We start from the raw sequence: 130467 nt of genomic DNA, 5'->3' as shown, positions 1-130467 counted from the left end.
CCCCTTCTTCCTCACCCCGTTCCACTCCTTCCTCCCCTTTCCCTTCTCCCTTTCTGCCCTCTTCCCTCCTCCTTCCTTTTTCTATGCTTCCCATTTTCCACCCCTTCTCCCACTTCCTCTCTTTTCCATCCTTCCTCCCCTTTTCCCTCATTCTTTCCTTTCTCCTCCTCCTTCCCTTCTTCCTTTTCCTTCCTTCCTTTCCTCCTCCTTCCTCCCTTTTCCCCTTTTCCCTGCTTCCCATTTTCCACCCCTTCCCCCACTTCCTCTCCCTCTTCCATCCTTCCTCCCCCTTTCCCCTCATTCTTTTCTTTCTCCTTCTCCTTCTCTCCTCCTTCCTTTTTCCATGCTTCTCATTTTCCACCTCTTCTTCCACTTCCTCTCTCTTTCTCTCTTTCCCCTCATTCTTTCCTTTCTCCTCCTCCTTCCCTTTTCCCTGCTTCCCATTTTCCATGCCTTTTCCCACTTCCTCTCCCTCTTCCATCCTTCCTTCCCCTTTCCTCTCATTCTTCCCTTTCTCCTCCTTTCCTTTTCCCCGCTTCCTCTTCCATCCTTCCTCCCCCTTTCCCCTCATTCTTTTCTTTCTCCTTCTCCTTCTCCTTCTCCTTCTCTCCTCCTTCCTTTTTCCATGCTTCTCATTTTCCACCTCTTCTTCCACTTCCTCTCTCTTTCCCTCTTTCCCCTCATTCTTTCCTTTCTCCTCCTCCTTCCCTTTTCCCTGCTTCCCATTTTCCATGCCTTTTCCCACTTCCTCTCCCTCTTCCATCCTTCCTTCCCCTTTCCTCTCATTCTTCCCTTTCTCCTCCTTTCCTTTTCCCCGCTTCCTCTTCCATCCTTCCTCCCCCTTTCCCCTCATTCTTCCCTTTCTCCTCCTTCTTCCCTCCTTCCTTCCTTCTTTTCTCCCTCCGTCCTCTCTTTTCCTTCCTCCCTTTTCCCTCCTCCCCCTTTTCCTCTCTCCTTTCCCTCTATTTTCCTCTTCCTCCTCCCTTTTTTCCCCCTTCCCCCCTCTTTCTTCTCTTCCTTCCTCCCCCCCCCAGGATTTGCTGCCCTTAATCCCCGCGCCATCTGCCGCCCCCCCCGAAACGAAAGGGGGGGACACACCACGCGGTTTCCCCCCCCCCAGCCCGGAACCAGCGGAAGCGGCTCCGATCCGAACGGTTTTATTGGGATCCCGGTTACAACCTGGAAAAGAGCGAAGTGGGGGGGGGGGGTCAGGCTGGGGGGGGGGTTTCTCTTCCCCGCAGCGCCCCCCCCCAGCCCCCGACTCACGTCACTTCCCGGAAAGCCCTTTTCTCCACGTATTTCACCCGGTATCTCCTCTTGAACCTGGAAAAATGGGAAAATCGGGGATCGATCCGCCTCCCGCCCCGAAAACAGGGGGGTCGGGGGTGTGGGGGGGGCACGCGGAGCCCCCCGAGTCGCCCCCCCCAGCCCCACGCACTTGGCCCTCTCCCGCGGCTCCATCAGGTTGCGCCTCTGGAAGCTCTTGAAGCGGTCGCGCAGGACGCTGCCCTCGGGCTGCAAAACGGGAATGTTGGGGGGGGGGGGATCCCCAAAAAAGCCTCTCCCACCCCCCTTAAAAAAAAAAATGGGGGGGGGGGGCAGCGGCTCCCTCAGCCCCCGCGGCCTCGCCTGCGCGACGCGGCCCCGGGACCCCAGGGTGGCTTCACATTCCCGCGCCGGGAATGCTCGTAGCGCAAGGATGGGTCTCATCTCGGGGGGCCAGACCCCCCCCCCCCACCCCAAAAAAAAAAGCCCTGGGACCCCCCCCCCCCAAATCCCAAAGGAAAAGACCCCCCGACCTTGAGGGTGCGGAGGGAGTCGGCCAGCTCGTCGCTGAGCTGCACGTCCAGGGTGGGAGCCTCGTACCTGGGGGGCACAAAGGGAGCTGGGGGGGTCCGAAAGGGATTTGGGGGGGCACAAAGGGAGCTGGGGGGGAATGAAGGGATCCTAAAGGCATTTGGGGGGGCACAAAGGGATCTGGGGGGGTCCGAAAGGGATTTGGGGGGGCACAAAGGGAGCTGGGGGGTTCCGAAAGGGATTTGGGGGGGCACAAAGGGAGCTGAGAAGGAATGAAGGGATCCTAAAGGGATTTGGGGGGGCACAAAGGGATCTGGGGGGGGTAGCAAGGGATTTCAAGGGGCGTGAAGGGATTTTGGGGCACAGAAAAGGGATTTAGGGGGGCACAAAGGCATCTGGGGGGGAATGGGGGGATCCTAAAGGGATTTAGAGGAGTAAAAAGGGAGCTGGGGGGGGGGCACGAAGGGATTTTGAGGGGCATGAAGGGATTTTGGGGGGGAACTCGGGGATCTTAAAGGGATTGGGGGGGGCATGAAAAGATCTGGGGGGGAATAGAGAGATCCTAAAGGGATTTAGGGGGGTAAAAAGGGAGCTGGGGGGGGCATGAAGGGATTTTGGGGGGGAACTCGGGGATCTTAAAAGGATTGGGGGGGGCATGAAAGGATTTTGGGGCACACAAAGGGATTTGGGGGGGCACAAAGGGATCTGGGGGGGGGGAACAGGGGGATCCTAAAGGGATCTATGGAGTAAAAAGGGATCTGGGGGGGGCATGAAGGGATTTTGGGGGGGGGAACAGGGGGATCACAAGGGGATCTGAGGGGCACAAAGGGATCTGGGGGGGGAATGGGGGGATCCTAAGAGGATCAGGGGGGCACAAAGGGATCTGGGGGGGGAATGGGGGGATCCTAAGAGGATCAGGGGGGCACAAAGGGATCTGAGGGGGGAATGGGGGGAATCCTAAAGGGATCTATGGGGTAAAAGGGATCTAGGGAGGCACAAAGGAATTTGGGGGGGGGGAACAGAGGGATCCTAAGGGGATCTATAGGGTAAAAAGGGATCTGGGGGGGCATGAAAGGATTTGGAGGGGGAATGGGGGGATCCTAAGGGGATCTGGGGGGCACGAAGGGATCTGGAGAGATCCTAAGGGGATCGATGGGGCACGAAGGGATCGGGGGGGGGGGCACAAAGGGATTGGGGGGGGGAATGGGGGGATCCTAAGGGGATCTGGGGAGCACAAAGGGATCTGTGGGGATCCTAAGGGGATCTATGGGGTAAAAAGGGATCGGGGGGGGAGCCATGAAGGGCTTTTGGGGGCGCAGAGGGATCGGGTTGGGGGGGATGCTGCTCACTTGAGCCTCCCGAGGCGCCGGGGCAGCGCGTCCTTGGCCTTGCGCTTCGCCAGCCGCGCCTGGCGCCGCCGCCGCAGCTCCGCTTCCCAGCGCGTCACCTGCCGCCGCAGCGCCCGCAGCCGGAACAGCTCCTGGCGCCGGCACCGCGCCGCCTTCGCCAGCCGCTGCCGCGCGGCCTACGGACGCAACCACGATGTCACCGCAACCGCCGCGGCGGCACCGCAAACCGCGTCCCCGCTCGGCGTCGGCCTCACCAGCTCCCGCGCTTCCTTCTCGCGGCGCCGCTGCTGCTCCGTCTTCTTCTCCCGGCGCGGCGCGCTTGGCCGGGGAGCCTCAGGCTCCGCTGGCGGCTCCTGCTCTTCCTCCTCCTCGTCTTCGGATTCCGCCAGCAGCCCCTGGCACTGCTCCTGCAGCACCGACTCCTGTCGGATGGGATCGGCGGGTGGTTTGGTTGGAGAAGAGCGTGGGGAGCCAAGAAGGCCCCGAACCATCTCGAGGACCTCACCCACCCAGCCTGCGGAACCCTCTAGAGATGGAAACTCCGCCACCTCAGCTTTTTCCATCAAAGAACCTCTCCCAGCGCAACTTGAGGCCGTTTTCTCTCATCCCACCTCTCATTCCTTGCTTCAAAACCCCAACGCCCTCCTCCTCCCCACAACCTGCCCCCAAAGAGCTGTGGAGAGCAACGAGCTCTCCCCTCAACCTCTTCTTCTCTAGACCCAACACCTCGAGGTCCCTCAACTCCTTCCCAACTCTGTTTCCTTCCTCTAAACGCTTTCCAACCCCTCGAGACCCTTCCTGGAGCGAGGAACCCAAACCTGCGCTCAGGATTTGAGGTGCGGCCTCACCAGAAGAACAATCCCTTCCCTGCTCCGGGTGGCCAAGCCGTGGCTGATCCAGGCCACGCTGCTGGTCGCCACCCTGGTCCCTCTCTGGATCCCTCCTGCTCTCCAGCCCCCGGATCCGACCTCCCTCGCTCCCTCTCTGCATCCCTCCTGCTCTCCAGCCTCCCTCGTTCCCTCTGTGGATCCCTCCTGCTCCCCAGCCCCCGGATCTGACCTCCCTCGCTCCCTCTGTGGATCCCTCCTGCTCCCCAGCCCCCGGATCTGACCTCCCTCGCTCCCTCTCTGGATCCCTCCTGCTCCCCAGCCCCCGGATCCGACCTCCCTCGCTCCCTCTCTGCATCCCTCCTGCTCTCCAGCCCCCGGATCCAACCCCCCTCACTCCCTCCGTGGATCCCTCCTGCTCTCCAGCCCCCGGATCCGACCTCCCTCGCTCCCTCTCTGGATCCCTCCTGCTCTCCAGCCCCCGGATCCGACCTCCCTTGCTCCCTCCGTGGATCCCTCCTGCTCTCCAGGCCCCGGATCCAACCCCCCTCACTCCCTCCGTGGATCCCTCCTGCTCTCCAGCCTCCCTCGCTCCCTCTGTGGATCCCTCCTGCTCCCCAGCCCCCGGATCTGACCTCCCTCGCTCCCTCCGTGGATCCCTCCTGCTCTCCAGCCCCCGGATCCACCCTCCCTCGCTCCCTCTCTGGATCCCTCCTGCTCTCCAGCCCCCGGATCCGACCTCCCTCGCTCCCTCTCTGGATCCCTCCTGCTCTCCAGCCCCCGGATCCGACCTCCCTTGCTCCCTCCGTGGATCCCTCCTGCTCTCCAGCCCCCGGATCTGACCTCCCTCGCTCCCTCCGTGGATCCCTCCTGCTCTCCAGCCCCCGGATCCACCCTCCCTCGCTCCCTCTCTGGATCCCTCCTGCTCTCCAGCCCCCGGATCCGACCTCCCTCGCTCCCTCTCTGGATCCCTCCTGCTCTCCAGCCCCCGGATCCGACCTCCCTTGCTCCCTCCGTGGATCCCTCCTGCTCTCCAGCCCCCGGATCTGACCTCCCTCGCTCCCTCCGTGGATCCCTCCTGCTCTCCAGCCCCCGGATCCACCCTCCCTCGCTCCCTCTCTGGATCCCTCCTGCTCTCCAGCCCCCGGATCCGACCTCCCTCGCTCCCTCCGTGGATCCCTCCTGCTCTCCAGCCCCCGGATCCACCCTGGATCCCGTAACCGAGGCCGTTTCCAAGCCAAATGGCTTCCTCACCGCTGTGGGGAGCTCGGTGCCGGCTGGGATCCGCAGCTGCTTTTCCACTTTATCTTCCTCCTTCTTCCTCTTCACCTCCACCTCGTGCGCCCGCAGCAGCAGCGCCTGCGGCGACGCCGTCACCGTCCCCTCCCGTGACCCCCCAAAAACCTGGGGAGCCCCCAAATCCCACCCCCCAAACCTGGGGGTCCCAAAATCCAGCCCCCCAAACCTGGGGGTCCCAAAATCCAGCCCCCCAAATCCTGGGGGGCCCAAAATCCAGCCCCCCAAATCCTGGGGGTCCCGAAATCCAGCCCCCTAAAACCTGGGGGTCCCCAAACCACGACACCCCCAACCCCAGGGCTTCCCCAAATCCCACCCCCTGACTCTGGGGGGTCCCCCAAATTTCATCCCCGGATCTTGGGGGGCCCCCCAAACCTGGTGATCCTCGAACGTGGGGTTATAGGACCCCCCCGGCGCAATCACTTCCACGGCCGGCGCATCCGAGGGCTTCGTTCCCAGCCTTGCGGGGCGCTACGGGGGGGGGAATCGCTGGTATTTTGGGGCTCAGGCCCCCCGAACCCCCCTTTTTTCAGCCCTACAACTCACCTTCACCCTCCGCTTCTTCGTCTGCTGCAGGAACCACTCGTCCTGCCCCTCCAGCGCCCGCTCCAAGGGATCTGTTGGAATTCCTAATGAATCCCAGCGCCGATTCCCACCGGGACACCAAATCCGTGCCCCCTCCCACCTCGTTATCCCCAAATCCTGCTTTTTTCCCCTTACTTTCAGCCCCCCAAATGTCGTAGAAGCTCCGCTGGGGATCCGAACGCCCCTTTTCCAAAGGTTTTTCCTTCGGGATCGCCCCGCGCCGCAGCCTCGCCCGGAGGCGCCTCTCGCCGCGCGGCAAAACCCCTTTTTCCGCTCGTTTCTCCCAAAACTCCCGGCGCCGCTTCTCCTTCCGTGCGTTGGGAACCTGGTGAGCTAAAATACTGCCCCGAAAAAGGGGTTTTAGCCCCAAATCTCACTGTTTCCCTCCCCAAATATCCATTTTTCACACTCACTCCTTGGGAGGCGGCACTTTGGAATCTGAGCGCAGGATGAGGTCGACGTGGAGAGGTTTTTCGCGGCCTTTATTTTGCTTCCGATCTGAGAAAAGAGAGAGAAACACAGGGAAAAGGAATAAAAAAGGGGGTGTCACCTCAAAAGGCTGAAAAACAGAGCGTCCCCCCCTCCAAAACCCACTCACCTTTCTCAGCGTTCCCCGTATCCACAAAAAAAAGCCCCTCGTCCGGCTGCTCCGCGATGAGGCCCCTGGAGAGAGACACCCCCCCCCAACTCAGTCACATCCCGGGGGGGCACAGGGACCCCCCCAAAGCTTCGAACACCCCCCAAATCCTCTGTCCACCCCCCCCCAACCCCCAGGGCCGCCCCGAGCCCCTATAAACCCCCCCCAGACCCCAAATCCCTTTCCTACCCCCCAAAACTCCCAACAGGCCACACTGAGTCCTCCCCCGGGTCCCCCTAAACTCCTGCCCCCCCCAAACCCCTCAGGCCTCCCCCGAGCCCCCAAACTCGCCCCTCAGGGCCCCCCCGAGCTCCCTGACCCCTCCCAGCCCCTCATCCTCCCCCCAGCGCCCCCCGAGCCCCCTCCGAGCTCCCCAACCCCTCCCAGCCCCTCAGGCCTCCCCCGAGCCCCCAGCCTCGCCCCTCAGGGCCCCCCCCGAGCTCCCTGACCCCTGCCAGCCCCTCATCCTCCCCCCAGCGCCCCCCGAGCCCCCCGGGCCCCCCCCTCACCCCGCCGCCCGCTGCTGCAGCCCCACGTCCTCCAGGAAGTCGCCGATCTCCCGGCCCAGGCGCGCCTCGGGGCCGGCCCAGCGCTTCCAGCCCTTCTTGCGGTGCCGGGGCCCGCGGGGGCGGCGGCGGGAGGGCGCCCCGGGGTCCCGGCTGCCCGGACCCAGCGGCACGAACGACGCGGAACCCGCCGCCGCCGCCATCGCCCCGCGGGAAAGGCCGGAACCGCGGGGAGGCCGGAAGAGGCGGCCGGGAGCTTCCGGCAGCCATCTTGGGGAGGGTGGGGAAGGGGAAGCGCCGCCATTTTGGGGAAGGAGGAGTCGCCATGCTGGAAAGGGCGCGGCGGCCATGCTGGGAAGGGCGCGGCGGCCATGCTGGGAAGGACGCGGCGGCCATGCTGGGAAGGACGCGGCGGCCATACTGGAAAGGACGTGGCCGTCATGCTGGGAAGGTCGTGACCGCCATGCTGGGAAGAACGCGGCCGCCATGTTGGGAAGGGCACGGCCGCCATGCTGGAAAGGACGCGGCCGCCATGCTGGGAAGGACGCGGCCACCATGCTGGGAAGGGCATGACGGCCATCTTGAAAATTACATACCCGCCATCTTGAAAAGGACATAGACGCCATCTTGAAAAGGGCACAGCCGCCATCTTGAAATGGACGCAACCGCCATCTTGAGAAGGACGCAGCCGCCATCTTGAAAAGGACACAACCGCCATCTTGAGAAGGACGCAGCCGCCATCTTGAAAGGACATGGCCGCCATATTGAGAAGGACACAGCTGCCATCTTGAAAAGGACACAGCCGCCATTTTGAAAAGGGAGTGGTGGGGGGAAAATCTGCTGTGCCGCCATCTTGGGAAGGACAAAGGGGAAGGCGCCATCTTGGGGAGGTCTCAGAGCACCCCATGGGCTTGAACACCCCCCCCCTCCCCCATGACCTGAGCCCCTTTCAGCCCCCCCTGCTGGGGCAGCCTGAGCTGGGGAGACAATGGGAACGGGGGGGGGGCTTGGAGGCCCCTTCCATGGTCCTCGAGGCCCAGGGGCTGGAGCGGCTCCTCTTTGAGGCCTTTTCCAACCCCCGCCCTCCCCCCTCGCCTCTGGCCCTGCCACCCCCCGAGGAAGCCCCTCAAATCAAATTCTCGGAGCTCCAGCGTCTGAGCCCCTGAATAACCGGAGAGAATACGCTAAAATACTTCCCGCTTCGCCTCCTCGTTTGTTTTCGAAGCGCCTTTATTTCTCCTGCGGGAACCCTCCGCTGGTTTTCCTCCTCCTGGCGGGGCCCGGCGCGCGTACAACAAACCCACCGCACAGCAACGAGCTCGTAAGAAGTCGGGAACGTTTAATAACAAATTATTCCTTGAAGACACGAGGTGTTGAAGCTGCTGAGAGTGAGAAGGGGAAGGGGTGAGGATCCTGAGAGGCCAGTTCTGCTGCTGGTCGGCACCCAACCGAACAAAAATAGAGCATTTCAAAGACAAACCCATTGGACCGAGCCCCAGCCGGGCTCCGCTAGAAAAGAACCGGTAAAAAAACCTTGGAAATCACACACTTAGATTTAATATATCGAAAGAAAATCGTTAAGAATGCAAGAACTGTATACAGATTAAAAAAATATTCTTTGAAACCATCTGATCTTAAAAATAGACGATAGTAGTGAAGCTTAAAATACAACCCGTCGCGTCGCGACGGTTGGAGCGAACGCCGCCTCGGCGCAGCCGGATCCGTCTCGTTAAGGTAACGCGTCGGTCGTTAAAAACGTCGGGGCGGTCGGAGTCGCTTTGTCGCCGTCCAACTCGACCACAGTTTTGCCTCGGAGGGAAGAGCCCGAGCACTCGTGGGGCGAGCTCGCGCGCCGCTCGGCCAGCTTGGAGGTGGAACGAGCCATGGAGCCGCTCTGGCTGCCGTTGGTTTGCGAGCAGACGTTGTTGACTTTGGCGGGTTTGTTCTTGTGGTGGTTGTTGTAGACTTTGTATTTCATGAGGAGGATGAAGATGAAGACGAGGACCGACGCCACGATGATCCCCCCGATAATGATGATCATGGTGCCTCCAAGGAACTGGGCATGGAGGGAGCGGCACTGCTTGTACTCCTCCTGGGTGGTGAAGTGCACGCAGCCGAGCACTCTGGTTGCGGTCAGAGAGGTCAGCCCGTCGTCGTAAACGGCGAGAACGCAGAGGTCGTACTCGCGTCCTGCAACCAGATCAGTCAAGAAGAAGGATTTACTAGGAGCTGGGATCATCCTGGAAGAGAAAACGAGCACAGTAAACGTTTGAGTTGATCGAACCTAGGGAGAGCTCTTGAGTGTCGGTCAAAAGAGGAAACTAGGGGAGCGGGAGGGGAGCTCAGGGACCCGAGCAAGCAGCAAACATCCATTGTTCCTTAGGTTACTCCGCAGGGATCACCCCATCCGCAGGCATCACCCCGTCCCTGGAGATGTTCAAGGCCAGGTTGGATGGGGCTTGGAGCCCCTGATCCAGTGGGAGGCGTCGCAGCCCATGGCGGGGGGTTCGGAACTGGATCATCTTCGAGATACCTTCCAACCCAAACTATTCCATCATTCGTAGATTCATAGAATCATTTGGCTTGGAAGGGACCTTCAAGATGATCCACTTCCAACCCCCCCCATCCAACCTGGCCTTGAACACCTCCAGGGATGGGGCAGCCGTGGCTCCCCTGGGCAACCTCGGTCTCCCCACCTTCCCCGGAGAACATTTCTTCCTAAGATCTCATCTCAATCTCCCCTCTTTCAGCTCAAAACCGTCCCCCTTCCCTGGAGGCCAAGCCCTCACCGTTCCCCACATCCCGGCACTACGGCTCTGCCTTTGTTCCACCTTCTCCCCTCGCGGTCGTGCTCGTTTGCCAAGGAATTTAACCGCTACGCGATCATTTTGGGCCGTGAGTGCAATCGATCCGGCGCGGGGAAGGCCGACGGCAGCAGGAAACGTCCCGGCGGTGTCGGCGCGGAGGTGAACTCCTGCCATCGCTCTAGGCACGTTGCCTACTCAGTCGTGAGCCGCCCTGCCTCGTTCGCCTCCAAGCTTCCAAAAGCTGCCAAAATAGCTCCTTCTCCCAGCACGATTGCAAATAAAGCTTTAAACCTAGGAAGAATCCGTCTCTCCCGCGTTATCAAGGCTTCACGGAGCTGAAAATCGCCCAGAATTACCAGAAGAGCTGATAGAAACCAGATATATTTGGTCTTATTCATCATTTCTACTCAATCAGCAGGGCTGGAACTGTTTGATCTTTAAGATCCCTTCCCAACTCGACCCGTTCCAGGTTTCTACGACTTGTAGGAAGGGCCAGAAAGCACGTGGGTAAGCGTTGGGAGCGAGTCTATCATCCGAAAGATTGATTGTCCCACCAGACCCCATAGGCCACAGCTCAGAGAGCAGCATCTTCCAAACAAACATCTCCATTGGCACCGAGGTCGACCTAAATAACATTTCAAACAGGGTTGACTCATGTTCTAGTAGGACGCGTTGGAACTAGGGGGGTTGGACCTAGATGGTCTTTAAGGTCCCTTCCAACCCAAACTATTCTATGACTCAAGGCCAGGCTGGATGGGGCTTGGAGCAACTTGATCCAGGGGGTGGAACTGGATGGACTTTGAGGTCCCTTCCAACCTAAACCATCCAATGAGTCTATGATCGTGCTATGAAAGATATTCAGGATGCCGGACAATCCTTGAAAACCCCACGGTTTAGGAGCCCCGTGATTCTAAGCGCGGTAGAGCTTATCAGCCTCCCAGTGGAATTATTCCTTCTCAAACCCGAAGCTCGCAGCAATCAAAGTAATTTCCTTAATTAGTTTGCCTGAAAGACATTTCACAACAGCAACAGAGAAACCAGTCACGTTGGCCGGGAGATCCTCAGGTCTCCAGGGAACAAAAACCTTTCACTTGGCCGTTCTTCTCGGGGAGGTTGGTCTTTTCTGATTCTTAGAAATGTTCTTGTGTTATTTTATAATAACAGCCCATCCAACTTTTCCCCAAACCACCTTCATTTACATCAGAGACCATCGACTCAAGGAACGGGTTGGGTTGGAAGGGACCTTAAAACCCATGGGAGGGGGCAACCTGGGCCAGGGTCGCCCTGCTCTCACAGCAAAACATTTCTCCCCAAGATCTCAGCTCAATCTCCCCTCTTGCAGCTCAAAACCGTTCCCACTCATCCTATCCCTTCATCAAGAGCCGTAATTCCGTGCCAGCATGTCTCCTGCCACCCGCAGTCAGCCAGGAACAAGCAAAACCCTCCGGTGAAGACTCAGCTGTGAAATCTGCTCACAAAGCTTCTGACAAAACATCATTCCGTGAGGTTGGAAAGATTCCCAAGCGACGTTGTCGACACCAACCAACCGAGCCGAGCAGCTCGAAATAGAACCAGGGAGCGGTTTGGGTTGGGAGGGACCGCCAAGCTGCCCCATGAGCTTCACACCTTCCACGGGATCAGGTTGCTCGTGGCATCTTCTGTCTCGATAATGATGCTGCCCACACAAAAAAAGGTGGTTGCCCCATCCCTGGAGGTGCTCAAGGCCAGGTGGGATGGAGCAACCGGATCCAGCGGAGGTGTCCCTGCCTATGGAGAGGCTGGAAGCGAGTTGGCTTTGAGATCCCTCCCAACCCAACCCAACTCAACCCAACCCAACCCATTCTATGACGCGTGAAATCGCTGATAACGTGTCCTTGTTTTCTCCCTTGAGAGAAAAACTCAGAAATGGGGAAGCAGATCGTTTTTAATCTGGTCTACGCGGTGCCGTTGGGTAAAGGGCAGAGCTGTCACTCTTGGGGAGAAGGTGCTATCTTGCCAGATCGATATAGCGACGGTTACATCTGTTGCGTTAAGAGCAGTTGGAATCGGCCACGCGACGTCTGCTCAAGAATTCTTGAATTAGTTCAGCGCAGGACGATGGAAGAACCTCAGCGGCAGGCGGGATTTCACCCCGAGAGGGTTGAGGAGCTAAAAACCCGTCGCGTGGGTCAAGCACCCGCGTGAAACTTCGGTGGTGGAACACACACGTGACGCGAGAGGATGGGGGAACACGTTCTTGGCCAAGGGAAGCCATGTGGACACCTGGGGCCAGGGTCTCCCCACCCTCCCAGGACAACCTTCCTTCCTACGATCTCATCTCAATCTCCTCCGATCTCATCTCAATCTCCTCCCCTCTTTCAGCTCAAAGCCGTTCCCCTCGTCTCGTCCCTGCATTCCCTCATCAAGAGCCCCTCCGGAGCTTCCCTGGAGGACCCTTTCCATACTGGAAGCTGCTCTAAGGTCTCCTCAGAGTCTTCTCTTCTCCAGGCTGAAGAACTCCAGCTCTCTCAGGCTGTCCTCACGTGGGAGGTATCCCAGCTCTTGGATCATCTCCGTGGCCTCCTCTGGACTCGGCTCCCCAGGAACGAACTTCTGTGATCAGAAAAAGGCCACCAACTTGCTTGACCCATGGCGAAGGGTGGAAAGTCCCGTTCGACACCTCTCCCGGAGCTCCACCCGTGCCTGCGAGGCACCCACTGCCTCTCCCTGCTTCTCAGGTGGTTTCCTCCAGCAGGAGCACTGAACAAAATCCCTTCTGGAGCCCCGACCGCAGCTGCCAATCCACCTCGGCGTCACGTTTCCCTTCGCTCCGCGGCTTTGCGGCTCTTCCCAGCAGCGATGGCACAAACGTTCTCGCAGCTGACACCGAAACGAGGCTTCGTCTTCCAGGCAGCTCCTCAGCATCCCTGTCAGATACCAACCAGGCATCCTCCCACCCACTCTGCAGAGACCCTCGCTTACCCTCCCTGCATCCTTCCTAGCTCGTAGCCATGACAACCGGAGGATGGATGCCATCCTGCCTCAAATAGCCTCCTGGAATGAGTTCTTCTACCAGGAGACTTCTGAGAATCCCAAGCGACACGCCTGTTTCAAGGGCTTCATACAATTTTCATGCCCAGTTCTGTAGTTTAGGAGCCTTTGCTTGGGATTTGGAAGAGGAATCCCAGCGGAGCAGCCATCCTACATCCCTCTCCTTGGGGAACGCTGCTTCCTAAAGCGATGGATGTGAGCCCCAAAGGGCAGGTTTGTTGTTTTTTAGAGATGGCAACGTGTTCTCGCAGCCCAGAAAACCAAAACTGCATCCTGGGTGCGTCCAAGGAGTGGGACCAGCAGGGAGGGAGGGGATCCTGCCCCTCTGCTCTCCCGAGACCCCACGTGGAGCCCTGGGTCCAGCTCTGGAGTCCTCAGCACAGGGAGGACGTGGAGATGCTGGAGCGAGGCCAGAGGAGGCCACGGAGATGATCCGAGGGCTGGAGAACCTCCCGTTTGAGGACAAGCTGGGAGAGTTGGGGTTGTTCAGCCTGGAGAAGAGAAGGTTCCATGGAGACCTTAGAGCAGCTTCCAGCACGGAAAGGACCTCCAGGAAAGCTGGGGAGGGGCTCTTGATCAGGGAAGGGCAGGGACAGGACAAGGGGAACGGTTTTGAGCTGAAAGAGAGGAGATTGAGGTGAGATCTTAGGAAGGAATTTGTTCCCGTGAGGGTGGGGAGACCCTGGACCACGTTGCCCAGAGCAGGAGTGGCTGCCCCATCCCTGGAGGGGTTCAAGGCCAGGCTGGATGGGGCTTGGAGCCCCTGGTCCAGCGGGAGGTGTCCCTGCCTCGGATAACAACACTTCATCAGCATGAAAGGCAACCAAAACCTCTGCCTCCGTTTCTTTAAACGTAGCAACCAAGATATCGCTCATCGTCTTCACTCGGTCCATTAAACCGGAGTGACGAAACTTAATTATGGCCGAAAAGACTTTTGAGACCCTCAGGAGGATCTGCTCTTGGTTTTAATCGCCTCTCTCCAACAGGGGGACTTTAACGAGTGAGTTGAAGGCAGCCGTTGCCTCCTCAACCCCTCCTCTCCCGTGACCTCTTCCAAACTAGACCACACGACATCGAATACGTCCAAACATTCCATCCCTTCCACTCCCGTGACTGAGTTTGTCGAGGAACGAGCCCAGGAAGGCGAGCGGGGTTACCTGTACACGAGGATGTCGTCAGCGGAGCTGTTGTACTGGATCTGGTACATCCGAATCCCGGGGAGCTGATGCTGAGAAGGCCACTGGATAAGAGCAGAAGATGACGTCAGCTCGGCCACCACAACCTTCTCTTGCTGAGCCTTCGTTTCATTCGGAAAACTCGACTTTGCCGATATAAGAATATCCGAGGGGCCGTTCTCGTGGTCTTTATCACAGTCGGTGCTGTTGGCCAGGTTGGGGTAAGGGTTAATGAGGAGCTCAACCGGAGCCGTCGACTCTCCTGCGGCGTTGGACGCGATGCAGGTGAACGTGCCCTTGTCGGACAAAGTCGTAACCGAAATATCCAGCGTCCCGTTCTCGTAAGAAACCGTCCTAGATGTGTTGGAGACCAATTTGCCGTCGGGCGAGATCCAGCGGACGTAAGGGTCTGGATCCCCAACGGCTTTGCACTTCAAAGAGACGCTTTGCCCTTCCGTCACCGCTACCTTCGGGGTTCGGTGCGTGATCATGGGCGGCTCGCAGACAAATTCCTCCTCTTTGATAGACCAGAAGTATTTGCCCATCAGTTCCGGGGGAGAAGCGCAGGTTTCTAGGTCGTCTTCTCTGGTGAGACGCCTCAACCAGACGAGTTCGCAGTTGCAGTGCAGAGGATTCCCCCCAAAGCTGAGCACCAAGGACGTGATGGGGGATCCTTTCGACTTGGCGTACACGGGGATTCTGGAAAACAAAGGGTCGGGAGGGATCTTTTTCAACTTATTGGAGGTCATGTCCAGCCGGGCGAGTTTGTGGAGGTTGGAGAAGATTCCCTCTGGCACGAACTCGATGAGGTTATGATCCAAACTGACTGTGTTGACGTTAGTAAGCTTGGCGATGGTTTCCCAAGGAACGTTAACTAAGTTGTTGTAGGACAGATCCAGGTCTTCGATCGTCTCGATAAAGTCATCCAACGACCCAGGAGAAATATAGTTTAATTGGTTGTTACTTAGTATTAGATGCCGGAGGTTAATTAAACCTTTGAAGTGGTCTTCGTTGATGTACGTCAGTCGATTACTGTCCAAGTGTAAGGCGTGAAGGCCTTTGAGATCAAAAAATGCGTAAGGCATGATTTGACTGATTGTATTCCTCGAGAGCGTCAGATGGATCAGGTTGGTCATGTTGGCAAAATCCTTTCTCCTCAGCGTGGTGATGAAGTTGTCCATCAGCCTCAGCTCCGCCGTCCTCCGGTCGATGCTGGGAGGCACGAAGAGAAGCCCCGTCTTGGTGCAGAGGATGGTGAAGGACGGCGAGAGGTTTTGGCACATGCATCGTTTGGGACACATCATGGCCTTCACAGCTGTGCTAATAACCAGTAGGTAGACAACCAGCCTTTCCATCGTAAGAAAATACCCAGACCTGGATGGGAGAAAAGAGAAAACAAGCAAGAAATCCACGTCAATAGATTTCATTGGTCGCGAGGAATCCGTTTACAACGGATTTTCGAGCACGCGTCCTACGATTCTACCATCAACACGTTCCCAACCAACCTCCCTGTCCCCTCAGCGAGGTGACAAGGTTGGATCTAGGCAGGAGGTGAAGAATGAATCACCGCAGAATGGGTTGAAAGGGACCTCCAAGCCCATCCAGCTCCACCCCTGCCATGGGCAGGGACACCTCCCGCTGGATCAGGGGGCTCTGAGCTCCATCCAACCTGGCCTCGAACCCCTCCAGGGATGGGGCAGCCACCGCTTCCCTGGGAAACCTGGTCCAGTATCTCCCAACCTTCATGGAAGAGCGTTTCTTCTTACGCTCTCATCTCAACTCCTCTCTTTCCGCTTAAAACCGTTCCTCCTTATCCCATCCCTGCGCTCGCTGATGGAGAGCCCCTCTCCAGCTCTCCTGGAGCTCCTTTCCCTCCTGGAAGCTGCTCTAAGGTCTCCCTGGAGCCTCCTTTTCCCCAGGCTGGACAACCCCAAGCCCAAGCCCATCCGTCCTGGCTCTGGTTTTGAGGTGCCAGCCCCAAACCTGCTTTTCGTCGGCGCAGTCGTGGTTAATTCCCATCAACACAACTTTCCGTTGCGAATCGCCATCGCCCCGCAACATCGTTTGTAAGAGTAATTGTGCCGCCTTCGCCGCTGCCTCTACAATTGTTAATTTTAGTGCCGTGCTCTCACGTTAGTAACATTTAATTATTCTTTAGCGGAGCGGCCGTTCGAGCGGGGTGGGTTTGGTCCTCGTTCCTTATCGCCCAGATGGCCGTTAATCCATTAAAACGGCATTAATATTTGCTAACGACAAAACGAGGGAATTACACTATCGCGAGGCGGCCCCGTCTGGAATAATTGGGCGACCGTTAATCCTAGCAGGAGGGAAAAGATGGAGCCATTAGAGGCAAGCAGGGTTCGGAGGGAGCGGCGGTGGAAACGGGTTGCTTACAGGAAGGATTCAAAGGAGAAAGCTCGTTGTGCAGCTAATTAAACCCCGTAAAAGCTGTTGGGAAAGAACAGTCAAGGCAAACCTGAGAGAACGACAGAATCACTCGGTTGGAAGAGACCTCAGAGATGAGGGAGTTCAGCTGAACGTGTCCACCACTCACCCGGATCCCCAAGCACCTCATCTGCCTGGCTTTGAAAGCCCTCCAGGGATGGAGGCTCCACCACTGCCCTGGGCAGCCTCTTCCAACGCTTCAGCACTCTTCCTCTAAAGAAATTGGAGAAGACCTCTAAGCTCATCCAGTCCAACTGTTGGCCCAACACCACAGGATCAACTAAACCATGACCTGAAGGGCCACGACACCTCCGGGGATGGAGGCTCCACCACTGCCCTGGGCAGCCTCTTCTCATGCTTCGCCGCTCTTTCCATAAAGTTATCCCCAATCTCCAACCCAAACCTCCCTGGGTTCAACTTGAGGCCGTTTTCTCTCGTCCTACCAAGGAGAAGAACGTTCTCCATCTCTCAGTGCCTCTTCTCCGAAGGCGTTTCTCAACAATTCCCGTCACCTTCTAAAAACGTCGGCGAGGGCTCCGTCCCACGTGCGCTGTGACCACAGAGCAACCAGCCCCTGCGGGAACCCGCTGAGAGGAACAGAAGGAGCGGCTGCAGGAGACGCCGCCGATGACTCAGGTTGGAGCGCTCTCCGCTTTGAGTCACCGAACCGGCCTCGGGTTGGGCTACACGGAGTCGCGGGGCCGCCTCCTTGAGAAGAAATCGTTTCCGCATCGTCTCATGCTACTAAAAGAGCGGAAAGTGGGATTTTTATGAACCGAATCACCAAGCCATGAAGCGTCCACCTACTTCTCTCAAGCATTTCACCGCGAGATGCTCGACACGAGGTGTCACCGACTCCGTTTCCACTCTTTAACCAACCCAAAGCGTTTTAGCGTCGATGACAGCCAACCTGACGGGGCTGGCAGACAATCATCGCATTATGAATCGCGTGCCACCACCGTTGCCATCCTTCAACAACGTCTAACGAGCATCAAATTGCACCCTCGGCGCGCACGCGGGCAGGTCTGTCATTACGCTGACAACGAAATGATGGTATTTGGAGACCGAGCCACTAACGAAAGAACGAGAGGGAGAAGAAAACCACCTTGGGTTCAGGACGTAGCAAGTGGGTCGCGTGGAAAATGGGTCTCTTCCTACAGAAACATTGCTCGCCGAAATCAAGAGAAGCTACGAACCCGGAGTTAATTGACCCTCATAAATTGTCTTCCTCTGCCGACGCCTCCCGCGGCGCAGACGACGCGCCCCAGCAGCAGAAGACGGCGTGAGGTGTTATAATCCAATCGGAGGCAGGTTGAAAAACCAGACGAAGAAATGAACCCAGAACAATAAACCCCAACAACCAAACCCCTAAACCGCAAGCTCCGTTTTGCTTTGGGTTTTAAAACCTCCCCTTGTGGGTTTTGATTAGAATCAAGGGGCGGTTTGAGCCGGAAGAGACCTTCAAGCCCATCCAGATCCACCCCCGGCCACGGGCTGCATCACCTCCTGCTGGATCGGGTTGCTCTGAGCCCCGTCCAGCCTGGTCTCGAACACCTCCAGGGTTGGAGCCTCCACCGCTTCTCCGGGCAGTCTGGGCCAGTTTCTCACCACCTTCGTCATAAAGAATTTCTTCCCAGCATCCTAAAGCCAAACATTTTTTTAGAGGGGGTTCGGAGGACAAACCACCTGCCGCACTGACATGACCACCACCTTCATCCTCGCTTTGGAGAGCATGGAAGGAAAAAAAACCATGCAAGACAACCAGACTGCATCATAACCCACCTCTCCTAATTAAAACAACTTCAACCGGCTGAGGAACGTTAAGGTCTGGTTGACCTCAACCATGGATCTCCAGGATTTTTGACCTTCCAGAGGCTACGGTTGCTCTTGAAAGCTGAAAGGTTTCCAAACGTTGCTACTTAGAGCATAATGAATATTGTTGTCTCCATCACTGCCTTTAAAAGCCAGGGCAGAGAACAGCAGCGTCAGCATTCCTGGTAATTAAACGCTTCGCAAAGCACTACGAGATGTTCCGCTTTGGGAAAAGCGTGATGGAAATCCAAGGGCTGGAAGATAACAATCCAAAAAGTCCATCTCATTGCTTCTATATTCATTTAAAATGTTGTTATGCTCTTCCACAAAGCTCTAATTTAGAAACTAAAGCGTGTCTGATGCTGGAGTGACCTCGGCAACCTCAAAACTTGAAGCTTTTTCCTCAACGTTCAAGAATTCCGGCTGGAGAAACGCAACGGATTAATTCATCTTTAATGCTCTGTGGTCTTGGAGGCTTCGTTCCTTCCCTAAAACTATTCCTAACCCTCTCAGGGTCACAAAAGGGATTTTTAGGTGAAAGAGAGGAGGTTGAGATGAGATCCAAGGATCCAAGAGGATCCGTGAGGGTGGGGAGGCCCTGGCCCAGGTCGTCCCGAGGCTGCCCCATCCCTGGAGGGGTTCAAGGCCAGGTTGGATGGGGCTTGGAGCCCCTGATCCAGCAGGAGGTGTCCCTGCGCACGGCAAGGGGGTGGAACTAGATCCATCTTTGAGGTCCCTTCCAACCCAACCTTCCAACCTGGTCTCAACCCAGCTTTAAACACCTCAAAGTTGAAGCCAATTAGTTAATACCGCAAAGCCGTCGGCTTAAGAAGAAAACCCCAACAGGACCAAAGAAAACCTCTGACCTCTATGGAACGTCTTGAGGATACGTCTCCTTCAAGAGAAGGCGCTCTGCCTTCCCAACTCCGCGTCTGCCACTTGGAATCATGGAAGGGGTTGGGTTGGAAGGGATCTCAAAGCTCATCCAGTTCCCATGTCCCATGGGAACTGCCCATGGGAACTGGATGAGCTTTGAGATCCCTTCCAACCCAACCCATTCCATGACATCAAGTTGTGAAAAGCAGCCCGATGTTGTCCTCCTTTCCCTGCTTCAGCACAAGGCTCACGAGCTCCAGCCCGGGGAGGATCATCCCTCGGAGAATAAGGTCAGTTCAAGAGGATTGGGGATGTTGAAAAGCAGCTGATTCAGTCGGATGTGTCAGCCCTGGGGGATCACGACGCGTCTGCTCTAAATCCCAGCATCACGCTCGTCACTCCTCGCTCCTCCCTGGAACATCATCCTTTCTCATCAAGCTGCCAAGACTTTCAGGGCTGCTTCTAACTTCACATTCTTCTCGCTCCATCACGATTTTTGCCTTTGTCCAGGTGCGTTTGGACAAAAAGAGACTTTTCGACACCTCAAAGCGTATTTGAATTTAACCAGGCGTTTGGAGAGCCGCTTTCGTGCTCCTCTAAGAGCTTTCGTTGCTTCCATGAACCACGCTGAGCAGCGAGCGCGGACGCTCCGGTGTCTCCAGGAGAACAAACGAAGCTTTGGAGATCCACCTTGACGCTCCGTAGTTGACCTTATGATCTCCCAGCACCACAGCAAGCAGAGAACCCACCCCATCCCAAAGCAGTTAGCGAGATCTACGTCCACCCACAACCACCTCATGGTCACCACCTCAACGACCCGAAGGTCTTCTCTCTTAAAGGTCTTCCCTCTTCTCCCACCATCAACGCAGAAACAGCCCAAATAGCCCTTCAAGCCAGCGCTGCTGGAGCACGGAGACTTCCTAAAGGACACAAGGACATCCGAGCAGCGTTAATTCATCGCTAATTGGGGCAGGGAAGCCTGAGTGGGAAGGGGATCTCCTGTTGTCAGCAACGGGGGAGGCTTCTTCATCAGTGGAGCACAGGATCAGAGAAACCGAGCTCCAAGCAAGCTGGAGAACATCTACTTTGAGCTCAGAGTTGCTTTAATTCACTCCAGTGCAGCCGCGTTAGCACCGCTCTGCACCCAAGGTTAATTATTCCCGGCTCCATCGGGGCTGATCCACCTCGCGCCGCACGCTGACACAGCTGAACTCGGCTCCCGAAGTCATTTGGAGGTTTCTGCAGTGGAACCAGAGCCCGGCGAGGCTTTTAGGGAGTTGGAAGAGCCAATCGGAGCTCCTCCCTCCGTAAAAGTCAGGATCCGTGCCCGGCCGTCAGCAGCTTCCAGGTCCCCCCGGGGAAAGATGCAGCCTCGCCTCTGGTTGCCAGAGCTGCAAAGTTAAGCAGCAGCTTATCTAGGGCAGCTGCCGAGACGGCTGAAAAAATCACCAACGCCGCACGCAGACGCACGAAAAATCACAAAAAGCCCCAGAAAACAGCAAAAAAAGCAACAAGAAAACCCCCACCCTATGCAAAACCCCACCAAAAAACTCAAAAAATGACAGAAAAACCGCCCCCTCGCACCAAACACGGAGAAAACCCACCAACCCCCCCTCAAAAACATCAAAACCCAACACAAAAAATCTACCCTACGCGGCGAACGTGCACAGAAACCACCAGAAGAACCCGGGAAACGGCAAAAGTGACCCACAAAACCCACCCCCCGCCATGAAACGTGCAAGAAAACCCAACAACCCCCCCAAAAAAGGGTAAAAAACCAACACAAAACCCACCAACCCCCCCCCAGAAAACAGCGAAAACCATCGCAGAAGCCATCCTCCAACGAAAACACACAGGAACCACCAAAAGAACACAGAAACCACCAAAAACCGTGGTCCTGCTGGCCACGCTTCTCTTGATGGACTCGGTTGGCTTTCTGGGCTGTGAGCGCACGTCACCAGCTCACGTGGAGCTTCTCGTCAACCAGCACCCCAAGTGCACCTTCTCGGGGCTGCTCTCCATCTCAACACGCCCCAGCCTGGATCGGAACCGAGGGGTCGCCCCAACCAGGGTGTAGGACCTTGTCCTTGGCCTCGTTGAACCTCCCGAGGTTCTCACGGCCTCACTTCTGCGCCTCGTCCAGGTCCCTCTTGGCCTCGTTGAGCCTCCTGAGGTTCTCACAGCCCCATTTCTCAACCCATCCAGGTCCCTCTTGGCCTCGTTGAGCCTCCTGAGGTTCTCACAGCCCCATTTCTCAACCCATCCAGGTCCCTCTTGGCCTCGTTGAACCTCCTGAGGTTCTCCCAGCCCCATTTCTCCAGCCTGCCCAGGTCCCTCTTGATGACATCCCATCCTTGGACGGGCTTTGAGGTCTCTTCTCACCCAACCCAACCCTTCCATTCCACGATTTTACGCTAAAGGCACCACTGAAGCAGCGTTTAAATATATAATGAACACAGAAACCCGTGGCCCCCGAGCAGATTGCGTTTCTAATTAAGCAACGGAGGAGGATGCGGACCCCTAAATGCCATTTGAACAATTCACGGCACCTCCAACTTTTCCGCATCCTCCACTTTTCCACCCGACGAAGCCAAACGCTCACCCGAAACCTGTACGGCTGCCAACGAACTCCCCAATCAGTGCTCCCAGTGCTGCTAATTAGCGAGGTGTGGGGGCTAAATTGGAAATTCAGGGGAAGAAATGGTGGCATTGGCCAACTGGAAGGGGTTGAGGAGCTGCAGAAAGCCCAGCGCTAGGATAAAAATATTCCTAGAAGGGGCATTTTATTTCAGAACGTCGATATTTGGGTCCATTAACGCAGGTTTTATTTGGTTTCTCCATCCCAGCTCCTTTAATAGCTCTGCTGGTTTCCTCAGCTCAGGAATGATTAGTCAGGGCGTTGGGGAACTCCCTTCTTTTCTCCTCTGCTGGGAAATTAATTTGCAATTCAGATCTCCGGTGCGGTGACTCAAGGAGGAACGTGAAAAAAAAAAAAAAAAGAGCAGAATCGGAGGAAAGAAATGAATCCCAGGCTTCAGAATGAGAACAAAACCTCCACAAGGGCCACAAGTCACAGGTCGAGGAGACCCTTCAGCTACCTTGAAATAGGGGAGGTGGCGTAAAAATCACAGAATTAGGCATACAATCATGGAATTATGGAATCGTGACACGCTCCAACAGCTCCAGGCAAAGGGAATCGGAGCCAAAAGGTAAAGAAACGGCACGAAAAGGCAACGGCGTTCCCGGTGTCGCACAACGCTCGGAGCCAAAGGTCCCTTTCCTACACATCCCAGCCAACAACAGGTCAAGCCCTCAGCCAAGAGACCATGAAGCAGCCCCAACCTCCTCTTTCAGCAGCCCCAACCTCCTCTTTCTTCTCATTAATCCACAAATAAAGCCAAATCCTTTCGGCAGCGGCATCCCCACCACACAAAAAGCTGCCTGACTCATTCTCATGCAAATGTCCCTTGGAGACACCAAACCAAGGGGAACCCACGTGCGGAGACATCCAGCCCTCCGGCGTCCTGCTCTTCAAGGGGACTCGAGGATTACGGAGTTGGGTTTTACAAGGAAGAATTGGACCTACAACTACAACTCTCACCGTTTCAGGGCTCATCGGGGCTCGGGCAGCTCAGCCTGGGAGGGAAACGTTCTCAGATTTGTCCTCTACCCAAAAATCCACCTTAAATCAGACCAATTCAGAATCGTGGAATGGGTTGGATTGGAAGGGGCCTCAAAACCCATCCAGTTCCAGGCGGAGACGGCCTGATCCGGTGGGATGTCCCTGCCCGTGGCAGGAGGGTTGGAACTAGATGATCTTTAAGGTCCCTTCCAACCCAAATTCTTCTATGATTCATGTGGAGCTTCTCCCCCGGCACCCCAAGACCCTTCCCTCACAGATGCTCCCAAGCCGTTCTCCACCCAGCCCGGATTTGAGATTGTCCCGACCCCCGTGGAGGACCTTGCCACCCTAGATCACACCTTGGATAAGAAAAAACCCTTAATAACATACAACTTGGGCTCACCAAAATGTGGAATCTGGCGCTAAGCAGGCGGAGAGACAACTTCATGGTGCTGACCTGGTTTAGTGCCGCTCGTACGCATCGCGTCTCACGATGGAACGAAATAAGAATAGAGGGAAAATGCGCCGTCACAGCAAAATCTGCAGCTCCAATAAGCCTAAAGCGCCGGGCAGAATCCCCGTTCCTGAAAGACCTCACGGCATCGCCCACCTGGCAGCCCTTTCTCTAGGGAAAGATCAAGAAGGAGGTGGTGGTCACCAAGAAGCGGCTTGGGTTGGAAGGGATCTCAAAGCCCATCCAGTTCCCATGGGCAGGGTCACCTCCCGCTGGATCAGGGGCTCCAAGCCGCATCCAACCTGGCCTTGAACCCCTCCAGGGATGGAGCAGCCACCCCTGCTCTGGGCAACCTGGGTCAGGGTCTCCCTACCTCACAGGAGACCATTTCTCCCCAAGATCTCATCTCAATCTCCCCTCTTTCAGCTCAAACCCATTCTCCTCCTCCTATCCCTGCCCTCCCTGACCAAGAAACACCTGCAAGCCCTCAGAGGGAGCCTCGCTGCCCTTTCGCTACTGAATTTCACAGCTCCTGAGGGATTCTCAGCTGCTCTGCAACCTTCACAGACCTCCAGCCAAGTGATGGTGGCCTTGAAGCGCAGGGTCTTCTCCTAGAGATCAACCTTTGTTCCTTCCAGGCACAACAGGGTAGTGGATCCAAGGCTCCCAGAGGGTGATTCATATGGAAAAAGATGTTTTCCTGTGAGGGTGGTGGCCCAAGTTGCCCAGCAAAGCCACGGAGGTCTTCAAGACCAGGTTGGATGGGGCTCGGAGCACCGTGGGGTGGAAGGTGTGGAACCGGATGGGCTTTCGGGTCCCTTTCCACCTATGGTGGGACGCTACGAACGGGGCTTGGAGCAACCCGATCCAGTGGGACCTTGGGGTGGGGTGGGGTGCGTGTGGAACTGGGTGGGATTTGAGGTCCGTTCCATTATTGGTGGCACGCAAGAGCTCTTCAAGGGTGGCGTTGGGCTGATGCGCTGCGGGTTGGGCTTTTCTATCTCAGCCTAATAAATAATGATGGAAAACATCGCTTTTGCCACACGCTCCTGGTGGCGAGCCAAGCCCGGACAGGAGGTCACGGACCTACATGACCATAAACTCACCCCGGTGTGACAAACAGCGTCCCCGAGCCCCGTGCTGGCCGGTGCAGCCACAGCTGCTGGTTCCTGCTGGGAAGCTGGTTCGTGTCCTTTAGACGCGTAACACGAGCCCCAGGCTGCCTGCAAAATGCTGCGCGTAGGCGTATCTCCAACGGCTTCTTCTGAGCGTAAAACCCTGCCCCGCGTGTTGGTGAAAGCTCAAAAGTTGCTGAGAAAAAAAAATCACACCCAGCGCTAGCGGATAATTAAGAGAATCACCCAACGGGTTGGGTTGGAAGGGACCTCGAAGCCATGGACAGGAACACCTCCTACTGGACCTTCTGGCCCAGCTTTTCCAGAGAAATCAGGGCTGCCCCATCCCTGGAGGGGTTCAAGGCCAGGTTGGATGGAGCTTGGAGCCCCTGATCCAGCGGGAGGTGTCCCTGCCCATGGGAACTGGATGGGCTTTGAGGTCCTTTCCAACCCAACCCCTTCCAGGATTCTATGATTTAATACGGAGTCAAGCAATGAAGGGAGTAACCTCATATGTTTGATCGCGCTGATGGGCCAAGAAGCTGTCACCGCACCATTTCATTGACAGCCTGGAGGAAAACCCACTCCCAACGCCCACCGAGCAGAACTGGTGAGCAGAGCTGGGTGGAAAAAAGATGGGAAGAGCTTGAATTTAAAATCACAGAATCACGGAGGTTGGAGAAGACCTCTTCGCTCATCCAGTGCAACCATCAGCCAGACTCCACCGTTCCTACTCAACCGTGTCCCAAAGCGCTGTGCCTACATGGTTTTGGAAGCCCCTCTAGGGATGGAGCCTCCACCACTGCCCTGGGCAGCCTCTTCCAGTGCTTGGCAACCCTTTGGGGGATGAAATTCTCACCAAGATCCAATCTGAACCTCACCCACGCAACCTGAGGCCAGTTCCCTTCATCCCATCCCTTGTTCCTTGGGAGAAGAGTCCAGCACCCACCTCACTCCAGCACCCACCTCACTCCAGCCTCCATTCCAGGAGCTGCAGAGGCTGATGAGGTCTCCCCTCAGCCTCCTTTTCTCCAGACTAAACAGCCCCAGGTCCCTCAGCCTCTTCTCCGCTTCTCCAGAGCCTCCCCCCACTCCGTTCCCCTCCTCCAGACGTGCTCCAGTGTCCTTCTTGGCCCAGAACTCAACCCAGGATTTGAGATGTGGCCTCGCCAGCGCCGAATCCAGGAGGACCACCCCTTCCCTGCTCTTGCTGGCCGCGCCGTGGCTGCTCCGAGCCCGGAGGCTGTTGGGTTTCTCGGCTACCCGGGCCACCGGCTGGCTCACATTCATCATACGCTCTCGACCAACACCCTCAGGTCTCTCTGTTCCAACACCAACCCAATCCCCTTCCAAACCCATCCCTACAAGCAGGTTCTCCCAGCCCTAGGAGCATCCACGCCAAGCCCAGGTGGGCGATGAGATGATTCCCACCGGGAAAGCCGGGATCCAACGTCTTCCAACTCCATCCCCTCCCCAAAAGCCGGCAGGGAAAGAGCCCTCTCGTGGCAAACGCAGCGAGCAGACACTGCGCTGGAGACGAATCCTTGGAGGTGGCATCCGAGGAGCTGGTTGGGAGCAGAGGGGAAAATGCTGCAACGCCAGCAGCCTCGGAGTCATCGGGGTTACCGGCCGGCCAGGGCTGGGCTACCAACCTGGCAAGATTGGCTAACCGACCCGGAAAGCCTCGATTTCCAACCCAGGAAACCACACAGGAGAGTAAAAAACAGCATCTCCTCCTCGATTATATAAAGGTCTCGGTGGAGAAGATAATAACGACCGGTTGCCTGTGAATTATGAGCATCCAGGTGCGACAAAAATCGAGTATTAATTGCAACCACCCTCCATTCCCCCCCCCTTTTTTTTTTTTTTTTGGATAAAAAAATACATCAACTACCCATCCTGCTTCGTAGGAAGAGTTTTCACTCCTTTACCTCCAGGAAAAAGCGAAATATTCAGCTCCCAGAGGGGATTTTGGGGCTCTCAATGCTTTCAAGCCATTTTCTGGGTGGCGAGGCCCCCCGATTCTCCTGCCGCGTCGCTCCCAGCGTGCGGTCGGAGGAGAATTCCTCCTCTCGGGGCGCGTTGTGCCGGCTCTGCGGTCTTTTCCCCCCTCTTTGGGTTGCAGCATCACCTTAAAGCGGGGCTCAATGACAACGCCGCCGCGATTCCACCCCGAGAGCCTCTGAGCTCCTTTGGTTTTGCTCTTACCCATCGCTTTAGCTCTTCACACCCCTCCACCCTTTGCGGAAAGGACACGCCACGCTCCAGACCCTAAAAAATCGGCTTACAAAGCACGCAGGTGCCCGTTGCCATGCGGCTCGTGCTACCAAAAAAAAAGAAGGAAAAAAGGTAGAAAAAAGCGAGATGGAAGCATCCGATGACTCCCAGGGCCCTTGATGCCCCACGAACCCCTCGTCCGGCATCTCCAGCCGCAGTCGCCGGGCTCGACGCGAAGGGTGGGTCCCACCTGGCTTCGTTTTGGGGCGCAGAGGTAGGAGCCGAGCGGCGGGTGGCACAGCCGACAATGACACTGCAATTTATCCCAAACTCTCGGGGGGTGGGGGGGATGAGAAACCACAAACCCGTCGCTTCCAGGGGCTCTGGGGGTGATTTTTCCCACCCTACGCGATGCGAAAAGCCAGAGGAGCAGGGGAGAGACATGGAATAAATTGAATAAATCTCAGCGCCATCCCTTCCAGGGGCTCCTTTCCTCACGATTCTCACCTGGCACAACGTTAAAAGGCAGAAATGAAAAGGAAAAACGCTCGGGGGGGTTAATAAATCCCAAACCCATCGCTTCGAGGGGCTCCTTGCCTGATTTTCTGATCCTACGCGACGCGAAAAGGCAGAAAAGCAGAGAACGAATATCGGGGGCGGCTAATTAATCACAAAACCATCGCTCAGACCGGCTCCCTTCCTCATTATCCTGCCCCGACACGACGTGAAAAAGCCAAAAAGGAGAAGGACGAGCACTTGGGGGGTTGATAAACCCCAAATCCATCGCTTCGAGGGCTCCTTGTCTGATTTCCCGACCCTCCGCGATGCTAAAATCGGAGGAAAACGTTGAAGGGGGGGGGGGGGGGGGGATAAATGGCAAAGCCCTTCGCCTAGAGCGGCTCCAAATCTTATTCCCCGAGCTGTTAAAAGCAGAAAAAAGGAGGAGGACGCGGAAAACGAGGCGGCGGAGGGGGAGAAGCCGAGCGGGGCGCCGAGCAGAGGGAGCGGCGCATCCCGGCGGGGATGCCGGGGGAGCCTCCCCTGCCGCCCCGCATCCCTCCCCCGCCACTCACCTCCCTCGCAGCGAGCCTAGAGGGGCGGCTGCCCCCTCCCCGCCGTTCCCCCGCCGTCCATGCCCGCTCGCAGCTCCAGCCCGGCCGGGGAACGGCGGGGGAAGCGGCGCCGGGCAGAGCCGCTACCGCAGGGGCCGCCCCGGCTCCGCTCGGCGGCCCAGGAGGAGGAGGAGGAGGAGGAGGAGGAGGAGGGGAGGAAGGAGGAGGGGGAGGGGGAGGGGGAGGAGAGCCGCCCCGCCCTGCAAATGCAGCCCCGGTGCGGGGAGAGGCGGGGCAAGCTGCATCCCCGTCCTGGGGATACGGAGAGGGGCAGCATCCTGCTCGCCGTGGTCCAGAGAGCAGCAGCATCCCGCGTGCTGTGGTCCAGAGAGCAGCAGCATCTTACTCATAGTGGTCCAGAGAGCAGCAGCATCCCGCGTGCTGTGGTCCAGAATGTATCAGCATCCCACTTCTTGTGGTCCAGAACTCATCAGCATCCCGCGTGCTGTGGTCCAGAACTCATCAGCATCCTGCTTGCTGTGGTCCAAAGAGCAGCAGCATCTTACTCATAGTGGTCCAGAGAGCAGCAGCATCCCGCTTGCTGTGGTCCAGAGAGCAGCAGCAGCAGCATCTTACTCATAGTGGTCCAGAGAGCAGCAGCATCCTGCTCGTGGTAGTCCAGAGAGCATCAGCATCTTACTCAGAGTGGTCCAGAACTCATCAGCATCCCGCTTGCTGTGGTCCAGGATGCATCAGCATCCCGCTTGCTGTGGTTTAGAACTCATCAGCATCCCACTTGCTGTGGTCCAGAACTCATCAGCATCCCACTTGCTGTGGTCCAGAACTCATCAGCATCCCACTTGCTGTGGTCCAGAGAGCAGCAGCAGCAGCATCTTACTCATAGAGGTCCAGAGAGCATCAGGATCCCACTTGCTGTGGTCCAGGATGTATCAGCATCCCGCTTGCTGTGGTCCAGAGAGCATCATCATCAGCATCTTACTCAGAGTGGTCCAGAGAGCATCAGCATCCTGCTCGTGGTAGTCCAGAGAGCATCAGCATCTTACTCAGAGTGGTCCAGAACTCATCAGCATCCCGCTTGCTGTGGTCCAGGATGCATCAGCATCCCGCTTGCTGTGGTCCAGAGAGCAGCAGCAGCATCTTACTCGTAGCAGTCCACAGAGCATCAGGATCCTGCTCATGGTAGTCCAGAACTCATCAGGAACCCACTCGTGGTGGCCCAGACAGCATCAGGATCCTGCTTGTGGTAGTCTAGAACTCATCAGCATCCTGCTTGCTGGGGTCCAGAGGGCAGCAGCATCTTACTCAGAGTGGTCCAGAGAGCATCAGCATCCTCCTTGTGGTAGTCCAGAACTCATCAGCATCCCGCTTGCTGTGGTCCAGGATGTATCAGCATCCCTCTTGCTGTGGTCTAGAACTCATCAGCATCCCGCTTGCTGTGGTCCAGAGAGCAGCATCAGCATCATCTTACTCAGAGTGGTCCAGAGAGCATCAGCGTCCTGCTTGTGGTAGTCTAGAACTCATCAGCATCCCACTTGCTGTGGTCCAGGACGCATCAGCATCCTGCTTGTTGTGGTCCAGAGAGCAGCAGCATCATCATCTTACTCATAGCGGTCCACAGAGCATCAGCATCCTGCTCATGGTAGTCCAGAACTCATCAGCATCCCACTTGCTGTGGTCCAGAGAGCAGCATCATCATCATCTTACTCAGAGTGGTCCAGAACTCATCAGCATCCCGCTTGTTGTGGTCCAGAGAGCATTGGGATCCTGCTCGTGGTGGCCCAGAGAGCATCAGCATCCTGGTAGCCCACAGAGTATCAACAGACCCTCATCCCACCCCTGCACTCCCTCACCAAGAGCCCCTCCCCGGCTTTCCTGGAGCCTCTTTCCGTACTGGAATCTGCTTTAAGGTCTCCACGGAGCCGTCTTTTCCCCAAATCCCTCGGCCTGTCCTCACACGGGAGGTGCTCCAGCCCTCGGATCATCTCCGTGGTCTCTTCTAGACTTTCTCCAACATCTCCATGTTCTCCTCCTGAGGACTCCAGAGCTGGATATGGGTCTCCAGGCACGGAGGGGGAGGAGGGGAGGTGGCCCCCAGGACCTCAACCGTGATTACCCTTTACCCGCAGCCAAATTGCACAAATTCAGAGATGAAAAGCGAGCGTGAGGCAAATCCAGGACCTTGGCAGGGAGGAAAAACCTCTGTGCGATAAGGTCTCCAGGTAGGAAAAATGCCAAGGGAGGAGAAGAGGAGCACGTCCCCGACACAATAGGGAGCGGATGCAGATACGGTGTAGGAATCGCACAGACAAATTGCTACCCGAGCACGGTTTTATCGCTTCTGGGTGTTTTATTTGTTTGTTTATTTACTTTTATTCTATTTTTGGAAGCCTTTGATTACCACAGGCTGAGGAGCAATCCTTCCCAGCTGCCGCTGCTGATCTTCCCTGTAAAATATCCAGCGCGGAATATCCTTCGCGTTGGATTCGTAGAACCACGGAATGGGTTGGGTTGGAAGGGACCTCAAAGCCCATCCAGTTCCAGCCCTTGCAGGGGCACCTCCCTCTGGATCAGGGGCTCCAAGCCCCATCCAACCCAGCCTTGAAACCCTCCAGGGATGGAGCAGCCACCGCTTCTCGGGGCAAACTGGGTCTCCCCACTCTCCCAGGAACAAAATTCCTCCTAACATCTCATCTCAACCCCCTCTCCCTTAGTTTAAAGCCATTGCTCCTCGTCCGATCACACCAGGCTTTGCTGAAAGGTCTGCTCCCAGCTTCCCTGGAGCCCCTTTCAGCACTGGAAGCTGCTCTAAGGTCTCCACGGAGCCTTCTCTTCTCCAGGCTGGAGAGCCCCAGGCTACGTGGGAGGTGCCCCAGCCCTCAGATCATCTCGGTGGCCTCCTCTGGAGTCCTTGCTGTCCTGACAACTCCAGAATTGGACGTGGGGCTCCAGGTGGGGTCTCACCAAAGTGGACCTGAGGGGTGGAATCCCCTCCCTGGCCCTGCTGATCCCACTCTTTGGAGTGGGAGGTCCAGCAGCCTCTGCTCAGAGCGTGGGGGCCGCATTGCGGACTTGAGCGCGTCTTCTCCTCGGTTGGGGCTGTCCCTTTGTGCAGTGTCATCCCCGCACGTTGCAGTTGGTTACCATGTCAACCTCTGAATGATCCTTTCTCCTATTGAAAGGAGAGAAGGGTAGGGACACAAAAGTCCATTGATCTCCACGCTTTCGTGGCAATGAGCCTCCTTCCTCCTGGAGATGCTCAGATGTTGATGCAGGATTGCGTTGAGACCCAACCTTCCAGCTCTGGATCTTCCAAAAAGGGAAAGCGATGTCACACGTTCCAACGTCGCCATCCCAAACACCCATCCAGGCTGGGTGGAGGATGGATTTGGAGCAGCCCTGAGGAGAAGGACTTGGGGGGCTGGTGGAGGAGAAGATCCACACGGGGCTGACCATGTGAGCTTCTGGGCTGAAAGCCAAACTGTCCTGGGCGGCACCTCCAAGGATGGGGCATCCGTGACTTCTCAGGGCTGTTGAAGCTCTTCTAGAGCTTCTTCGAGCTGTGGAATGATGATGGAGAGCGTGGGAATGGCTGCAGCGGTGGGAATCTTCTAAAGTGGGTAGAGGCATCGTGGCGTTGCCCGCCTTCTCTAGGGAAGATCGATAAGAAGATGCTGGTTGTAGATTCATGGGATGGTTTGTGTTGGAAGGGACCTCAGGGACGCGATTTCACTGAAAGGACCAGCTAGCTCCTCTTCCTTGAGCTCCAGAGAGCTCCCAGTTGGATTGGTCCTCGCCGTGACGGGTCGTGCTTGATGGAAAGTGGGCGCTGAGCTAAAGCGGCTCCTCAGAGCTGGTTCTTGAGCCGAGACAGGCAGAAGGAGAAGCGGTGAGAGGGGATTCTCTGCTCTGGTGGGACCCCACCTGGAGCCCTGCGTCCAGCTCTGGAATCTTCAGGATGTGGAGCTGTTGGAGCGAGTCTAGAGGAGGCCCTGGAGATGATCTGAGGGCTGGAGCAGCTCCTCTACGAGGACTGGCTGGGAGAGCTGGGGTTGTTCAGCCTGGAAAAGAGAAGGCTCCACGGACACCTTAAAGCAGCTTCCAGTAGGGAAAGGGGCTCCAGGAAAGCTGGGGAGGGGCTCTTGGTCGGGGAAGGCAGGGAGAGGGTGAGGAGAATGGTTTTGAGCTGGAAGAGGGGAGATGGAGATGAGATCTTGGAGAGAAGCGCACTCCTGTGAGGCTGGGGACGCCCTGGCCCAGGTCGCCTCAATAAGTGGTGGCTGCTCCATCCCTGGAGGGGTCCAAGGGAAATTTCTGTATCCGCAATCCCTGCAATGAAAACAAGAGTGGTTTTTTTCTTAATTTTTTTCCCGTTTTTTCAAGGCTTTTGAGTGGGCGTAAGTGGCTCCAACGTCTCTTCTCAATCCCTGGTTGCATCTGACCCTTGGAGGCAGACGGTACAACGTCGTGCCTATCATCCTCCAGGCTGAAGACGAGCTGGAATCATCGAATCATGGAATCATAGAATAACCAGCTTGGAAGAGACCCACCAGAGGGACTTCATGTGGTCGCTAGCAGGGGCGACACATCTCCTGCTGTGGAAGGGGTTGTGTGCCCTCTCAGCTGAGCCATCGTGGAATGGGTTGGGACCTTTCCCCTCATCCTATCCCTGCTCTCCCTGATCAAGAGCCCCTCCCCAGCTTTTCCTGGAGGTCTTTTCCATCCTGGAAGCTGCGGTAAGGTCTACATGAAGCCTTCTCCTGGCTGAACAACCCCAACTCTCCCAGCCTGCCCTCATGCGGGAGGTTCTCCAGCCTTTGGATCATCTCCGTGGCCTCCTCTGGCCTCGCTCCAACAGCTCCACATCCTCCCTGTCCTGAGGACCCCAACACTGAGCACAGAGGTTGAGGTGAGGTCTCAATCTCACCCAACTTTTTGTGGTGCCTTGGTTGGATGGGTTTGGTTTGGTCGTGGACTTTGAATCTGAAGGGAGCAAAGCAAAACTGGCTTTGAGGTTCTCCAGTTGGGGCTTTGCCCCTCTTACCCCTGGTGGTTTCAGCCCAGCTGATCCCACCTGGAACCGGTGCAGCCGGGATTGGGTTTTACGGATGCTGTCTGGAGGCATCACCACCAGCTCTTCCCCCTCTCCCGTTGTGCGTTGTCCTAGAGTAAGACCGGGAAAAGAGGGATCTGTTCGTCTCTGGAGGCTGGAGGTGCTGGAAATTGGGAAGAAGCGTGTTTCTTAGAGCTCTGAATTTATTTGCATCACTGATGACTGCAAAATTAGAAGCTCTGAAGGAGAGCAGAGAGAGCGGGATTGCGATTCCCACTCCCGTTTGATGGATTCGGGGCTCTTCGGTGGAGAAGGCGGCGGGGATTTCGCCTCGCGGGAGGAAGATGGTGCAAGATTGTCAGATGCTGGAATGGTGGAACGGGTTGGGTTAGGAGGGACCTCAAAGCCCACCTGCTTCCACCTCCTGCCACGGGCAGGGACACCTCCCTCTGGATCAGGGGCTCCAAGCCCCATCCAACCCTCCCAGATCCAGAGCTCCTCCCCAGCTCTCCGGGAGCCCCTTTCCATACTGGAAGCTGCTCTCAGGTCTCCCTGGAGCCTTCTCTACTCCAGGCTCTACAACCCCAACTCTCCCAGCTCGGCATCATAGCCAAGGTTCTCCAGTTCCTGGGTCATCCCCGTGGCCTCCTCCGGACCCGCTCCGACAGTTCCATCTCCTCCTTATGCTGAGGGCTCCAGAACTGGATGCCGAGCCCCAGGTGAGGTCTCACTGGAGCTGAGTAGAGGCACAGAATCTCCTCCCTCTCCCTTCTGGTCCCACCGCTTTGGATGTACTCATAGAGAACCTCATCCCCCTCTCGATCTGAGCCACCGCTTTCGAGCAGGTGGAAGAAAGAGCGCGGGCAGCGCTGGTTTTATTGTCTCGCATTTGCTATATCGTGAAGTTTGTCTCGATTATCAGCTGCGCCGCCCCAGAGAAATCCAGTTGCGCGCTGGAATTTATTCTCTCCTGCCGCCCTGGAGCAGTCGGGAAGGATTTAGAGGCTCGTGCGTCAAGCCTAGAGCAGGTGGAATTGTCCTCAGGTGGGATTTCCAAGTGATAATCCTCCCTCTAGACGGAGGCGGTTTCATTTGTCTTTCAGAAAGGGAGGTTGGGGGCCTGGTGGGGGCACATTGTGGCTTCGGTGTTTAAGAAACGCTCCGGGGAAGTAATTGCGATCACAGCGTGTGGCGGCTCCTCCAACCAAAGAAGCGTTTAAAGCATTCATGGCTGCGCGCCTTGCGCTCCTCTTTGTGTTCTCGAGAGTAACGTGCCAGAAGAATTGGAATCGCCGTATCACACCACGGTTTGACTTGGAAGGGATCTCCAAGCCCATCCGGTTCCACCCTCCTACCGCGGGCAGGGACACCTCCCTCTGGATCCGGTTGCTCCAAGCCCCATCCAACCTGGCCTTGGACACCTCCTGGGATGGGGCCTCCTTGATTTCTCAGAAGCTGCTCTATGGCTTCTTCAAGCTGTAGAAGAACGATGGAGAGCGAGGTGGTGCCTCTGGCCATGGGGATCTGCTAAAGCAGGAAGAGACATCATGGGATTGACCCTAAATCCCATGAGGTAAACCTGCCCGTGGCAGGGGGGTGGAACTTCTTGGGCTTGGAGGTCCCTTCCAACCCAAGTCAACCCATTGTGGATGCTATAGATGGGGCTCGGAGCCACCTGATCCAGTGGGAGGAACTGGATGGTCTAGGAGGTCCCTTCCAACCCAACTCAACCCATTGCGGATGCTATAGACGGGGCTCAGAGCTACCTGATCCAGTGGGAGGAACTGGGTGGTCTAGGAGGTCCCTTCCAACCCAACCCTGGTTGGCGTGTACGTCGAGTTAACTCAAGGACTAGTTAACAGGTCCTGCGTTTCCTCGAGGAGGCCGTTGGTCGCGGTTTGCCTTTGCAAGCAACGTGATTATCAAAATAGTTTAATGAAGGAGAGAGAAAGGCCGAGCGAGAAGACTTTTTTTTCCCCCCTTTTTACTTAATTATGAGCATTAGTTGAAGGAGCGACGGAAAATAGAGTTGTAAAAGCTTTCCTTTCATGCGACTGCCTGATGCCCTGGAGATATTTTCCTTGCTCTTTTATCATTCGAGCTGGGATCATCTCGTATTTTTAGTCTAATAGCTGCTGCTTAAGTCATTTGTATAATCGCTGGTGATAGCACCTCGCGCAAAGCGGGGAGCGCGCACCTTGCGAGGGGAGGAGGTTCTGCCCCTCTCTGAGGAGGCAAAATGAGACGAGTGTCTCCAAAATAACCTGAGGAGGAAATCCAGGTAGGTTCATAGCATCATGGAATACTTTGGGTTGGAAGGGACCACAGATCTTTATGAACGGTCCCTCCGCAGCTTTCTTGGAGCACCTTGAGGTGCTGGAAGGTCACTCTAAGGTCTCCTTGGAGCCTTCTCTTCTCCAGGCTGGACAATCCCAACTCTCTCAGCCTGGCCTCATATGGAGGTGCTCCAGCCCTCAGATCATCTCGGTGGCCTCGGTGGAGAAAAGAAGGCTCAAGGAGAGCGTGGAGTGCAGCTTCCAGTATGGAAAGGGGCTCCAGCAAAGCTGGGGAGGGGCTTTTGGTCAGGGAGTGCAGGGATGGGGTGATGGGGGGACAGTGTTGAGCTGAAAGAGGGGAGATTGAGATGAGATCTTGGGGACTAATGTCCTCCTGTGAGGGCGGGGAGGCCCTGGCCCAGGTTGCCCAGAGCAGGGGTGGCTGCCCCATCCCTGGAGGTGTCCAAGGCCAGGTTGGATGGGGCTTGGAGCCCCTGATCCAGCGGGAGGTGACCCTGCTGATGGCACAGAGTGGAACTGGATGGGCTTTGAGATCCCTTCCAACCCAAAGCGTTCCGTAATTCGAGGTTTTCCTGGACTGCCGACCATCTCATTGATATGTCGGTCCCACGGCTGGGTTCTGTCAGGCTTACGAGGTCCTTTCTTTGATGTTAATGAAGAAGAAAACCCCAGGGAGGGGAGCGATGCAGCGGCGAGAATCCAATGAATTCCTTTTAAACTATAAATCTACTCCTCTGCTCTGCTTCCGCGAGATCCACCTGGAGCTCCGTGCCCAGTTGTGGAATCCTCAACATAAAAAGGAGATGGAGCTGTTGGCTTTGACGTCTCTTGCGACCCAAACCATCGTGGGACGCTACGGATGGAGCTCGGAGCGACCGGATCCAGTAGGAGGGGTTTGAGGTCCCTTCCAACCCATTCCATGACCCAATGCATCACGTCTAGAAGTTTATTATTTTGTTGAAGCTCTTCCTTTCATTGCGATTTGGAAGAAAACACTTTGTAGTTTCTGGAATTCACCTCTTCTTATTTAAAAAAAAAAAAAGAGAGAGAGAGAGAGAGAGAGAAGTGCAGCGAGAGGGTGTTAAAAATAGAATAACCTTCAGCATTGGAGCGTGTGCCTTCTGCATACAAATCGAGTGAGAGGAGACAGATTAAACCGTGGCTTTACGTGCTCCAATTATCAGGGATCTCTCCCCAAAGCCGAGGTCGAGGCAAGTGCCGTCGATTTTCCACTAAACCTCATTTCCCTCGGAGCAAAATTCGTATTTCCCGTCTTAAAAAGGAAAAAAACCCAAACCGTGCACTGCTCGTTCTTTGGGGTTTGGTTTTTTTTATTATTTTTATTTTTAACCATCTGGATTCTTTGTAGAACTTTATTGACCCGGCGTGGGATCACGTCGCTCGGCAAAGCTGCTGTGTCGGCAAAAGGGTTTGTGACATCGAGTCAAGGCAATTGAAACCAGGAACGTCTCAGAGTCATGGGTTGGGTTGGGTTGGGTTGGAAGGGAACGTTGAGATCTTCTGTCCCTGCTCAGGGAAACACTGTAGAGAGGGCGATGGTGCCACCACAGGATGGGTTGGATTGGAGGGACCTTAGAGCGCTCCTAGAGGATCAGGTCACTCCAAGCCCCGTCCGTAGCATCCCACAACGGTTTGGGCTGCAAGAGACACCAAATCCCACCCTCTTTCACCCCCTGCCATGGGCAGGGACGCCTCCCACTGGATCTGGTTGCTCCTCTCCCAACACGACCACCCAACCGATTTCTTATCCACCGAACACTCCACCCGTCCAACCCATCTCTCTCCAGTTTCGAGAGAAGAAACGTTGTGGGGGACCCTGTCAAAGGCTTCGCAGAAGTCCAGGTGGATCACAGCCGCCGGTTTTCCTGTTCCTGCTCAGGGTAGCGGTGGTGTCTCCGTCCCTGGAGGGGGTTCCAAAACCACGTAGACGTGGTGCTTTGGGACGCGGTTGAGTAGGACCAGCGGCGTTGGGCTGATGGTTGAACTGGAAGAGCGTAGAGGTCTTCTCCAGCCTTCCTGATTCTGTGACCGATGGAAATGAGAAGATGCTTGGTGCAGTGGGGGTGAGGTTTGTGGTGCTTGGGGCTGCTTTTCAGGAGAACCCAGTTTTTACTGGAGGGCACAAACCACCAACTATTAATTTTACTGATTCTTGATGGGTTTTACAAAGATTTGTCTGCTTCTTCTCTTTGGGCTCCGTCTTCGAGCGGGGTTAAGATCCAGGTATCCATCCAGTCCTCTCCCAAACTCGACCAGATTATCCAGTGTTTGTGAGGCACGAGGAGGGGGAAACGACCAGGAAAATAGGGATTCAGCTCACACACACGTCTCAGAGCTGCTCAGCAGCCGACGCTGCATGTTTTGAGCGAGCAACTCACAGGAGACGGGATGCGCTCTTGCCATGCCTGCCCTACTTTTCCCTCCCGCGCCACGGCTGCGAAAAGGTTTTTGACATAGATGTGCTCTCCAGAAAGCAGCCGAGTCCTTCACGCCATCCTCTCGAGGCTGAGCAGCTCTCCCTCTCGGCGAGAGCGGCATTAAAATTGCATCGGCGGAGAAAAGGGAACGCGAGGGGTTATGGCCCTTCCAGCAAGACCCACCTTGCTGTAGTCAACTGGGGTGAGCTATCACCCCATAAGATGGAAACTCAAAGCCTCATCCAGCCCGGTTTTGGCATCAGATAAAGTAGTGGACCAACACGGTTGGGCTTGATGATCTCAAAGGTCTTTTCCAACCTAGTGATTCTATTACCCCGTAGCTTCTATGGTTCTGAAGACTTTCGTGGCCGTCCCATCCCTGGAGGGGTTCAAGCCCAGGTTGGATGGGGCTTGGAGCAACCCGATGCAGCAGGAGGTGTCCCTGCCCACGGCAGGGGGTGGAACGGGGTGGGCTTTGAGGTCCCTTCCAATCCAAACCGTTCCATGATGCTGCGATTACCACCTCTTTATTGACGGAGAACGTTGTAGGGGCTCTGGCAACGGGGATCTGCTGAAGCGGACAGAGACGGGGTGGGCTTGCCCATCTGGCAGCCCCTTCTCTGGGGTAAATTGATAAGAAGATGGTGATGATAGAATTATGGAATGGGTTTGTTTGGAAGGGACCTTAAAGATCATACAAACACGCCATGGCTTACGTCGGAAGGGGACCTTCTTACTCTTTCCCATTTCTTATCTCCATTTGTTTCTCAGCTGACCCCAACACCCGGCAACAAATCCCTCCCAGCCACCTCTTGTGCCTCTCAGTCCAAGAAGGAGGGAATAATCCTTTCCTCGCCAAGGAAAATCTTCCCCGCAGCTGGTTTTGGTCTGGCAGGGAGCAGATGAATCACGCAACGCGCTGCTGAGCAATGACGGCGAGAGGCGGTGAGTGGCTCAGAAGAGGCACCTCCAGGGCCAAGGCCATTCCAGGCAGCTCCTGGCGGTTCAGTGCCGAGTCCTCCTCTTTACTCGAGAGGGTTTGTTTTACATAAAATGACTCCTCCGAGCAAACACCTCGCTACTGAAGTAGACAGCGAGTGGCTGTTCCGAAGCTGGCATAGGAAACGCTCTAGAGCTCCTTCAAGACCAGGCTGGTTGAGGCTTGGAGCCCCTGCTCCAGTGGGAGGTGTCCCTGCCCATGGCAGAGGGGTGGTACCAGGTGGGCTTTGAGATCCCTTCCAACCCAACCCATCCCATCATCCTATGGTCACCATCTCTTTCCTATTTCTCCTGGAGAAGCGGCCGCGAGGTGGATGACCCCGTGACGTCTCTGCCCCCTTCAGCAGATCCCGCTGCCAGAGCCATTCCCACGCTCTCTGTTGTTCTTCTACAGCTTGAAGAAGGCGTAGAAGAGCTTCTAAAGCCCCGAGACATTGGGGTTGCCCCGTTTTGATAGGAACGGTTGGACTCGATGACCCGCTGGGTCTCTTCCCACCTGGTGATTCTATGATTCGATGATTCCTAGAGGCGTTGAAGGCCAAGATTGATGAGGCTTGGCGCAACCTGATCCAGTGGGAGGTGTCGCTGCCATAGGGAGGGGGCGGAACTGGGTGGGCTTTGAGGTCCTCTCCGATTCTGTGAAGTGCCAGGTCCTGCCCTCTGCTCACAACAATCTCGGGCGTCTTTTCAGGCTTGGGTAAGAGAAGCTGGAAAGCCGCTTGGTGGAGAAGAACCTGGGGGTGCAGGTCAGCCGTGGTTGACCATGAGCCAAGAGTGGCCTGGGTGGCCGAGAAGGTTGACAGCACCTGGCTTGGAGCAGAAACAGCGTGTGAATGGCAGAGGAGGGCCATGGAAGCACCACGGTTGTGTCCACCTGCAGCTCCAGGCAGAGCCCATGAAAATTTCATGGCTCTCCGCGACGTGACCAACATTTTCCTGCAGATAATGCGCTTTTGCTCTTGAAGCTCGCTATGAAAGCCGACTTCTCTTTCTGCCTCGGGCAGCAACCAGTCAGGTGGAAAGGGACAGCAGGAAGGAACCAACAGAGCAGAACGTGGCTTGGAAAGACGTCCAGGATTTGGTTTAGACACGAAATAGGAAGTTTCTTCACCCTGAAAGCAGGTAGATTCGAGCCGTGATAGCCCAGCCCTGCATGAAACCCCTCCTGGTCTGATCTTTTGCCCTCGTGGTCATCAATGATCTCAACAGCCTCAAAAAGACACGACCTGGCAGCTCGGTTCTTCTCTCACTCGTCCAAGACGAACAGGCGATTGCTGCTTTTCGCTCAAAATACCCCAAATCAAGCCCCGTGTGTTTAAACTTTCTGTCACTTGAGTCACTTCTAGGAGCTCGGGGCCACAAGCCGAACCAGCAGGAACAATCCTCATGGGTGATGTCGGATGGATGTTTGTGTCTGTTACAAGGAGCGTCCTCAAGAATAAACAGCTCCAGGTCCCTCAGCCGCTCCCAGAACCCGTGTTCTCCAGCCCCTTCCCAGCTCCGTTCGCCTTCTCCGGACGCGCTCCAGCCCCTCAAGGTCCTTCTTGGAGCGAGGAACCCAAAACCGAACCCGAGCCAGCACCGAGTCCAGAGGGACGATCCCTCCTCTGGTCCTGCTGGCCACCCCACGGCTGATCCAACCCAGGATGCTGTTGGCTTTCTTGGCCACATCCAAGTCCTTCTCTCTCCTTGGAGGGTGACAGCCTGGGCTGGACCGAGCTCTCATCCCCAAGGTGGTACCAAAATAACGATGCTCACTTGGGTTGGGTTTGGTTTGAGTCTTTCCGTTCCCGAGTCAAGCCCGTGTCACACGAACAATTTGATTTCTTCCAGCAAAGAGCCTCGCTGGGGGGTTTATCTCCTCCTTTGTTCATTTTAGTGCAGGATCCAGCAAGAAAATAAAAAAAACCCAACCCTGAATTTCAGCCAAACTCGCACTTCTGGGCAAACTGCTCCGTGTTGTGAAGTCACCACCACAAATAACACCACTTGGCACGGAGGTGCCACCATCTGCTTCTCCGCTTCAGAGGACCTTTTGCTGAATGAACAAAGAGGCGGCGCAGGAATTTGTCTCCTCAGCCACGGGCAGGGGCCGTGCCAGCGCGGCGGGGAGCTCCAAGAGTGGCAGCCAACTCCAGGAGGCAGCCAGCAGCCCGGCTGGTGGTGTGGGACGGGCTTGGCGAAGCCTACGGACACATCCCTCCACCCCTCGGAGCTGCTGGAGAAGGCTCGTCGCGAAATCGAAGGGTTGGACTCATCGAATCATAGAACCACCAGGTTGGAAGAGACCCACCGGATCATCGAGTCCAACCATTACGATGATGATCCATTGGGTCTCTTCCAACCCGGTCGTTCCATGAAACCGCGGGGTGGAGAGGAGCGAGGTGGAGGTCTGGTGGCCACTCCAGACCCAACCCCGCGTGGGCAGTGAGGAGAACGAGCTCGTTGTGATGTCTCGACCGCTCGCGTTTGCCCGTCGGGGTGACCAAACTGGCCCCCGGTCACCCCTTCGTGCACATCAAAGTGGGGATGAAGAGTTCCACCACGGCCACGGCACAAAGAATCGTGAAAACAGGAGTATCGGTAGGATGTGTGACTAGAACCCAACATCTGTTGAATGAGCTGGCTCGGTCCACCTTTCTGCTGAGTTCACGCCGCTCAAGAAGACCTTTTTCTGGCCAATCAAGCGGGTTCACCATGGTTTATTTGCTGTTTGATGATCTCCGGGGGGGTCTCCTCACGTTACAAAGCTCTGCACCGAGTCGCACCTAGAATCATCCCTTGGAGCCTTCCGGATGGCATCGAGGGCATCTTAATCCCTCAACCTTTCTTCTGTTTGCTCTGCAAAACCAGAGCTTTCTCTCTTTCACCTTGAGCTTTGGAAGTTATCGATGACTTCCAGACTTTTTGAACCTGCTTTTCCTTCCTTTTTCCACCGCTCTGGTGAGATCCCACCTGGAGCCCTGCGTCTGGTTCTGGGGTCCTCAGGACAGGGAGGACGTGGAGCTGTTGGAGCAAGGCCGGAGGAGGCCACGGAGATGATCCCAGGGCTGGAGAACCTCCTGTAGGAGGGCAGATTGGGAGAGGTGAGGTTGTGCAGCCTGGAGAAGAGAAGGCTCCAGGGAGAACTTAGAGCACCTCACAGGCCGCAGAGGTGCTCCAGGAGAGCTGGGATGGGGCTCTGGGTCAGGGAGGGCAGGGACAGGACGAGATGGAATGGGTTTGAGCTGGAAGAGGGGAGATTGAGATGAGATCTCAGGAAGGTTCTCCGAGATGACTCACGCCGCTATCCCAGGGCCTCCTCCTTAAACCTATAGGAGAAGCTCCTTTCAAATTCAAGGCTCCTAGGCATTGTTTCCTTGTTTATCGCTCTTGAAAAGCCTCCGTACGCGCCGTGGTTGTTGGTGGTGTTGGCAACGGAGATAAATCAGACTCGTAGTTGAGTCGCATCAGTCAAGGACTTGGTCACGGCCAATAGGGAACAGAAAGAGCAAAGCCAGTTGGAGAAGTGGGGCTGTGAGAACCTCAGGAGGTTCAACGAGGCCAAGAGGGACCTGGGCAGGCTGGAGACATGGGGCTGTGAGAACCTCAGGAGGTTCAACGAGGCCAGGAGGGACCTGGACAGGCTGGAGAAGTGGGGCTGGGAGAACCTCAGGAGGTTCAACGAGGCCAAGAGGGACCTGGGCAGGCTGGAGAAGTGGGGCTGGGAGAACCTCAGGAGGTTCGAGAAGGCCAAGAGGGACCTGGACAGGCTGGAGAAGTGGGGCTGTGAGAACCTCAGGAGGTTCAACGAGGCCAAGAGGGACCTGGGCAGGCTGGAGAAGTGGGGCTGGGAGAACCTCAGGAGGTTCAAGAAGGCCAAGAGGGACCTGGACAGGCTGGAGAAGTGGGGCTGGGAGAACCTCGGGAGGTTCAACGAGGCCAAGGGCAAGGTTCTACGTCTGGTTCGGGGTAATCCCTTGGTTTCAATCCATAATAAGAGAGAAGATCTTGGAGAGAAGCGCACTCCTGTGAGGCTGGGGAGGCCCTGGCCCAGGTTCCCTCAATAAGTGGTGGCTGCTCCATCCCTGGAGGGGTTCAAGGCCGGGTGGGATGGGGCTCGGAGCCCCTGATCCAGTGGGAAGCGCCACAGCCCATGGCCGGAGGTGGAACTGGATGATCTTCTAGGTCCCTTCCCACCCCAACTATCCTATGGTTTTATCGGAGACGTTATCGCCTCCTTTCTGCGACCTGGGGCACCAACCCATGGTTTATCTCCACCGGAGCCTTGCCTGGAGCCACTCGGAGTAGAACCAGCCTCCGTCTCGCTCCGTAAGGAGCCGCATCAGCGCGTCTTCAGATGTGTAAAACAAGGACTAGGAACAACCCCCCCTCCGTCTCCCACGATCCCAAGCGATGCAGCTGGGGAAGGAGCTTCCAGTAACGTTGACCTACTTTTCCCTCCTCACGCAGCCACATCTGCTGCAGCAGAAGCTCTTGGGGGTGAGGAACGGCTCGGGCGTTAGATGTATAAAAAAAAAGGGCTCGGAATCAAGGGAGCTGTTGCGTTCCACCAGCATTTTCGCTGCTTGCTGCTGACTGGAAGGGTCCTCTCCTCCTCCACCCACCCCCAGCCTCGCGCTGAGCCTTCATTTCACAGAATCGTAGCATCACTAGGTTGGAAAAGACCTCTTGGGTCATCAAGCCCGACCGTTCCTGATGTTCCTAGAGTCATAGAATCATAGAATAACCAGGTTGGAAGAGACCCACGGGATCATTGAGTCCAACCATTCCTATCAAGAAAGGTTGGAGAAGGCCTTAAAGAGGTCCTAGGGGGCTCTAGAGAGGTCCTGGGGATCCTAGAAGGGGTCTTAGAAGGGCCTAAAGGTGTCCAAAGGTGCTCTAGAAGGTTTCTGGGGGTCCTAGGACAGTCCTAAAAGGCCTTAAAGGGGTCCCAGGGGGCTCTAGGGAGTTCCTGAGGCTCTTGAGGGGTCGTAGAAATCCTTAAAGGGGTCCCAAGCGGATCTAGACGGGTCCTAGAAGGTCCTAGAAGGGCCTAAAGGGATCCCAGGGGGCTCTAGAGGGGTCCTGGTTGCCTCTAGATGGGTCCTGCAGGTCCTAGAATGGTCCTAGAAGGCCCTAAAGGGGTCCCAGAATGTTCGTAGAAGGTCTTCAAGTGGTCCCAGGGGGCTCTTGAGGGTTCCGGGGGGGGTCCTAGAGGGATCCTAGAAGGCCAAAAGGGGTCCAAGGGGGCTCTAGAGTGGTCCATGGAGTCCTAGATGGGTCCTAGAAGACCTTAAATAGCTTCCACGGGCCTCACAATGTGTTCTGGGCATCTGAAAAGGGTTCTAGAAGGCCCTGGAGGGGTCCCAGGGGTCTCTAGAGGGGTCTTGGAGGGCTCTAGATGGGTCTTGGGAGTCCTAGAAGGGTCCTAGAAGGACTTAAATGAGTCCTGTGGGTCTCTTGAGGCTTCCTGGTGATCCTAGAGGGGTTCTAGAGGGCCAAAAGAGGTACAAGAGGGCTCTAGAGGATGTCCTGGGGGTCCCAGATGGGTCCTAGGCGGCCTTAAACGGTTTCCAGGGCACTCTGGATGGATTCAGAGGGTCCCAGAGGTTTCCTGTGGGTCTTGCAAGGGGTCCTGCAGGTCCAATTCAGGTTCTAGGAGGCCCTGAAGGGGTCCAAGCGGGCTCTGGAGCGGTTCTGGGGGTCCTTGAAGGGACCTAGGAGGCCCTACAGGGGTCCCAGGGAGCTCGAGAGAGGCGCTTGCTTCTTCGCCTCGTGGTGTGAAGAAGCTGCAGAGCACGATGAGGTCTCCCAGCCACCTCCTCTTCTCCAGGATGAAGAGACCGAGTGACTCCTCACCCGGCCTCCCCCTCGAAAGAGGCTCCGCTGGCTTCTCCTTCTCAACAAATCGTGTCCTCGGGAGTGCAGTTTAGAGAAGAAACGACTCCTCCAAGCCCCAGCGGAGACGCTGATGTAATTTTCTGGTCTTCTTGAAGGTCTCCTTGAAGATCGGGGCAGCTCCACCACCCTCTTCTGCCTCCAGGAGGGCTCCAAGGGGGCAAAGTCAAGGTGGGAGCCTCCCAAAAAAGCACATTGATGTTTGGAAGGAGGCTCTTCGGGGCTTTAAACCTTGCGTATCGAGCACTCGGCTTCAGTCGGAGCTCCAAAGGCTCAACGTCTCCAAACAAATCAAGTTCTTGAGCGCCCCGGTGGTTTGGGAGAGCGTTGCCGGCAGGAGGACACGGGTAAAACCAGCGATGAGGTTGTGGTGTCTCCGTCCTTGGAGCGTTCGGACACGGTCCTGGGCGACTAACTCTCCTGAGCAGGAGGTTTGGAGCCGATCATCTCCAGAGGTCGAATCCAACAAGTGCTAGATGAGAGGAACCAGCCTCAAGTTGCGTAGGGAGAGGTTGAGATGGGATCTTAGGAACAATTTCTCTAGGGAATCATAGAATCATCAGGTTGGAAGAGACCCACCGGCTCATCGAGTCCAACCATTCCAATGAGTGGAATGAGTGGTGAAGCAGTGGAAGAGGCTGCCCAGGGCAGTGGTGGCGTCTCCATCCCTAGAGGGCTTCAGAAACCATGTGGATGTGGCCCTTTGGGACATGGTTTCATTGTCACGGTGGTGTTGGACTGGATGAGCTTAGGGTTCTTCTCCAACCTTAATGATCCGTGAACGATGCGAGGGCTGGAGCGCCTCCCGTATGAGGACGGGCTGAGGGACTTCTTCAGCCTGCAGAAGATCCAGGGAGACCAAGAGTGCAGCTTCCAGGGCCTGAAAGAGGGGAGACGGAGAGGAGATCTGAGGGAGAAATGGTCTCCTGGGAGGGTGGGGAGACCCTGGCCCACGTTGCCCAGCGCAGGGGTGGTCGCCCCATCCCTGGAGGGGTTCAGGGCCAGGTTGGATGGGGCTTGGAGCCCCTGAGCCAGCGGGAGGTGTCCCTGCCCGTGGGAGCTGGATGGGCTTTGAGGTCCCTCCCAACCCAACCCATTCCGTGACTCGATGATCGGACGAGGAGCCGTTTCCCAGCTCCACCACAGAGCCTTTTTCTCCGCTCGCAGGCGGCATCAAAGCTCCTCTCCCCGGGGACGCCCAGCGGTGGAGACGGCTCCGCGTTTGTTCTTGGCACGCAAGCTTCTCGCAGCGCAGGCCGCGCTCTGGCGCTCTCGGGGGGCACGCGCCGCTCACCTCCAGCTCATTCAGATGCGCCCGACGTCCTCCCATCTCGGCTCCGTTCCGTTTGATCTCGAAAGCAATTAATTTCGTCCTTCAGCATCTCAGCCTCCCAGCTGAACTTCTTCCAAGTGGGCTAATTATATGCCCCCCCCATCGTTACGGTCCCGGACGCGTCCTGGAGACCAGTTTCTCCTGTCCCCAGCACCACCGCGTCCCACCACGAGGCTGTTCCAAACCACCCACTTGGTGCCTCGTTCCATGAGCCAGACGGGGGGTGAAGAAAAAGCCACGAAGTCATCACCTTGGAGGCCAAACCGTGACCCTGAACGTTGGGGAAAGGGAGATTTTGGAGGACTAAGTGGCTCAGACTCGGTTCTTCAGCTCCCACACCCGTAGTAACGCGGCAACGAGCACCATGTTGGGCTTGGACCCCCCGTACTTACCTGGCTCCAACAAGAGACCTCACAAGACAGCACCTGATGGCTGAACTCCAGAAGACTTGGACCACTGACAGCACTGGAGCTCTTAGACTGATCCAACAGACCTTAAAGCCCATCCAGTTCCTCACCCCTGCCATGAGCAGGAGCACCTTCCACTGGATCAGGATGCTCAAAGCCCCGTCCAACCTTGAATACCTCCAGGGATGGAGCATCCACACCTTCTCTGGGCTGCAGATGTTCTACAGCTTCTCCAGCCCAAGGAATTTCCCATTTGCTCAGCTCTGCGCCCAAAACCACCCACTCAGGCATCTTCTAGAAGAGCTCCTGAGCTTCAAACTGAGACGGTTGTCCCTTTGGGCAGCCCCAGCTCCGTTCAAAACACCTTTTTTCCAACTTACCTGGCTGTGTCTTCCAGCCGTGCTTCACTCACACGGCTCTTCACGAGATGTTTCTCCCTCAGCTTCAAGCCATCCTGGTGTCTCTTTTCACGCCGATCAAACAGATGGCGCTTCCCCCGTCCACCTCTCTCCCAGATGTTTCTGCACGACACCACGTCCCGTCGGCATCTCTTCATCCCTTCAAGTTTTTCGCAGCCTCCTGCTTACGTGCCAAAAACCCTTCAGCGCTCAGGCTGGAAAACCAACCTCCTTCTTCTCATCCATCTCCTTCTTCTCATCCATCTCCTTCTTCTCATCCATCTCCCGCCCGGCACAGCCAAGAGCCGCGCTTGTGGACCGAGATGAGACCTCAAGAAACGTTCTCCTGGGAGGATTGGGAGGCTCTAGCCCATGTTGCCTGGAGAAGTCATGGCTGCCCCATCCCTGGAGATGCTCAAGACCAGGTTGGATGGAGCTTGGAGCCCCTGATCCAGCGGGAGGTGTCGCAGCCCGTGGCTGGAGGTGGAACTGGGTGGGCTTTGAGGGCACCTTCCATTCCATGATCCTCGATGCGATTCCTCTTACCACAAAACGCTTCGACGCCGTCGTTTCTTCTCCCTCGGGATCTGGAGGAGTCAAAATCGGGGCTGGTCGAGTCCTCACCGCGCTGGGACCGAGGTATTTGTTGCCGCTTACGCCCTGGCAAGCGGCAGATCGAGTTTTCAAAGCTCAGGACTAATTAATTCCAGCTCTTAAATATGAAAGTAAACACAAAGGAACGCGCTTTTAATGCATTATTCCACCGCCGTAATTGAATTAAATTAAAGTGATTTTTATTTCCATCAGCTCAGGTTACAGAAAAATGGAAGGGGAAAAAAAGTCTTCTCCAATTCTGCAACAATTGGTAGAAGAAATTAAAACCCTTTTAGTGAAATCGTGAAATGGGGGGTTGTATCGGAAGAAAAACAATCCCAGGATCTCCATGTGGAAGTTGATGGGTTATAATTCACACCAGAGCGACCGCTACTCATCCACGAGAGGGACCTGGTGGAGCCGCGGGGCTGGGAGAACCTCAGGAGGTTCAGCAAGGCCAAGAGGGCCCTGGGCTTTGAGGTCCCTTCCAACCCGTTCACCGATTTAACGAAATCTGAGAAAATTTGAGGTTCAAGTCATCGTTTCGGAGTATTTGGGGAGGGGATTTGGGATTAAAGTCATGTTCGGGGGGCGCTTGTGAGGACATCTGGGGAGAAGGTCACATTTTTGGTGCCTTTCCAAGAGAATCTGGGGGTGAAAGTCACGTTTCTGTGGAGTTTGAAGGAGGTGGGAGATTGAGATGATGGTGAGGAGGCCCTGGCCCCATCCCTGGAGGGGTTCAAGGCCACGTTGGACGGGGCTTGGAGCCCCTGAGCCAGCGGGAGGTGTCCCTGCCGGCTTGGAGGTCATTTCCAACCCAAATTCTTGGGGCCTCTTGGTCCTGGGGAAGACGACTCTGCCCATGGTGGGGGGAGTTGGAACCAGCTTGGTTTGAAGGTCACTTCCGAGCCGAGCCAACCTGCTGCCCAGGGACCGCAGAAGACGGGCCGAGCCCCGTGCCGAGGGGATTTGTAGGGCAGGGAAGCGGAAGAACAAGAGTCAAACCTCCCTTCCAAGTCCTCAAGGTCTCCCTCTTCCCACCTCTCCCTCCCCGCAGGAGCCGGTTCCACACACGCCGCGGTCTGGCAGCCGCCCAACCGCGCTCGTTAAAGCTGGAGCTGCGGCTGCTCCATAAATCAAGGAGCTCAGCAGCTTGTTTAACGCCGGGAGCCGAGCTAAGTTTAGCTGCTGAGCTCCTCAAAATAGCATCTGTTCCCAGGTACGGAGCGTGGAGGCTGCTTCTTGAGGAGGTTCCTCCTGGGACCGGCAGCATCTCCTCGGGTTGGAGTCTCACCTCCTGGAGGCCTCAAGGTGATGCTCCTTTCAAGCTCTGGGATGGACGTTGGGCTGCAAAATAAGACACGGGTGGAACCAGCTGCGACCAAGCTGCTCAGTTTTAACTCAAGCAGCTTGTCCAGCACCATCCAAAAGCTCCAACTTTTTTTGAATCTTGAGGTTCTTGCGCCCCAGAAGGAGGAAAAGAAGTCAGAATCAGAATGAAAAGCCACGGACTCAAAGGAGAAGACAGATCCTCCAGCGGGTTTGGCCCACAGCTCGCGACGTTGGGAGAAGGGGCTGAGATCCAGCTGGAAGCCAAGGAGAAGGGGCACCACGAAGCCCAGAAGCAGCCACGGTGGAAAACGTGGATGCTGAGACCCACCTGGAGCCCTGCATCCAGTTTTGGAGTCCTCGGCACACGGAGCTGCTGGAACAAGCCCTTGATTCTCCGATTGACTTTAAAAGGACTTAATCATCATCATCATAACCATAATAACAGTGATCACGATAATCGTTCTCTCCACTCGGCCCCAAAGCCCTTTTCTGCTCCGCGGCGGAAGCTTCACTCTTGACGCTTGGCTGACCCCCTCCACCCTCAGCAGGACCTCTAATTAACCCCACCATTAAAAACCAACTCCCCGAGCTCTTTAACCTCCACCTCCATCCCACGAGAAGCCGAGAAGCCTCAGCGCCGCCCGTCTCTCCTGAAGCCAGTCCTCCCGTAGAGCAGAAGCTCCATAACCATCGTCTCGTAACGGGAGATGAGACACGAAGAGTTCGCTGGGGGTGGACGTGGGCTCCGAGAGTCCCCCCCGCCGAGTATTTAGGCAAGAGAAGGACGTCAACGCCAGATCGTTTAATTAACTCGACAAGAAGCGAGTCGAATCCGGAGAACGCGGCGTTTAAAACCCAAGGACGTCCAGTTTCGTTAGCGTGGCCCAGCTGATTACGAAGGAGGAGAGGGGAGGATGGGCTGTAGCCCAAGGACTCGTCTACGCTCCGATTAATTTGGATTAAGGGTGTTTGGAGAGGTGAATGGAAGGAACTTGACCGATTTCAAGGAAGAAAAAGCTGCTCTGGGAAGAAAAAGCATCCTGGACCGTCCCCTGCTGCTGCTGGATGAGGAGAAACATCTCCAGAACCTCCCACAAAGGACCTGCAAGCCCCGAGTTGCTCCCATCCAAGAGATTGACTGAAATGACCCCCAGAAGACATTTTTCTTTGGGGTTGAGGCTATGAACAATAAATCCAGGTCCAGAAGCTGCACATGGCGTGATCCTCCATTCTAGAGCTTCTTCAAACGCACCCATTTCAACCTCTTAAAACCATCCAGTGGGGTTGGGTTGGAAGGGACCTCAAAGCCCATCCAGTTCCAGGCTCTGTCATGGGCAGGGACACCTCCCACTGGATCAGGGGCTCCAAGCCCCATCCAACCTGGCCTTGAACCCCTCCAGGGACGGGGCAGCCACCGCTTCCCTGGGCAACCTGGGCCAGGGCCTCCCCATCCTCGCAGGAGAAACATTTCTTCCCAAGATCTCAGCTCAATCTCCCCTCTTTCAGACCCTTCCCCTACTGGAAGGTAGAATTCCAAAGGAAAAGTCTCAATTTACATTATGGAAGCGTCTTGGCAAGGCGTTGGGAATGAGCACCTTCCAAACGGATGTTGGGATGGCTCCTCATCAATATTGGAGGGGTCTACGGGGGCTCGGTAAGCATCTACGGGGGCTTGGTGGGGCTCCACGGGGGCTTGGTAGGCATCTGCAGGGCTTGGTGGGACTCCATGGGGGCTTTGTAGGCATCTGCGGGGCTTGGTGGGACTCCATGGAGGCTTGGTAGGCATCTGTGGGGCTTGGTGGGACCCCATGGGGGCTTGGTGGGGCTCCACGGGGGCTTTGTAGGCATCTGCAGGGCTTGGTGGGACCCCATGGGGGCTTGGTGGGCTCCACAGGGGCTTGGTGGGGCTCCATGAGGGCTTTGTAGGCATCTGCAGGGCTTGGTGGGACCCCATGGGGGCTTGGTGGGCTCCACAGGGGCTTGGTGGGGCTCCATGGGGGCTTTGTAGGCATCTACAGGGCTTGGTGGGACCCCATGGGGGCTTGGTGGGCTCCACAGGGGCTTGGTGGGGCTCCATGGGCTTTGTAGGCATCTGCAGGGCTTGGTGGGGCTCCATGGGGGCTTTGTAGGCATCTACAGGGCTTGGTGGGACCCCATGGGGGCTTGGTGGGCTCCACAGGGGGCTTGGTGGGGCTCCACAGGGGGCTTGGTGGGGCTCCACAGGGGGCTTGGTGGGGTTGAAGACCTGGAATGATGCTCTTCCCAAGGGATAAAGAGGTAAGGATGGCTCTGGTGTTGGAGTGCCACACGCTGGCCAGACCAGAACATCCCTCAAACGCCGTCCGAGGTGGGTTTTTTTGAGCTGGACTCACCCGAGAGCAGTGGAAGAGGCTTTCCTGATGTCCTGGTGCTCCCTTGCTTCTTCTCAGGGATGAGGAAGCTGGATCCGTGGGGCTCCGTGCCGGATCCAGCACCGGGTCACTGGTGCTGCCTCTTGTGCCGGAGGATTTCCGTAGGGGTGAAGGTGAAGTCCTGCTGGCAGACGTCGCAGTGGTAGGAGCGGTGGAGGGCGGAGGTCTTGGAGGAGCTTTCGGATGCTTCTTCCGCGGGTTCTGTAGGAAAACCGATCAAAAGAGGGATCAGAAGGAAGCCATGGGGTCATAGAATGCTCCAACCCATGGATCCAACCCGGCCCGATCCCTCTGTAGATCCATCCAGCCCTCCAACCCATGGATCCAACCCGGCCCGATCCCTCTGTAGATCCATCCAGCCCTCCAACCCATGGATCCAGCCCGGCCCGATCCTTCTGTAGATCCATCCAGCCCTCCAACCCACGGATCCAGCCCGGCCCGATCCCTCTGTAGATCCATCCAGCCCTCCAACCCATGGATCCAACCCGGCCCGATCCCTCTGTAGATCCATCCAGCCCTCCAACCCATGGATCCAACCCGGCCCGATCCCTCTGTAGATCCATCCAGCCCTCCAACCCATGGATCCAACCCGGCCCGATCCCTCTGTAGATCCATCCAGCCCTCCAACCCATGGATCCAGCCTGGCCCGACCCCTCTGTAGATCCATCCAGCCTCCAACCCGTGGATCCAGCCCGGCCCGATCCCTCTGTAGATCCATCCAGCCCTCCAACCCATGGATCCAACCCGGCCCGATCCCTCTGTAGATCCATCCAGCCTCCAACCCGTGGATCCAGCCCGGCCCGAACCCTCTGTAGATCCATCCAGCCCTCCAACCCGTGGATCCAGCCCGGCCCGATCCCTCTGTAGATCCATCCAGCCCTCCAACCCATGGATCCAGCCCGGCCCGATCCCTCTGTAGATCCATCCAGCCCTCCAACCCACGGATCCAGCCCGGCCCGACCCCTCTAGATCCATCCAGCCCTCCAACCCGTGGATCCAACCCGGCCCGATCCCTCTGTAGATCCATCCAGCCCCCCAACCCACGGATCCGGCCCGGCCCGATCCCTCTGTAGATCCATCCAGCCCTCCAACCCATGGATCCAGCCCGGCCCGATCCCTCTGTAGATCCATCCAGCCTCCAACCCACGGATCCAGCCCGGCCCGACCCCTCTAGATCCATCCAGCCCTCCAACCCGTGGATCCAACCCGGCCCGATCCCTCTGTAGATCCATCCAGCCCCCCAACCCACGGATCCGGCCCGGCCCGATCCCTCTGTAGATCCATCCAGCCCTCCAACCCATGGATCCAGCCCGGCCCGATCCCTCTGTAGATCCATCCAGCCTCCAACCCATGGATCCAGCCCGGCCCGATCCCTCTGTAGATCCATCCAGCCCTCCAACCCATGGATCCAGCCCGGCCCGATCCCTCTGTAGATCCATCCAGCCTCCAACCCATGGATCCAGCCCGGCCCGAACCCTCTGTAGATCCATCCAGCCCTCCAACCCGTGGATCCAGCCCGGCCCGATCCCTCTGTAGATCCATCCAGCCTCCAACCCATGGATCCAGCCCGGCCCGATCCCTCTGTAGATCCATCCAGCCTCCAACCCATGGATCCAACCCGTCCCAATCCCTCTGTAGATCCATCCAGCCCTCCAACCCATGGATCCAGCCTGTCAAAGTGCCTCTGCAGAGCCTTCTCGGCTGGTTCTCCTGGATCTTCCCTCGGGACCCACCTTCGGAAGGCCGGCAAGCGCTCTCGTGGCACACGCGCTCCAGAGGGGTGAAGGGCATGTGGAGATGGCAGTAGGGACACGTCCAGAAGCTCCGTAGGCAATCGCTGTAGAGGTCCACGTCCATCTGTGGCGTACGGAGCAGACGTTGGGATTCCTCTGGAGAAGCCGGAGGCAGCGCGGAGGGGCCAGGGACGTACTCACAGCCAGGCAGTTGTAGGTGAGGAACTCGGTCACCCGGTGGCCACCTTTCACCTCATCCGGCTTCATCTCCACCCCTTGGAAGAGCCCTGGGAGCTGAGGAGCAGCAGCCACGGTTTGAGGTCCAACGTAGAGGTTCTGTTTTTCCAACCCGGAAAGCTGGCGCAGGCGGTAGGGGACCTACAAGAAGATGTTGAGAAGATGCAACCAGTTCCCTTCATCCTCCGTTCCTCAACCTTCAACCCTACGGAAGATGGGATTCATCTGGAGGTGAATCCCATCTGGAGACGGATTCAACCTGGAGGTGAATCCCATCTGGAGACGGATTCAACCTGGAGGTGAATCCCATCTGGAGACGGATTCAACCTGGAGGTGAATCCCATCTGGAGACGGATTCAACCTGGAGGTGAATCCCATCTGGAGATGGATTCAACCTGGAGGTGAATCCCCCTCTGGAGACGGATTCAACCTGGAGGTGAATCCCATCTGGAGACGGATTCAACCTGGAGGTGAATCCCATCTGGAGACGGATTCAACCTGGAGGTGAATCCCATCTGGAGACGGATTCAACCTGGAGGTGAATCCCCTCTGGAGACGGATTCAACCTGGAGGTGAATCCCCTCTGGAGACGGATTCAAACTGGAGGTGGGATTCCAACCACGTCCGTCACGCTCACCTCTGCACGGAGGAATTCCAGCAGCCCCCGGGTGAGCGCGGATACATCCCGGGAGCTCGGCCGGCGTCCGGATTCATCTCCTCGGCCTTCCAGCAGCTGGTGGAGGAGCTTCTCCCAAGCGGAGCGAAGCTGCAGAGCCTCGGAGAGCAGACGCAGGGCGGAATCCGGATCGGGAACGGTGAGTTCCAGCCAACCATCGGCCACCAGGCGGGTGCAGTCCGCGCTGGTGTCCAGCGACCGGGAGAAGAGGAGGAGAGCCTGGAGGAGCAAAGCGGAAGGGGTCTGAGATGATGGAGGCGACGGGAGGAGCAAAAGGAAGAGGTTTGGGATGAAGGAGGCAACCAGAGGGCACGGAGGAGCAAAATGAAAGAGGTTTGAGATGATGGAGGCAACTGGAAGAGCAAAACGGAAAGGGTTTGAGATGATGGAGGCAACTGGAGGAGCAAATGGAAGAGGTTTGAGATGATGGAGGCAACTGGAGGAGCAAACGGAAGAGGTTTGAGATGATGGAGGCGACTGGAGGAGCAAAATGGAAGAGGTTTGAGATGATGGAGGCAACTGGAGGAGCAAAACGGAAGAGGTTTGGGATGATGGAGGGCGTGGAGGAATGAAACGGAAGCAGTCGGGGATGGTGGAGGAACCTGGAGGGCGTGAAGGAGAGAAATGGAAGTGGTTTGAGATGACAGAGGCAACTGCAGGAGGAAAACGAAAGAGGTTTGGGACAACGGAGGCACCTGGAGGGCATGGAGGAGCGAAGCGGAAGCGGTGTGGGACGACGGAGGCAACCGGAGAAGGAAAAGAAGGGAGAGAAGAACCGGAATGCTGACCTGCAGGGCTGGAATCCGGACGCAGTTCACCAGGTAGGGTTTGTTGGTCTCCAAGAGGGAGACAAAAGCGAGGAGCTGGTGGTGACAGCTCAGCCCTTCCATGGAATCTGCAGGGACGAGGAGCACCTCAGCTGGATCCCAAATCCCAGGCGGAAAAAGCCAAGGAGAAGCAGAGCAAATTCCTCCAGGATTGGGGTCGTCCAACCTTTGGATCTAGCCCGTTCCGGTCCTTCCTTGGCGTGGAGCAGCTCCGGGCTGGTAGCGAAGATGGAGGTGGGATGGAGGACGACTCCTTGCTTGTTTTTGGTGTGGAAAATCTGCGGGAAGAGCGAAACGGGGGTGGGAAGGGTTCCTGGGGACATGTGGGACGTGGGATGGGGCACAGGGAGAGGACACGGACCTGATCGGAATCCTTGCGGCTGGCGTTGAGCTGGTCCGGCACGGCCAACTGGGGGTAAAGACCCCTGCAGAGGACCAGCTTGAGGAGCACGAGGTGCGAGGAGGAGAGGGAAGAGCTGGACGCGGCCTGGAGCTCCTCCACGTTGTGCCGGAGCTTGAACTTGACGTCCTACGGAGACCCGGAAGGAGTGACGGGAGCTGGAGGGCCGGATCCTGCTCCCCGGGGGAGAGGAGACGGGGATGCGAGGATCACCTGGATGTCAATCCTGCGCTCGCCCTTCTCGAGGTCGCCACCCGCCTCGTCCTCCTCGCCGGAGGACTCGCCCGCTCCGTCCCGCAGCCGCAGCACCTTGCGCTTCCGTCCTGCCGTCTCCGCGTGGCAACGCCACAAGCGGTGCAGCTCCCGGCGCTCCCGGTGCCGACTCTGCCGGCTGTAGCTGTCGCCAGGTCGGTTGGAAGCTTCCTCCAGCAGACGGTGGTCCCGGAGGAGCTCCTGGAGCGGTGGGAGGTGGTCGTGGAGCAGGAGGTGGGAGCAAATCCCACGCCGGGAGGTCAGATCCCGCTCCCCTCACCTGGAATTGGCGGCGCAGGTTGGTGGCCTCGTAAAGACGATGTTCTTCCAAGCCTCGCCGCCGGCACCACTTCCGAGAGTCGCCGCTCCGTTCCGATTTCACCTTTGCCGGGACAACACTGAACTTCCCACCGCTCCCCGCCCCCCAAAACCACTTCCCACCACACCCCGACACCGTCCTGCGTGGATCCGAGCCCAAATGAAGCCTCCGTTGACTTCCTCGGGCGAGGATTCCTACCTGGAGCCACTCGTTGAAGACGTTGAGCAGCGTTAGAGGGTCCCCATGGGGGCTCTCCAGGGGGCGTCGGGCCGTGGCGCGGTCGGGATTGGGATGAGAAGCTCGTAGGAACGGGGACTGGACGCTCAAGGCGGCCGCTACGGTCAAGGTGGGCTCGGCCAGCCCGAAGAGAGCGCCCAACACCAGCATCTTCCCTGGGCGGAGACAGCAGGACGCGGAGTGAGGGCTCGGGAGGTTCTCGCTCCGCGTCGCGTCTCTCCTCGGCTCGCGGGGATTCCTCACCGACCACCACGTCCACCGGCAGCTGGGCCAGCAGGTTCCCGATGGGCGTCAGCTCCTCAGCTTCATCCAAAGCTCCTTGGTCCCGCAGGTAGCGCAGGGCCGTCTCCAAGCTGGACGAGGGAGGTGGCTCCAGGAACGGGAACGTCCGAGGGTCTCCCAGCCCCATGCTCTTCAACTGGAAGAGAAGCGGAAACCAAGAGAACCGAGGAAAACGGGAAGAGCTCGGAGGCCTGGAAACCCATCGCGTCCCGATGATCAACCCCTGGCTGGCTCCCACGCCTCCCTGGCCGCGTTCCCCACCAAAACGTCCTCAAATCCCACCGGAGGAAGCTCCAGCTTTACCTGGAGCACCAGGGAATGGAGAGCCACCCGCTGGATCTCCGGCACAGGGTAAGGGGAAAAGGCATCGTAGTCGGATTCGGCGTAGAGGCGGTAGCAGACGCCAGGGCCCGTCCGGCCGGCACGACCCTTGCGCTGCTCGGCGCTCGCCCGGCTGATCCAGAACTCCTGAAGGCGCTGGAGCTTGCCTTGAGGGTCATAACTCATCTCCTTCACCTTTCCTGGGGGGACAAGGAGGGAAGGAGAAGCTCTGGGAAGGGCAGGAGGAAAGGAGAAGCTCTGGGATGGAGGAAAGGAGAAGCTCTGGGATGGAGGGAAGGAGAAGCTCTGGGAAGGGCAGGAGGAAAGGAGAAGCTCTGGGATGGAGGAAAGGAGAAGCTCTGGGATGGAGGGAAAGAGAAGCTCCGGGATGGAGGGAAGGAGAAGCTCTGGGAAGGGCAGGAGGGAAGGAGAAGCTCTGGGATGGAGGGAAGGAGAAGCTCTGGGATGGAGGGAAGGAGAAGCTCTGGGATGGAGGGAAGGAGAAGCTCTGGGATGGAGGGAAGGAGAAGCTCTGGGAAGGGCAGGAGGGAAGGAGAAGCTCCGGGATGGAGGGAAGGAGAAGCTCTGGGAAGGGCAGGAGGGAAGGAGAAGCTCTGGGATGGAGGGAAGGAGAAGCTCTGGGATGGAGGGAAGAAGAAGCTCTGGGATGGAGGGAAGGAGAAGCTCTGGGATGGAGGGAAGGAGAAGCTCCGGGATGGAGGGAAGGAGAAGCTCCGGGATGGAGGGAAGGAGAAGCTCCGGGATGGAGGGAAGGAGAAGCTCCGGGATGGAGGGAAGGAGAAGCTCCGGGATGGAGGGAAGGAGAAGCTCTGGGAAGGGATGGAGGGAAGGAGAAGCTCCGGGATGGAGGGAAGGAGAAGCTCTGGGAAGGGATGGAGGGAAGGAGAAGCTCTGGGAAGGGATGGAGGGAAGGAGAAGCTCTGGGAAGGGATGGAGGGAAGGAGAAGCTCCGGGATGGAGGGAAGGAGAAGCTCTGGGAAGGGATGGAGGGAAGGAGAAGCTCCGGGATGGAGGGAAGGAGAAGCTCTGGGAAGGGATGGAGGGAAGGAGAAGCTCTGGGAAGGGATGGAGGGAAGGAGAAGCTCTGGGATGGAGGGAAGGAGAAGCTCTGGGAAGAGCAGGAGGGAAGAAGCTTCAGGCTGGAGGGAAGGAGACACTCCAGGCAGAAGGAAAGGAGAAGGCTACGGACGGAGGGAAGGAGTAACTCCAGGACTGAAGGAAGGAGTTTCCCCACCCATTGGAACGGGAATTTTACCTGAATCCAGGACGAAGCGGACGCCGTCGATGGTCACTGAGGTCTCCGCGATGTTGGTGGAAAGGATGCACTTGCGGACACCAGGAGGCGGCAGGTCAAACACCTGAGGACGAAGAAACGATGGTTGGAACTGGTATCGGACGCGCCTTGGAGGCACCAAGCTCCAATCCCACCCGGATCCCGCGGTCTGGCCCTCCCCCACCTTGTCCTGCTCGGCCACGGAGAGGGTGCTGTGCAAGGGGAGGACAATCCAGCGCTGGCTCTGGGTGGCGTAAGCCTGCGCCGCCTCCAGCACCGCTCCGATCTCGGCCACCCCGCTCAGGAAGACCAGGAGATCCCCCCGTTCCTCCGGGGGATACTTGTGGTCGATGGCTTGGAGCACCCGGAGGTACGGGAGGGGATCCAGGCGCTCCGGTTTCCCTGATTTCCCCACCACGGACGCTTCTTCCTTAGGGATGGGTTGGTAGATGACCTGCGGGAACGGAGACACGGAGAGGTTTGCACCCACCCCGCGTCCGGATTCATCCCGAACGGCTCCAACTCCAGCCTCACCGTGATGGGGAAGATCCTTCCCGGCACCTGGACAACCGGAGCGTCTCCGAAGTAGCTGGAAAAGAGGCTGATGTTGATGGTCGCCGACATCAACACCAACTTGAGGTCCGGGCGAGCGGCAAGGAGGCGCCGCAAGACGCCCAGGAGGAAATCGCTGTGGAGGTGGCGCTCGTGAACCTCGTCGGCGATGACGACGCGGTAACCGGGAAGCGTCGGCTCCCGCTGGACTTGCCGGAGGAGAAGACCCTCGGTGAGGAAGACGATCTTGGTGGCCGCAGAGCGCGTGCTCTCAAAGCGGATTTGGTAGCCGACCTGGGCGGGGGAAGAGGAAGACGGGTCAACATTCGAGGAGAACCGGGCCCAGGTTTGAGGAGAACTGGCCCAAATTTGAGAATCGACCCAAATTGAGGAGAATTAGCCCCTATTTAGGCAGGAATATACTAAATTTGAGCACGACTGACCCAAATTTGAGAATCGACCCAAATTTGAGGAGAATTAGCCCGTATTTAAGCAGGAATATACTAAATTTGAGCAGGATGAGCCCAAATTTGAGAATCGCTCCAAATTTGAGGAGAATTAGCCCACATTTAGGCAGGAATATACTAAATGTGAGCAGGACGAACCCAGAATTTGAGAATCGCCCCAAATTTGAGGAAAATTAGCCTGTATTTAGGCAGGAATATACTAAATTTGAGAATTGCCTCAAATTTGAGGAGAATTAGCCCGTATTTAGGCAGGAATATACTAAATTTGAGAATTGCCCCAAATTTGAGGAGAATTAGCCTCTATTTAGGCAGGAATACACTAATTTGAGCAGGACAAGCCCAGATTTGAGGAGAATTAGCTCATATTTAGGCAGGAATATACTAAATCTGAGCAGGATGAGCCCAAATTTGAGAATCGCCCCAAATTTGAGGAGAATTAGCTCCTATTTAGGCAGGAATATACTAAATTTGAGAATTGCCCCAAATTTGAGAAGAATTAGCCTCTATTTAGGCAGGAATATACTAAATCTGAGCAGGACGAGCCCAAAATTTGAGAATTGCCCCAAATTTGAGAAGAATTAGCCTGTATTTAAGCAGGAATATACTAAATTTGAGCAGGACTGGCCCAAATTTGAGAATCGCCCCAAATTTGAGGAGAATTAGCCCCTATTTAGGCAGGAATACACTAAATTTGAGCAGGACTGGCCCAAAATTTGAGAATCGCCCCAAATTTGAGGAGAATTAGCCTGGATTTAGGCAGGAATATACTAAATTTGAGCAGGACGAGCCCAAATTTGAGGAGAATTAGCTCATATTTAGGCAGGAATATACTAAATTTGAGCAGGACTGGCCCAAAATCTGAGAATCGCTCCATATTTGAGGAGAATTAGCTAATATTTAGGCAGGAATATACTAAATTTGAGCTGGACTGGCCCAAATTTGAGAATCGACCCAAATTTGAGGAGAATTAGCCCCTATTTAGGCAGGAATATACTAAATGTGAGCAGGACTGGCCCAGAATTTGAGATTTGCCCCAAATTTGAGGAGAATTAGCCCACATTTAGGCAGGAAAATACTAAATTTGAGCAGGACTGGCCAAAATTTGAGAATCGCCCCAAATTTGAGGAGAATTAGCCGATATTTAGGCAGGAATATACTAAACTTGAGCAGGACGAGCCCAAATTTGAGAATCGCCCCAAATTTGAGGAGAATTAGCCCCTATTTAGGCAGGAATATACTAAATTTGAGCAGGACGAGCCCAAAATCTGAGAATCGCCCCAAATTTGAGGAGAATTAGCTCATATTTAGGCAGGAATATACTAAATTTGAGCAGGACGAGCCCAAATTTGAGAATTGCCCCAAATTTGAGGAGAATTAGCCCACATTTAGGCAGGAATATACTAAATTTGAGCAGGACTGGCCCAAAATCTGAGAATCGCCCCAAATTTGAGGAGAATTAGCCCCTATTTAGGCAGGAATACACTAAATTTGAGCAGGACTGGCCCAAATTTGAGAATCGCCCCAAATTTGAGGAGAATTAGCCCACATTTAGGCAGGAATATACTAAATTTGAGCAGGACTGGCCCAAAATTTGAGAATTGCCGCAAATTTGAGGAGAATTAGCCCCTATTTAGGCAGGAATATACTAAATGTGAGCAGGACTGGCCCAGAATTTGAGATTTGCCCCAAATTTGAGGAGAATTAGCCCACATTTAGGCAGGAAAATACTAAATTTGAGCAGGACTGGCCAAAATTTGAGAATCGCCCCAAATTTGAGGAGAATTAGCCGATATTTAGGCAGGAATATACTAAACTTGAGCAGGACGAGCCCAAATTTGAGAATCGCCCCAAATTTGAGGAGAATTAGCCCCTATTTAGGCAGGAATATACTAAATTTGAGCAGGACTGGCCCAAAATTTGAGAATCGCCCCAAATTTGAGGAGAATTAGCTCCTATTTAGGCAGGAATATGCTAAATTTGAGCAGGACTGGCCCAAAATTTGAGATTTGCCCCAAATTTGAGGAGAATTAGCCCCTATTTAGGCAGGAATGTACTAAATTTGAGCAGGACGAGCCCAAATTTGAGAATCGCCCCAAATTTGAGGAGAATTAGCCCCTATTTAGGCAGGAATATACTAAATTTGAGCAGGACGAGCCCAAATTTGAGAATTGCCCCAAATTTGAGGAGAATTAGCCCCTATTTAGGCAGGAATGTACTAAATTTGAGCAGGACGAGCCCAAAATTTGAGAATTGCCCCAAATTTGAGAAGAATTAGCCCCTATTTAGGCAGGAATATACTAAATTTGAGCAGGACGAGCCCAAAATTTGAGAATTGCCCCAAATTTGAGGAGAATTAGCTCATATTTAGGCAGGAATATACTAAATTTGAGCAGGACGAGCCCAAAATTTGAGAATTGCCCCAAATTTGCGGAGAATTAGCCCCTATTTAGGCAGGAATATACTAAATTTGAGCAGGACTGGCCCAGATTTGAGAATCGACCCAAATTTGAGGAAAATTAGCTCATATTTAGGCAGGAATATTCTAAATTTGAGCAGGACTGACCCAAATTTGAGAATCGCCCCAAATTTGAGGAGAATTAGCCTGGATTTAGGCAGGAATATACTAAATTTGAGCAGGACTGGCCCAAAATTTGAGAATTGCCCCAAATTTGAGGAGAATTAGCCTGTATTTAGGCAGGAATACACTAAATTTGAGCAGGACAAGCCCAAATTTGAGGAGAATTAGCTCATATTTAGGCAGGAATATACTAAATCTGAGCAGGACGAGCCCAAAATTTGAGAATCGACCCAAATTTGAGGAGAATTAGCCCCTGCTTAGGCAGGAATATACTAAATTTGAGCAGGACGAGCCCAAAATTTGAGAATCGACCCAAATTTGAGGAGAATTAGCCCCTATTTAGGCAGGAATATACTAAATTTGAGCAGGATGAGCCCAAAATTTGAGAATTGCCCCAAATTTGAGGAGAATTAGCCTCTATTTAGGCAGGAATATACTAAATCTGAGCAGGATGAGCCCAAAATTTGAGAATTGCCCCAAATTTGAGAAGAATTAGCCCGTATTTAAGCAGGAATATACTAAATTTGAGCAGGACTGGCCCAAATTTGAGAATCGCCCCAAATTTGAGGAGAATTGGCTCATATTTAGGCAGAAATACACCAAATTTGACTAGGATCGGCCCAAACTTTCCCGGATCGGCCCATATTCAAGCAAATTGGGGCTCAATCCTCAATTTGAGCCGAAGCGGGCTACATCCGCGCAGGAATCGCTCCGAATTTGATGTCAACGTCTCCCGGGTCTCCCTCAGGTCGCCCCACCTGGTTCCCGTGGCGGTCGAGGCTCTCGAAGGCGACGCGCTTGGCCAAGGCGACGCAGGCGAGGCGCCGGGGTTGGCTACAGGCCACGGGGCCGTAACCGGCCGCCAGGAGGAACTGGGGCACCTGGGTGGACTTGCCGCAGCCCGTGTCGCCGGCCACCACCACCACCCGGTGCCGGGCCACGAGGCGCAGGAGGCGCTCCCGGTACCGGGCGATGGGAAGCGCCGCGCGGTCCCGTTGGAGCTTGGCCAGCTTGGCGAAGCTTCGCTTCTGCGCGAAATCCAAGTAGTGAAGGAAAACGCTTCGGAACTCGGAGAGGCGCTCTCCGGGGATGGGGTCGTCGCCTCGGCTTCGCGGCTCAACGCTCGGCACCGCGAGGTTGATCCGGTAGCGGGAGTCGTATTCCGACGGGAGGTCGAGGCGGTTGGTGGGGATGGAGGGAGCCGAGCGGTTCTGGGATGGTTCCCGGGGGATTTTGCGGCTCTGGAAGCGTTGGAAGCGCTCGAAGAAAGCCCAGAAGTCCTGGAGCTCGTCGGATTCGGGGCTCGTTGAATCTCGGGCTCCGAAAAATAAAGCTTCCAGGCGGCTCCTCGACGCCGGGCAGCCCCAGTCCCACCGGGAAGGCGAAGGGTCTCGGCGCTGACGCCGGGATCGAGGCTCCTTCTCCGAGGGCATCGCCACAACCGGGAATCCGGGCCGGGATGGAGACCGGGGCGAGGCGACGAGCTGGGATCACCCCAGCCCCCTGACACCCCCCCAACCCCTAGACCCTCCCCCCTTTTTCCTTGAACCCCCTCCAAGCCCCCAGCCCCCCCCCCAACCCCTAGACCCCCCCCCTTTTTCCTTGAAGACCCTCCAAGCCCCCTGACCCCCCCCTTTATCCCAAACCCTCCTTGGCGCCGCACGGAACCGGAACCGGAAGCGCGACCCCCCCCGGAAGCGCGACGCGATTGGGCTGCGCGGGAGGAGGGGGCGGGGCTATAGGGAAGGGGGCGTGGCTACGGGAGGGGAATGAGCGCGGCCTCGCAGCGGGGGGCGTGGTCACGTGTGGGATGGGCGTGGCCTGCCGAGGTCACGTGTGGAAAGGGGGGCGTGGCTTCTCCCCGCTCTGCTCAGCGACTTCCGGCCCCCCCCCGCCGGTGCCCCCTGTCCTCCGCTCCCCCGGCCCCCGTGTCCTCCTGTCCCCATGGTTCCCGTGCCCCCTAGTGCCCCCCCCTTCCCCGTCCCTGTGTCCCCAGCCCTCTCTCCTCCTCTCCCTGTGTCCCCGTGTCCTGTCCCCATTGTCCCCCTTGTCCCCAACCCCCCCCCCAATCCTCGCTGTCCCCCCTCCTACCCCCCCATCCTCGGTGTCCCCAATCCTACCCCCCCGTCCCCTCTCCTACCCCCCCATCCCCTCTCCCACCCCCCCAATCCTCCCTGTCCCCTCTCCTACCCCCCCAATCCTCTCTGTCCCCTCTCCTACCCCCCCGTCCCCTCTCCCACCCCCCCAATCCTCCCTGTCCCCTCTCCCACCCCCCCAATCCTCTCTGTCCCCTCTCCCACCCCCCCAATCCTCACTGTCCCCTCTCCCACCCCCCCAATCCCCTCTCCCACCCCCCCAATCCTCTCTGTCCCCTCTCCCACCCCCCCAATCCTCACTGTCCCCTCTCCTACCCCCCCGTCCCCTCTCCTACCCCCCCAATACTCTCCGTCCCCTCTCCTACCCCCCAATCCTCTCTGTCCCCTCTCCTACCCCCCCGTCCCCTCTCCTACGCCCCCAATCCTCTCTGTCCCCTCTCCCACCCCCCCAATCCTCTCTGTCCCCTCTCCCACCCCCCCAATCCTCTCTGTCCCCTCTCCCACCCCCCCGTCCCCTCTCCCACCCCCCCAATCCTCTCTATCCCCTCTCCCACCCCCCCAATCCCCTCTCCTACCCCCCCAGTCCTCTCTGTCCCCTCTCCCACCCCCCCAATCCTCTCTGTCCCCTCTCCTACCCCCCCGTCCCCTCTCCTACGCCCCCAATCCTCTCTGTCCCCTCTCCCACCCCCCCAATCCTCTCTGTCCCCTCTCCCACCCCCCCGTCCCCTCTCCCACCCCCCCAATCCTCTCTATCCCCTCTCCCACCCCCCCAATCCCCTCTCCCACCCCCCAGTCCTCTCTGTCCCCTCTCCCACCCCCCAATCCTCACTGTCCTCTCTCCTACCCCCCGTCCCCTCTCCTACCCCCCAATCCTACCCCCCCCGTCCCCTCTCCCCCCCCATCCTCACTGTCCCCCCCCAATCCTACCCCACCATCCCCTCTCCTACCCCCCAATCCTCTCTGTCCCCTCTCCCACCCCCCCAATCCTCCCTGTCCCCTCTCCCACCCCCCCGTCCCCTCTCCTACCCCCCCATCCTCCCTGTCCCCTCTCCTACCCCCCCGTCCCCTCTCCTACCCCCCAATCCTCACTGTCCCCTCTCCTACCCCCCAATCCTCACTGTCCCCTCTCCCACCCCCCCAATCCTCCCTGTCCCCTCTCCCACCCCCTCTGTCCCCTCTCCCACCCCCGATGCCTCCATCCCAGCCCCACGAGGTGAAGCACAAGTGGGGGGCTGGGTTTGACCCCCCCCAAGGGCTCCGCGGGACGTGGAGGGGGACGCTGGGCCCCCCCCTTGCCTCCCCCCGAGCCCCAGCGGCCGAGGCGGCCGAGCTCTTCCCCACCACCCAAGGGAAAAGGAGAACCAAGGTCTTGCTCAAGGCCGGAGGAGCTTCTCTGCGTTTACTGGCAAGGGTGGAGGCGGCTGCCGCGACGGAGCAGGGGTGAGGCCGGAGGTGGCTTCCTCTGCGTCTTGGACCTCGCGGGACGCTGGAGACGCGGGGCTGGGAGGGGTCGCTGGGGCTGAGAGGTGGAGACGTGGGGATGGAGGGCAACCAAGAAGGGAAAGAGCTGGAAAGGCGGGCCCGGCTTGAGCTGGAGAAGACGGGATGACAGCCAAGGAGGTGATTGTGGAGCTGATCGTGAGCGCTCAACTCCTCCCAAGCAGCCACCACCCATGGTGGCATCTCCACAAGGAGTGGAGGAGAAGGTGGGGGCTCCCAGAAACATGAGATGTTCCAACTCTGGAGCCACCACGCTCCAGGTCACACAATGGTGCTGACGCTCTGGTCATCCACCGTGGACTTGGTCTTGGTCCTGCTGTCCCCCGCGGTGCTGGCGGGGTCGTCGGCCAGAACCCCTCGCAAGACGGCTCTCCAGGAATGCCGGAACTTGTCCTTGAAGTCCTGACCCATGATGACGTAGATGATGGGGTTGATGCAGCTGTTGATGTAGGCGACGCCGGCAACGATGGGATCGGCTTCCAAAGCGCCCTTGAAGACGGAGCTGCGAGGAGGGCTGGAGGCCAAGATCAAGCCCACCACGTGGTAGGGCAACCAACACACGAAGAAGCTGACGATGACCACCAAGATGAGCTTGATGGCTTTGCGGGAGCGGGTGAAGCCCTTGCTGTGGACGCGAGCCAGGAGAAGGCCGTAACAAGCCGTGATGACCACGAAGGGCACCAAGAAGCCGCAAAGGAAGCGGGCGACGGCCGTCACGAGCTCGGTGAGGTGCTGGTGGCGCCCGACGGCCGCGTAGTCCAAGACGCAAGTGGTCTTGTCGGAGAAGATGTCGGAGCGAGTGGTTCGGAAGATGAAGGAGGGAAGGGTGAGGAGGCCGGCCAGGAACCAAGCGGCCGCGCAAGCGCCGCGCACCAAGGTCAAGGTGCGGTGGTTTTGGCACCACACCGGCCGCGTCACCAAGGCGCAACGGTCGACGCTGATGGCCATCAAGAGGAGGACGCTGGCAAACATGTTGAGGATGGTGAGGGAGGGCAAGAACTTGCAGGCGAAGCGGCCCAAGGGCCAGTCGTGGTCGCGGGCCAGCGGCAAGGCCAGGAAGGGCAGGGCCAGGCAGCACAGGAGGTCGGCAACGGAGAGGTTGAGGAACCAGACGCCGTTGACCGTGCGCCGCAGCTCGAAGCCGGTCACCCAGATGACGGCACCGTTGCCCAAGACGCCCAGGAGGAAGATGAGGGCGTAGAGGGCCAGGATGGCGCGGTATCGGTGAGGGACCTCGTAGCCATCGAGGTCGTACAAGGGGTAGTCCTCCCAGTCGGAATAATTGAAGGTGTAGTTGGCCATCGAGACGTCCATCCTCCACCAGCTGCCAACCTAGGACCCGTTAGATCGTGACAACAGGGCGGGGTGGGAGGGACCTCAAGGATCATGGAAGGGGTTGGGTTGGAAGGGACCTCAAAGACCACAGAACCATGGAATGGTCTGAGTTGAAGGGACCTCAAAGATCATGGAACCATGGAATGGTTTGGGTTGGAAGGGACCTCAAAGATCATAGAACCATGGAAGGGTTTGGGTTGAAGGGACCTCAAAGATCACAGAACCATGGAATGGTCTGAGTTGAAGGGACCTCAAAGATCATAGAACCATGGAAGGGTTTGGGTTGGAAGGGACCTCAAAGACCACAGAACCATGGAATGGTCTGAGTTGGAAGGGACCTCAAAGATCATGGAACCATGGAATGGTTTGGGTTGGAAGGGACCTCAAAGATCATAGAACCATGGAAGGGTTTGGGTTGAAGGGACCTCAAAGACCACAGAACCATGGAATGGTCTGAGTTGAAGGGATCTCAAAGATCATAGAACCATGGAAGGGTTTGGGTTGAAGGGACCTCAAAGACCACAGAACCATGGAATGGATTGAGTTGGAAGGGACCTCAAAGCCCACAGAACCATGGAATGGTCTGAGTTGAAGGGACCTCAAAGATCATAGAACCATGGAAGGGTTTGGGTTGAAGGGACCTCAAAGACCACAGAACCATGGAATGGATTGAGTTGGAAGGGACCTCAAAGCCCACAGAACCATGGAATGGTCCGAGTTGAAGGGACCTCAAAGATCACAGAACCATGGAATGGTTTAGGTTGGAAGGGACCTCAAAGACCACAGAACCATGGAAGGGTTTGGGTTGGAAGGGACCTCAAAGCCCATCCAATTCCAAACCTTCTGCGATAGGCAGGGACACCTTCCCCTGGGTCCAGGTGCTCCAAGCCCCATCCAACCCGGCCTTAAAGTCGGGACGTCTTTAAGCCTGGGGAGATGCTCCTCACGGAGAACGTGGGGCACGAACGCCCCGATGCCGACCCGACCGCAGAGGAAATCCACGTTTCCCCATTTCCTCTCCGAGCTACGCAAGAAGCTGGATGAGGAAACACCAACGGAGCTGCTGCTCCAAGGGCTTCTCCACCACCTCCAGCTTCTCTAGGCGGGAGGATTTCGGATTGGCTCTCAAATCCCACGGGAAGAGAACTTCCTGGTGTCCAAACCAACTCCAGCTCAAGAGGGTAGGTGGGAAAAACCCCGATGGAGAAGGAAACCCAACCGTGAGAAGGTTCGGGACGCTCCGTGCTGGCCGGATGAGTGATCCAGAGCGTGGGGAGGTGGGATACGGGTGGGATTTGGCATCTCCAACCATCGCTCGGCGCGGAAGAGGAGCGGAACCACCTCCCCGCGCGCCCTCGGCGCGGGAAAAGCGACCCCGAAAGGAGCGGGATCACCCAAAGGTTGGATCTCCCCTTCCCCGGTGGTGGAATTCCAGGAGGGAAGAGGGAGGAAAGCCCAGCGGGCGCTGAGCCCTCACTCACCTGGCTCCTCGCCGGCTGCAGCCGCGGTTGCTGGAGCCGAGCGGGCGGCCCCGGGGCTTTTGTGGGGAGGAAAAGAGGAAGCGAGGCCGGAAAAGGAGGGGAAGAGGCGGAAAAAGAGAAGGAGATCGGAGAACGGCTCCAGATCTGAGAAGATTCTTCTTCAGAAGAAGAAATGGAACCGCCTCCGGAGCAGGGAGATGGGAGTTGAAAAGCCCTTCCCGGCACCAGAGCTGGAAAATGGGGGTTTAACCCCCCCAAAATGGCATTAATGGGAGCGGAATCGGATTCACTCCGGATCGGGAAGGTCAGAGAGTCAAGACCGCTCTGGATCTGGGAGGTTGGAGCCGGGATGACTCCAGCTCTGGGAATTTGGAGTTGGAAACTCCTTCCCGGCACCAAACGGAGCTGGAAAATGGGGGTTTAACCCCCCCAAATGGCATTAATGGGAGCGGAATCGGATTCACTCCGGATCGGGGGCGATGCTGGAGAGCCTGCAGGGGGGGAAATGGAGGGGCAAGAGGAACGACCAGGCCCAAAGCTGCTTTGGATCTTTATTTTCCACAGCTCCGATGGGATTTGGGAGCCCGAGGGGGGCCGGGGCAGAACTGAGGCCTTCACCTTTTCCCTAATTCTAGAACACGGGAAGACGGGGACCCCAAAATTCCCTAGTGGAAGGGTGAGGGGCACATCGGGAGCCCCCACCTCCGACTTCTCTGCTTCCAAGCATCCCAAGACTCTTTCCCACCAGCACAGACGGAATTCCGGGGCTCCCCGAGGGCAGAATTCCCAGATTCTCAGCCCATGAAGGGCAGAATTCCCAGATTCCCGCCCTCCCCTGCCTTCTCCCAGGCTCGTTCCTGGCTCCTTCCCAGCTCACGGTCTCTAGGAAGCGGAATTCACAGCAGGAAGGCCCTGGGATCCGAGGCGGAACGTTGGGATGCGGCGCCGGCCTGTGGGAAGGAGAAGAAAGGAGGCAGCGTCAAAGCAGTAACCGGAAAAGCTTGGGAATCCTGGGAATCCAGTCCCTGGCGGCACGGCCTGCGGAGCCACACGGAGCCAGAGCTTCGCTTCCCGCCTCCTTCCAAAGTTCCGAGTCTTTTCCCAGGTAGGCGAGCGGGATTCCTGGGAAAAGCAAGGCCCTTGGAGCAGTTGGGACGGGTTTAATCCTGGACGGACAGCCGGAATTCCCAAGGCAGAAGCACAAGTGGAGCAACTCCGGAACACAGAGTCCGTCTGGGAAGCGTTGGAGCCGGGAAGCAGGAAGGACAGACGGACAAGAGCCCGGAGCGTGCGGCATTCCCGGCTTAGCAACAAGTCTCCGCTTGCCAGGTGGTTGGGCTGGGAATCGGTTCATCCAGGCCGGACAGACGGACACTGCAGCCCCCAGCAGCCAAGTTCGGAATTCCGAATGCGGAAGCACAAGCGTGATGAGCCCGGAATGTTTCGGAAGTAGAGGCAGTCCGGTAGCGGGAAGCGGAAAGGACAGACAGACGGACAAAAGCCCGAGCGTGCAGCGTTCCCAGCTTAACGAGCGGCCGGCGAAGGCGAATTCTTACGGAAACGCACCCTCTGGAAGTCCGTGATCTCCACCGCGCCGGGAGCGGGCGCTTCCGTCGGGAACGCCGCAGCTCCTGGGAGAAGAAAGGCGGCTCAATCGGCTCCCGAGCTCGCGGGATCCCGTTTCCCGCTCCCGTAGTCCCCCTTCGTCACCTTGCATCCCGTTTTTTGCCGCACTTCCCGCCGCTTCCGTGTCCGGAATTGCTTCTTCCCGCTGCAGGGATCCCTCCGGAGCCGCGGGGCTCAGCCCTGGGGTGGGAAGAGACCGCGGTCAAACCCGGCTTGGATTCTTTCTTTTTGCTTTTCCGGCTCCGCATCCCAAATCCCAAGCTCGGGGCCCTCGTTTGGGAATAGTTTCCCCTCCATTTTACCTGGAATCTCGCTGGAAGCCCTTCCCGCCTTAGGAATAACGGGACCTGGAAGGGGATTGTCCCCTAGGCTGCTGCGGGGAGAGGCCAGTTCCATCTCCTCGCCCCAATCCGAGACGGGCCGGTGGCATTCCAAGCGGGAAAAGGGGCTCGGGGGGGAGCGATCCCTTTGGATTGGGGCCGGGGGAACCCGCGGAGCAGGAGCCGCGGCCTGCTCGGATATGGGAGACGCACTGCGAGGTGCTTCCTCCTCCTCCTCCTCGCTCAACGATCCCGGGCTTCCGTCTTCATCCTCACTGACGTCTTCCCACTGATCCTCGTCCTCCTCCGGATTCAGGGACGCGGGGAGGGCTCCGCTCGGCGCTTCCTCGGCCTGCGGGGATGGGAAGAGCGGGATCGGAAGGGACGGATAAAACGGGAAGGGAGGGATCGGCACCGCAGCGCAGCCCGAATCCCACGTGGATCAAGAAATCCACCTTCTGGCTCTTGGATTCCTCCGTCGGTGCCGGCGGCTCCTTCTCTTCCCAACGGTTGTCGTGCATGCTGGAAGGGAAAAGGAGATTCCCGAGGGCTCAGCGAGCAAAATCCACGGAAAACAAGGCTCTAAATCCAGCCCGGAACGCAATCCCACCCACCTGTAGGCTTTGGGCCCGGCTCCCTGGCGGCGTTCCCGGCCCTTTTTCCGCCGCTGAGTCTGATGCGGAGTCAGGAATTCTCCGAAGGTCGGAGGTTTGGGAAGAGGACGCTTGGATTCCTCGCCGCCGCTCGCTTCCGAGCCAGGAGCCACCGGCGAGCCCTCTTTGAACCTAAAATGGGGAACGGGTGACGCCGGCAACGCCAGGAACGCTGCCATCCCGACGGATTCGCCTCCCTACGTACATGCTCTCCGATTTTTCCGCATCCCATTCCCGACGCCACTGCCCAGTGGGTTTCCGATGCCGGGCCAAGCGTTCCTGGTCAATTTGATCCCGTTCTTTTTTCCAACGGACGTATTCTGCTCGCTCCCGCCCCGTCATGGAGAGCGTCATGTCCAGCGGCGTCCCAGATTTTGGGCTGGAATGTCGGCCCTGTGGAAAAATCTGGATCAAGGCCAGTCCAGCCCCTCATCTCAACGCAATTCCTAATCCGCGATTCCCAGATTTCAGGAAAACCAGGCCGTGCAGAAATATCCGGCTCCGAACCTGCTCCCGCCGCTCAATCCCAACCCCAAACCATCCCAGAATTCCCTGAATTCCCAAAATAATCCGAACTCACCGGGCTTTTCCTGCCTCCTTTCCAGCTTTTTTCCCTTTCCATTCCCGTTTTGACCCGGTCAAAGTCAGTTCCGCCCCAATTCCGGACGTGGCGCCGGCTCCCTTCCTTGCGATCGGAATCTTGGAAGGGGCCGCTCCGGCGCGGATCGTCCAGGAAATTCCGCACCGGATTCTTCTCGTGGAGCCCATCCTAAGAAAGGAAAAGCAGGACCAGCGTCACCTCCAGAAGGGGTAAAATCAGGATTGTTCCCCCCAAAATCCGATCCCGTTTCTCTCCCCACCCGCTGGTTCCGCTCATATTCCGCGATCTTTTCCATCTCCTCATTCATCTTCTCAATGTTCTGGCGCCGACGCTCTTCCCATTCCTGGAAAAGAGGAATTAGTGGGATGCATCCCAAAAAAACACCGGGAATTGGCCCTAAAACCATAGGAATCTGCCCCTAAACGCCTCAAAGTGTCCCAAATTCCAGCCTGGCTCCCAAATTCCACCCCCCGACCCCAAATTCCAACCCCAAAATGTCTCAAATTCCAGCCTGGCTCCCAAATTCCACCCCCAGATCCCAACTTCCCACCCCAAAACGTCCCGAATTCCAGCCTAACTCCCAAATTCCACCCCAGATCCCAACTTCCCACCCTAAAACGTCCTGAATTCCAGCCTGACTCCCAAATTCCACCCCCAGATCCCAAATTCCCACTCTAAAACATCCTGAATTCCAGCCTAACTCTCAAATTCCACCCCAGATCCCAACTTCCTACCCCAAAATGTCCCAAATTCCAGCCTGGCTCCCAAATTCCACTCCCAGATCCCAAATTCCCACCCCACAATGTCCCAAATTCCAGCCTGGCTCCCAAATTCCACTCCCAGATCCCAACTTCCCACCCCAAAATGTCCCAAATTCCAGCCTGGCTCCCAAATTCCACCCCCAGATCCCAAATTCCCACCCCAAAACGTCCTGAATTCCAGCCTAATTCCCAAATTCCAACCCCAGATCCCAACTTCCTACCCCAAAATGTCCCAAATTCCAGCCTGGCTCCCAAATTCCACCCCCAGATCCCAAATTCCCACCCCAAAACGTCCTGAGTTCCAGCCTAACTCCCAAATTCCACCCCAGATCCCAACTTCCCACCCCAAAACGTCCCAAATTCCAGCCTGGCTCCCAAATTCCACTCCCAGATCCCAAATTCCCACCCCAAAACGTCCTGAATTCCAGCCTGACTCCCAAATTCCACCCCCAGATCCCAACTTCCCACCCCAAAACGTCCTGAATTCCAGCCTAACTCTCAAATTCCACCCCCAGATCCCAACTTCCCACCTCAAAACGTCCTGAATTCCAGCCTAACTCTCAAATTCCACCCCCAGATCCCAACTTCCCACCTCAAAATGTCCCAAATTCCAGCCTGGCTCCCAAATTCGACTCCCAGATCCCAAATTTCCACCTCAAAATGTCCCAAATTCCAGCCTGGCTCCCAAATTCGACTCCCAGATCCCAAATTTCCACCCCAAAATGTCCCAAATTCCACCCCAGATCCCAAATTCCCACCCCAAAACATCCTGAATTCCAGCCTGGCTCCCAAATTCCCACCCCAAAATGTCCCAAATTCCAGCCTGGCTCCCAAATTCCACTCCCAGATCCCAACTTCCTACCCCAAAATGTCCCAAATTCCAGCCTAACTCTCAAATTCCACCCCCACATCCCAACTTCCCACCTCAAAACGTCCCAAATTCCAGCCTGGCTCCCAAATTCCACTCCCAGATCCCAACTTCCCACCTCAAAACATCCTGAATTCCAGCCTGGCTCCCAAATTCCACCCCAGATCCCAACTTCCCACCTCAAAACGTCCCAAATTCCAGCCTGGCTCCCAAATTCCACTCCCAGATCCCAACTTCCCACCCCAAAACGTCCTGAATTCCAGCCTAACTCTCAAATTCCACCCCAGATCCCAAATTCCCACCCCAAAACGTCCTGAATTCCAGCCTGGCTCCCAAATTCCACTCCCAGATCCCAACTTCCCACCTCAAAACATCCTGAATTCCAGCCTGGCTCCCAAATTCCACCCCCAGATCCCAAATTCCCACCCCAAAACGTCCCGAATTCCAGCCTGGCTCCCAAATTCGACTCCCAGATCCCAAATTTCCACCTCAAAATGTCCCAAATTCCAGCCTGGCTTCCAAATTCGACTCCCAGATCCCAAATTTCCACCTCAAAATGTCCCAAATTCCAGCCTGGCTTCCAAATTCGACTCCCAGATCCCAAATTTCCACCCCAAAATGTCCCAAATTCCACCCCAGATCCCAAATTCCCACCCCAAAACATCCTGAATTCCAGCCTGGCTCCCGAATTCCACCCCAGATCCCAAATTCCCACCCCAAAACGTCCCAAATTCCAGCCTGGCTCCCAAATTCCCACCCCACAATGTCCCAAATTCCAGCCTGGCTCCCAAATTCGACTCCCAGATCCCAACTTCCCACCCCACAATGTCCCAAATCCCACCCCAGATCGCAATTTCCCACCCCAAAACGTCCCGAATCCCAGCCTAACTCCCAAATTCCACTCCCAGATCCCAATTTCTCTCACCTTGGACTTGCGATTGGATCCGGCGTCGCCCCCCATGGCCGGCCCGGCCGCGCCGTGGCCCCGTGAGCGCCTATTCCGAGTCCCTCGCTCTGCCGGGGTCGCGCCTCCTTCCCAAACGCCTTCGCTGTGATATTCCCGATGCCCGGAATGCCGCACGCCGGGCCGTCCGGAGCCGCGGGAAGCAGCACCACGTCCGGATTTGGCCATTCCCGGCACCTTCTTTTCCTTCCCAACTCGTTTTTCCTGCAGGGAAGGAGACTGGCTCGGCGCCGTTCCCAACGGATATCCCAGTATCCATGGATAGATTGGCTTGGAAGGGACCTCAAATTGATCCAGGGACACTTCCCACCGGATCCAGTCGCTCCAAGCCCCATCAAACCACCCTTGAATCCCCTTTGAACTCCCCCAAACCGCGACTTTCACCCCAAATCCTCTCAGAAAGGGGCCGAAAACGTCACCTTCCCCCCCGATTTCATCACAAATTTCCCTAAAACACAACTTTAACCCCAAATCTCTTACCCAAATACCCCAAAAAGCACAAATTTCACCTCAAATCTTCTCATGCTTCCCCTCAAGCTCCCCAAAAATGTGATTTTTACACCGAATTCCCTCATGGTCTCCCAAAAACGTGACTTTTACCTCAAATCTCTCCTCACAAACTCCCCAAAAATGTGATTTTTACCCCAAATCCCCTCGTGGTTTCCCAAAAACGTGACTTTTACCTCAAATCTCTCCTCACAAACTCCCCAAAAATGTGATTTTTACCCCAAATCCCCTCATGGTTTCCCAAAAACGTGACTTTTACCTCAAATCTCTCCTCACAAACTCCTCAAAAATGTGATTTTTACACCAAATCCCTTCATGGTTTCCCAAAAACATGACTTTTACCTCAAATCTCTCCTCAAAAACTCCTCAAAAATGTGATTTTTACACCAAATCCCCTCATGGTTTCCCAAAAACATGACTTTTACCTCAAATCTCTCCTCAAAAACTCCTCAAAAATGTGATTTTTACACCAAATCCCCTCATGGTTTCCCAAAAACATGACTTTTACCTCAAATCTCTCCTCAAAAACTCCTCAAAAATGTGATTTTTACACCAAATCCCCTCATGGTTTCCCAAAAACATGACTTTTACCTCAAATCTCTCCTCATAAACTCCCCAAAAACGTGATTTTTACCCAAATCCCCTCATGGTTTCCCAAAAACGTGACTTTTACCTCAAATCTCTCCTCACAAACTCCTCAAAAACGTGATTTTTACCCCAAATACCCTCATGGTTTCCCAAAAACATGACTTTTACCTCAAATCTCTCCTCACAAACTCCCCAAAAATGTGATTTTTACCCCAAATCCCCTCATGGTTTCCCAAAAACGTGACTTTTATCTCAAATCTCTCCTCACAAACTCCCTAAAAATGTGATTTTTACCCAAATCCCCTCATGGTTTCCCAAAAACGTGACTTTTACCTCAAATCTCTCCTCACAAACTCCCCAAAAACGTGATTTTTACCCAAATCCCCTCGTGGTCTCCCAAAAACGTGACTTTTACCTCAAATCTCTCCTCACAAACTCCCCCAAAATGCAACTTTCAACCCAAATCTCCTCCCAGCCCACCTCAAACTCCCCAAAACCACGACTTTCACCCAAAACCTCCTCACCGACCCCCCCCAAAGCCAAAACTTTCACCTCCAATCTTCAATTTCCCCTCAAACTCCCTAGAAATGTGATTTTTACCCCAAATCCCCTCATAGTCTCTCAATAACGTGACTTTTACCTCAAATTTCTCCTCACAAACTCCACAAAAATGTGATTTTTACCTAAATCTCCTCATGGTTCGGACCCATCCCTTCCCATCCCATCCCTCCGGACCCATCCCTTCCGATCCCATCCCTCCGGACCCATCCCTTCCGATCCCATCCCTCCGGACCCATCCCTTCCCATCCCATCCCTCCGGACCCATCCCTTCCCATCCCATCCCTCCGGACCCATCCCATCCCTCCGGATCCATCCCATCCCATCCCTCCGGACCCATCCCTTCCCATCCCATCCCTCCGGACCCATCCCTTCCCATCCCATCCCTCCGGACCCATCCCTTCCCATCCCATCCCTCCGGACCCATCCCTTCCCATCCCATCCCTCCGGACCCATCCCTTCCCATCCCATCCCTCCGGATCCATCCCTTCCCATCCCTCCGGACCCATCCCTTCCCATCCCATCCCTCCGGATCCATCCCATCCCATCCCATCCCTCCGGATCCCATCCCTAAACTTGCTGAAGGAGCCCTCGATCCCACCATCTACGCCATAGCTGAAGACTGGTCCCAGTACGCATCCCGGCGAGGCATTCCCAGCATTCCCGGAATTCCGGACTCACTCCAGGAGCAGCAGCGACCTGGACGGTGACGGACAAATCCTTCTCCACCCATCGCCGTTCCCATTCGGAATCGCGCACCTTCCGGAAGGCCGTCACGGCAATTCCTTCCTGCTCTGCTTTCTTCCGATCCTCTTCGATCTCCTGGGGGGATTTCAGGAATTCTGGGATCAATCCCAGATGGAATTTTGGGGGGGGGGGGGACACACACACGCTCCTCGCCCCCCGCTGTATCCCTGCGTTAATTCGAGCCCTGAAAAAGGGGGATAAACTGGGATGAACGGACTGGGAATGGCGGAGAGGGGGGGATTAGGGGGGTTTGGAGGCTCACGGGAAGCCCCTCATGGGATTTGGGGGGCTTGGGGGGCCCCCCCAAACCTGGTAGCGCTTGATGAGGGCCTCGTTCTTCTTCCGAAGCGCCTCGATCCGTTTATCCAGCTCCGCGTCCTTGTCCTCCTTGGAGCGGAGATCCAGGGCGGCCGACTACGGATGAGAGGTAGGGTTGTGTCCCCCCACCCCGCCCCCCAAAAAAAGCCTCTCCCTTCCAACAACGCACCCCAAAACACACCCCCCGCACCCCAAAACCCACCCCGGCCTCCTCCTGCATCACAAAAACACCCCCCAAAACCGAAAAATCATCTCCTGCACCCCCAAACTCACCCCGCGGGACGCCAAAAGCCCCCTACAGGGCTCCAATCCCCTCCTCTGGGACCTCAAAACCCACAACAGCACCCCAAAATCCATCTATGGGGCCCCAAAACCACCCCGTGGGACCCCCAAATATACCTATGGAGCCCCAAAACCACCCCGGGGGACCCCAAAATCCACCTATAGGACCCCAAAACCACCCCAGGGGACCCCAAAATCCACCTAGGGGCCCAAAACCACCCCAGGGGACCCCAAAATCCACCTCTGGGGCCCTCAACCCCCCCACGGGACCCCAAAATCCACCTATGGGGCCCCAAAACCACCCTGGGGGACCCCAAAATCACCTCGTGGGACCCCAAATCCACCTGGGGGCCCCTAAACCACCTCGTGGGACCCCAAATCCACCTGGGGGCCCCTAAACCACCTCGTGGGACCCCAAATCCACCTGGGGGCCCCAAAACTCCACCGTGGGGCCCCAAAACCACCCCGTGGGACCCCAAAAGCCACCTATGGGGCCCCAAAACCACCCCGGGGGACCCCAAAAGCCACCTATGGGGCCCCAAAACCACCCTGTGGGACCCCAAAAGCCACCTATGGGGCCCTTAACCCCCCCCAGGACCCCAAAACTCCTCCTGTAGAATCCCAAAAAGCAACACAGGGCCCCCAAACCCACCTGTGTCACCCCCAAACCCCCACACAGCACCCCAAAACCCACCTATGGGACCCCAACACCTCCCCATAGGGCGCCAAACTCCTCCTGGAGCGCCTCAAACTCCACCACGGGGGCCCCAAATCCACCTGTAGGACCTCAAACTTCACCTATGGGACCTCGAGCGCCCCCATAGGGCCTCAAAACCCACCTAGGGGACCCCAGCACCCCCATAGGGACCCCAACCCCCCCCATAGGGACCCCAACCCCTCCTGAGGGGCCTCAGAACGCACCGACCCCCCCCACAGGCCTCACCATGGCGGCGAAGCCCCGGGTACCGGTTCTTCCAGACCTTCAGGGCCGCTTCCGCTTCCGGTGAGGGAGGGAAGGAGGGGGGGGTTGTCCTTAAAAGGGCGATGGCGGCGAGCGGGGCCCGCAGGGGGCTGTCCCAGTGTCCCACTGTCCCTCTGTCCCCCCTTGTCCCCTCCGTGTCCCTCCGTGTCTCCGCGTCCCCTCCTTGCCCCCCATTTGTCCCCTCCCTCCCCTCCTTGCCCCCCACCCCTTTTTGTCCGCCTTGGAGCGCGCCCCCCGTTCCCTTTTCCCGCGCGATGGGCGGGGCCAGAGGGGGACGAGGGGGCGCGGTCACGCCCCCTTAAGGCCACGCCCCCTCCATCAGGCCACGCCCCTCCGCTGTCTCCATGGCAGCTGCGGCTCTGGCCGCGGCGCCGCGCGCTGATTGGCTGCGCCGGGCCGAGGGGCGGGGCCTGAGGGGGGAGCCCCGGGTGGGGGGGGGTATGGGGGTTAGAGCGGCCTATAGGGGCTATAGGGGGATATAGGCGGCTATAAAACGCTATAGGGGGTCTCTAGTGGAGTCAGGGTGGGTTATAAGTGGGCTATAGGGGCTGTGGGGGCTACAGGGGATCTTTAGGGAAGCTATAGGGGGGCTATGGGGGGTTACAGGGCCTATAGGGGGGCTATAGGAGGCTATAAGGGCTGTGGGGGCTATAGGGGATCTTTAGGGAAGCTATAGGGGGTCTATAGTGGAGTCAGGGTGGGCTATTAGGGGGCTATAGGGGCTGTGGGGGCTACAGGGGATCTTTAGGGAAGCTATAGGGGGGGTATGGGGGAGTTACAGGGCCTATAGGGGGGCTATAGGGGCTGTGGGGGCTACAGGGGATCTTTAGGGAAGCTATAGGGGGGCTATGGGGGAGTTACAGGGCCTATAGGGGGGCTATAGGGGCTGTGGGGGCTACAGGGGATCTTTAGGGAAGCTATAGGGGGGCTATGGGGGAGTTACAGGGCCTATAGGGGGGCTATAGGGGCTGTGGGGGCTATAGGGGATCTTTAGGGGGGCTATGGGGGAGTTAGGGTGGGCTATAAGGGGGCTATAGGAGGCTACAGGGGCTGTGGGGGCTACAGGGGATCTTTAGGGAAGCTATAGGGGGGCTATGGAGGAGTTACAGGGCCTATAGGGGGGCTATAGGGTCTGTGGGGGCTACAGGGGATCTTTAGGGAAGCTATAGGGGGTCTATAGTGGAGTTAGGGTGGGCTATAAGGGGGCTATAGGAGGGTATAGGGGCTGCGGGGGCTACAGGGGATCTTTAGGGAAGCTATAGGGGGGCTATGGGGGAGTCAGGGGGGTGCTAGGGGGTGCTGTGGGGCTATAGGAGAGCGATAGGGTGTCTATGGGCAGGGCTTGGGGCTATAGGGGGGATCTATAAGGGATCTATAGCTGGGAACTCTAAGGGTATTTACACGGAGACCTGTAGGGTGATCTGTAAGGGGACCTAAAGCAGGCTGCACCTATGGATGTACCTATAGGTGGTACATACAGATGTAACTCTACCATTGCCTATAGCCATTCCCTACACCTCACACTCAGACAATGCCTATAGCTGCCCCTATGGATGCCCCGACGTCCCTAATGACACCCGTATGGACACTCCTATGTCCATATGGATACTCCTGTACCCCTATGGATTCCCCTGCATCCCTATGAATGCCCCTATACCCTCATATCTCTATGGATGCCCTTGTCTCCCTATGGATATCTCTATGTCCCCACACCCCTATAGATGTCCCCTGTGCCCCTATGGATGCCCTTGTCTCCCTATGGATATCTCTATGTCCCCACACCCCTATAGATGCCCCCTGTACCCCTATGGATGCCCCTGTATCCCTATGGATATCTCTATATCCCCACACCCCTATAGATGCCCCCTGTACCCCTACACATACCCCTCTACCCCCTAACCCTATGGATGCCCCCATATCCCTACAGACACCCCTGTATCCCTATGGATGCCCTGTAGCCCTATAGATGCTCCTGTGTCCCCGTACCCCTATGGATGCTCCTGTATCCTTATGGATGCCCCATACCCCTATGGATGCTCCTGTATTCCTATGGATGCCCCGTAGCCCCATAGATGCTCCTATGTCCCTGTATCCCTATAGATGCCACTGTATCCCTATGGATGCCCCTGTATCCCTATGGATGCCCTGTAGCCCTATAGGTGCACCAGTGTCCCCGTACCCCTATGGATGCCCCTGTATCCCTATGGATGCCCTGTGGCCCTATAGATGCCCCTGTACCCCTATAGATGCTCCAGTGTCCCCGTACCCCTATAGATGCCCCTTGTATCCCTATAGATGCCCCTGTACCCCTATAGATGCTCCAGTGTCCCCGTACCCCTATAGATGCCCCTTGTATCCCTATGGATGCCCTGTACCCCTATAGATGCTCCAGTGTCCCCGTACCCCTATAGATGCCCCTGTACCCCTATAGATGCTCCTATGTCCCCATACCCCTGCGGATGCCCTGTACCCCTATAGATGCTCCAATGTCCCCATACCCCTATAGATGCCCCTGTATCCCTATGGATGCCCCATAGCCCTATAGATGCCCCTGTATCCCTATGGATGCCCCATAACCCTATAGATGCCCCTGTATCCCTATGGATGCCCCATAGCCCTATAGATGCCCCTGTATCCCTATGGATGCCCCATAGCCCTATAGATGCCCCTGTATCCCTATGGATGCCCCATAGCCCTATAGATGCCCCTGTATCCCTATGGACGCCCCATAGCCCTATAGATGCCCCATAGCCCTATAGATGCCCCTGTATCCCTATGGATGCCCCTGTATCCCTATGGATGCCCCTGTATCCCTATGGGTGCCCCATAGCCCTATGGATGCCCTGTACCCCTATAGATGCTCCTGTGTCCCCGTACCCCTATAGGGCCCCCGCTGTCCCCCCCCAGCCCCTGCTGCCCCTCTCCCCCCCCCACCTCGTTCCCGCGCTCTCCGCTGGAGACAGCGCGGGGGGCGCCCCCGATTGGCTGCGGCGCGCGGGGCCGCGGGCGCTGATTGGCTCCCGCCCCGCCGGCCAATGGGAGCGCGCGGCGGCGCTGGCGCGAACCATGAATGGGGGCGGGGGGGGGGGGGGGAAAGAAGAGAAACACCGGAGGGGGGCCGCGCGGAGGAGAAGGAAGAGGAGGGGGGCGACGAGGGGTTAGAGATCACGAAAGGGGGAGCCCGGAGGGTCCCGCGAGGAAGCGGGTGGGGCGGCGGCGGCGCCTGGTTGGCCCCTTCCCCGCTGTTACCGGGGAGGCGCCGGCGCTCAAACCTTCCCCTGGAAACGGGGCGGGCGGCTCCCCATTGGTTGCGGCCGCGCCGAGGCGGCTCCTGATTGGCTGAGGGAGAGGCGCGGGTCCCGCCCTAGGCCACGCCCCCAAGGATTAAGCCACGCCCCCTTCCTTTCGCGCGCGGGGATCCCCGGCCGCACAAGCCCGAACTTGCCCGGGAGGGGGCGTGGCTTAAGGGGAGGAGGGGGCGTGGCCTGTGACGTCACTCGAGGGGCGTGGCCAGAGGGCTCAGAGCGCGGCAGCAACCGGTGCCGAACGCGACGCGCCCGCCCCGCACGGTTCATGCAGCGGCAGTGAGTGAGGGGGGGGGGGCGAGGGGAAAGGGGACCCCCCCGAGGGGAAGGGGGGGGCCGAGGGGAAGGGGACCCCTCCCAAGGGGAAGGGGACACCCCCAAGGTGGAGGAGGGGGGGGGGGCGAGGGGAAGGGGACCCCCCCCAAGGTGGAGGGGGGGGGGGAGCGAGGGGAGGGGGACACCCCCAAGCAGGGTGGGGGGGCCCAAAGGGGAAGGGGAGCCCCCCAAGGTGGAGGGGGGGCGGCGAGGGGAAGGGGACCCCCCCAAGGTGGAGGGGGGGGGCTCAAAGGGGAAGGGGACCCCTCCCAAAGTGTGTGTGCGTGGGGTGGGGGGTCCCCAAAAAAGGAGGGGGGGGGAATCTGTGGGGTGAGAGGCTCCCAATAAAAGAGATGGGGGGGACCCACAAAATTGGGGGGGGGGGCGTGGGATGGGGGAGCCCCAAAATGAGGAGGGGGGGGTGTCTCTGTGGGGTGGGAGCCCCAAAATGTAGGGGGAGAGGTGGAGGGGGGGCTCGAGGGGGGTGTGGGACCCCCCTTGAAGTGGGGGGGGGTCAGTGCAGCGAGGGGGACCCCAAAGTGTGGGGTGGGGGGGGGGATGCGTGGGGTGTGCGACCCCCAAAGTGCGAGGGGGGGGCGTGGGAGCCGCCCAAAATGGGGGGGGGGGGAATCCGTGGGGCGTGGGACCCCCCCAAAGTGAATAGCGGGGTACCCCCCCTATACTTATGAGGCAAGGAGGTGCTAATAGTTGGGGTGCCCCCCCCCCAACCCTAACTTGTGGGGCAGGAGAAGGTGGGGTGGGGAACTTGGGGGGGGGGGGGGGTCCCACGCGTGTCTATGGGGAAGAGTCGGGGGGGGGGGTTTGTTTACAAACAGCGCCCCCTCCCGATCCCCCCCTGGTGGCCGCGGGGGGGATAACACAAAGGTGGGGGGGGGGTGTCCCCCCAGTTTGGGGCCCCCCCCCCCACTCACCCCACGCGTGTTTTTATCCCCCCCCCCCCCCTTCAGGGCCCCCCCGTTGCGATGGCGAAGCCGCTGCGGGAAGGGAGCCCCCCCCGCCGCCAGCCCCCCCGCCTGAGCTGCCCCTGCGGCCCCCCCCCCGCGGGACCCCCCCCCAGCTGCCGCCTCTACCGCTGCGGGGCCCCCCCCGCCCACGGTGAGTGGCACTGGGAGGCGCTGGGGGGAACTGGGAGGCGCTGGGGGAGGCGCTGGGGGGAACTGGGAGGCGCTGGGGGGAACTGGGAGGCACTGGGGGAGGAACTGGGAGGTGCTGGAGGGAACTGGGAGGCGCTGGAAGGAACTGGGAGGCACTGGGGGAGGAACTGGGAGGTGCTGGAGGGAACTGGGAGGCACTGGGGGAGGAACTGGGAGGTGCTGGAGGGTACTGGGAGGCACTGAGGGAGGCACTGGAGGGAACTGAGAGGTGCTGAGGAAGGTACTGGGGAGGAACTGGAAGGAACTGGGAGGCACTGGGGGAGGAACTGGGAGGCGCTGGAGGGAACTGGGAGGCGCTGGGGGAGGAACTGGGAGGCACTGGGAGGCACTGAGGGAGGCACTGGAGGGAACTGAGAGGTGCTGGGGGAGGAACTGGGAGGCACTGGAGGGAACTGGGAGGCACTGGGAGGCACTGGGGGAGGAACTGGGAGGTGCTGGAGGGAACTGGGAGGCACTGGGGGAGGAACTGGAGGGAACTGGGAGGCGCTGGAGGGAACTGGGAGGCACTGAGGGAGGCACTGGAAGGAACTGGGAGGCACTGGGGGAGGAACTGGGAGGCGCTGGGGGGAACTGGGAGGCGCTGGGGGAGGAACTGGGAGGCGCTGGGGGAGGAACTGGGAGGCACTGGGGGTCAACTGAGAGGACTGGGGAGGGGAACTGGGAGGCGCTGGAGGGAACCGGGAGGCACTGAGGGAGGCGCTGGAGGGAACTGGGAGGCACTGCGGGAGGCACTGGAAGGAACTGGGAGGCACTGGGGGAAGAACTGGGAGGCGCTGGAGGGAACTGGGAGGCGCTGGGGGGAACTGGGAGGCGCTGGGGGAGGAACTGGAGGGAACTGGGAGGCGCTGGGGGTCAACTGAGAGGACTGGGGAGGGGAACTGGGAGTACTGGGGAACAACTGGGAAGGAACCGAGAGGGACTGGGAGTACTGGGATTAATAGGGGGGGAGACTGGGAGTATTGGGGGAACTGAGGGGGGGGTCATGATGGGGGGGGTGCTTTTGGGGTCCCCCAGGCTGCGTACCCCCCCCCCACTAACCTTCCCCCCCCCCTCCCCCAGGTGATTTCCACCCCCCGGGAGCTGGGGAGCACCCCCAGAGCGAGGGGGGGTCTCTGGGAGCGGGGGGGGGCGCGGCCGTCCCCGTCCCCAACGGGCTGGGGGCCCCCCCCGGTGCCGAACGGGAGCTGGGCGCCCGCCTGCGCCGCCTCGGAGACGCCTTCCAGCGCAGCCACGAGCAGGTAAGGGGGGGGGGCACCCCAAAAATGGAGAGCACCCCCAAAAAAAAAAAAGGGGGGGTTTAGAGGGGTGGGAGAATCTTTCCAGCCCAGCCACGGGGGGAGGGGGGGGGGCAAAAATAAGGAGAAAGGCTCCGAAATGGGGGTGCTGCTTGAAAATAGGGAGGGATGGGCTGAAAATAAGGGGCACCCCAAAAAAAAGGGGGGGTACAAAGGGGGGATGGGGGGTGGGAGGCTCCCAAAACTCCTTTCAGTGCAGCCGTGAGCATGGGGGGAGGGCGCAAAAATAGGGAGGAGGACCCCAAAAAAAGGGGAGGGGGACAGCAAAAATAGGGAGAAGGACCCCAAAAATGGGGATGCCCCTTGAAAATAGGGAGGGACGTGCTGAAAATGAGGGGCACCCCAAAAAAGGGGGGGGTACAAAGGGGGGATGGGGGGTGGGAGGCTCCCAAAACTCCTTTCAGTGCAGCTGTGAGCATGGGGGGGGGTGGCAAAAATAGGGAGGAGGACCCCAAAAATTGAGGGGGGGACACCCCAAAAAAATGAGGGCTCCCCAAAATGGGGCTCGGGGGGGCAACCAAAAATGGGGGAGACACCCCAAAACTCACACCTTGTGCTGTCCATACGCTCTCACAGTGGGTTCGGGGGTGGGGGGGGGGGGGGGGAGTGTTAAGGGCTGGGGGAGGTGTGACACCCCAAAATGCTTTCCTAATTAATTTCCCCCCTTGCTAATTAACGTCCTCCCTGTTAATTGCAGCAACAGCAGCAGCGCGGGCTCTTCTGGGGTCCCCTCTATCGCCTGGTCTCGCAGCTCCTTGGAGCCGTTCCCCTCCTGCCAGCAGCACGGGGGGGGATCTGACCCCCCCCCCCCCCCCCAAAACCCCAAAATCCTATTTATTTAACTTATTTTGAAAGGGGGGGGGCACTCCCAGCCTCCCCTGGCTCTGTATAGAATGTATAGGGGGGTATACAGAGATGTATGGGGGGGCTGTAAATAAGGGGGGGCTGTAAATAGAGGGGGGCTGTAAATAGAGGGGGGCTGCCTATAGGGCTGTAAATAGGGGGGGGGTGTAAATAAGGGGCTTGTAAATAAGGGGGGGGTGTAAATGGGGGGCTGTGAATAAGGGGGGGGCAGAAGCTGTAAATGATCGGTGATTTGGTTTTTTTTGTACGTTTGTTTGCAATAAAATGGATTTTAATTGGTTGGAGGAGCAGGTTTTTTTTTTGGGGGGGGGGGCACATAAGGTTTTGGGGGCGAAAAGGATTGGGGGGTGCAATTTCGGGGGGTCCATAGGGTCAGGGGGGCAGTTGGGGGGGTCCAGGGGGCCTGGGGGGGGGGTCAGTTTGGGGGGTTCCCCCCCCTCCCCAATAAACCACGTTGAAGAAATCTGCTTTTATTAACCCAAAATGACCCCACAGAAAGTGTGGGGGGGGGAAGACATGGCCGCACCCCCCCCTTCCCAACCCAATTCCCGCATCCCCCAATTCCGGATCCCGTTCCCAAGCCTTCCCGCCTCATCCCGGCCCCAAACGCTCCACAATTCCATTTCCTTTGATGCCATCGAAGAAGAAGAAGTTGTTGTGAGGGGGATCCCGCTGGGAAAGGGCCTGGAATTCACAGGGGGGGAATGGGAATTCCGTTAGGGCTGGGAAAATCCCAGATCCCAGCGGGATTCCCAGTAGGATTTTGGGAAGCGGAGCCCTCCCCAAGCCCCCAGTCCCAAACTCTAGTACCTTGACTACCTCCTGGCCCAGGACGCCTCCCACCACGGCGCAGACCGGAGCCATTTCGGAAAAGCAGTAGCTGGGAAAGAGAGAAAAACGGGAATTTCAATGGAAAAATCCAAATTTCTGTCTCGTAAAACACTAAAATCCTGAGTTTTCAACCCGAAAAGGAACGAGCTGGGACCGGCTTCGTGCTACCTGGTGAGAACAAGCAACATTCCCAGAACTCCCAGTAGGCAGCGCGGGGCGGATCCATCCAGGATCGCTCCTGATCTGGATCCACAACTGGAGTCGCTCCAGACCCGGAATTGCCCGGAGGATCCAGAAGGGATTGCTCCCGAGCCAGAACACATCCAAGATCGCTCCGGATCTGGAATCGCTCCGGATTAAGAATCCGATCTGGATGATTTGGGATCGAGGACGCGGCCGGGATTGCTCCGGATCTATAATCCCAAACCCACGGCACAAAAGGCCTTGGGGATGATCCAGGTGCGACGCACAGAGCTGCGGCGGCTCCCGTCTACCAGGAAACGACGTCGGGACACGCCGGAAGTTTCCTGGATCCGTCTGGATCCGTACCTGACAAACTCCTCGGGTAGGATCTCGGTGGCCACTCCCAGAGCGTCCAGGACGTCGCGGCGGATCTGGAGCAGCAGCTCGGAATCCTCGGCAAAGCGCGGTGGGGAGGGATCCCTCCCGTTATCCGTCCGGAATTTCAGGAGCACTAGGAAAAGAAGGGATTTATCCAGCTGCCGGCACTGCATTCCTTGGGAAGAGCCATCACGGAGCCAAAAGCTCGTGTGAACGGAAAGAGGAGCAAATGGAGCCACGCGGCCCTGGTGCTTCCATCCGCATCCCCGGGAATTTTGAACTTCCTGATCTTCCAGCTGGGAAAAGCAGGAATGAGGAAGCTGGGATTTACCTTGGAGAAGGAAGTAATCCGGAGTCGTGCGTTTCAGCGCCGCTTTTGCCTTCTCAGTGCTCCAATCGACTTCCAGGGCTTCCTTCAGCTGGCAGAACCCAACCCGCTGTCGGAAAAGACGGAATGCCCGGCGTGAGAGGCAGGATTCCCATATCTCAGGATCGCGCTTCCGCAAAGCTTATCCCAGCGGGAACCGGCCTTGGAAGCGCACTCTCCTAATTAAAGGAGGGGCAGGATGGGGCGTGCCGAGCTTGGGAAAAGCAGGAATCTCCGAGGCGTCAAACGTCGGAGCGGGAAATTCATAAATTAAATAGTTTGGGTTGGAAGCAACTTTAAAGATCATCCAGTTCCACCTCCAGCCATGGGCTGCGACGCTTCCCACTCGATCAGGGGCTCCAAGCCCCATTCCAACCCGGCCTTGGACATCTCCAGGGACGGGGCAGCTGCAGCTTCCCTGTTCCAGGGCCTCCCCACCCTCATGGTGAAGGAATTCTTAGTTCTACCAAGCCTAAATCTTCTCCTCTCCAGTTTGTCCCCATTCCCTCTCCGTGTCCTGTCCCTCCCCAGCTTTCTTGGAGCCCCTTCAGGCGCTGGAAGGTCGCTCCGAGGTCTCCTCGGAGCCTTCTCCAAGCTGAACAATCCCAACTCTCTCAGCCTGTCCTCGTACGGAGGTTCTCCAGCCCTTGATCATCTCCGTGGCCTCACAGCTCCACTTCTCCAGCCCATTCAGGTCCCTCTGGATGCGAATTCCAACGGGAATTCCGCCTGCTCCAGCAGGGGGACAGGAAAAGCCTCGGCCCCTCGCGGCACGCAGGCTCCGGCATTCCAGAAACAGCTCCAGAGGAATCCGCCGCGTGCTCGGAATTGCCGCCCTCCCCCAGGACGGCAGCTGGCTCCGAGCGGAATGCTGGGAATATTCCTAACCCTTCCAAGGGGAAGCGAGATGAAAGGGGGAAAGGGTCACAGAAGGGCGTTATCCCAGCGGCTCCGCTCACGGTCCGGATCAGCTCCAGGGGTTTTCCACTCCTCTGTCAAAATTCCAGAAGCGACGCCCAGGCCGGGGGCAGCGGAACGCAAAAAGGTTTTGTTTCGGAGCGGATTTTGCCCCTCAAAGACATGCAGAACGTTCCCACCCGGAGCCAGAGGTTTGCGGATACATAAAAAGCTGGAGCTTCCTAGTTTGGGCTTCCCTAATTCCCCTTCTCCCAGTACAACCAGGATAAAACACTTCCCACCAGGACAGCTTCCAGGGAAAGAAAAAGGCAGGGAGGTGGGAACACCCAGAATTCTGGATAAACGAGGGGGTGTATCCCCAAAAAAATCCCTTTCTGGGATGAGGAAGCTTCTTGCTCCTCAGGGGGTAGGGAACAGCAGCACAGGGAAGAGCTCACAATGCCACCTGGAAGTCGATGGGATCGTGGAGCGATCTCCGTAGGGTTTTCCCACTCACCTTTTTCACCATGGTGGTCTCCGAGGAATCCAGTCTGGCTGTCTTGGTGCCCGGTCCATCTTCCACCCCCGGATTGACCTTGGTGACCTTGGGTTTCTCCCTGCCCAGAGAAAACCGGAGCGCGCATTGGGAAAGCGCCGTTCCCAGAAAAATCTTAAGATCTCCAAGTCTGGGGCCTCTCTGAGCAGCCGAAGGAGCCGGAACCCCAATCCCATTTTCCCACTCCTGGTTCTTCTCCCAGTCCCCTTGCTCTCGATTCCCTTCCAGTCTTTCCCGTTCTCCTCCTGCTCCTAGTTCTCCTCCCACTTCCCACGATCCCATTTCTTTTCCTGCTCTCTGTTCTCCTTCTGGTTCCCTGCTCCTTGTTCTCCTCCTGCTCCTGGTTCTCCTCTCATCACCTGGACTCCCAGTTCTCCTCTCACCTCCCATGATCCCGGTTCTCCTCCTGCTTCCCGTGCTCCCAGTTCTCCTCCTGTTCTCCCATTCCTGGTTGTCCTCCTGTTCCCTGTGCTCCCAGTTCTCCTCCTGCTCCCTGTACTCCCAGTTCTCCTCCTGCTTCCCGTGCTCCCAGTTCTCCTTCTGTTCTCCCATTCCCGGTTGTCCTCCTGCTTCCTGCACTCCCAGTTCTCCTTCTGTTCTCCCACTCCTGGTTCTCCTCCTGCTCCCTGTACTCCCTGTACTCCAAGTTCTCCTGTTCTCCCACTCCTGGTTCTCCTCCTGCTTCCCGTGCTCCCAGTTCTCCTTCTGTTCTCCCATTCCTGGTTGTCCTCCTGCTCCCTGTGCTCCCAGTTCTCCTCCTGCTTCCCGTGTTCCCAGTTCTCCTTCTGTTCTCCCACTCCTGGTTGTGCTCCTGCTTCCCATGCTCCCAGTTCTCCTGTTCTCCCACTCCTGGTTGTCCTCCTGCTCCCTGTGCTCCCAGTTCTCCTCCTGTTCTCCCACTCCCAGTTCTCCTCCTGCTTCCCATGCTCCCAGTTCTCCTTCTGTTCTCCCACTCCTGGTTCTCCTCCTGCTCCCTGTACTCCCAGTTCTCCTCCTGCTCTCCCATTCCCGGTTGTCCTCCTGCTTCCTGCGCTCCCAGTTCTCCTTCTGTTCTCCCACTCCTGGTTGTCCTCCTGCTCCCTGTACTCCAAGTTCTCCTGTTCTCCCACTCCTGGTTCTCCTCCTGCTCCCTGTGCTCCCAGTTCTCCTTCTGTTCTCCCATTCCTGGTTGTCCTCCTGCTTCCCGTGTTCCCAGTTCTCCTCCTGTTCTCCCACTCCTGGTTGTCCTCCTGCTCCCTGTGCTCCCAGTTCTCCTCCTGTTCTCCCACTCCTGGTTCTCCTCCTGCTCCCTGTGCTCCCAGTTCTCCTCCTGTTCTCCGACTCCTGGTTCTCCTCCTGCTCCCTGTACTCCAAGTTCTCCTGTTCTCCCACTCCTGGTTGTCCTCCTGCTCCCTGTGCTCCCAGTTCTCCTCCTGCTTCCCGTGCTCCCAGTTCTCCTTCTGTTCTCCCACTCCTGGTTCTCCTCCTGCTCCCTGTACTCCAAGTTCTCCTGTTCTCCCACTCCTGGTTCTCCTCCTGCTTCCCGTGCTCCCAGCTCTCCCGACTCACTCCACGAACTCATGTTCCCTCAGGTCGGCAAACATGTATCCGTGGTATCCAAAAACGTCTCCCGTGAAGAATTTGATGCCGTTCCGGTGGCAAATCTGGTCGATCTGCACCATCACGTCCCGGGAACAGCACGTCAGGCAGACCTGCAGGCCGAGAGCGTGAACGTTCACCCCTGCTTCCCTCCTCCTGGTGTTTTTGGGAAGGAGGGAAACATTCCCTGTTTTCCTGTGGGAAACGTTCCCGGGAGCTTTGCTGTTTCATTCCTGGTGAGGCATTCCGGATTATTATCCCAGGCTAATTCTAGCAACTTCGGATCATGAGGAGGGGAAGGGACCTCATTCCTGGATAATTCCAGTGGGAACCGGGGTAAAAAAATTTATTTTCCACCCTCTGGCTGGACCACTGAGTTGAGAAGTGGCGTTGGATGAGATTCCGACCCCTGCTGGCCCCAGAATTCCCAAAACACCCAATTCCTACCCCTGCCAGCCTCAGCATTCCCAAAAAAACCCAGCATCCGCTGCCCGATACACCCTACGAAGGCTGCTGGAAGGGGAACTAATACCGTTTGAACACAGAATAAAGAAGGAATTAGGGCACAAGCTTGGGAAAAAGTCATCCAGCACTTCCTTTTCCAACTTTCCCCTCCTGCTTCCGTACGTACGGCATCAAACTGGGTGAAGAATTCCTCGGATTTGCTCTCCACGCTCTCCGGATCCGCTTTGACATCCACCATGGGATTGAGGTTCTGCGCCCGTTCCAGCGAAGCTTCTGCTCTGTTCCGGCCTAAGGAGCCCACGGGAATGAGGAACTGAGCCCGCGTGTCCTCCTGGGAAACCTGGAACGGGAGGGAAATAGAGAGTCATTTTCCTGTGGAAACAGGAAAAGACCCTGGGGAAGAATCCCAAGTGGGAATTCTGGCCTGGAAGGGAAAAGCATACAGAAAAACTCATCCGGGATGAAAAGACTCCAGGTATTCCATGCTAGTCAGGAATAAGTAGGACGTTTTCCTGGCTCCGAGGAGATGCTGGGCCGTGACCCCACGCTCCCACGGGAATTCCAGGTCTGGGAGGGGTTGGAATGACAGCCAAAGCCGCTTCCCAACTCGGCATCCCAACCAGGAGGTGGAAAATCCTTGAGAAGCGAGGGAGGAGGAACACAAGTTGTGGAAAAGCACGAAGACTGGGGATTGGAGCTGTTTTTTTGGGAATGTCAGGGCTGGCAGGGGTAGGAACACATCCAACGCCACTTCCCAGCATTCCAGATTGAGAATTAGAACCCACAGCAGTGCCTGTTCCTGGGATTGGGGGATCCACAAGGCTTGGAGCCGGATAAAAACAGGGAAGCGATGGCGAGGTAAGGCCAAATCCTGGCATCCTGCAGGATCTGGAGGCTTTCTCAGAGCCGGACGCAGCACCCGGAAAGCGACGGGAAAGGCCACGCTTCGGCTCCAGGGTGGAAAAACACAACCTGGAATTCTGCTGCCATGGAAACGACTGGGAAACGCAGCTTGACTAGAAGAATCCCGGCTGAAACGGAGCTTTTACCCCAAAAAACCAAGGAGCGATTCCGTTGTTGGGAAGGGGTGGAAGTGCCTCACCCGCTCGTGGTCCAGCATGGTCAAAGCTTTGACTCCTGCCAGGATGAGGTTCTTGGCCACCTCGGCTCCGAGTCCTTTCATTCCCACCAGGAGCACCCGGGACGCGCGCAGCCTGTGGAAGAGGCAGGAAGGGATCGCTCAGTGCTGGGATGAGGGGAGTGCCCCCACCCTCCTGTAGAGACCCTCCAGGCACCCTACAGCACCCTCCCAAGCCCCTATACCCCCCACACCCCATATTTCAGGCTCCCCAAGCACCTGCAGGGCCCCATAAGCCCCTGTGGGGTCCCTACAAGCTCTTATAGGGCTCCATAAGCTCCTACAGGACCCCTCCAAGCTCTCATGGGGGTCTCACAAGTTCCTGAAGGGCCCCCTGCAAGCTCCTATAGGGCTTCATAACTTTCTATAAGGTCCCTGCAAGCTCCTATAGAGCCCCTCCAAGCTCCTATAGGGACCCATAAGCTCCTATAGCACCCCCTCAAGTTCCTACGGGGGCTCATAAGTTCCCACAGGGGTCCCATAAGCCCCTACGGGGTCCCGCCAAGCTCCTACAGGGGCCCCATAAGCCCTTATATGGCCCACAAGCTCCACAGGGCTCCATAAAGGCTCCAAGCTCCTGTAGGGGCCCAATAAACTCCTAGAGAGCTTCATAAGTTCCTATAGGGCTTCTGCACGCCCCTACAGGGACCCCACAAGCTCCTATGGGAGCCTCATAAGCCTCTGTGGGGCTCTGCAAGCTCCCATAGGGGCCCCAACAAGCTTACATCAGGGCTCATAAGCTCCTATAGGGGACCTATAAGTCCCTGCAGGGTCCCACAAGCTCCTATAGGTGCTCCTAAGTTCCTATAGGGGCTTATAAATTCCCATAGGGGTCCCACGAGCTCTTCTGGGGGCTCACGAATTCCTCTGGGGCCCCACAAGCCCCTCACACGCCCCCCCCCTCCAACTCCCCACCCCACCCCGCAGCCCCCGTCCCTCGCCGCACCGTTTCTGGGCCTCCAGCCCCCAGAGCCGGATCTGTCGGTCATACTGCGCCGCCTCCTCCTCGCTGATGCCGCCGGGGCCGCCTTCCTCCTTCTCCACCATCACCGCATCCCCCTCCTCCTTCTCCTTAGAGCCGGCGCCCCCTGGCGCCCGCGCAAACGCTCGGCAACAACCAAGTCCTCGGCAAGGGGGGGGGATCCACCCCTAGTACTGGGGGTCCCTCACCCCTAAAGCCTCTCCCCGGCGGCAAAATCACCTGAATTCATTTCATTCCGCGGTTTCGTCGCCTGTCAGAGATGTCACATCGCCTTTTTCCGCCTCAGGAACTCCCCATAGCCTTTCAATGGCGCCCGCTGTCCCCCCGCGCTCTCAAATGGACTCGCCCTCCCCGCCGCTCTTCGGCCCTTCCCGCCCTCTCCCATCTCGGCAACTTCCGCCACCTGTCGCTGGGGGGCGCTCGGGTTTTCCCGTCCCCGCTCGGGTGTTTACGCCCGACTTCGCGTCCTTCCGTCGCCGCTCGTCCATTTCCGGCCGCTTCCGTAGCCGCCTTCGGCTCGTTCCGCCGCCGCGCTCAGCTCCGCCCGCCACCCTTCGTGCGTCTCCGCCTCCCCTTCGGCTATTTCCGCCCTCCCTTCGGCTGTTTCCGCCTCCCTTCGTGCCTCTCCGCCCTCGGTGCCGGGGCGCTGCCTCGGCGCGGCTGCGTGCTGCCGGCCGCCATTTTGTGTGCCTGCCCGTAGAGAGCGCTGGGGCGGGCGGGCGGAGAAGCCGACCCCCCTTACGCTGTGAACAGTGACTGTGCCCCACTCCTTATCCCCCCCCCGCCTCACCGAGCCCCAGCCCCCTTCTTTTTCTCCCCAAGCAACCCCTTCACCACCCCAATGGCCGTGGAGAGCCCGAGTGTCCCCCCCGCCGCCGCTGCTTCCCCCCCAAGCCCGCACTGCACCCCCCCATCTCCGTCCTGCCACGACAGCGGCAGCTGCAGCCTCCCCCGGCCGCCGCTCCAACACCACCATCACGGCCCGGACGAAAGGTCCAGTAACCGCCTCTTCCCGAGAGCCTCTCTGTCTGTCTTGTGTCTGTCTGTCCGGCTCGCCGGACCAGGTTTGGGGAGGGGGGGGAGGAATGGGGAGGGGGGAGGAGGAGGAGGAGGAGGAGGAGGGGGGAGGAAGGAAAGGAGGGGAGGGGGGGAGAGGAGGAGGAGGAGGGGGTGAAAAGGGAGCCCAGGGGTGTTGGGGTGGAAAAAAGGGGGTTTTGGGGTGGAAAAGGGGCTTGGGGAAGGGGGGGGAGGATGAAAGGGTGGTGGGGAGACGATGAGGAGGAAGGAGGGAGGGTGAAAAGAGAGCCCAGGGGGTTAAAGGTGGAAAAAGGGGGTTCAGGGAGTGAGGAGGGGGGGGGAGATGGAGAGGAGGAGGGAGTCCAGGGGGGTTGGGGTGGAAAAAGGGGGTTTGGGGGAGGGGGAAGGCGAGGAGGAGGAAGAAAAGGAGTAGGGGGAGAGGAGGAGGAGTGTGGCAAGGGGGCCCAGGGGGTGTGGGGAGGATAAAAAGGGGGTTTGGGGAGCGAGGAGAGGGGGGGAGGGGGTGAAAAGGGATCCCAGGGGGTTTAGGGTGGGAAAAGGGGGATTTGAGAGCGAGGAGGTAGAGGAGGGGGAGAAAAAGGTTGGGGGGAGACGAGGTGCGGTGTAGGGAACCGGTTCCTGGAGCGAAAAGGGAGCCCAGGGGGGGTTGGGATGGAAAAAAGGGGGTTTGGGGAGCGAGGAGGGTTGGGTGTGTGAGGGGGGATTGTGTGAAGAAGCTGGTGGCGGGGGTGAAAGAGGAGCCTAGGGTGTTTTGAGGTGAAAAAAGGGGGTTTGGGGAGTGAGGAGGAGGTAGGGATATTTGGGGAGAGGTGGCTAAAAGGAATGAAGGCTTGGTGGAGGCACGGGGGGGGTGGTGGGGGGGTGGGCAGGGGGGTTGGGGGCCCCCTCAGCTGCTTTTTATGGGGGGAGGGTCCTTAACGAGGTCTTCATTAACACTGGGCTTGCTTAATGTCCCCTTTTGCCTTCATTAATGCCCCCTTTTGCCTTCCTGCTGCTTCCTTGGCGCAGGAAAGGGTGGGATACAGGGGGGTGTTGGGGTGCCACAGCCTCCGTTTCCCCCTTTTGGCCAAGAAAAACTCAGCTCCAGGTACTAAAAAGTGTAAAAAAAAAGTGTAAAATCTATATATTTCTATCTCCAGAACCCTCTATTTCCTCTCTAAAGCACCTTCTTCCCCCCCCCCACCATAACCATAGCCATTTCCTTCCTTAGCGCTTCGTTTTTCATAGTTGAAACCATAAAGCCAGGAAATATCAGCAAAAATATACAGTTAAGGGGGAAAAAAAGGCAAAAAAATAAGAGATTTTGATGCCTTTTCCCCTCTCCAAGAGGGTAAACGTGCAGCAAAGCTGCTTTGTGGGCTTCGGTCTCTGAGGAGTTTTGCTTGCCAGGGTTAGGTTGGTAAGTAAGTTTGTTTATTGAATAATTAAATTATGCCTTTTCCTGCCTTTTTTTCCCACCACCGACTCGATCCCGAAGCCGTGGGCAGGGTCTGTTGTGCATAAGCAGAGCTCCAAGCTGAGTTCTTCCCCTTTTAGCCCCGATGTGAGTGTCTAAAAGACAAAAGCAGTCACAAAAGCACACAATTTACGCTCCCCCCACCCCGAAAAAAAAAATCTGTTGTGATGTTCCCTACCCTTGTCCGGCAAAACTTCATCCTCATTCCATTCCGGTGAAGCTCCGGGCTGCCCCCGGGGTGCTGAAACAAAAAGATGTTAAAAAGTCTTGTTAAATCACTGAATGTGTCAAAAAAGTGAAAAATCAGGTGGCAAAAAGCACCGATTCCCAAATATCATCACACATTCCCCCCCCCCCATTCCAATGTGCGGATAATTAGAGAAACCGAATTAACGATGTACAGTTTAAGCACCCAGTTCTGAGCAAACCTCGTTAGTGTCTTCGCTTTTCCGTCCCCCTTTTCCTATTCCCTCGCGACTCGGGTTTGGAAAAGCTCCGGTTTCACACGCTGTCCAAGTGAAAACACCACGTGCAGTGTTGGGCTCTTCCCCATCCCAATAACGGGAATTTCTTGGGATTAAGTGTTCCCAGAGACCCCAAACCACACACTTTCACCCTGTTTTATCCGCTTTGTGTCATTCCCAGGTGGAAAAACCCGCACCGTTCCCACTAAGCACACTGAAATTGTGGTGGGTTCTTCCCTTCTTTGTCTTTATTCCCTAAAAAAAAAGAAGGAAAAAGGTGTAAAATCAGGCAAGCACTCACAATAGCAAATTAGAGGCCTCCTCATTAGGGATTTAATTGCATTCCCAAAGGGTTTTCTGCATAAAACAATTCCCACTGATGTCTTTTAGCCCTCTTCTTAAGTGCTTGTGATGGGACCTGAACCTCCTGTGGCTTCAATTTGGCCACGGAATCATAAAAGGGGGGTGTTCCCCCCAAAAAAAACCATAAAATTGGGATATTCCCCCCTAAACCCCATAGAACTGGAATATTTTTCCCCAAAAAAACATAAACCCGGGATATTTTTCACCTCAAATACAAGAAATTGTGATATTTTTTCCCCCAAAATAACGTAAAACTGTTATCTTTTCCCAAAAAAACCCATAAAACTGGGGTATTTCCCCCAAAAACCATATAGCTGGGAATATTATCCATGTTAAACTTTACCCTTCCCCCCTGAATCCTGGAAAATGCCATTGTGGATGGCTTGAAATGAGGGGTTTTTTGTCCATACCCTTCACTTCCTCCCTTTTTGCGGGTGGGAAGAACCAGGAATTCTTGGAGCATCTGAAATTTCAGGGATGTTGTGACCGGATTTGCCGGAGTTGAGCGATTCTGTAAAGCAGATAGGGATATTTTTCCCCTCAAGTCGGAATCAGGCTTTTTTCCTTGTGCTTTGCTCCCCATTTCTCATGGGAATCGACCCCAGCACTTGCCTTTTCCGTAGGGAATGACCTTTTCCATCCTGCAAATCCGCATTAAACAGCCCGGAGAAACGGAGCAACTCCCGATAGCAGCGTGCCCGCCCAGGAATCCGGTTTGGAATGTTCTTTTCCAAGGGTGGAATTGTTCCTTGGCCCTTTGCTGTCCCAGCTTGGTTTTCCAGGCTTTGGGATGATTCCAGGATGTTGGGATTTCAAGGAGTGGGAAGGTTTGGGATTAACATTCCCAGAGAAACCTCGCGCAGAGACCACAAATTTCATCCTCCCTTAAAACTGGGATTTTAGGGAGGCGAAATTCCTCAGATTCCCCCTAGGAATTGGCTGATGGGATTGCTTTCCAACTTTTTTCTTCCCGTGGTGCCAAAATCCAACCTCAGTTACGGAAAAGGTCAAAAAAGCCGATGCATTCCCATGCCTTTTGCCCTATTCCGCGTGGCTGGAGTGAGGCCTCATGGCTTTAAAGCCGAGCTGCCTTTATTTCCTGATTGATGGCTTCGGAATCAAACGCGAGGCGGGCTGGAGGAGAGCTCCCTTCCCTTGGGATTAATCCGGAACGATCAGCATTGTTGGGGAAGGAACAGGGAGCGCGCGGAATTGGTGTCTCCGGGGTGATGCCGGGGTACGATCCGTCTCCTCTGAGCGAGATCTCAGCCCTAAACTTTTCTCCCGGGATGTTAAATACGGGATGAATCCCCTTGAGCTGGAAAAGCCTCACCTTCGTTTTTTTGTGGAAAGGCAGCAAATGCAAAAAAATGACATTTCGGCCCTAAAAGGAGCGGAATTCCACTGAAATCGGCGCCACAGGGGTTTAAATCCTGCTGGGAGAGAAGTTGCGGAGGGTTGTTTTCTGCCGGGATGAGCCAATCCCACCCAAATCTCGCTCCGTCTCCGGCTTTTCTAGGTGCTTTGTGCTTAATTTTCCTTTTTAAGCTGATTTTTCTAGCTTTTTGCCCTGTGATCGTTCCCTCCATCCCTAAAATTCCACTTCCAAACTCTCGTGTTCGCCCAGGTTCCAGGCAGGTGTTAATCCCAGCGATCTGCACGTGCAGCTTCCCTTCCCGTGGATCGTATTCCTTAAAATCTCATAAAACCCCAAGTCAGCGTTCATTTTCCTGGGATGAAATCCCAAGCCGGAGCTTTTGCGCCTGGATTTGATGCGTAACGAGGCCTTGTCACGCTTCCACCTCTAAACACCGACCCTCTCGCTTCTCTCAGCATCCGTGGATCCGCTCCGGAATCCCGGCTCGTGCTCCGGGGCAGCCGATTTCACAGTCGGCTGCCCCCCTTGTGCCAAAACCCATTGGATTTTCACACAGGTCAGGGATTAAATCCACTTTTTTAGAGAATAAAGGGACTCCCTGGGTCACATCTCCAGATGCAGAGCGCCCCAAACCCCCTTTTATCCCTAAAAATGGGAAAATCCACTTGTTTTCCTGCTTAGTGGCTTAGCTTTGCCGGAGTTTCTTCCCAGAATAATGACCAAGGAGCAATTAATACCTTGATTAATGGCTCTAAGTGCCAGGAAAGCCGCTCAGTCGTCCCTTCCTTGTGCTCATTCCCAAACTGAAGCTGTAAAAAGTGGGATTATTGATTTCCAGAGACTATTCCGCTCATTTTAATCCTTGTGCTGCTCCTCAAAGGGCCCAAAATCCCTCTGGAATTCTCTCATCCCTCCTTTTTCCTCCCCGGCAAAGCCTCCCTGCGCTCTGACCAGCAGGATAACCGTCGGAAAAGAACGGTTTTCCATGCCAAGCATCGTTGTCGCCGCGTTTTATCATTCCCAGTGCCTCATCCCGTCATTCCCATGCCTGTATCCCGCCATTCCCGTGGTCCTGAGGCCACACAAACTGCTTCCCGGGGGATTCCTGCTCTTGGAATGGGCCAGGTTGTTGATTAAAGTGTTTACTGGAGTGGAATCACCGTGATTTCTTGGGAATGTTGCACGCTGGAATGTTGGAGTCGTCGTTTCCACATTGACTTCTTTGTCACCTTTAACTCCAGGCTGAGCCAATTCCAGAATGGGAGATTGAAACTGGGAATCTGGGAGCCGAGGAGCTGAGCAAGTAGGGATTCTTTCCCTTTTTTCTTGGAATAACGGGAATTTACGGATGCCATCTGCTTTACAGGGAGGATGGAGAGCTGGAAGAGGGCGAGCTGGAAGACGATGGAGGAGAGGAGGCGCAGGATCCTTCCGTATCCCAGGAGCGAGGTCGGAAGGAGAAAGCGGAGAAGCACCACAGTGATTCCGATGAGGAGAAAGCCCATCGGCGGATGAAGCGGAAACGGCGGAAAGAGCGGGAGAAGGAGAAGAGGAGATCCAAGAAGAAAAGAAAATCCAAGCACAAGGTGAGGCTTCCAGCTCTTCCACCATCGGGGACAGTCCAGGAATTCCTCCTTTAATTCCAGGGAGCTGGAGATTCTTCTCCCAGGGATAATTCCAAGGTTTCTTGGGATTCGGCTCGGAGGTTCACGGGTCAGATAAAAACCCGGCAGCGCTTGCTTATTTGTCTGAAAGAAGCAGAAAGACGTAAGGGAATTCCAAGTTAGGGAATTACGTTGGAGCTGGGGAATTACTTTGGAGTTAGGGAACGGCTTTGGAGTCAGGGAGCGGCTTTGGAGTCGGGGAATGGAGTTAGGGAATCGCTTTGGAGTCAGGGAGCGGCTTTGGAGTCGGGGAATGGAGTTAGGGAATCCCTTTGGAATTGGGGGATCCCTTTGGAGTTTGGTGTTTACCTCAGAGGGGATTCCTAGCTATCGGTTTTCCAACCTCAAGGATGTTTATGCCTGTAATTCCAAGAATTTCAGGAGTGCAGGCAGCGTCCTGTGGTTTTCCCTGCTGGATAACCCGCTCGCGTGTTGTAATACCACAAGCGCTGCGGATTTTGTTAAGGAAATTTGAGTTTCCGAGGAAAAAAAGAGGACACAGGGAAGCGGTGTCGTACGGAAAAGCTGGAATTCCAGCAGAATCCATAACGGAATCCCCTTTTCCTTGCCTTGCAGCGCCACGCGTCCTCCAGCGATGACTTCTCGGATTACAGCGAGGACTCGGACTTCAGCCCAGGAGAAAAGGGACACCGAAAATATCGGGAATACAGCCCGCCCTACTCTTCCGTAAGTACCTCCCGGTGGATGGGGATGGGGAAGCAGCTCTCCGCTTCCGTCTGGCTTCAAACTGGGTGATGGGACAACTCCAAGGGTCACGTTGGGACGGCGATCGTCCCTCGTGGTGTTGCGCGGAGATCCATCCTAGGCCCCGGGGCTCTTTAACGTCTCCGTAAATGACCTGGATGCAGGACTTAGAGGTTCAGGATTGTCCTGCTCTGCTCCACCGTGAGCCCCGGGGGCAGTTTGGGCACCACAGGATAAAAAGGATCTCAAGCTCCTGGAAAGCATCCGGAAGAGGGCATGGAGTCGGGAAGGGTTTAGGGGTGAAGCCATGCGAGGAGCAGCTGGGTCTGTTCAGCCTGGAGAAGAGGAGATGGACAGAAGACCTCGTTGCGCTCTGCAGCTTCCTCACACGAGGAGGAGGAGGAGCTGTTCTCTTCCCTCCGGACCTGAGGGAATGTTAGAGAGATGCCGGGAGAGGGTTAGGTTGGACATTAGGAGAAGGTTCTTCACCCAGAGGGTGGTGGAACATCAGAACGGGTTCTCCAGGGAAGAAGTCACGTTCACGTGAGGTGAATGTTGGGGTGTCTTGTGCAGGAATAGGAGCTGGACTTGATGATCCTTGTGGATTTCTTCCAGCTCGGGCCGTTCCGTGACTGGATGAGTTTTGGGATCATCTTGTGGGACGGGGGTTGGACTCGATGATCCTTGTGGATATCTTCCAGCTCAGGCCATTCCGTGATTCCATGATTTAGGGGTGGGATTGAAACAGTTTGTATTAATGAAGATCTTGGGATTGATAGATTCCATCATCAACTAACATCTCTTGCCTTTCCCAAAGTCCCACCAGCAGTATCCGTCCTCTCACAGCGCTCCCATGCCAAAGAAGAGCTATTCCAAAATGGAAAGCAAGAATTATGGGATGTACGAGGAGTACGACAACGAGGAGTACGGGCAGTACGACGCGGAAGACGACGAAGAGATGGGGAAAGAGGATTATGACGACTTCGCCAAGGAGCTTAACCAGTACCGGCGAGCGAAGGAAGGCTCCCACCGCGGCCGAGGTACATCCAGATATTCCGATTCCTACACACTCGTTATCCACAGCTCGTTTGGCCAAGTGGGATGATTCTGGAGGAGACACATCCTTGTGGAGGGGTTGGAAAAGGCCATTCCTGGGCGACACGTCCTCCTCCTCTCCAGAGGAACCTCTAATGTTTTAATTAAGTGGGTATTTTTCCAACATTGATCATTTTAAAAGCCCCAAATTGATTCAATGTGGGTAGAACACCCCAAAGACCTTAATTAGAACAAAAAATGAAGTGGATTGATGGTGGAGCGAGCGCTTTATCCTCACAGGTTGGTGTTCCTGCTCTGACGTTGTCACGTGGCAGCTGATGTAGATAAAAAGTTATCTTTTATCCGCTTAAAGCCCCATTTTTGGAGGATCTTGAGGACTCCTCGACTCGGAATCGCTGTTTCTGGAATAGGGGTTGTTCGGTTTCCTCCTCCTGGCTTTTGGAACGTGAAGCTGAGCTCATCCTGTTTGGTTTTCCAGGAGGACGTGGCCGAGGCCGAGGCTACCGTGGGCGCGGCGGGCGAGGGGGAATGCGTGGTGGACGCGGAATGGGCCGAGGGAACCGCGGCCGCGGCAGAGGCGACCACCCCGAGGATGAGGAGGAGATGTATGAGGAAGAGATGGAAGTAAGCATGGATCCGTTGGCTTCAGAGGCAGGAATCTCATTTGGGATGAGGAGGAATGGGCCACGCTTCATCACTAACAACCCTGTTCTTCTTGTTTGCAGTACGGTGATAACGAGGAGCCCATGGGCGATGATGACTACGATGATTATTCCAAGGAGTTGAACCAATACCGGAGGAGCAAGGAGAACCGTGGTCGTGGTGAGCGGGATGATGGGATGGGATGGGATGGGATGGGATGGGATGGGATGGGGTGGGATGGGATGGGGTGGGATGGGATGGGGTGGGATGGGGTGGGAGCGTCCTGCTCCCTCACAGCTTCTAGAGAAGGCGGGGAATTAAGGAGAAGCTGTTTTCCAGGTTTAAACCGAGGTCGTGGCCGTGGTCCCAGAGGACGAGGGAATAAAGGAATGGGCAGAGGACGCGGCAGAGGTGGAAACCGGAAAGGAGGCGGAATGAACGAGGACGATGATTACTACGATGAGGATATGGGAGTGAGTAGCTCCGTGTCGGAGCGGTGGATGCATCCCTTACCCAATCCATCGCCATTCCCGGGCGCCACGTCCTCGTGGAAGGGCTGGAGGGGTTGGAAAAGGCCGTTCCTGGGTGACACATCCTCACGGATGGGGTCAGGAGGGTTGGAAAAAGCCAGTTGTTAAGTCCCATCAGGCTTTGGAGAAGCGAGAAACCCAAACAGATCTTCCCCGGGATCCATACGAGCTGTCCCACCTACAGAGTGGGCTGGATGGTTTGGATTCCGGTCCCTCAGGGTGCTCAGGAGCCTCCTAGGCTTCGTTCTCATCCCAAATCCTGGTGGTGTTCCCTCTTGGAAATGGCTGTGAAGGATGTTTCGATGTGATCCGTTGCTTTGGTTTCCGAATTCCTTGTCCACTAACACAACATCCTTCTGCTAGGACGGAGGAGGCGGTGGGAATTACCGTCGGAACGACCACGACAAACCCCACCAGCAGTCGGATAAGAAAGGGAAAGTGATCTGCAAATACTTTGTGGAAGGCCGATGTACCTGGGTAAGGGAACAATTCCAGAAGAGTCCTTTTAGCCTTCACCAACACCAGAAGATCCTCGGTTTAACGAATTCCGGGGTGGGATTCGTCCTCAAAAAGGGTCTTCTGTGGAGCTTCCACATCTTCCTGTCCATCCCACCTGTATTCCAGGCCGTGGACAACCACGGTCACGTTCCTGCTCACCCGTTATCCCGTTGTTTTCTCACCAGGGTGACCACTGCAACTTCAGTCATGACATTGAGCTACCAAAGAAGCGGGAATTGTGCAAGTTCTACATCACCGGCTACTGCGCCAGGGCGGAAAACTGCCCCTACATGCACGATATCCTTCCGGAAGTCGGCATTCCGTTAGGCCAGGTGGGATTGCTCCGTGGAGAGGGGTCTGGAGGAGTTGGAATAGGCCATTCCTGGAGGCCACGTCTTCGTGGATGGGGTTGGAAGGCTTGGAAAAGGCCATTCCTGGAGGCCACATCCTCGTGGATGGGGTTGGAAGGCTTGGAAAAGGCCATTCCTGGAGGCCACATCCTCGTGGATGGGGTTGGAAGGCTTGGAAAAGGCCATTCCTGGAGGCCACGTCCTCGTGGATGGGGTTGGAAGGCTTGGAAAAGGCCGTTCCTGGAGGCCACGTCCTCATGGATGGGGTTGGAAGGCTTGGAAAAGGCCGTTCCTGGAGGCCACGTCCTCGTGGATGGGGTTGGAAAGCTTGGAAAAGGCCATTCCTGGAGGCCACGTCCTCGTGGATGGCTTGGAAAAGGCCATTCCTGGAGGCCACGTCCTCATGGATGGGGTTGGAAAGCTTGGAAAAGGCCATTCCTGGAGGCCACGTCCTCATGGATGGGGTTGGAAGGCTTGGAAAAGGCCATTCCTGGAGGACACAATCCTCTAGGTCCTGCTGACCAACTCCTGCTGCTGCAGCAACTTCCAGCTGAGTTTTATTCCTTAATATTCCGTACGGGATTTCCCGTGCAAGCTTTTCCACACCACCGGCAACTGCATCAACGGAGACGACTGCATGTTCTCCCACGATCCGCTCACGGAGGAGACACGGGAGCTTCTGGATAAGGTATGGGACCTTCTTCCACGCCTGGAAGATGGGATGGGATGGGATGGTTTTTCCATTGTTCCTCCCTCCTTTCTCTCCGTAGATGCTCGCAGACGACGCAGAAGCAGGCGCGGAAGACGAGAAGGAGGTGGAAGAGCTGAAGAAACAAGGAATCAACCCTCTTCCCAAGCCACCTCCAGGAGTTGGCTTGCTTCCCACGCCTCCTCGTCCTCCCGGTCCCCCGGCTCCGACGTCTCCCAACGGAAGACCGATGCCCGGAGGGCCTCCTCCGCCGCCGCCACCGCCGCTTCCGCCTCCGGGGCCGCAGATGCCGCCTCCGATGCACGAGCCGCTTTCTCCGCAGCAGCAGGAGATGTACAAGAAGATCCCGTCGCTCTTCGAGATCGTCGTGCGTCCCACTGGGCAGCTGGCGGAAAAGTTGGGAGTGAGGTGAGGGCCGGGAGCTCCCGGAGAGCGGGAATGGCGGGATCCGGGGTGGAAACGTCCCTTCCAACCCAAGCCCTTCCACGATTCCATCATCCTTAAGTCTCTTCCAAGCCAAAGCATCCAGGGCCAGGGAAAGTCATGGAATAGGGGGTCTTGAGCGCCGTCACGAAGCACGTGCAGGAGAACCATGGTTCAATGATCATTAAGGTCCTTCCAGGAGCAGGGATAGGGCTGGGAATGCCGATTTTTGGGCTGGGAACGGCAGGTTTTGGCGTCCCACCAGCGATTTCAGACCTCACGCAGCCGTGAGAAAGGGCTTTCGCTCCGGTTTTTGGCACCCGGCTGCTCCGTCCGTCCTTCCGGATGACGGGAAGCACAACTTAAAAGTGGATTTTTTCTCCTCTTCAGGCATCCAGGTCCTCCTCCTCCGCGATTTCCGGGCCCGGGAGGCCCCCCAGGGGCGATGCCAGGCCCGATGCACCCAGAAATGCATCCTGACATGCATCCCGACATGCACCCGGATATGCACCCGGATATGCACCCCGACATGCACCCCGACATGCACATGGACATGCCGATGGGGCCGGGGATGAATCCCGGCCCTCCCATGGGGCCCGGCCCTCCCATGATGCCGTACGGTCCAGATGATTCCCCACATTCCGGAATGATCCCGCCGGGTCCTCCGCAACAAGGATTTTACGACAACTTCTACCAACAACCAGAAGGGTTGGAGATGGAGCACGGCATGATGGGAGATCCAGGTGGGTCCCGAGGAGCTTTGACGGCTCCGAGATGGGGCGTTCCGCGAAGCCGAAAGCGGGGAGAACCAGGATGGTTTGGGATTCGATTAACGGGGAAGGCTCGAGGGGAGGGAGGTTCTCCAAAGGGCTCTGGGCAGGTTGGGATGATGGGATGAGGTTCAACAGCAGCTCTTGGGCCACCAGGGCCCCGGGCAGCTCCCGGCGAGGAGGAGAGCGGCTGGAAAGGGCCCTGGAGGAGAAGGACCTGGGGGGGTCGGTGGGACACGAGCCAGCAGGGGCCCAGGGGGCCAAGAAGGCCAAGGGCATCTTGGCTTGGAGCAGCCCCCAGGGAGGTTCTTCTCCCTCGGCCTCTGGGGAGACCCGACCTCGAATCCTGGGGGCAGCTCTGGGCCCCGAGGAGAACCTGGAGGGCCTGGAGCCTCCGGAGAAGAGCCCGGAGCTGGGGAAGGGGCTGGAGAAGAAGAGGAGCGGCTGAGGGAGCTGGAGAAGAGGAGGCCGAGGGGAGAGCTCGTTGCTCTCTCCAACTCCCTGCGAGGAGGTTGTGGAGAGGAGGGAGCTGGGCTCTTCTCCCGAGGGGACAGGACGAGGGGGAACGGCCTCCAGCTCCACCCGGGGAGCCTCAGATGGGACATCAAGAGAAGATTCTTCAGGGAAAGGGGCCCTGGAACAGGGAGGGGGTTGAGTCCCCAACCCTGGAGGGTTTAGAAGGTGGGTAGATGAGGTCCTCAGGGACGTGATTGAGTGGCAGGTAGGAACGGTTGGACTCGATGATCCAAAAGGTCTTTTCCAACCTGGTGATTGGACGATTCCGTTCCCTCCGCAGAGGACTACGGCGCCTACGAGGACATGGAAGGACCTCCAGGAGAGCACATGTTCCCAGATCCATCCCTGGATCCCGAAGCTCTGTGCGAAGGAGGCCCGGCCGGGTTGCCGAAGGCTCCGGGCGGCGTTCCCGACTTCATGCCGTCGGCACAACGAGCTCTTTACCTTCGGATCCAGCACAAGCAACACGAGGACGAGGAGCGAGCGCGGAGGATGGTGGAGAGCGGCAAGCAGGACCGGGAAAACGAGGAAGGCAAGTGGGCAACCACTGCGTTAGCCCAACAAAAAGTGGGATAACGCGGATCCGCTTCCGATTTTACCCGTCCCGGAGGTGTCGCCTCTGGAAAAGAGGGAGACGGTGGAGAAATTGGGGTGGAGTTGGGGAATCCACTTTGGAATGTGGGGGATTTTGGGGTGGAAAAGGATCGGAGCTTCTGGAAAACCGGGAATGTGAAGGAGATGAGGCTCCAGGCCTCTGAGCTCCGACCCTGGAAGAAGAAAAAGAGGGAAAAGAGGAAAAGCTCACAGCTTTCCGGGAAGCGGGGAACGGAAGGGCTGAGCGCGAGACTCACACACGCAGCTCCAGCAAAATATGGATTGTTGGGAATTCTGAGGGGAGAAAGGATGAGTTTTGGGGATCGATCATCATCATCGTCAGGGCTGGAATTCCTGCTAATCCGCCGCTTCCTCTTCTCCGTCCCCGCAGGCGACACCGGGAACTGGTATTCCAGCGACGAGGACGACGGGGGCAGCAGCGTCACCTCCATCCTGAAGAGCCTGCGCCAGCAGAGCTCGGGCCGGCCTCATTCCCAGCCTTCCCACGGCGAGCTGGGAGCTCCCTCCGGCATGGGCGACCCTCGCCTCCAGAAATCCCAGGCCGGAGGGAGCGGCCGCCCCGCCGATCCGCGTTTACGCGATCCCAGGCTTTCGCGCCCCTCGGATCTTTCCGCTTCGGCTCTCCCCGGCGACTCGGGCCCCAGCGACCCTCGGCTCGCGCGCCTCCTTCCCGCCTCCGCTCCCAAAGCGGATGCTCCTCATCCCGGCGGCGTTCCCAAAGCCTCTCTGCTTCCCGAGGAGGAGGAAGGAGAGCGGGCTCTGCGGGATAAACCCATCACCATCCCATTGGACGCTCTCCCGGGCCATTCCCTGCGGGATCCGCGCTCCCAGCTCCAGCAATTCAGCCACATCAAGAAAGACGTCGTCCTCCACAAACCCAACTTCTCCCGGATGATCCTGTGGAGCCCGGAGGATCTCATCCCGCTTCCCATCCCCAAACAGGAGTTTATTCCCATCCCGGCTGCCCTCCAGTCCATGCCGAGCCTCGATCCGCGGCTCAACCGCTCCCAACCGGCTCTTTCCGATCCCAGGCAGCGAGCGGGAGCGGCGGCGCAGGGCGATGCCGGCTCTTCTTCGGCCTCCGGGATCCCGGATTTCGAGCTCCTTTCCCGGATTTTAAAGACTGTCAACGCCGCCGGCAGCCCGAGCGACAAACCCAGCGATCCTCGCGTGCGTAAAGCTCCCTCCGATCCCAGGTTACAAAAATCAGCGGAAGCTTCTAGAGCTTCCAAACCTTCGGAAGCGGCATCGGATGGCGGCGATTCCGGCCCGGCTATCGCTCCGTACGATCCGCGTTTGAGCAAAGGGAGCGGGCAAAGCAGCGTCCTCAGCGCCATCAGCCTTTACGATCCCAGGACTCCGAGTTCGGGAAGCAAAGCTTCCGATTCTCCCAACGAAGGCTCCTCGAAAGCCACGGAGCCCGGGAAAACCGCCGTGAAATCCAAGGAACCCCTTTTTGTTCGGCGTTCCGCTTTGGAGCAACCCGAATCGGAGAAGGCTGGCGCCGACGCCGCTACGGACAGGTACAACAGCTACAATCGCCCGAGGCCCAAAGCTCCCGCTCCGGATTCCGCTTCCCAACCCGCTGTCCATAATCTTCCGGTCCCTTCCGTGTACGGAATGGTTAAACCCAGCGGCAAATCCGGAGCGGGAAGCCCCTTTGCCGGGAATAGCCCGGCCCAGGACAGCGAGCAGCAAGACGCCGCGTCCCTCAAAGACGTCTTCAAGGGCTTCGATCCGACAGCTTCTCCGTTTTGCCAGTAGGGATTCCGGCAAATCCCAACCTGGCTTCACTCCGCCCGTCCCGGCGTTGGGAATTCCGTGGATTCCGGCCTCTTCGGGCCCTTTGGAATCCCGTTTCGGCCTAGAAGCCCCTCGGAGTCGCCGCTTGGGCTGAATCCACAGGGCCGGCTGCGCCGATTTCCTTCGGTTGAGCGCTTCGTCCCCTCCAAAATCGCCGCATCCGGAGGGAAAAATCATCCGCAATGGGATCCGCTTCGGCTCAGAAAGGAAAATCCTCCCCCTTATCCATTCCTCGCTCCAAACTCCCGCGCCGCCGGGGGGATTTTTACACCGGAAAATCTTTATATTCGCTGGTTTTCTACAATTTCTGAGGTGAACGGGGGGGAAAAAAAATACGGAAAAGCATCAAATCCCTCCAAAATCCACGCTGGGAAAGGGGGGGACGGGCGTTCCCGCTTTGCTTTTGGTCTTTTTGTTTTGTTTTGTTTGAAAATTCCATTTTTTAATGCCGTTTTTTTCAGGAAAATGGGAGTTTGGAATCCCAGAGGTGGCACCGAAACAGTCGCAGCCCCCGAAATTCCAAGAAAAGACAAGGAGAAATGAAAAATTTATATTCTTAGTATTAAATTATTCATCCTAAATCCAATTTTTGTCCCAAAAAGGGATTTTTCCCCCCCCAAAAAGCACTCAGAGATGTTTTTTTGTTCCACGTGGCGAGATTTTCCATCCCAACGTGGGGAAAAAAGACAGAAAAACCTGTTTCCCAGCTGGAAAATCGCCTCAAATCCTTATTTTTCCGCTCTTTTTATTGCTCCCTTGAATCCGAGTGGGATTTTCCCAACTCCTCGCGCCCCCCCAGCACCTTTTCCTGCTGTTCCGAGGGGTTGGGACCGGAATCTTTTTGTAAAAGGCTTTATTATTTGATTTTTTAGGGGTATATTAAACATAAAAAAATCCTGGATTCGGAAGCTGAGTGGGGGGGGCTGGGAATTCCGGGGGGGGGGGCAAGCGGTGAGGAGCGGTTGTAATAAAAGTGTAAATACGGAGCCGGAGTCGTGCCGGAAACCCGGGATTTGGCCCCAAAAAATGGGATTTTGGGGGGCATTTGCCCTTTTCGGCCTGGTTTTGGGGTGGAATTGGGGGGGGGGGAGGGGGCAGGGGGGGGATTTGGGGGGCACAAAGGGGTTTGGGGGGCAGTTTGGGGGGGCAGAGGGGGGATTTGGGGGGCACGAAGGGGTTTGGGGGGGCAGAGGGGGGATTTGGGGGGCACGAAGGGGTTTGGGGGGAGTTTGGGGGGGCAGAGGGGGGATTTGGGGGGCACGAAGGGGTTTGGGGGGCACGAAGGGGTTTGGGGGGGAGTTTGGGGGGGCAGAGGGGGGATTTGGGGGGCACGAAGGGGTTTGGGGGGGAGTTTGGGGGGGCAGGGGGGGGATTTGGGGGGCACGAAGGGGTTTGGGGGGGAGTTTGGGGGGGCAGAGGGGGGATTTGGGGGGCACGAAGGGGTTTGGGGGCAGTTTGGGGGGCAGGGGGAGATTTGGGGGGCACGAAGGGGTTTGGGGGGCAGTTTGGGGGGGCACAAAGGGGGATTTGGGGGGCACAAAGGGGGATTTGGGGGGCAGTTTGGGGGGGCAGAGGGGGGATTTGGGGGGCATGAAGGGGTTTGGGGGGCATGAAGGGGTTTGGGGGGCAGTTTGGGGGGGCAGAGGGGGGATTTGGGGGGCATGAAGGGGTTTGGGGGGGCAGGAAGGGGGGATATGGGGGGGCGGGGGGGCAGTTTGGGATTTGGGGGGGCAGGGGGGGTAGTTTGGGGTTTGTGTTTGTTCATTCAGCCCCCCCAGTATTCCCAGTCCCCCTCCCCCCCGCTCACCTCCTGCCTATATAAGGCACTGGTGGATGGAGGCTTGGGGGGGGGGGGGCTGGTTTGGGGCCCCCCCCCCCCACTGTTTCAGAGGGGTCCCCAAATTTGAGGGGGGGTCCCTCCTATTCAGCCGCCCCCAGGCATTCACCACAATGAGGTTTTATTGGGGGGGGCCCCAAGATTTTGGGGGGGGGCCCCCAAGTTTTATAGGATAAGAGGCTTAAATACTGGAAGGGGGGGGGGGGGGGGGCTGGTTTTGGGGGCCTCCCCTGCTGTTGCGGGGGGGTCCCCCAATTTGAGGGGGTGTCCCCGTTATTCAGCCCTCCCCTATTCCTCGGGGGGGGGGGGGGGGGGGTGTCACGGGGGGGTCTCATCCGGATCGGGGTTCTGCAGGACCTGCTGTTTCGGGAGCCCCTGCAGCTGCGGGAGGAGCTCCTGGATGAATTCCTGGAGGGGGGGGGATGGATTTTAGGGACACCCCCCCCCAAAAAAAATTAAATCCACACCCCCCCCACCCCCTAAAAAATCCATCCCCTCCCCAGTAGCCGCTGCCGGATGAAGCGGGGAGGAAAAGGCCCCCCCGGGACCTGCTCCGAGACGAATGTTTTGCCCTTTTAAAGCCTGATTGGAGCCCTCGGAGCCTGGAAACGGCCCAGTTGCTCCCAGTGCTCCCAGTATCCTCCAGTCCCCCCCCCTCCCAGCACCCCCCAACCCCCCCAGTACCTCCAATCTCCCCCAGTCCCTCCAATTCCCACCCCCCCAGTCCCCCCAGTCCCCCCAATTCCCTCCCAGCACCTCTAATCCCTTCCCAGTTCCTCCCAGTAACCTCAATCCCACACACACACTACTCCCAGTTCCTCCCAGTAACCTCAATGCCACGCACGCTACTCCCAGTGCTCCCCAGTCCCCCCCCCAGTGCCCTCCAGTATCTCCAGTAACACCCCAATATTCCCAGTCCCCCCAGTCCCCCCTCCCCGGTTCAACCCCATTTCAACCCCAGCCCTCCCCGCTACTCCCAGTTCCTCCCAGTTCCCCCCCCAGCCCCCCCGCAGCATTCCCAGTTGCTCCTCCCAGTGCCCCCCAGTTTCCCCTCCCAGTCCTCCCAGTTCCCCACCGCCACCACTCCCAGTGCTCCCAGTTCCCTCCCAGTAGCTCCACACCTCGATGCTGGTGGTGCAGGATTTCAGGATGGCCTGGAGGGACGGAAAGGGGAGTGAGGGGGGGTCCCAAAACCCCTATTTGCCCCCCTAAGCCCCCCATTTGCCCCCCCAGCCCCCCATTTGCCCCCCCCAGCCCCCCATTTGCCCCACCTGCAGCGCCTGCGCCCGCTCTGTGTCCGTCTCGAGCTCCAGGAGGGCGTCGATGTCCACCTCGTCCGGCATCTCCGTCTCCTGTTTCCAATCCCATTTCCACTCCCAATCCCGTTCCCGCTCCTGTTCCCATTCCCAACCCCATTCCCAGTGTCACTCCTCTTCCTCATCCCATTCCTGCTCCCATTTCCACTCCCAATCCCACTCCCGTTTCCATTCCCAATCCCATTCCTGGTGTCACTCCCATTCCCGCTCCCCATCCCATTTCTGCTCCTCTTCCCACTCCCATTTCCACTCCAATCCCATTCCTGCTCCCAATCCCGCTCCCAATCCCATTTCTGGTCCTCTTCCCACTCCCGTTTCCATTCCCATTTCTGCTCCTCTTCCCAATCCCCTTCCTGCTCCCATTTCTGCTCCTCTCCCCACTCCCATTCCCACTCCCAATCCCACTCCTGCTCCTCTTCCCACTCCCAATCCCACTCTCATTTCCATTCCCAATCCCACTCCCACTCCCAACCCCATTCCTGTTCCTCTTCCCACTCCCATTTCCATTCCCCATCCCAGTTCTGCTCCCAATCCCAATCCCACTCCTGTTCCCACTCCCAACCCCACTCCTCTTCCCACTCCCAATCCCACTCCTCTTCCCACTCCCAATCCCACTTCTAGTCCTTTTCCCACTCCCATTCCCACTCCCAATCCCACTTCTGCTCCTCTTCCCACTCCCATTTCTGCTCTCAATCCCATTCCCGCTCCCAATCCCACTCCCATTCCCATTTCTGCCCCTCTTCCCACTCCCATTTCCATTCCCAAGCCCGCTCCCGTTCCCAATCCCATTCCCACTCCCAATCCCAGTCCCATTTCCATTCCCAATCCCATTCCTGCTCCCAATCCCGCTCCCAACCCCACTTCTGCTCCTCTTCCCACTCCCATTTCCATTCCCAATCCCACTTCTGCTCCCAATCTCACTCCAATTTCCATTCCCAATCCCACTCCCAATCCCCTTCCCGCTCCCATTCCCATTCCCTCTCCTCTTCCCACTCCCACCCCCATTTCTCCTCTCAGTCCCGCTCCCCTCCCGGTTCCCGGTTCCCGCTCCCTCACGCGGCCCCGGTAGAGCTCCTCGAGCCGCCGGTCGATCCAGCGCTCGGTGTCGAGGCGGCGCTGCAGCTCCCGCCGGTTGTATTTCACCGTCACCCGCTCCGGGCGCCGCTGCAGCGCGGGGCTGCGGGCCGGGGACCGAGCCGGGGGGCGCCGGGACCCGGGGGAGCCCGAGCCCGAGCCCCGGCCCGCCCGCCGCCACCACCGGTTCGCGGCCATCGAGGGGGCGCGCGGGGCGGCGGCGGCGGGAAAAAGGGGCGGGGGGCGGGGCCAAGGGGGGCGTGTGGCCAATGGGGAGTGGGAATAGGGGGGGATGGGCGTGGCCAAGGGGAGGTGCGCGGCCAATGGGGAGCGGGGAGGGGGCAAGAGGGGGCGTGGCCAAGGGGGCGTGTGGCCAATGGGGAGTGGGAATAGGGGCGAGGGGCGGGGCTGAGGGGAGGGGGCGTGGCCAAAGGGAGGCGCGCGGCCAATGGGGAGCGGGAATGGGGTGAGGGGCGGGGCCAGAGAGTGGGGGCGGGGACAAGGGGGGCGTGTGGCCAATGAGGAGTGGGAATAGGGGTGAGGGGCGGGGCGGGCTGAGGGAGAGGGGGCGTGGCCAAGGGGAGGCGTGTGGCCAATGGGGAGTGGGAATAGGGGCAAGGGGCGTGGCTGAGGGCGGGGCCAGAGAGTGGGGGCATGGCCAAGGGGGCGTGTGGCCAATGGGGAGTGGGAATAGGGGCAAGGGGCGGGGCTGAGGGGGAGGGGGCGTGGCAAAGGGGAGGCGTGCAGCCATTGGGGAGTGGGAATAGGGTCGATGGGCGTGGCCAGAGACTGGGGGCGTGGCCAAGAGGAGGCGCGCGGCCAATGGGGAGTGGGAATAGGGGCAAGGGGCGGGGCTAGGGGCGGGGCTGATGGGGAGGGGGCGTGGTCACCTTAGCGGGGGCGTGGCCAAGAGGGGGCGTGGCCAAGGGGGTCGTGTGGCCGATGGGGAGCGGGGCTGGGGGCGGGGCTATGGGGAAGGGGGTGTGGCCGAGGGAGGCGCGCGGCCAATGGGGAGTGGGAATAGGGGCGAGGGGCGGGGCCAGAGACTGGGGCGGGGCCAAGGGAAGGGGGCGTGGCCAAGGGGAGGCGCGCGGCCAATGGGGAGCGGGGCTGGTGGCGAGGGGCGGGGCTGAGGGGGAGGGGGCGTGGCCTGGCAGGAGGCGCGGAGCGGAAGCGCTTGGGGGCGTGGCCTAGAGGGAGGCACCACGCAGCGATTGGCCAGGAGGCTCCTGGGGGCGTGGCCTAGAGGGAGGCACCACGCAGCGATTGGCCAGGAGGCTCCTGGGGGCGTGGCCTAGAGGGAGGCACCACGCAGCGATTGGCCAGGAGGCTCCTGGGGGCGGGGCCTGGCGGGAGGCGCCGCGCAGGGGTGGGGGGCGTGGCCTCCGGCTCTCACCTGTCGCACCTGGGTGACGTTAACGGCCGTGCGGGCGGCGGCCGCCATGGCGGGCGGGGGGCTCCTCCTGTCGCCGCTGCTGCTCCTGCTGCTGCTCCTGCCCGTGGCCGCCGCCGCCGAGGGGCTGCAGGCCATCGGTAACGGCCGGGGGGGCGGGGGCCCGAGGCCTCTGAGGAGGGAGGGGCCGCTGGGAGGGGCTGGGGGGGGTCACACAGCATTAGGGGGGGCCCTGAGGGGATCCTTGATCTTTGGGGGGGCTGGGAGGTGATTTAGGGGGAGACTGAGCTTGGTTTGGGGGGGTCACAGCATTGGGGGGGAACCCTGAGGGGATCTCGAGCTTTGAGGGGGGCTGGGAGGGGTTTGGGGGGACCCTAAGGTTGGTTTGGGGGGGGGGGCTATTTTTTTTTCACTTTTTTCGCTGCCAGGTGCCCTTGTGGGGCACAAATGCTGGGGTTTGGGGTGGAAAGTGCCCTCTTTGGGTTCAGAAATACTGTTCTTCAGCCTTTTGGGGGCAGAAATCCCATTTTTCAGCTGTCAGGTGCCTTTTTTTGGGGAAGAAATGCCACTTTTTAGCCGTCAGGTGCCCTTTTGGGGCACAAATGCCGGTTTTGGGCTGCCAGGTGCCCTTTTTGGGGTGGAAAGTGCCCTTTTTGGATTCAGAAATACTGTTCTTCAGCCTTTTTGGGGCAGAAATGCAGTTTTTCAGTTGTCAGGTGCCTTTTTTTCAGGAAGAAATGCCACTTTTTAGCTGTCAGGTGCCCTTTTGGGGCACAAATGCCGGTTTTGGGCTGCCAGGAGCCCTTTTTGGGGCGGAAAGTGCCCTTTTTGGGTTCAGAAATAATGTTCTTCAGCCTTTTTGGGGCAGAAATGCTGTTTTTCAGCTGTCAGGTGCCTTTTTTCGGGAAGAAATGCCGTTTTTTAGCTGTCAGGTGCCCTTTTTGGGGCAAGAAGTGCCTTTTCTGGGACAGAAATGCTGCATTTTATCCACTAAATCGGGTTATTTTGGGTTTGCTTGAACTGCTTTGTTCCTTTTTTTATTTTTTCTCCCCTCTCGGCAGCTCCTGCGAATCCCAACCACCTCCCGGAGGAGTCGGCAGCCGTCAACGCTCCGGATGGCGTTCCCGCTTCTCTCCGGGGTTCCGCAGCCGCTCTGGATCCCTGCACGGCTCCCGCGCTCACCGGGCCGTGCCGAGCGTCCTTCCCGCGCTGGTTCTACCTCCCGGCCAACGGAACGTGCTTCGTCTTCGTCTACGGAGGCTGCCGGGGCAACGGGAACAACTTCCAGAGCCGGCAGGAATGCCTGAGCCGCTGCCACCCCCGGAAAGGTGGGATCTGGCACCCGTTCCCACCCGGATCCCGGGATCCCCTCGCATCCCCGGCCTCACTTCTTCCTCCTTCCACAGGTGATGCCCAAGCGGATTTAGCCGGCAATTTCTTTTCTTCCAACGGTGAGAACCCAGCACGGATGCGTTCCTGCCCTTCCCAAGATCATTCCTGCCCTTCCCAAGATCGTTCCGGCTCTTCCCAGGGCACCCCGAAAAGTCGGGAATAGTGGCGTTGGGATCATCCTGCCCTCATCCCCACCCTCCCCAAGGCATTCGGGGCCTCCCAAGAAGTCAGGGATTAGCAGCGTTGGGATCATTCCCACCTTTCTTCGCCTCAATCCTGCCCTTCCCGAGGCCTTTCAGAGCCACAAAAAAGCAGGAATCGCAGTGTTGGGAACATTCCCACCCCCAGTTCCCGTCCTCATTCCCTGGGATCCTTCCCAGAGCGTTTGAGGCACCCCAGAAAGTTGGAAAGAGCAGCCTTGGGATCATCCTGCCCTTCCCAAACTCCATTCCCACCATTCCTTGCCCTCAATCCCACCCTCCCCAAGGCATTTTGGGCCTCTCAGGAAGTCAGGAATTAGCATTGGGATCATTCCCACCATTCTCCGTCTCATTCCCACCCTTCCCGAGGCCTTACAGAGCCCCAAAAAGGCCGGAATCGCAGTGTTGGGAACATTCCCACCCCCAGTTCCCGTCCTCATTCCCTGGGATCCTTCCCAGAGCGTTTGAGGCGCCCCAGAAAGTTGGAAAGAGCAGCCTTGGGATCATCCTGCCCTTCCCGATCTCCATTCCCACCCTCAATCCCACCATTCCTTGCCCTCAATCCCACTCTCCAGTTTCCCAGGCTCATTCCCACCCTCCCCAAGGCATTTGGGGCCTCCCAAGAAGTCCGGAATTAGCGGCGTTGGGATCATTCCCGCCATTTTCCGCCTCATTCCCGCCATTTTCCCCCTCATTCCCGCCATTTTCCCCCTCATTCCCGCCATTTTCCGCCTCATTCCCATTTCGGAGCCCCAAAAAGGTGGGAATGGCGGCGCTGGGATCCCAATTTGAGGAATTCTTTTTTTTCCAACCCCCCCCCCCCCTCAGAGCTCGCCTTCGGGATCCTCCTGCTGGTTTTCGTCACGCTCCTGCTGGTCACCAGCATGGATCTGAAGATCAAGCTGTGCCAGAAAAAAGCGGAAGTTTTGGGAATGCCGCTCGGACAGAGGCCTAAAACCAAGAAATTCCTGCTGCACAACGTTTAGCGGAACCCCCCTCCCCAAAAACTTTCCCGGCGGGAATGCCGGCAATTCCCGACTCTTTTTTTTCTCTTTTCCAAGCCTTTTTTTTACTTTTTCCTTGGGAAAAAATGGGATTTTAGGCAACGGGATGAGGGTTAAGGAGAGGGGAGACCCCAAAAACATGGATTCCCCCTTTTTTGGGGTTGAATCCCCCTTTTTTGGGGTTGAATCCCCCTTTTTCCCCACCCTTTTCCAACTGAGATCCAGCAGCTCGATTTAGGGGGGCAGGACCGGAATCTGGGGGGGGGTCTGTTGATTTTGGGGATAAAAATCTGGAATTTGGGGTCACTGGGATCTTTTTTTGGGGGGAAACCCGATTTTTGGGAAGGTCTGAAGGAGTTTGGGGTGGAATCTCTGATTTTTGGGATACCCTCCTGGTTTTTTTTGCATAGGGGGTTAGTGATTTTATAATTTGGAGGGGGGGGGCAGTGATTTTTAGGGATGATTTTTGGGGGGGATATCATCTTATTGGGGTCCCTGCCTGATTTTTTTTCTGGATTCGTGATCTGGAGTGGGGGGGCAGTGATTTTTGGGGGCGTCTCAGTGATTTGGGACCTCCCAGTGCTTTCAGGGTGCCCCCCCTCATTTTTTGGGGGGGGGCGGGGGCTGTTTGTGATCTGCAGTCAGATTTGGGGCTCAATGATGAATTTTTTGGGGGGGTTTCTATGTTTTTGGGGTTTGCCTAAATAAAAGGAGACACGGAACTACTTTGGGGGGGTGGAGCACCCCAAAATCGCTTGGGGGTACAAATGGGGGGGTCCCCCATCTTGGAGACCCTAAAACCACTCCCTTCAGCATCTCCTGACCTTGGGGACCCCAAACTCCCAGGACCCCCCCCCCCAATCTGGCATCCCCACCCCAAAAATGGAGGAAAAGCCCCTCCAAATCGGATGGTTTCACCCCAAAAAAAGTTGGGGGGCTCCCCCCGTGCTGTGTTTATTGAAGGAACTGGGGGGGGCTGGGGGGGGTCAGGGATTCCCTGTTGGTTTGGGGTTGGTCGGGGGGTGTCAGAGATTTTGGGGGGCGGGGGGGGTGTCAGGGATTCCCTATCGGTTTGGGGTTGATCGGGGGGGGTCGGGGGGGTTGTTAGGGATTTGGGGGGGGGGTGTCAGGGATTTTTGGCCCCCCCCCTCGAAACCTCAGGTGAGGAGGTGCTGGGTGAGGCCGTACATGAGCAGGGGCTGGGCGCCAGCCATGCCCATGGTCAAGTACATCCGGAGCTGATTCCGAGGCCCCCGAACCGGCACGGCCTCGGCCGCCGGCTCCGCCAGCAGCTTCAACCGGAGACTTCGGATCTGGAGCAGCCAAAAAAAAAAACAAAAAAAAATGGAGGTGAGTCCAACTCCCGCAGCCTAATTAACCCTAACTATCCCCCCACAGCTAATTAACACCCTTCTAAATGGCCTCAAGCTCCGCCAAGGGAGGTTTAGGCTGGATATTAGGAAAAAATTCCTCATGGAAAGGGTCGCTAGAACACGCTGCCCAGGGAGGGGGTTGAGTCGCCTTCCCTGGAGGGTTTAAGGGACGGGAGGACGAGGCGCTGAGGGCCACGGGTTAGGGATTGATGGGAATGGTTGGATTGGATGATCCGGTGGGTCTCTTCCAACCTGGTGATTCCATAATTCCATGATTCTACGGCACAAAGGCTTTCTTACCATGAAGACGAAGATGGTGAGGCTGCACCAGCTCAGCACCGCGAAGTAACCGGCGCGGCCGAAGAGGAGCCCGGCGAGCAGAGCCAGGATCATGCTGGGAATGGGGGGGGAGAGAGCCAGAAAGATGGAAATAGCAGTGTTGGGATCATCCTGCCCTTCCTGATCTCCATTCCCACCCTCAATCCCACTCTCCGGTTTCCCAGGCTCGTTCCCACCCTTCCCAAGGCATGTGGGGCCTCCCAAGAAGTCGGGAATTAGCGGCGTTGGGATCATTCTTGCCATTCTCCACCTCATTCCCGCCCTTCCCGAGGCCTTTCAGAGCCCCCAAAAAAGCAGGAATCGCAGTGCTGGGAACATTCCCACCCCCAGTTCCCGTCCTCATTCCCTGGGATCCTTCCCAGCCTTCCTAGAGCATTTGAGGCACCCCAGAAAGTTGGAAACAGCAGCATTGGGATCATCCTGCCCTTCCCGATCTCCATTCCCACCATTCCTTGCTCTCCATCCCACCCTCCCCAAGGCATGTGGGGCCTCCCAAGAAGTCAGGAATTAGCGTTGGGATCATTCCCGCCATTTTCCGCCTCATTCCCGCCATTTTCTGCCTCATTCCCGCCATTTTCCACCATTTTCTGCCTCATTCCCGCCATTTTCCGCCATTTTCTGCCTCATTCCCGCCATTTTCCGAGGCCTTTCAGAGCCCCAAAAAGGCCGGAATCGCAGTGCTGGGAACAATCCCACCCCCAGCTCCCGTCCTCCTTTCCCGGGGCCCTTCCCAGAGCGTTTGAGGCACCCCAGAAAGTTGGGAATTGGAAACAGAGTTGGAAATGGAGTTGGATCAGACTTGGGGGGGGGGGGGGGGGGCACCAAATCCCACCTGGGACCCCGCTATGGGGCAGAGCCCCCCCCAGAACGACTCACCCCACGTATTTGTAGCCGGCGAAGGCGAGGAGGTCGGCGGGGGCGAGGGCGGTGGGGCCGGCGCCCAGGTAGAGCGCGAGGAGCTGCGCCAACACCTCGAGGAGCAGCCACGCCAGCGCCGAGCTCGCCTGCAGGCCCAGCCCGTCGGGGGAGAACCTGGGGGGGGGGGCATTAGGGGGGTAGGGGGGGGCATTTAAGGGTGGGGGTGCCCTTCGTGCCCCCTCCGAAAGGGGAAAAAAAGGGTTAGGGGGGTAAAAAAACGCGGCGGTTCTCACTTATTTTGGGTGCCCAGCGCCAGCCCCGTGACGAGGATGTAGGTGATGAAAGCCATGGCTGCAGGGGTAAAAAAGGGGGGGTGAGATGGAGGAGGGGGGAAAATGGGGGGGGAAAAAGGAGAAGGGAGTGAAATGGGGGGTAAAAAGGGGTAAAATGGGGGGTAAAAAGGAGAAGGGGGTGAAATGGGGGGTAAAATGGGGGGTAAAACGGAGAAGGGGGTAAAATGGGGGGTAAAAAGGGGGTTAAATGGGGGGTAAAAAGAAGAAGGGGTAAAATCGCGGGTAAAATGGGAGTAAAATGGGGGGTAAAAAGGAGAAGGGGGTAAAATGGGGGGTGAAAAGGGGGTAAAATGGGGGGGATAAAAAGGAGAAGGGGTAAAATCGGGGGGTAAAATGGGGGGTAAAAAGGAGAAGGAGTAAAATGGGGGGTAAAAAGGAGAAAGGGGTAAAATTGGGGGGGTAAAAAGGAGAAGGGGTAAAATGGGGGGGTAAAAAGGGGGTAAAATGGGGGGTAAAAAGGAGAAGGGGGTAAAATGGGGGTAAAAAAGGAGAAGGGGTAAAATCAGGGGGTAAAAAGAAGGGGGTAAAATCAGGGGGTAAAAAGGAGAAGGGGGTAAAATGGGGGGGTAAAAAGAAGGGGTGAAATGGGGGGTAAAATGGGGGGTAAAAAGGAGAAGGGGTAAAATGGGGGTAAAAAAGGAGAAGGGGTAAAATCAGGGGGTAAAAAGAAGGGGGTAAAATCAGGGGGTAAAAAGAAGGGGGTAAAATCAGGGGGTAAAAAGGAGAAGGGGGTAAAATGGGGGGTAAAAAGGAGAAGGGAGTAAAATGGGGGGGTAAAAAGGAGAAGGGGTAAAATGGGGGGTAAAAAGGGGGGGTAAAAAGGAGAAGGGGTAAAAAGGGGGGGTAAAAAGGAGAAGGGGGTAAAATAGGGGGGTAAAAAGAAGAAGGGGTGAAATGGGGGGTAAAAAGGGGGGGTAAAATGGGGGGTAAAAAGGAGAAGGGGTTAAAAGGAGGGTAAAAAGGAGAAGGGGGTAAAATGGGGGGGTAAAAAGGGGAAAAGGAGGAAAATAAAAGGGGGGATTTTAGGGGAGGGGGACAAAAAAGAGGGGGGGTTTAGCAAGGAGTAAAAAAGAAAGGGGGGGAGCAAAGGGAGGGGTCCCAGGTGCCCCCCCCCACCACGTACCGGGGATGTAGAGATCGGGGGCGTTAACGTCGAAGCGAGGGGCGACCGGGGTGTCCTGGAACCGGACCTGCCAGTCCTGGGGGGGCGTCAGGGCCCCCCAGCCCCGTTAGTGCCCCTTTTACCCCCCAACTGCCCCCCCAGCCCCTTTATTGCCCCATTTACCCCCCTCACTGCCCCCCCAGCCCCTTTATTGCCCCATTTACCCCCTCACTGCCCCCCCAGCCCCTTTATTGCCCCATTTACCCCCTCACTGCCCCCCAGCCCCTTTATTGCCCCGTTTACCCCCCCACTGCCCCCCAGCCTCTTTATTGCCCCATTAACCCACCCATTACCCCCTCCAGCCCCTTTATTGCCCCATTTACCCCCTTTATTGCCCCATTTACCCCCCACCGCCCCCCCAGCCCCTTTATTACCCTCTCACTGCCCCCCCAGCCCCTTTATTGCCCCATTAACCCCCCTCACTGCCCCCTCAGCCCCTTTACTGCCCCATTTACCCCTTTTATTGCCCCCTCAGCCCCTTTATTGCCCCATTAACCCCCTTTATTGCCCCCCCAGCCCTTTATTGCCCCATTTACCCCCCTCACTGCCCCCTCAGCCCCTTTATTGCCCCATTTACCCCCTTTATTGCCCCCCCAGCCCCTTTATTGCCCCATTTACCCCCAACCCCCCCCGGTACCGAGTGCAGGAACGGGAAGACCAGCAGCCCCAGTTTCCGTCCCACGTACACGGTGTCCACGGCGAAATAATATTTGAGGCGTCCCACGGGCAGGAACCGATCCAGCTGCGGCACCAAGAGCGGCCGCGGTAACGGCCCAGCGGCCACCAAACCCTCCCAGGGGCCACCAAGCCAAGCTCTGGGGCCACCAAAACCAGCCCAGTGGCCACCACACCGCACCCTGAGGACACTGTGGCCACTGAATCCAGCCCAGTGGCCACCACACCGCACCCTGAGGACACTGTGGCCACTGAATCCAGCCCGGTGGCCACCACTCCAGACCCTGAGGACACTGTGGCCACTGAATCCAGCCCAGTGGCCACCACTCCAGACCCTGAGGACCCTGTGGCCACTGAATCCAGCCCGGTGGCCACCACTCCAGACCCTGAGGACACTGTGGCCACTGAATCCAGCCCAGTGGCCACCACTCCAGACCCTGAGGACACTGTGGCCACTGAATCCAGCCCAGTGGCCACCACTCCAGACCCTGAGGACACTGTGGCCACTGAATCCAGCCCGGTGGCCACCAACCCAGGCTCTGCGGCCACCGAGCCGCCTTCTCCCCGGCCCCGGAGCCCTCCGAGCGCTCCCCCCCGGTCGCCACTCACGTTCCTGTCCACGATGTCGCGTCCCTGCGTGGCCAAGGAGGCTCCGTAGGCGGCGGCGAGGCTGGACACGGGCTGGGCGAGGAAGGCCGGGGGCGGCGGGGCCGGCGGCGCCCGGTAACCGCGCTCCGGGCCTCCCCCGGCGCTCGTGTCATCGAAAAGCGGGTGCGGCTCGGCCAGGCGAGGCGGGACGCGCCGTTTGGGGGCTGCGGGGAGACGAGGGGAGGGGTTAGAGGTGGGGAACGGCGGTCAGGGGGCCCTGGTTACCGTCAACCCACCCCCGCCTCCGCCGCTCACGGTGCCGCGAAGCCCCGTCCGGTTCCATGGCGGCCGCCGCGCTTCCGGGTCACGTGGGCGGGCGGCCGGAAGCTGTTGGCGAGGGGCTGAAGCCGCCGCGCCCGACCTCAAGATGGCGGCCGCCCAGCCTCGAAATGGGGGGGGTGCCCGACCTCAAGATGGCGGATCCGGCGTCGCCGTCGCCATGGCAACGGCGTCAGGGAGCCCTAGGCGAGGCCTAGCGGGCCCGGGGGTGGCTAGCAGGCCTCTAAGGGTGGCTAGTGGGCTGGCTTTGATGTCCACAGGGTTCTCAAGGTCTGAAGTGGTGGCCACTGGGCTGGAGTTAGTGGCCGCAGTGTCCTCAAGGTCTGGAGTGGTGGCCACTGGGCTGGAGTTAGTGGCCGCAGTGTCCTCAAGGTCTGGAGTGGTGGCCACCGGGCTGGATTCAGTGGCCACAGTGTCCTCAGGGTCTGGAGTGGTGGCCACCGGGCTGGATTCAGTGGCCACAGTGTCCTCAGGGTCTGGAGTGGTGGCCACCGGGCTGGATTCAGTGGCCACAGTGTCCTCAAGGTCTGGAGTGGTGGCCTCTGGGCTGGATTTAGTGGCCACAGTGTCCTCAAGGTCTGGAGTGGTGGCCACTGGGCTGGATTCCATGGCCACAGTGTCCTCAGGGTCTGGAGTGGTGGCCACTGGGCTGGATTTAGTGGCCACAGCGTCCTCAGGGTCTGGAGTGGTGGCCACTGGGCTGGATTCAGTGGCCACAGTGTCCTCAGGGTCTGGAGTGGTGGCCACTGGGCTGGATTTAGTGGCCACAGTGTCCCCAGGGCTACATGTGGTGGCCACTGGGCTCCGTTTAGTGGCCACAGCTTGCGGTGTGGTGGTTACTGCTCTGGATTAAGTGGCCACAGGGGCCGCTGGTTGCCGTGGTGGCCACGAGGTCCGGAGTGGTGGCCACTGGGCTGCCTTTAGTGGCCACCGTGCCCTCAGGCTGCGGTGCAGTGGCCACTTGGCCTGCTTTGGTGGCCATGGTGGCCCCAGGGCCCGGCTTGGTGGCCACAGGGAGGGTCTGGTTGTGCCCTGGGTTGGTGGCCACTCCCCCGCGCTGGTAGCCACGCTGCCCTCTGCGGTTGCCCCCCCCCCAGCCGCAGGCTCTGGTCCCGTGGGAGCGTGTGACGTCCCGTGACCCGCCTGACCAGTCACACCAGTGCCGTACTGGGAGCCTGCGGCCCCCCCAGGGCTGCTCACACCCTTACTGGGACTCCCAGTTGCCCCCCCCCACACCCCTTACTGGTCCCCCAGTTGCACCCCAGGATTTGGCACCCTGGTGCCCCCCAGGGCTGCGCATCCCAGTTCCAGCTCCTTACTGGGCACCCCAGTTCATCCCAGTTCCACCCCAACCACCCCCCCACCCCGGCACCTCCCCTTGGGGCGGTACCGGACGCTGCAGTGATGGGACTGGGACCAGTACGGATACTGGGGGGCCAGTGAGGGGCTGGGACTGGGACCAGTACAGGTACTGGGGGGGCCAGTGAGGGGCTGGGACTGGGACCAGTACGGATACTGGGGGGCCAGTGAGGGGCTGGGACTGGGACCAGTACGGATACTGGGGGGCCAGTAAGGGGCTGGGACTGGGACCAGTACAGGTACTGGGGGGCCAGTGAGGGGCTAGGACTGGGACCAGTAAAGGTAGTTGGGGGGACCAGCAAAGGTAGTTGGGGGGCCAGTGAGGGGCTAGGACTGGGACCAGTAAAGGTAGTTGGGGGGACCAGCAAAGGCAGTTGGGGGGCCCAGTGAGGGGCTAGGACTGGGACCAGTAAAGGTACTGGGGGGCCCAGTGAGGGACTGGGACCAGTGACCCCAGTGAGGATCTGGGGGGCTGTAACTGGGACCAGTGACACCAGTGAGGGGCTGGGGGGCTGTAACTGGGACCAGTAGACACCCCAGTGAGGATCTGGGGGGCTGTAACTGGGACCAGTAGACACCCCATTGAGGATCTGGGGGGCTGTAACTGGGACCAGTAGACACCCCAGTGAGGATCTGGGGGGCTGTAACTGGGACCAGTAGACACCCCAGTGACCCCAGTGAGGGGCTGGGGGGGGGGTTGTAACTGGACCCAGAGGCCCCCGGGGAGGTCGGCTACCGGTCGGGGTCCCAGTAGCCATGCGGCTGGTACTGGGAGGGCTGGTGCTGGGGGCACTGGTGGCTTTGGGGGCGCTGGGGCTGTGGGTGCTCGAGGGGCCCCCCCGGACCCCGCCGTGGGACCTGGGCAGTGCCGTGCTGCTCGCCACCACCCTGCTCACCACCGTGGGTGAGGGACCCCCCCCCAGGACCCCCCCCCATAACCCCCCCCAGGACCCCTCCACTGGGACCCCCCGGGACCCCCCCCAGGACCCCCCACAATAACCCCCCCAGGACCCCCCCCCAGGACCCCCCCCAGTACCCCTCCACTGGGAGCCCCCGGGACCCCCCCCATGACCCCCCCCCACACTGGGACCTCCCCAATGACCCCCCCACTGAGACCTCCTGGGACCCCCTGGGACCCCCCATGACCGCCCCCCCCCGGGACCTCCTGGGACCCCCATTACCCCCCCATGATCCCCCCCCCCGGACCTCCCCAATGACCCCCCCCCGGGACCCCCCAGGACCCCCCCATGACCCCCACCCGCACTGGGACCTCCCCAATGACCCCCCCACTGGGACCCCCTGTGCCCCCCAGTTCCCCCCCCCCCCACTGGGACCTCCCCAATGACCCCCCCACTGGGACCCCCTGGGATCCCCCTCCATGACCAACCCCCCCCCACTGGGACCCCCCCCCTCGCTGGGATCCCTGGAAACTGGGACCCCCCCCTCCTGCCACGACCCCCCCCTCCCATTGGGGACCCCTAAACCAAGACCACCCCCCATCGGGACCCCCCCATGACCCCCTATAACCCCCCTCCCCCCACAACTGGGGCCCCCCATGACCCCCATAACCCCCTATAACCCCCCTCCCCCCACAACTGGGGCCCCCCCATGACCCCCATGACCCCCTATAACACCCCTCCCCCCACAACTGGGCCCCCCCCCATGACCCCCTATAACCCCCCTCCCCCCACAACTGGGGCCCCCCCATGACCCCCTATAACACCCCTCCCACAACTGGGGCCCCCCCATGACCCCCATGACCCCCTATAACCCCCCTCCCCCACATCTGGGGCCCCCCCATGACCCCCATGACCCCCTATAACACCCCCCCCCAAATTGGGGCCCCCCCCATGACCCCCATGACCCCCTATAACCCCCCTCCCCCCCCAACTGGGGCCCCCCCATGACCCCCATGACCCCCTATAACCCCCCTCCCCCCACAACTGGGGCTCCCCCCATGACCCCCTATAACCCCCCTCCCCCCCAACTGGGGCCCCCCCCATGACCCCCCCATGCCCCCTCGCCACTGGGACCCCCCCCATGATCCCCTACCCTACTGAAACCCCCCTGAGATCCATCACCACTCCCACTCGAGACCCCCCCAAGTGGGCTCTCACCACCCCCCCCCCATAATTTTCTCCCCCCCCCCTCAGGGTACGGCTCGGTGACGCCGCGCTCGCCGGCCGGCCGGGCCTTCTGCGCGGCCTACGTGGCGCTGGGGGTCCCGGTCACCATGGTGGTCCTCACGGCCACCACGCGCCGCTTGGCCGGCCCCTTGGTCCATCGCCCTCGCCGGCACCTCCAGGCCCGGTGGGGCTACAGCCAGCGAGGGGCCGCCCGCCTCCACCTCCTCGGCTTGGTGGCCGGCACCTTCCTCGGCTTGGTTCTCCTCCCTGCCGCCGCCTTCTACGCCCTCGAAGGCACCTGGACCTACTTGGACGCCGTCTACTTCTGCGTCATCTCGCTTTGCACCGTCGGCTTGGGGGATCTCGTGCCGGCCGAGGCGCCGAGTCAACCCTTGAGGCAGCTCTACCAGGTGGCCGTTGCCGGTGAGCGGAGGCTGGGGGTTGGACCTCCCAAATCTGGAGGTTTGGATGGGTTGAGGTTGAGGTCTTGATGTCTTTGGGGTCTTGGTTGGGTTGAGGTTGGGTTCTTGATTTATTTGGGGTCTTGGTTGGGTTGAGGTTGGGTTCTTGATGTCTTTGAGGTCTTGGTTGGGTTGAGGTTGGGTTCCTGGTTGGGTTCTTGATGTCTTTGGGGTCTTGGCTGGGTTGAGGTTGGGTTCTTGATGTCTTTGGGGTCATGGTTGGGTAGAGGTTGGGTTCCTGGTTGGGTTCTTGATGTCTTTGGGGTCTTGGCTGGGTTGAGGTTGGGTTCCTGGTTGGGTTCTTGATGTCTTTGGGGTCTTGGTTGGGTTGAGGTTGGGTTCTTGATGTCTTTGGGGTCTTGGTTGGGTTGAGGTTGGGTTCCTGGTTGGGTTCTTGATGTCTTTGGGGTCTTGGTTGGGTTGAGGTTGGGTTCCTGGTTGGGTTCTTGATTTATTTGGGGTCTTGGTTGGGTTGAGTTCCTGGTTGGGTTCTTGATGTCTTTGGGGTCTTAGTTGGGTTGAGGTTGGGTTCCTGGTTGGGTTCTTGATGTCTTTGGGGTCTTGGCTGGGTTGAGGTTGGGTTCCCAGTTGGGTTCTTGATGTCTTTGGGGTCTTGGTTGGGTTGAGGTTGGGTAGAGGTTGGGTTCTTGATGTCTTTGGGGTCTTGGTTGGGTTGAGGTTGGGTTCCTGGTTGGGTTCTTGATGTCTCTGGGGTCATGGTTGGGTTGAGGTTGGGTTCTTGATGTCTTTGAGGTCTTGGTTGGGTTGAGGTTGGGTTCCTGGTTGGGTTCTTGATTTATTTGGGGTCTTGGTTGGGTTGAGGTTGGGTAGAGGTTGGGTTCTTGATGTCTTTGGGGTCTTGGTTGGGTTGAGGTTGGGTTCCTGGTTGGGTTCTTGATGTCTCTGGGGTCATGGTTGGGTTGAGGTTGGGTTCTTGATGTCTTTGAGGTCTTGGTTGGGTTGAGGTTGGGTTCCTGGTTGGGTTCTTGATTTATTTGGGGTCTTGGTTGGGTTGAGGTTGGGTTCCTGGTTGGGTTCTTGATGTCTTTGGGGTCTTGGCTGGGTTGAGGTTGGGTTCCCGGTTGGGTTCTTGATGTCTTTGGGGTCTTGGTTGGGTTGAGGTTGGGTTCCTGGTTGGGTTCTTGATGTCTTTGGGGTCTTGGTTGGGTTGAGGTTGGGTTCCCGGTTGGGTTCTTGATGTCTTTGGGGTCTTGGCTGGGTTGAGGTTGGGTTCCCGGTTGGGTTCTTGATGTCTTTGGGGTCTTGGTTGGGTTGAGGTTGGGTTCTTGATTTATCTGAGGTCATGGATGGGGTTGAGGTTGGGTTCTTGATATCTTCTCCTCCCTCCAGCCTATCTGCTGCTGGGTGTGACGAGCGTCCTACTCTTGGTGCAGACCTTCCATGGCTTGGTCGAGCTCCACGGCATCACTGGTGGTGTCTCCTCACCGGATGAAGGCGCCGGATTGTTGGAAGGGATGAGGGATGAGGAGAAAACAGCTCAGGGCAGGGGGGACGAGGGTGGCAACGAGTAGAAACCGGTGGAACCCCGGCTGGGGATGGGGGACACTGGAGGACGCTTGGAGACGCCGGGGGATGCTGGAGATATACTGGGATATACTGGAAGACAGTGGTGGACACCGATGGACCTGAGGACACTGGAGGACACTCAGGGGCATGGGGACACTGGTGGACGCTGTGGGGGCACTGGTGGATACTGGTGGACACCAGGAGGTGCGGGCAATAAGGTTGGTGACACCGTTGTGGGGGTCCCACCTGTAGGGACACCCAGGACCCTTCTAGATCCCCCTGGGACCCTCCTAGGGCCTTCCAGGACTCCTCTAGGGACTGTAGGACCCCTCTGGGTCTTTAAGTCTCCAATAAAGCCCACCAGAACCCCCTCTAGAGACCCGCAAGACCCTTCTTGGACCCCCAGGACCCCTCTAGAACCCTTCTAGGACCCCCAGGACCCATCTAGAGCCTCCTGGGAAACGTTTCATGCCTTCTAGAACCTCACTTGGCCTTGAAAAACATCTTTAGAGGCCTCCAGGACCCATCTTAGACCTCTAGGACCCCTCTAGAGCCCACCTGGACCCACTGTCAAGGAGCTCTAGGGGGCTGCGGGGTGTCCTAGAAGGGTCTGAGGAGGTCCTAAAGGGGTCCCAGGGTGTTCAAGAGGGTTCCTCGGGGTCCTGGAAGGGTCTGAGAAGGTCCTAAAGGGGTCCCAGGGGGCTCAAGAGGGTTCCTCGGGGTCCTAGAAGGGTCTGAGAAGGCCCTAAAGGGGCCCTAAGGGCCTCTAGGGAGTTCTTGGGGGTCCTAGAGGGGTTCTTGAAGGCCCTAAATGGGTTCCAGGTGTCTATAGAGGTCCTGGGTGTCCTATAAAGTTCCTATAAGGCATTAAAGGGGTGTCAAGGAGCTCTAGGTGGGTATAGACCCTTTATTGCCCTTTAGATGGGCCCCGAAGGCCTCTAGAAGGGACCTGGGGCCGTTAGAAGAGACCTGGGGGGCTCTATGCGGGTCTGGGGGCCTTTAGAAGGGCTCTGGGGGTCTCTAGAAGGGTCTGGCGGCCTTTAGAAGGGCCTTAGTGGGCTCCAGAATGGTTTGGGGGCCTTTAGAAAGGCCTTGAGGGGCTCTAGAAGGATCTGGGAGGCTTTAGAAAGGCTCGGGGGGGGGTCTGCAATGGTCTGGGGGCCTTTAGAAGGGCCCTGGGGGGCTCTAGAAGGGTCTGGGGGCCTTTAGAAGAGTCATGAGGGGCTCTAGAAGGGTCTGGCATCCTTTAGAAGGGTCCTGGGGGGCTCTAGAAGGGTCTCAGGGCCTTTAGAAGGGCCCTGGGGGCATCTAGAAGGGCCTTTGTGGGCTCTAGAGTGGTTTGGGGACCTTTAGAAAGGCCTTGAGGGGTTCTAGAAGGGTCTGCGGTCCTTTAGAAGGGCCCTGAGAAGCTGTAGAAGGGTCTGGGGGCCTTTAGAAGCCCCCTGGGTGGCTCTAGAAGGGTCTGGGTCTTTTGGAAGGGCCCTGGGGGGATCTAGAAGGGTCTGGGGGTCTTTTGAAGAATCATGAGGCACTCTATAAGGGTCTGGGGGCCTTTGGAAGGGCCCTGGGGGGCTCTAGAACGGTCTGGGGGCCTGTAGAAGGGTCTTGAGGTGCTCTAGAAGGGTCTGGGCGCCTTTGGAAGGGCCTTGGGGGGCTCTCGAAAGGTCTGGGGGTCTTTAGAATGGCCCTGTGGGGCTCTATAAGGGTCTGGGGACCTTTAGAAGGGCCCTGGGGGTCTCTACAAGGGTCTGGGGGCCTTTAGAAGGGCCCCTGGGTGCTCTAGAAGGGTCTTGGAGTCTCTAGAGGATTCCTGGAGGTCCTAAAAGGGTATGAGGAAACCATAAAGGAGCCCCAGGGGGCTCTAGAGGGTTCTTGGGAGTCCTAGAAGGGTCCTAGAAGGCCCTAAAGGGGTCCCAGGGGGCTCTAGAGGGTTCTTGGGGGTCCTAGAAGGCCCTAAAGGGGTCCCAGGGGGGTCTAGAGGGTTCTTGGGGGTTCTAGATGGGTCCTAGAAGGTCCTAAAAGGGTCCCAGGGGGCTCTAGAGGGTTCCTGGAGGTCCTAGAAGGGGCCTAGAAGACCCTCTATGTTGCCCCCCCCCAACCTCCTCTTCCCCCCCAACCCCTGTCCCCCTGCCCCTCATTCCCCCCCCTTCCCCCCCCCCCCCAAATCAGACTCAGATCAAGCCCCCAAGAGCTTTAATGGCACAACCCCCCCCTGCCCCCCAAAACCCTGACCCCCCCCCGGCTCTCGTCCATCAGCGCTGGGGTCATACCTGTGGGAGAGAAGGGGTTAAAGTGGGGGGGGGGGCATAAAGCTGGGGGGGGCACAAAGTTTGGGGGGGGGGGTATAAAGTGGGGTCTCACCCGGGTGGCGCGGGGGGGTTGCTTCCCCCCGGGGGGGCTCTTGATGGGGCCCCCCCCGCTGCGTGGAGAGCGGCCGCTGCGGAGAGAGACCCCAAAATTAGGGGGGGACACCCCCCCCCCCCAACAAAAAGGGGGGGGGACACACCCCAAAGTGTGGGGACTGGAGACCCTGAAAAGCTGGGGGGGGGACACACCTCAAAACACTCCAAAAGGGAGCGGAGAGACCCCCAAAATCCCCAAAAAAAGAGGGGGGAGAGGCCCCAAACTGCTCAAAAGGTGGGGGGAGAGACCCTTAAAGAGGGAGGGAGACCCCAAAATCCCTCAAAAGGGGGGAGAAGCCCCAAAAGAGAGGGGGGAGAGACCCCAAAACCTTCAAAAGGCGGGGGGAGAGACCCTTAAAGAGAGGGGTGGACACCCCAAGACCCCCAAAAAGGGCGGAGAGGCCCTTAAAGAGAGGGGAGAGACCCTTAAAGAGAGGGGGAACAGACCCAAAGACCCTCAAAATGGGGGAGAGAGACCCCAAGAGCCTCAAATGGGGGGAGAGGCCCCAAAAGAGGGGGGCAGGGACACTTAAAGAGGGGGAGAGACCCCAAAATCCTCAGAAGAGGGGGGGAAAGACCCTTAAAGAGAGAGGAAGAGAGACCCCAAGACCCCCAAAAAGGGGAGATAGACCCCAAAAGAGGTGGGGGAGAGACCCCAAGACCCTCAAAAGGGGAAACAGGCCCCAAAAGAGGGGGGGAGAGGCCCCAAAAGAGGGGGGGGAGAGGCCCCAAGACCCCCAAAAAGGGGAGAGACCCCAAAAGAGGGGGGGAGAGGCCCCAAAAGAGGTGCGGGAGAGACCCCAAGACCCCCAAAAAGGGGAGATAGACCCCAAAAGAGGTGGGGGAGAGACCCAAGACCCCCAAAAGGGGAGATAGACCCCAAAAGAGGGGAGATAGACCCCAAAAGAGGTGAGGGAGAGCTCCCAAGACCCCCAAAAGGGGAGATAGATCCCAAAAGAGCGGAGATAGACCCCAAAAGAGGTGGGGGAGAGACCCCAAGACCCCCAAAAAGGGGAGAGAGACCCCAAAAGAGGTGGGGGAGAGACTCCAAGACCCCCAAAAAGGCTAGATAGACCCCAAAAGAGGTGGGGGAGAGACCCCAAGACCCCCAAAAAGGGGAGAGAGACCCCAAAAGAGGTGGGGGAGAGACTCCAAGACCCCCAAAAAGGCTAGATAGACCCCAAAAGAGGTGGGGGAGAGACCCCAAGACCCCCAAAAAGGGGAGAGAGACCCCAAAAGAGGTGGGGGAGAGGCCTTTAAAGAGGGGGAGAGACCCCAAAAGAGGTTGGGTAGAGACCCCAAGACCCCCAAAAGGGGAGATAGACCCCAAAAGAGGGGAGATAGACCCCAAAAGAGGTGGGGGAGAGACTCCAAGACCCCCAAAAGGGGAGATAGGCCCCAAAAGAGGTGGGGGAGAGACCCCAAGACCCCCAAAAAGGGGAAATAGACCCCAAAAGAGGGGAGATAGACCCCAAAAGAGGTGGGGGAGAGCCCTCAAGAGCCCCAAAAGGGGAGAGAGACCCCAAAAGAGCGGAGATAGACCCCAAAAGAGGTGGGGGAGAGGCCCCAAGACCCCCAAAAGGGGAGATAGACCCCAAAAAGGAGAGATAGACCCCAAAAGAGGTGGGGGAGAGCCCCCAAGACCCCCAAAAGGGGAGATAGACCCCAAAAAGGAGAGATAGACCCCAAAAGAGGTGGGGGAGAGCCCCCAAGACCCCCAAAAAGGGGAGATAGACCCCCCAAAAGGGGAAACAGACCCCCGAGGAGGCGTCACCTGCGCAGGCGGCGTGCGGCGAGGGCCCCCGCGGGCGCCAGCAGGGCGAGGGGCAGCAGGGCGGCGAGGAGGGCGAGCGGGGCGGCGGGGCGGGCGGGGGGCGTCTCGGGGGGCGCCCCCACCTCCTCCTCGCAGCGGGCGCCCATGAAGCCCGGGGCGCAGGCGCAGACGAGGCCCGAGATGTGGGTGAAGCAGGTGCCGCCGTGCAGGCAGGGCGCCCGCGCGCAGGCGTCGCGGCGCAGGCGGCACGAGGGGCCCGCGTAGCCCAGGGTGCAGGAGCAGCTGAAGGCGTTGGCGCCGTCGTGGCACGTGCCGCCGTGGGCGCAGGGGTTGGGCGAGCAGTCATCGGCGTTGACCTCGCAGCGGCGGCCCCAGAAACCCGGGCGGCAGCGGCAAAGGGGGCCCCGGCCCACGTCCCGGCACTGGCCGCCTGCGGGGACAGCGGGGGACGTCAGGGACACTGGGGACAGTGGGGATGTTGG

The 130467-nt window shown here is 57.8% G+C and overlaps 12 protein-coding genes and 1 long non-coding RNA gene across 19 annotated transcripts; 4 read left to right on the top strand and 9 right to left on the bottom strand.

Annotated features, from left to right (window-relative positions):
• Nucleotides 1-1141: 1141 nt before the first annotated feature.
• Nucleotides 1142-7213, bottom strand: NOP53 (NOP53 ribosome biogenesis factor). The gene is made up of 13 exons (XM_069882256.1): nt 7001-7213; nt 6453-6517; nt 6268-6352; nt 5990-6195; nt 5816-5886; nt 5645-5740; nt 5228-5332; nt 3401-3568; nt 3147-3322; nt 1800-1866; nt 1439-1515; nt 1267-1323; nt 1142-1179 (listed from the first exon to the last, which is right to left on the bottom strand). Exons 1-13 carry the CDS (start codon nt 7198-7200, stop codon nt 1173-1175), a joined length of 1380 nt encoding a protein of 459 aa, XP_069738357.1. The 5' UTR covers nt 7201-7213; the 3' UTR covers nt 1142-1172.
• A 1132-nt stretch (nt 7214-8345) lies between these two features.
• LOC138734531 (leucine-rich repeat and fibronectin type III domain-containing protein 1-like protein) lies at nt 8346-27753 on the bottom strand. Of its 2 annotated transcripts, none has more exons than XM_069882245.1 (3): nt 27624-27753; nt 13992-15383; nt 8346-9187 (listed from the first exon to the last, which is right to left on the bottom strand). In XM_069882245.1, exons 2-3 carry the CDS (start codon nt 15362-15364, stop codon nt 8632-8634), a joined length of 1929 nt encoding a protein of 642 aa, XP_069738346.1. In that variant the 5' UTR covers nt 15365-15383; nt 27624-27753; the 3' UTR covers nt 8346-8631. The 2 variants fall into 2 exon arrangements, with proteins under 2 accessions (XP_069738346.1, XP_069738347.1); XM_069882246.1 differs by having other exon boundaries at nt 8645-9237.
• Nucleotides 27754-47197: 19444 nt separating this feature from the next.
• DHX34 (DExH-box helicase 34) lies at nt 47198-62426 on the bottom strand. The gene is made up of 17 exons (XM_069882237.1): nt 61696-62426; nt 57875-58186; nt 57525-57794; nt 57323-57425; nt 56029-56246; nt 55687-55861; nt 55405-55598; nt 55168-55269; nt 54849-55088; nt 54597-54764; nt 54402-54513; nt 54197-54303; nt 53370-53627; nt 52697-52873; nt 52496-52619; nt 50724-50963; nt 47198-48366 (listed from the first exon to the last, which is right to left on the bottom strand). The coding sequence occupies exons 1-16, from the start codon at nt 62368-62370 to the stop codon at nt 50830-50832; spliced, it is 3369 nt and encodes a 1122-aa protein (XP_069738338.1). The 5' UTR covers nt 62371-62426; the 3' UTR covers nt 47198-48366; nt 50724-50829.
• A 1980-nt stretch (nt 62427-64406) lies between these two features.
• C5AR1 (complement C5a receptor 1) lies at nt 64407-67423 on the bottom strand. Of its 2 annotated transcripts, none has more exons than XM_069882263.1 (2): nt 67350-67423; nt 64407-65865 (listed from the first exon to the last, which is right to left on the bottom strand). In XM_069882263.1, exon 2 carries the CDS (start codon nt 65845-65847, stop codon nt 64795-64797), a length of 1053 nt encoding a protein of 350 aa, XP_069738364.1. In that variant the 5' UTR covers nt 65848-65865; nt 67350-67423; the 3' UTR covers nt 64407-64794. The 2 variants fall into 2 exon arrangements, with proteins under 2 accessions (XP_069738364.1, XP_069738362.1); XM_069882261.1 differs by lacking the exon at nt 67350-67423 and adding an exon at nt 66641-67301 and having other exon boundaries at nt 64407-66466.
• A 455-nt stretch (nt 67424-67878) lies between these two features.
• On the bottom strand, nt 67879-77193 carry CCDC9 (coiled-coil domain containing 9). 3 transcript variants are annotated; one of them, XM_069882247.1, is made up of 13 exons: nt 77086-77193; nt 75852-75956; nt 75477-75617; nt 73104-73346; nt 70809-70892; nt 70529-70717; nt 70154-70341; nt 69910-70080; nt 69751-69817; nt 69278-69647; nt 69060-69155; nt 68916-68980; nt 67879-68299 (listed from the first exon to the last, which is right to left on the bottom strand). In XM_069882247.1, exons 1-13 carry the CDS (start codon nt 77086-77088, stop codon nt 68246-68248), a joined length of 1776 nt encoding a protein of 591 aa, XP_069738348.1. In that variant the 5' UTR covers nt 77089-77193; the 3' UTR covers nt 67879-68245. The 3 variants fall into 3 exon arrangements, with proteins under 3 accessions (XP_069738348.1, XP_069738350.1, XP_069738349.1); XM_069882249.1 differs by having other exon boundaries at nt 67880-68299; nt 69509-69647; XM_069882248.1 differs by lacking the exon at nt 67879-68299 and adding an exon at nt 68685-68723.
• Nucleotides 77194-80642: 3449 nt separating this feature from the next.
• BBC3 (BCL2 binding component 3) lies at nt 80643-84150 on the top strand. The gene is made up of 4 exons (XM_069882278.1): nt 80643-80708; nt 81713-81860; nt 82979-83157; nt 83912-84150. Exons 2-4 carry the CDS (start codon nt 81728-81730, stop codon nt 84011-84013), a joined length of 414 nt encoding a protein of 137 aa, XP_069738379.1. The 5' UTR covers nt 80643-80708; nt 81713-81727; the 3' UTR covers nt 84014-84150.
• Nucleotides 84151-84478: 328 nt separating this feature from the next.
• On the bottom strand, nt 84479-91563 carry SAE1 (SUMO1 activating enzyme subunit 1). Of its 2 annotated transcripts, XM_069882264.1 has the most exons (9): nt 91418-91563; nt 90436-90547; nt 89500-89673; nt 88839-88981; nt 87252-87351; nt 85802-85907; nt 85459-85603; nt 84889-84958; nt 84533-84762 (listed from the first exon to the last, which is right to left on the bottom strand). In XM_069882264.1, the coding sequence occupies exons 1-9, from the start codon at nt 91516-91518 to the stop codon at nt 84670-84672; spliced, it is 1044 nt and encodes a 347-aa protein (XP_069738365.1). In that variant the 5' UTR covers nt 91519-91563; the 3' UTR covers nt 84533-84669. The 2 variants fall into 2 exon arrangements, with proteins under 2 accessions (XP_069738366.1, XP_069738365.1); XM_069882265.1 differs by lacking the exons at nt 84889-84958; nt 85459-85603 and having other exon boundaries at nt 84479-84762.
• A 355-nt stretch (nt 91564-91918) lies between these two features.
• ZC3H4 (zinc finger CCCH-type containing 4) lies at nt 91919-107352 on the top strand. Its single transcript, XM_069882236.1, has 14 exons — nt 91919-92446; nt 97519-97738; nt 98393-98503; nt 99339-99561; nt 100056-100201; nt 100303-100399; nt 100559-100692; nt 101113-101226; nt 101433-101544; nt 102176-102285; nt 102368-102714; nt 103120-103472; nt 104296-104547; nt 105001-107352. The coding sequence occupies exons 1-14, from the start codon at nt 92295-92297 to the stop codon at nt 106392-106394; spliced, it is 3765 nt and encodes a 1254-aa protein (XP_069738337.1). The 5' UTR covers nt 91919-92294; the 3' UTR covers nt 106395-107352.
• Nucleotides 93741-95276, bottom strand: LOC138734556 (uncharacterized). 2 transcript variants are annotated; one of them, XR_011339590.1, is made up of 4 exons: nt 95185-95276; nt 94376-94666; nt 94126-94188; nt 93741-94042 (listed from the first exon to the last, which is right to left on the bottom strand). It is a non-coding gene; the product is annotated as an uncharacterized lncRNA (long non-coding RNA). The 2 variants fall into 2 exon arrangements; XR_011339589.1 differs by lacking the exon at nt 95185-95276 and having other exon boundaries at nt 94376-94913.
• Nucleotides 107353-108030: 678 nt separating the features above from the next.
• On the bottom strand, nt 108031-110858 carry PPP1R14A (protein phosphatase 1 regulatory inhibitor subunit 14A). Its single transcript, XM_069882227.1, has 4 exons — nt 110643-110858; nt 109542-109622; nt 109392-109424; nt 108031-108678 (listed from the first exon to the last, which is right to left on the bottom strand). The coding sequence occupies exons 1-4, from the start codon at nt 110856-110858 to the stop codon at nt 108589-108591; spliced, it is 420 nt and encodes a 139-aa protein (XP_069738328.1). The 3' UTR covers nt 108031-108588.
• A 1209-nt stretch (nt 110859-112067) lies between these two features.
• On the top strand, nt 112068-114700 carry LOC138734549 (putative Kunitz-type serine protease inhibitor). The gene is made up of 4 exons (XM_069882275.1): nt 112068-112193; nt 113115-113381; nt 113460-113504; nt 114474-114700. Exons 1-4 carry the CDS (start codon nt 112103-112105, stop codon nt 114629-114631), a joined length of 561 nt encoding a protein of 186 aa, XP_069738376.1. The 5' UTR covers nt 112068-112102; the 3' UTR covers nt 114632-114700.
• An 858-nt stretch (nt 114701-115558) lies between these two features.
• On the bottom strand, nt 115559-120370 carry YIF1B (Yip1 interacting factor homolog B, membrane trafficking protein). The gene is made up of 8 exons (XM_069882271.1): nt 120313-120370; nt 120019-120221; nt 119372-119476; nt 118696-118771; nt 117513-117570; nt 117238-117393; nt 116323-116416; nt 115559-115962 (listed from the first exon to the last, which is right to left on the bottom strand). The coding sequence occupies exons 1-8, from the start codon at nt 120338-120340 to the stop codon at nt 115807-115809; spliced, it is 876 nt and encodes a 291-aa protein (XP_069738372.1). The 5' UTR covers nt 120341-120370; the 3' UTR covers nt 115559-115806.
• A 2081-nt stretch (nt 120371-122451) lies between these two features.
• LOC138734517 (potassium channel subfamily K member 6-like) lies at nt 122452-126329 on the top strand. The gene is made up of 3 exons (XM_069882226.1): nt 122452-122599; nt 123849-124244; nt 125633-126329. Exons 1-3 carry the CDS (start codon nt 122452-122454, stop codon nt 125812-125814), a joined length of 726 nt encoding a protein of 241 aa, XP_069738327.1. The 3' UTR covers nt 125815-126329.
• Nucleotides 126330-130467: the final 4138 nt, after the last annotated feature.

This window comes from Phaenicophaeus curvirostris, unplaced genomic scaffold, assembly GCF_032191515.1.
Source record: "Phaenicophaeus curvirostris isolate KB17595 unplaced genomic scaffold, BPBGC_Pcur_1.0 scaffold_93, whole genome shotgun sequence".
Taxonomy (NCBI): domain Eukaryota; kingdom Metazoa; phylum Chordata; class Aves; order Cuculiformes; family Cuculidae; genus Phaenicophaeus; species Phaenicophaeus curvirostris.
This window is presented reverse-complemented; position numbering and strand designations above follow the sequence as displayed.

What these genes read in the sequence shown, in the direction of transcription:
- NOP53 (XM_069882256.1), bottom strand. Translation starts at nt 7,200, where the DNA reads ATGGCGGCGGCGGCGGGTTCCGCGTCGTTCGTGCCGCTGGGTCCGGGC. An exon ending in AGAAGGAAGCGCGGGAGCTG is followed by an intron (nt 3,323 to 3,400) that starts GTGAGGCCGACG and finishes TTGCGTCCGTAG; the next exon opens with GCCGCGCGGCAGCGGCTGGC. An exon ending in CGGCGCCTCGGGAGGCTCAA is followed by an intron (nt 1,867 to 3,146) that starts GTGAGCAGCATC and finishes TGTGCCCCCCAG; the next exon opens with GTACGAGGCTCCCACCCTGG.
- LOC138734531 (XM_069882245.1), bottom strand. Translation starts at nt 15,364, where the DNA reads ATGGAAAGGCTGGTTGTCTACCTACTGGTTATTAGCACAGCTGTGAAG. An exon ending in GACGACATCCTCGTGTACAG is followed by an intron (nt 9,188 to 13,991) that starts GTAACCCCGCTC and finishes ATCTGGTTGCAG; the next exon opens with GACGCGAGTACGACCTCTGC.
- DHX34 (XM_069882237.1), bottom strand. Translation starts at nt 62,370, where the DNA reads ATGCCCTCGGAGAAGGAGCCTCGATCCCGGCGTCAGCGCCGAGACCCT. An exon ending in TCTTCAACGAGTGGCTCCAG is followed by an intron (nt 55,270 to 55,404) that starts GTAGGAATCCTC and finishes GTCCCGGCAAAG; the next exon opens with GTGAAATCGGAACGGAGCGG. An exon ending in TCCGGATTCCAGCCCTGCAG is followed by an intron (nt 53,628 to 54,196) that starts GTCAGCATTCCG and finishes TTGCTCCTCCAG; the next exon opens with GCTCTCCTCCTCTTCTCCCG.
- C5AR1 (XM_069882263.1), bottom strand. Translation starts at nt 65,847, where the DNA reads ATGGACGTCTCGATGGCCAACTACACCTTCAATTATTCCGACTGGGAG.
- CCDC9 (XM_069882247.1), bottom strand. An exon ending in AGGTCGCTGCTGCTCCTGGA is followed by an intron (nt 73,347 to 75,476) that starts GTGAGTCCGGAA and finishes CCTTCCCTGCAG; the next exon opens with GAAAAACGAGTTGGGAAGGA. An exon ending in GATCCAATCGCAAGTCCAAG is followed by an intron (nt 70,893 to 73,103) that starts GTGAGAGAAATT and finishes CCTCTTTTCCAG; the next exon opens with GAATGGGAAGAGCGTCGGCG.
- BBC3 (XM_069882278.1), top strand. Translation starts at nt 81,728, where the DNA reads ATGGCGAAGCCGCTGCGGGAAGGGAGCCCCCCCCGCCGCCAGCCCCCC. An exon ending in CGGGGCCCCCCCCGCCCACG is followed by an intron (nt 81,861 to 82,978) that starts GTGAGTGGCACT and finishes CCCCTCCCCCAG; the next exon opens with GTGATTTCCACCCCCCGGGA. An exon ending in TCCAGCGCAGCCACGAGCAG is followed by an intron (nt 83,158 to 83,911) that starts GTAAGGGGGGGG and finishes TGTTAATTGCAG; the next exon opens with CAACAGCAGCAGCGCGGGCT.
- SAE1 (XM_069882264.1), bottom strand. Translation starts at nt 91,518, where the DNA reads ATGGTGGAGAAGGAGGAAGGCGGCCCCGGCGGCATCAGCGAGGAGGAG. An exon ending in AGACCACCATGGTGAAAAAG is followed by an intron (nt 85,908 to 87,251) that starts GTGAGTGGGAAA and finishes CTTTTCCGACAG; the next exon opens with CGGGTTGGGTTCTGCCAGCT. An exon ending in CTACCCGAGGAGTTTGTCAG is followed by an intron (nt 84,959 to 85,458) that starts GTACGGATCCAG and finishes TCTCTTTCCCAG; the next exon opens with CTACTGCTTTTCCGAAATGG.
- ZC3H4 (XM_069882236.1), top strand. Translation starts at nt 92,295, where the DNA reads ATGGCCGTGGAGAGCCCGAGTGTCCCCCCCGCCGCCGCTGCTTCCCCC. An exon ending in CATCACGGCCCGGACGAAAG is followed by an intron (nt 92,447 to 97,518) that starts GTCCAGTAACCG and finishes TCTGCTTTACAG; the next exon opens with GGAGGATGGAGAGCTGGAAG. An exon ending in ACAGCCCGCCCTACTCTTCC is followed by an intron (nt 98,504 to 99,338) that starts GTAAGTACCTCC and finishes CCTTTCCCAAAG; the next exon opens with TCCCACCAGCAGTATCCGTC.
- PPP1R14A (XM_069882227.1), bottom strand. Translation starts at nt 110,858, where the DNA reads ATGGCCGCGAACCGGTGGTGGCGGCGGGCGGGCCGGGGCTCGGGCTCG. An exon ending in AGGAGCTCTACCGGGGCCGC is followed by an intron (nt 109,623 to 110,642) that starts GTGAGGGAGCGG and finishes GATTGGAAACAG; the next exon opens with GAGACGGAGATGCCGGACGA. An exon ending in AGCGGGCGCAGGCGCTGCAG is followed by an intron (nt 109,425 to 109,541) that starts GTGGGGCAAATG and finishes CCGTCCCTCCAG; the next exon opens with GCCATCCTGAAATCCTGCAC.
- LOC138734549 (XM_069882275.1), top strand. Translation starts at nt 112,103, where the DNA reads ATGGCGGGCGGGGGGCTCCTCCTGTCGCCGCTGCTGCTCCTGCTGCTG. An exon ending in CCGCTGCCACCCCCGGAAAG is followed by an intron (nt 113,382 to 113,459) that starts GTGGGATCTGGC and finishes CTCCTTCCACAG; the next exon opens with GTGATGCCCAAGCGGATTTA. An exon ending in CAATTTCTTTTCTTCCAACG is followed by an intron (nt 113,505 to 114,473) that starts GTGAGAACCCAG and finishes CCCCCCCCTCAG; the next exon opens with AGCTCGCCTTCGGGATCCTC.
- YIF1B (XM_069882271.1), bottom strand. Translation starts at nt 120,340, where the DNA reads ATGGAACCGGACGGGGCTTCGCGGCACC. An exon ending in GGACGGGGCTTCGCGGCACC is followed by an intron (nt 120,222 to 120,312) that starts GTGAGCGGCGGA and finishes GTCTCCCCGCAG; the next exon opens with CCCCCAAACGGCGCGTCCCG. An exon ending in GCGCTGGGCACCCAAAATAA is followed by an intron (nt 117,394 to 117,512) that starts GTGAGAACCGCC and finishes CCCCCCCCCCAG; the next exon opens with GTTCTCCCCCGACGGGCTGG.
- LOC138734517 (XM_069882226.1), top strand. Translation starts at nt 122,452, where the DNA reads ATGCGGCTGGTACTGGGAGGGCTGGTGCTGGGGGCACTGGTGGCTTTG. An exon ending in CACCCTGCTCACCACCGTGG is followed by an intron (nt 122,600 to 123,848) that starts GTGAGGGACCCC and finishes CCCCCCCCTCAG; the next exon opens with GGTACGGCTCGGTGACGCCG. An exon ending in CTACCAGGTGGCCGTTGCCG is followed by an intron (nt 124,245 to 125,632) that starts GTGAGCGGAGGC and finishes TCCTCCCTCCAG; the next exon opens with CCTATCTGCTGCTGGGTGTG.